A 131,815-nucleotide genomic window follows, 5' to 3' on the forward strand; every position below is an offset into this window, starting at 1 on the left:
GTAAGTCGTGGAACCCAATTAACATTGAAGCAATAGTGACTTGACTGGAATTTCAAAATCTATAGGTCGTGACTAATCGAAATCTGGAAATCTCACCGGATCTATGAATAAATCCGCAATAAAGATCTGTACAAAATAGATCACTTGTAACGGCTGCGATCAGAAACACACGATCCGATTTTTCTCACGGCTCGTAATAAGTTTATATTCGTTGATAATATTGGAATTTTAATGAAGAGATACAATTTAATTTTGATATTTATAATAATGTTGTTTATTAAACATTAGACGGAATATTCTTGGATTGATTCTATAAATTATAATAAGTTTTGATACGCAAGTGATGCATTTTACTGCTTTCTTTAAATCCTCTTATAATAATGTATACCCAGAAAAAGTTTGTGTGTGTGTGTGTGTTTGTTTTTCAATGACGAGCGACACTACTGAAATTGAAATGAATAAATATATATATATAATATTTATTATTGGAATATTTACGTTTATTTAAATTCAATAATATAAAGGCTCAATATAAAGGTTAATATATCAATCTCCTTACACTCCACTCCGTATCTAAATATATAATTCTTCTTGTCTTATTTATAATTTAAAGACTACAATATTTTAACAAGGCAAAGTGGTCCGGCTCATTTTGATGCCTTTTGTTTCCTCTCCGCAATAAATATGTATGTATCACCAAAGGCTCAGTATTTAGGAGAGCTAATCCTTAGATGCATACAAATATTTTATCAGCACTATCCATCATTAAAAAATAATAATATTGTTAATTTGTATCTTATAATATTATAAAGAACTCGAAGACAACGATAGTTATCATGCTGTAATCCAATTCAAAATATAAAAGGTACTGCAAAAAAATTCCGAATCCTTTAAAGAACCGTATGTAATTAATTATATCTGAATCTATATAAGGACGCGTTTAATACAAAATGTTGTTATTTAAGGCACTATTGGGACGTGCGGAGGATTTTTTGATTCGCAACGATCACACTTTTGACCTCAACGACTCGTTATGGACAAATACGAGAATTCGTATGGCAGAATTCCGAATTGCATTTTGTACAACTTCATAATAAATAATAAATTTGTTAGGATTAATTTATTTACAATATTATATTAAAGACCAAATTGAAACGAATATCCAAATGTACTCAATATCAGAAGAAAGAGCTCATCATTTGCATACATTTTATAGGGAATCAAACGCATTAATCAGTCTAAACAAATTCTACACACCAGAATGGGTATTCTAATGGGGCTTTTCTTGCTATGTATGGTGTTATTGCTTCGGAACAATTAGCTACAAGTTAAGCCGGACATATTACGACTACTAGAATAGTAAACGGCATTTGGAATAACAAGAAAATTTTGATGTACAAGAAAATTTAAATCATTTCTAGTAAAAGGTCTTGTAATAAAAGATTTTAAGGATGGAGACTTGTTAATGATAACCAAAATAAGATGTGATGTGCTAAAATTTTATTTTGATGTCTTAGGTATTTTATATACAGAAACAATGAAGTGGTGGTCGGACGACTGGGAATTCTTAAGAACTGATGTTATCTGAGTAAAGTCGAAGCGCCCAGATAGTCCAGATAGTGTGGAGATTGACATTGAAGTAGGGGAATACGGGCAGTTAACTCACTTGATTGACATACCTAGTGTTAATGAGATATTAAACGCTAGGACGAGCCAAAAATATAAACTCTCTTCTTCAGTATATTACAGCTTCGAGTAACAGATGTGCGAATCGTTACCTTTTAGAGCTTTCCTACTTAATGATTATCGAAGAAAAGTTTAAAATATATATTTGGTATAAATAAAAAACTTTGATATTCAATTAAGAGTACATGAAGTTTATTAAGTTCTTGTTGTTGTAAAGTTATGAAATCATTGTAATTATTTAATAGTATTAGCTACGTTGGATGTGTTGGATATGCCGGTCCTATGTACAGATGGAAATCATCTCTATATGATAGATATTCTTGTTTTTATACATGTAATTTACTCTGTATATTCTTATTTCAAGATATCTGTAATTTTTACTGTTAATAAAAATTATTATTATATTTGTCGTATATTAAAATTGAGTAACAACATCAAAGTTGTATCAGTTTGAAAGATCATAAGAATTTTATGACAAATAAAACTCTTATTTTAAATAAGAACAATAAGAGGAGACACCTTGTGTGGTTCAATAAACCGGGTCACTATATTAGTCGAATGAGATTGCACAATCTTACTGTAAATAACATAAGATTCGCAACAATACCCTTAAAAACGAATTCCCCATATAAATTTGGACATGTAACGGATCTGTGCATATATTTTTATTGGCCATCTCGAAGACATTGACTACTTTATCACCAAAATTTATAAGGTGCTGCTAAAATCTCAAACCACCCTATAACTATAGCAATAAAGTTGAAGATCGCTTCTCACTAACCATCGAACTGCGGCACAAAAGCTGTATCCCTATATTTATAGTGGTGTATAACCTTAAAGAGTGCTCGAAAATACTCAATGGACACTTGTTCAGATAAAAAAGGTTCAAAAAGGTTCATATCCACACTTTTGTTTCATTAACCGTAAAAGGTGAACGAGATGATGGAACGAGTCACAAATAGGATATAGCTTAACATTGATACTAAATATTCCTGTTTTAATATTCACGCCTTATTTATTCCTCTGTATACATTTCTAAGTCAACAATCTCGATATTAACTATTCATATAAGCACTAATTATAATCAAGAATAGGATGATGGACTCCGTGACATTCTTGAAATGACGTTTCGATCTTTTGAATGAATACATTCAGGATACGTAATGTAAGACAAAAATATTTATTTTAATAACATTATAAAACATATGACTTTCAATTTATTTTCTCAATAAAGGGAATTAATTTTTTAAACCATCACTGAACCGGGATGCAAATCCGTGGGCGATTGTATCGGTATTAATCCCGTATCCGCTACGACGGGCGACTGATGATTTTTTTTTATATTTGAAGTGAATTTACCATTTAATTCAATGGTAATTCATAAATACAATTTAAATATTTGTATGTCATTTGTGATGAACAAATATAATTGTACTATATTCATCACCAAGCTCTTGGAAATTCAATATTACGCTGGCATTCGAACTGTCAAAGACTTTCAATTCTCTTAACCGATTATTATTGGAATTAAGCAAAACATTACTTATATGTCAACTTTCAGAAAACACGTATACTCAGCACTTAGCAACAATCGACAGTTTAAAACTTTCCTTTAGACAACTCCAGTAACATTAGATGTTACTCAAACGACCTCTTAAGTGACTATTGTTTACGTACACTAATGACTGGACAATCACCGCTGTAATACTTAACCTAATCTATCGATACTCTCTTTTATTGATTCAAATTCTAGGTGTAAATGTGCCAAAAACAAATTGGATTTGAGCTGGTTTCAAAAGGGCACATTACCCGATCATACTATGTTGCATCATAATAATATATAGTTGTTATGTACCGATATAATTCCATCACATAAATTCTCATGTTGTCGCTGACAGCTGTCATTAAGGCCCGCCATTACGTTTTCCGAACGAATTTCACTTAACTTCTTTATAATTTTGATGCGATTTCAGAACGTGACTCCGACACCTACCAGTGTACGTGGTTTTGGAAGTTTTTGAATTGCCGAAATACAGGCTGTTGTATGTACATATATAAAACTTAAAAATATACCGATTAAAAAGCTTATCCTAGGAAGACCCACGAGAAGTGGATTAGGAGTCTCATGTGTTTATTAAATGATTGTCAAATATATTTAAAAAATCAATTGATTTAAACGGAATCAATACAGGGTGATCAGCAATTATGGACAAATTGCATTCCATAACCTACTGGCAGTTTCATCGGAACTGCACCGAAACTAATTGAAATTAAAGAGCGGGAACCGATATTATAATGAGAAAAGGTAGACTTTAAACGCGTCATAATTTATAGTGAATTATATGATCGATACATATTACTGAACGTGAGTGTGGATGTGTGTGTGTTTGTGTGTGTGTGTGTGTGTGTGTCAAATATTTTTTTAAAGCTGATATTTAATAATATTTTTTATCAAACTACTTTTATTCTTACATTTATACCGAGTGTTGTTTTAGTATTTCAAAATTACAATTAAATTGATCATTGCTTGCGAACGTTATAAATGAGCAAAACATTAATTTTTAAAAAGCTCTAATTAAATTTATGAATACAATATAATATGAAGGCAATTGAAACAAATTTGAATATTGTTGGAATTTCATATATTTATAATGACGCCAATGAATTATGATAATAAGAAACAAAAAGCGGTCTATACAAAAATTGACCTTTGGGACGGTCATTACGTCTCATTAAGGTTAATATCGAGTTTTGAGCGAAAATCGATTTAAATGTATCGATGAAAGTCCCAATTACGATGCGTTGCGTACCGCGGGCCACGTTTAATTTATAGGTTATATTAAAACGCACTGCTCCGATTGCATGCGTGACCGCACTTATAAAGGAATCGCATTTTTGAAAAAACCTAAATACGATTCGGCGAAAAGGTATATGAGGGAAGTTACTCGCGTACTTCTTATAAAATTTATATTTTTATTTAATTCTATAGCGCTTTTTTTACGAATAATTCGTGATTTCATTTCATTTGCTTTTATTATTGTAATAGTTTTAAATGATATATTTTTAAAATCAAAAATGAACACATGACAAGTACAGTCGTAGAAGAGATGCTGTATATTTGTGATATATTTGAATCAAACCCAGATGATATCGCACTGCAACTGTAAATTATTATAAAACACGCAACGGAAGGTATAAACTTTGTCTTAACATCTCCAGTGATATCATCTATTGATTTAGAGCTGCGAGTGATCACAGCGCGCGTTGTGTTGCTGTGTATGTGGACTGTGTGCTCAATCATCATATGTGCTCGATGTAATTATAGTGATAGATCTTTTTCAAATATTTCAACTGATTTTGAAATTTATATTAATATTATGGAAGTATTCCAAATATTTCATGATAGATTCCCCTGGTTAAATGTTAATGAGTGTGAATTTTTTTCCTTTTATATAATAGTTCGAATAGAAACTTAATATTATAAAAAGTATATTGTAATTGATCCGCTACTAAATTACCCAAAAAGAAAACGCGATATTCAATTAAAGCGTGATTGATATCCGTGTGAAGACTCCTTAACGCTCCACATAATGATTGATGACTTCAATGATAAATTATTAACTAAAACCAATTACCAATTTTTATTCTACGTATGATTATTTTATATTTCTCTCTTACTCGTATTTTGATATCAAATGTTCGCACTTCCTCCTTTATGTGAGTATTGTTTTTCATTATTTTTTTACTATTTCTATGCATTACGACAAAAGATTCCTTGAGTGTAATATGTTAATGTTCGGTCTTCTTACTTATTGATATTTGATTGAATGTTAACAGCCGTCGGACAAAACGACTGTAAAGTAATAGTACGGTACTGATAATATATTTAAAAAAAAATAATAATTTAAAATCTTTTTTTGCTTTGAGACTTCCATTAAATCTGTAACTTATACTAACGTATATAAATTTATCTTAAATTTGTACAGTTGTCTATTTTTCTGTATAAGGTTATTTTTTTGTACCTTTTATAAACTTAAAAACACTTCATATAACAGTATCTTGGTTTTTTACAAACCCTGGGATATAGGTCAGGTTGTAAGCGAGCGACAATAAACAGAGCTCACTTTAACCTTTGAGCGATTTAAAACGGATATTACAGAGATCACGAACAAGACTATTGAGATAATATTATTTCGGATGCGGTTTTTGATATTCCTTCAAAATTAAGATGAGTTTCTTAAAGTGGGCACGAAAACTCACAGTTTAAATTATTGATATATTATTATAAGGTTATGGGTTTATAAAACACGTCCATATTTTTAACATACTATTCAAATTAATTGATAGCAAATTACTTCACGGAATCAACAATTTTCATTTTAAATATTTATTAAAATCCAAAGTACAATTAAAGCCAATGATAGCCTTGTATATGGTGTGTAGGTACAGTTATAATAAGTACGTTTTATTATTTGGAAAGTAATAGCTAAATCATTTGTTTCTCAATAATTCAGTGCTTTCCTAGCTCCCGGATCGCGTGAGAACTATCAAATGGGTCCAGTTCAGGATCCACGCCAGCGCTATCCATTTATGATCATCATCCGATACTTTGACATCCATCCGCTGATTTATTAAACCAACCAACCTTATCACAGCGGATTCTTCTATTTAAACCTTATTGACGCCCGAAACACATACAGCTTCTCTGTTATAAAAAGAGAATACAGAAGGTAGCTTTAAATACAAACATAATTAACAAATAAAGTCAAACATACACTTATCCCTGCTCATTACTGTAGCAACATTTCGCATATAGAAACTCCAATATGTTTTTATTAAATTTATTATTTTCCAAGCGCTAATTCGCTAACATCTAGCCAGTACCTTAACTGTAACGACGAACTCACGAACAGGCGATCTACACGACACAGTTTTAACTTAACTTGTGTATTTTATATACCAACTAATTTAACAGATAGATTCACACTTTATTTTAACGATACAATAGAATATTACATTTTCATACAATTGTTTTGTTTGTTATTGCTGTACAACAGCAGTAACAAACATGAGTTATCTTATTTAGAATGCTCTCTCTGATGTATTTTTAATACGGAATCGTGTTATAATTTAATCTCTTTATCACTGTAATTTACAAAAAAATTTAACATGTCATTTTATGTTGGCGCGTCTTTATCAGCGGAGGGTTATTCTGATGTTGCAATGTCTTAAACGATATGAAATGTTCACAACACTTAATTTGGTTAACCGAACGATGCAGTAGCGTAATAACAGCGAGCGAAGACAAGACCTGGCCGATGTGCGGGTCGCGGTACAGGGCATAGACGGAAGCGATAAATAAACAAATACTTTGTCATCTATATAAAAATACAATTTCCTCTCAAACTCTCATTGGTTGTAACAGGCTTGGTGTAAAAAATTATTCAAATACCAATATCAACTTTAGAAAAATTAATATTTTGTAAGCTACTTATATTAATTTTTTTAACCATATTTGGAACAAGTTTTAATTTTTTTTAAAATAAGATAATTTTTAACGCTCTCCGCTCATGCGTTGCACTTAATTCAGCTAAAAATATAAAATTTTATGTGCACTACACAAGAGAATCAAATTGACCATTTCTGTAAAAGTAAGTGTTATTGCTTAATTTGAGCATAACCGTATCACCTCTTGATTTTTATCCGAGATTGAAATACGTATTTAGAGACGATGACTTTAACGATATTGAGGGACATAATCAGTTTTAATGTCGCCGTGTTAATACCCCTGTCAACTTACTCGATCATAAATAACCTTCAATTGGCCATCCGTCTGTTCCGACATCATCGGTATTTCATTTATAATTTCAGGCATATTACTCCACAGCGCAACATAATAAGGGAAACGAAGATTTGAACACGTATAGCAAGATGTTTTAAATATACGAAAAATGTTCAATGATTATTAAGTATATGGAATACGTCTATAAATTATGTTGGAACGAATCGAGGCGGAAAGAGAACGCGGAGCTGTACCTTGATTGCAAAAATCGGTCATAACAATATTTTATTAAACCTCATAAACATGTAAATCTTTAATGGATTTAAATTGATTTCGAATTTAATCTCAATTAATATTATATACAGACGTTACACGTCTCACTAATTATTTATTGCTTATTGATATTTGAACTAAAAGGATTCAGTACAGGACTTCTGACTCGACTCAACGCTCAAGGGATATTACGTTGTAAAATTTAACTAAAGTATATTAATTACACTACGTTTCTTTAATATTTTAGGTTAACCTTATTTAAAGTGGAAATTCGTGTTTGTAATTTTTTAAAAGCCAATCAACTTAAAATGTTGCTCTTTATAATAACATATGTATATATTAAATCCAGGCTGAAAATATAGTTTTATATAAAGTAATAACCTAATTACGATGAATTAACAGTAAAAGAGATTCTTGTCTCTGTCGCCATATCTGCTATGAGTATCAGTTATAATAACTAAAATTTATAATAAGACAGTTAATTTCTCCAAAATGGGAGAGTGAATAATATTATCGGCAGAGGGTTTTCATAACACAATATATACGATAAAAACACAATAACTTAGATATTTCTTAACACTTCTCAGTCAGCAGACGAACAAAAACCACCCCGCGTGTTAGTGTAACCGCGTTTTAATGACGCATTATAGGTTATAACGTCGGTATGTCGGCCGTTTAGCTCCATGTGTTAAGGCCGGGGATCCATCAGTATTCCGAGCGCAGACAATGTTTTTAGTGATAATAAAACCATACTCATGAAATGGATTCCCTTCTATTCATATTTAACGACGACACGACATTCTATATCGGCAGAGTAGATTTCTTTCATACTTTATTCAAGTGTATTTACATGTTAGAAAAGTTAGTTACGTTCTGACATATGTGCATTTTAAATAGGAATGGTAGAACGAGGTTAAACTGTTTAAATTTTAATTATTTACCACAAACACACATTAACATATCAATCACCTATATCTAAGTTTAGATGTTCCATATTCAAATCAAATATTAAGCTCATTGAGTTGCTACGTACTTTTAACATAAATTTAAAGCACAATAGGCACGTTTGTTATGTCGTGTTATTTATTGAACAGAGAAACTGTCAACAAAGTCGCTACTTGTGTCATAAATACACCACACAATTATAGAAATAAAAAGCCAAGCTCACCAAAACTCAATACACATTTCACACACATCGGCTAATAAGCTTATCGATAGCATAAAATTAAAGTTAGCTTCGAACCCGAGACCCTCTCGGAGGAAGCTCGTATCTGTCACCACTGAGTCGTTAGTTCTCCATACAGGCTCCATAAATTACACTGTATTTGGTTGTAATCATACAGTCGCATGGTAAAATGCGATGCTGTATATAAACAATATTTCAATTAAACAAACATCATAGTCAATTGGATATGGCTATTTGTTTCAATAATCAGATTCATAAATTAAAACTGAATTTAACGAATAACTATTCGGTAATCATACGATGTTATGGTAGTTTTATTATAGACATTTTTTTATAACGAAATCACCAACCTTATAATACCGTATCCACAACACCACCGTCCGTAATCTTTTATACATGAAATTGAAAAAAAAGTTATCGATTATTCTTATTAATTCCGAGAAATTACTTAGACACATTGATGTTGGCACTTAGAAATTACAGAGCCAAAGAAGGCTCTCGAATTAATATAGCATGAATAATATTACAATAATGTGTTCAAATAGAACGGCACAAAAAACTAACACATATTTATTAATTCGGTATGTATGACAGATAAAGAATGTATTAAAAACGTTCATGCTTGACTTAATTTTAGTAAATAACAAATTAATATTATTTTTTACCCTTAAAACGGTTCAATATGGCAACATCTTCATCGTCAGAATCTATAAGACATGTATTTTGATACGTTGAATGCTTCTGTTATAATGACTCTCTTGAGACCTGACTTCAATGACTCATAGCGCATTAATTGACTTCGAAATAAATACAGGAATCCTTATGAAATATTTAAACTTCGTTATTTGTAAATAACAATAATTTCTAATGTATATAAATGTCACGATCATTTTTTTTTTCCGTGACCTTTATTTTTCTACAACACTCAAAAAGCTCGAAGTGATATTTTTTATCGCATGATAGATAAGTAAAGGAATAATATAAATACATAGTAATGAGTTTATCCAATATGGAATACAATTTCGCAAGATATAAGAACTTTATTTGATTGATGTTCCCCAACAAAGTGTAGCGCTCATTTGCCTGTAATACAGCGGGTCATTCAATTTGCTACGTTTTTGCGTGAGCACGCGCTCATTACATCTCCTCTGTGTGTGTAAAGGGCATTATAGTTTTTTGTTTCACTAATGGAAACTGTATTCACAATTTTATGTTACGTAATATTATTACAAGAAAATGTTTATTTTATAACGTTACTTTTTATTGTTACAGAGATACGACTGATATTATTAAGACACTTCGTGAGCCATAGTCATAGATCTATTTAAAAATTTTCCAGCCCTTTTCTTAAGCATACAACATACATACGTTTATTCATAACAGAAAATAGAATATTTTTAATATTAAACGTTAAGTGAAGCCAATTCTAAAGTGAGACAATTATAGCTTTTATTTTGCAATAAAATCGATTTATGTATGATATTTATATCAAAAATATCTAAAAAATATATGAACATAATAATGTGTTTGTATTAACTGAAGCCGGGACAAACTGTGTTTGAATGTATAAGTCAGTAGTGACTTAACCGTAAGGTAGTGTCGGGAGTTATTTGCAAGCTCGTATAGTGCAGTGGCTCCGGGTTTGAATTTATTCAAATACATCTAGTAAGATTTTGAACGTATTTCATATAAGCTTCTTACTGAACATTTCGTTATACTTAACTATATATATATGTCATTAGAGAGATATCTTAGCTAGTGTAATAGCAACAAAAATTATGCATATTATATATAACTTTGTATATTAGATAATTTGTAATCAGTAATTCCTGGTGATTATACAAGTCGCACACCTCACGCTTAATAATGCTTAACATTTATGATTCTTAAAGCCGAGTTAATGTTGTCAGTGTATCAGCGGCAAGAGTTCAAAGCATTTACGTTCTTAACCTTGTTGAAATAACAGCCATATTATTGGTGATTTAATCCATATTTTTGTTGTTTTGAGGAGCAATAACCGTTATGTGGAAATTAACTTGAAAATACCGAAGGAACGGAAACCGTTGAACGTCCTAGTGTTCCGTGAACAAATATTTCTTTGTTGATTTTTACTTCAAATTATATGAATAATCGCTTTCATATAAGATAATTTCATTTAATCTAAACGCCTTTATAAATAAAATAAAGATAGTGTGCTTTAAGATATAACAATCAGTAGATTTAGTCAGATTTAGTCAGATGTGAGAAGGTAACTCTAAAATTAATAATTTCACAAATAATGAGGTAATTTGAGCACAGATTAAGACAGATATATGATATTACTTTTGCTTCAGTCAAATTTCTGTCGAAATTTATGTGTGTGATATATCATCTGCCTTTATATAGTCAAAATGACGAACGTTCTGCAATATGTCGTTTCATTCGAGTCTCGTATGAAAAGAAATTGTTCTTCAGAGAAAATATGACGTGATATATATATATGTATATATTTAAACTTAAATTTAAACATATAATTATATGAATCACAAGTAATGAAATCCGATACAGCCGGTACGGACGTCGCGTTACCTTTTTTAAGTGATTTTAAATCGGATGAATGTTTATCATAAAGAATTCAACTTAAATAAAAATATAATAAACATGACACGAACAACGTGACAATGAGGCCGGACTTTAATGTACAGGAGAGTCATAACTTTTCATTATTTCACAAAACACGAAAATAATATATATTTTTAAGGATCACTATAATTTGGGCGCACTGTCGAAAGCGTAGATAATGACTTGTTGCCAGTATGCACTGGACTATAGCCTATAAAAATAAATTATCAGAACCTAGCAGTTAAAGTTCTAAATATTTGTTTAGACGATAAGAGCCTTTAACTAATATCAACAGATACACATAAGTCTAACTAAGTTGTCTTGTCACTTTAAAAATACGAGACCTAATAGTTCAAAAATAACTTAATCTCCAAATTAATTTTGTTTAGAAGACAATAATAGATTTATATATATTAATATTCATTAACGATTATTCAAAAAGTGAAAATGTTCAAGAAATACACAAACCCATAAAGTAATATATATACCTAAAGTAAAATAACTCGTGAACACGTCGCTTACATTTTGTACGGATTTCCTGAATACGTTGTTCTTAAATCTGTTTCACAAATCCGTGCGATCTACGTAAGGTCAGTTACACACTGTGTAATCTATTTAGATATTATCAGTTTATAAAATGAATTAAAATATTTTTAAAGCTAAATTCTAGAGCGACTATGACATTATATAAAACTTATAATATTCTGTGTATAGTCAAGACAATTAATTTATTTAATTAAGATAAAAATCCCAACCTACAGGCAATTATACGTCAAAGCTTAAAGTCAAAAGATTAACACTAATTCCCTTGATGTGGTTTTTTAACCCACAAGTGCGAAACTGGCCTTACGTTGCAAATACAACAGTCATAAGGTCAAAAGCATAATTCTCTCGTGCGCATGTAAATAAGGGTATATTTCAAATGTTGAAGCTAACCTTAGCGCTTCTTCTGCTAGCGACGCTCCGACGGAAAATATTCTCTTTTTCGTAAAAGTAAGGAGAGATGGAATCGATTTATAGTTAATAAAGACAAGCAGCAGTTTGCGTCGAGTTACAAGAAAAGAAGAAATTAACCTTTAGCGCGATTGAAACATTAAATTTTATTTTATTTCCATCTTATTAAATGTAAATTTTTGTCGTGACAGCGTGGAGTCGTAATAAAAATTATTACCAAAATTGTGGTTGCTTTTGGGAAATATTTCGGAGAATGTCAGCCGTTTTCTTTTATTCATCTGCTCTGTGGGTGACCCGCATTATTTGTTTTTTATATTATTGCTCTAAACGACAACCCTAATGGCGGTCTTCCTTCGAGATTGCACGTTTATTATTAATCGAATTCCTCAAACTTCCTACTCTTCATTAGTTCTGTTAAAAATGTTTCACGTACCATTTGATAATTATCGAGATCAACATCACATTCACCGTCTCTCTCCAACTCGGCTATAGAAATACGAGCTGGAAAGGGACGACTTATACAAAAAACTAAGCTGTACTATACTGACATTATATTGCTTTAATTAGATTTAATTAAAGATTTTATGATTGGTACATTAAAGTTGAAACTGTCTATTAAGAGTGAAGCCGTTCTTTGATTTATATAATAAAATTGTTGCCACTCAAACATGTTTTGTAATAATTTTGATTAAGACTTGATTAATCAAATCAAATTTGAACAACCGAATAGGAAATATTTTTGTTTTATTTTTCGAAATGAAAATCTAGATTGAAAAACTTTACAATTAATAGACATTTATATCATTAAAAATAGACAGCTTTATAAAAAAATATTGAAACAAAAAGTGCTTTATTGTTTGAATGACTTAGTCGTATTAATGAGGAATTTAAACTGTAGTCGTTTAAAAATGCCACCTAGGTACAAAGTAGAGCCTTAATGTACCAAGTATTAATAAGATTAGTTCTATGTAATGTAGAACTAATTGCTATCGACACACATTTTTAATGAACCCTTCTCAGAATCTTAGCAAGCGATGAAAGTCTAACAAATAAGCCATATTTATCATAAAATAAGTATCAGAAATTTTAAGACAATTTAATATTCTTATAGACATCTTGCCGTTAGATTTTAGAACTCGTAGAGTAAAAGTATTTATGTATTGTTTATTCAAAACAATTACTAGGAAAAATGTTGTCTTTCGTTTCATCTTAAATTTGTGTTTTATAAAGAAAAACATATGTTAAAAACTATAAACAATTCTACCGTTCGTTGGCACATATCGTAACAAATAACAGCAAACATATAATGCGAATTCAACCTTTTTCAACATCGAACAGCAATTAGAAGTATGTTTTTTGTATTTATAATAACTACACTTTCTTTAAACAAAAACAAAGTTATTCTATAATAGGCCCCACGTGCTTCTTATTGTACGTTATTCCACACAACAATGTGTAACTTTTTATAAACTCTTAAATACCTGTCATAAGTAACTTCAGTTAACATAACTTTGCCACTAAGTAACTTTTTCAGCAAAATAAGTCCGTGTTAAGTGGTTTTCGTAAAAAAAACTTTATTCAAAATCCTTTTCATATAAAATCTTTATTATTGAGCGATGAAAACTCTTAACAGAAGTGTAATTATTGAGTCCTGATATCAATATTGGATCACAAATTACCGCCATGTTGTCAATACTCAATATAACAAAATTAATGACCTATATACTTTGATTATGTTTTAAATGAATATTATGTTCTGATAAATATCAAACGTATAAACTGTATTGTTAATGTTTTCGCCAGCCATCTAAATCAATATTAAACTAATTCAAAATTCAAATGCATGTGAGAGCGCTCGATACGTCTATCTGAGCCGATAGCGGTCCGAGATAACACAGCTTCAATCATTTGTCATCACGTCACTCAGAGCAGCCGAACCGAGAACAGTATTACTATGTGAGAAAACTGTTAACTCTCATGATATTGTTAGCTACCTTATATTGTTGTGACATTCAGGGCTCCAATAATACTAACATGTGGATTACGCTACCTATTCTTATGGGCATATTGTTTATATATTATATACTTGGTTTGAAACTGGCAGAAACGACAAAAAGAAAAGTATTCTTCTTAGAGACGAAACCTCTCAGCATTCCATGGATGCACCGTGCGGGTGCCGGGTCCATCGCGTTGCAGGGAGAGGAGCTTCAACAGTGCCTGGGACTTGCGACCCAGGTGTAGGTTTAAGGGGCCGCTATCTAACGGGCGTTAAACGCTTACGTCCACTCTCCTAGCTCTGCCTAACCAACTTTGAAACAAACGTTCTAGAGCTGCCTTCGACGCACGTTGACGCAAGAATGGACTGATGTTACTTCTTGACAGGCCCAAGTGTTTTTGTAGGTTGTAGAGAGATTTAGCTGTTATACCTCTCGCTCCTACTTCTACCGCGTACATGTTTACAACGAACCAATTCTTAGTGAGTTCGTTATTGAGCACGCAATACTTTTTGACCTTGATGCCATGGTCTTTGGGGATGTTGGTTTCCCAAGAAACCGTGAGCTCTATTATCAAAACGCGCTTTAAAATTCGCGAACATAAAAACAATTCTGGTCTGGACGCCGACGGCTCCGGGATTCTATATTGCTTCTCATTCAATTCAACCTCTTAATATCAACAAAAGTAACTGTAATGAACAACTTGCCAATACTGTAAGAATGTTTCATATTGCCATCTTCACACGCGCTTCACGTTCACACGCTATTTTATGTCACATGTTAAATCGATTTGTTTTAGAATAGATGGTGACTGTTCACGTTTTAAAACGATTTATTTAAAATTCTAACAACGATTATTGGCTGGTAGGTATTTCTGTAAAACCTGATTTATGATGATTGGGCAAAAAGAGTCAAAAAGAATCGCAACCTCTTATTATATCTGATATATTAATATCAAGAAAATTTACATGAATTAAAGATATGAATAAATTATATTTAAAGAATGGAAACAGTTACAAGATCAAATTGCGGCTCCCATTTTGTTAATACGGCTGGTGTGAAACGACCGTGATTTCTTCTTAGTCGTCAATAGAGTCATTTCGTTAAAATACCCTGTCATTTTGTACTAGTTAAATAAAGATACATACTTTTTTTATCAAGAATTATTATTTCTGCAACAAATTAACATAAAAGAAACAAAAATTATTACTATCAAAATTATACAAACAAGAGATAATGAAAAATTCATAGACACGAGCAGGAAGAAGAATAATATATTATTTGGCCTTAATTGGAACATTAAAATAATAAAAACATTAGTGCATAAATATAGATAACGATGAATTTCCAGAGATATAATATTGTCAAAAGAAAATCTATATGAGATAAATTATATTAATTGGGACATTTTGAAATCCGCTGTTATGTTTATATTATACTTTGAGGATGTTGTTATGGATTGTAGAGTTGTATTTTTGTGTTTCTGTAACAAGTGTTTCTCACAGTAAAGGATCCGTCCGTGAATGTATGTATGTGTGTCACACCGCGGAGACCTCACAATGCATGATCTAAACAGCACATAACTTTTGTAATCTTATCAAATACTCGGAAACATACGACAATACTGTATGCGATCTTAAACTCAGATTTAAATTTTGTCATGTTAATAATTTTGTATGAAATCCGTTATTTTGTGAATTGTTGAGGTGGATTTTTTAAAATCTTAAAATATACTATTTAAAATTTAGAGCTTAATACTGACTCGTTCAAACAAGTCGATAGACGTTCAATTGCTGAGGTTGAAAACAGATTATAATACATATCTGTTTATGCTTTATATGAGGAAAAATATATTTGATAATAATGATCTAACTAATGATCTAAATATAAATATATTTTTCAGTAGTAACATAAGTACTATTTGCAACAAAAGCAACATATGTTCTGAAAGTAAACATTATTTCGTAAAACACCATCAACAACACACAGCGGATGACTCCCAAAGCCATAAATAATCACCGACTTATGATCAGTATTCGCAAATCCCGTAAAACTAATAGCACTGTTTACTTTGCGTTTGATTAATGCAATCCCTAGCACCTTCTTGCACTCGCATAAAGATCAATTTGGCATGTTTATTTCACAGACTAACTTATAGGCAATATTTTATTTGTCCACAATAGCTTTGTATAAAATATTACGTGGTTCAAATCCGATTAAGCCACTGATTTATTCAGGGCTTAGTTTTGAACTATTTTTATAAGGTGTCACATTTATTAGAGATGTAATTATCGGACAAATTGGTAAGATTTCCTTTTCATGTATAAAGTAATGGTTTCACCTGCACTTGCGAATACGACGGATGTATCATAATTACATACAAAACTCAAATAAGTGCATCTTAACCGTATACAATGAGTTATTATTTGCAGAGGTGAAAGCTAAAGCTCTTGTGATGAGTCCGAGATCGCAATACGTCTGTAACGACCAAGGATGAGCTCTCGAGGTATATAAAATAAACGTTTATTTCTTTGTAAATAAACACAATTAAAATACTTCTACCGGCGGACGATATTCGGCGATACACTTATAAACCAGAATACAATATTTTAGTCCGAGAAATAAGAAAAAACTGTCTTACTTTATAACTGAATGAAAGAATAAATTCACTTAAGCCGAGTCCCTTCTGAGATAATAACCTTATATCAATGCTGAAAAATGCGAGCACCGCGACGATATTTTGTAAGAACAATTGGAACGAAACTTTTAAACCGGGGACCGTTTACAAGGGACGACACTTGACCTTTGATGATAAATATATTCGGCGGTCAGAGACCGGCTGTTATAAATGGACCTCTCCTAAAGAGGCGCGAAACCCAGTGTTCGCCGTGTATCAATCAAAATGTATTGTTTCACAGATTGAGTATAACTATTTATAATAATTTGACAACAGCATATGTTCTTAATGTAAGGACCAACCTCCATAATTTTAATCTTGAATTGTGTCCATTTCCTAAAGGGGCAGAGACTGACCGTGCTTCGCGTCACAATAATCTAGACTTAACGTTTCATACATAAAGCATTACGTTTTCCTTATTTCAAAATGTTTCACACCGAACTAATACAACAATAAACAGTTTTATTTCAATCTTTATAGACTTGTTAACATTTTAACGCTCCGCAGTAGTATTGTAAATCCTAGCCTCTAGTATCTCCAAGTACCCGCACACCAGTCACCAGTCTGATATCATTCCGTTAAGTCTTCCTCGGAACTTTCATTCCAATAAAATTTAAACTGTATCCATAAATTTCTTCAAAAAAACACAGCGATCTGAAATTGTATGCCTTCTTGTTACCGAGATACGAATCACGGAGATTGCTTTACATAAAAATGAACGAAATGGGTCATCTTGATGGAAAGTACTAATTTATATCCCATATTTAAAGTCGAAAATTATCACACAATACCATGTCAAAGTATGAATAATTTTTAAGCTGATTTCGATTGCAAAAGTAAGGTAGTGTATGCACGATGGTATTTATAATTTAATAAAAATTATGATTCAGATTTGTTTCCATTGTAAAAAATAAAATAATACTTTTGAGTTCTTCTAATACGTACGATGAAAACTATGGATTTTTTAATGCAACATGAATCCACACACTGAATAATAGCAAATTAGATATCAGACAACAGCTGAAATATTTCGTTCGTAGAAATCCGCTCCCTGTAATAACACATACTACACCCTAGAGCCGACGAGTTCCGGACCGATTCTTTTTAATATTTATTGTTCCACATTCATTTGCCATTAAGCGAAACGCTGTTAAAACCTCTGCCGCGTTGTCGGTATAAGAATTATAATTTTTATTTAAAGTCTGAAGTAGTTCCTAACCAGTGAGAGATTACTCTGAATGATTGTACTTAAATTGATGATATATAATGTTACGTTGACTGGTGCAGAACACCACTCGTATATCATCGCCGTACAGGTTAAAATACGGACCTTTAAAAAAGCAGGCCTTTCTCCGGCACACATACAAAACGATCGTTACTAGCCACATCTTTACATCGCAATTATTGATTTATTGAGACATTTGTTATTAAAATTGCGATTGTTATCGCGAATGTTCACAAATGATAATACATGAACCGGTAGTGCTATTTAGATCGAGATATTGAAATTGAGTGTTATATGCTCTAGGCCAGTTTTATCGCTTTTTAAATGTCAATGCTAGTTATGTTATAAATGTTATAAGTCTTGTATTGATTTATTACAGCTGTGTGTGCAGTCAGAATTGATAAGAGATGTCACTATCAGAATATAAGACAAAAATATTAATATAATATATCACTTCATTAATATCGCAACGTGTATACGTTCAGTGTATTAAGTATGCTAGTATAATTAACTAGATAGTTTAACTAACCCATTAGTTAAGAGTTGTAATAAAGCGTTCAAACACAAGTAGCGAGGAGACTGTAGCTTCTATTGTTCAGTGCTGTTCGCCACTAAACAATAGGAGGTACAACAAATTACTTGGATAATGTAAGTCACCTCTGTTTTATAACCGACTGTTTCTTTAATTATAATAGCTTCCTTATTACAAGCTGTCAGAGTTCTGGTTACTGTTATTGAATTGATGGATAAAGTCATTCAAAGTAGAGCAACATTGTAATTTACTGAAGAGGTGAGTCATAAAATTTTAACAGTTATTCTATTTTATACGTTAAGTCACACCAACTAGCCTCCAATGATTGTTAGCTAATTCCGAGTAAAACTTGTCGATTTTATATTGTTATAATCGAGATACGTCTCAATTAAGAGATATTGCGTGCCATAGTTCACTATAAAATTTTATAAGGACCATTCAGAGATATTGAAACCGACTGCTTTACGAGAACCATAAAACTACATACCTACATATAAATCAGAACTTGGATATTGATCGACACCAATGACTTACTCAAAACAACTAATCGATTTATATTTAATTAAAAAATAATATTTATATTTATATGATATCTAAAACGTTATGAAGTTACCATTGACCTGAAATCAATCGTCGTTTTATATATTTGCATGCGTATTACGAATTTAATTCAAATAATAGGTTAGATGTTGTATAGAATACATTAATCAATTTATAGTAAGGTGTGTAATAGTTCTTTCGCGGCGAATCTCTCCGCGTGAACATCAGAATTGGTCTCAGACAAAAAAAGTATAGTGTATTAAAATATTGCATATAGTGACCTACGCTACAGCCTTTACATTTCAAATAAGTTAGATACAGATGCAGCGCCGTCTGGCGGGACGATTTGTGAATGTAAACCATGCGAAGCTCGACGTAAATGCAGACAAAAAATTCGTTTAAATCGATCCAACCGTTTAGGAGTTTCCTGACACGCACACATACAGTAGAACTATATAATGAACACCTAGAGGTGATGATTGCACCAAACCCGCGTAAATTATTCTCGTCTTGCGAAATCTATTTATAAATGAAACTTTCACGTTTATGTCATTGCGATAACGTTCAGTACGTCTGTATCTGCATATTCTTTTAAGCTAACACTTGCTCAGCTGCCGTTACAACAACTCTGTTCACGGCGTACGTTTCTTTGTAAAATATTTATTTACTAAGTTAATCCATTTGTTTTCGTATCTCTTTACCCATTGATGTAGATTTTTCAGACTATGGTCCATTGCTTACAATATCATAATAGTATTATTGCTTCCCTTTTTCGTTTTAACATTAATTACTAAGTTATTTTTTTGTTATCATTTCCGTTACGTACACGTTTCTTTCGTTCAGTGCGTTAATGTTCATGACACTATAAATTATAAAGTAATAATATAAACTTAATAAAATCTTCAAATAAACTATATTCTCACGTCGTATATTTGATCCGAATCTCTCTTATTTCAATAGAATCACGAAGTACATTTAAATATAATTGATTGTAGCAAACTAATAATTAGTACAAACATAATTATAACCACAGAGCTATAATTAAATAAAACTGTTCTCACGTTAACTACTATTGTAATTAATCTATATTTTGACAAGTCCGCTCTGGCGGTGCCAAGGTGTATAGGTGGCGTATACTCGTATTGTAACGATGCATTCGAGAGATTCGTACACACCAATGATTATAATATAAAATATATATCATACATCATTTATATGTGAAGTTCATTTCTTGAAGTATATGTATTACTATCCCGTTTATTATTATTAAATCACTAAAATAAACAAAAAGAGAGCATTATTATTAATAGTTACATCTGAAAGATGACTAGCAATTACCTATCCAGTCTAGACTACCCTTAGTAGACATTCCTCGTACTTACCGATTACCCTTTAAGACAAGTTCCTTAAACTATTAAACTCCATAATAATTTCCTTATCTCCTGTTATCATCAAATTTCTTTAACCATTTTTAATATTAATATAATAAAATGTAAATTGTGGAATGTCGACATACAATATCCACGAACACGTCCGCCGAATGTCAGGGAGGGGGCGACAATTAAACCGTCTTTAAAGGCTGCCATATCGATAGTTTTCAATTATCGACGCCGATGACAAATTGTAATATATTAAAATATACGAGGGATTCAATCAGCCGCGGAAGGCGCGCCGAATAAAGAGTGGAACAATAGTGTGTGACGCGGGGCCGGTATAAATCAAGAGCCTCCCGCGGTGGTCGGCGCTCGGCAATTACCAATTAAACGGCTCAATATATTCAAATTCATCGGCGAAAAGTCAAAGATTCGAGTCCGGCGTGCAGCGTGCAGCGGACAGAGTGCAGCGTGCAGCGGGCAGCGGGCAGCGTGCAGCGTGCGTGTACGATAATGAATTAAATACTATGGAGAACTTTGTACAATAATGATAACGTTTGAAGAAGTATATAATAAAACAAAACTGTTTCAATGAATATTTAATCTGGCCATCAACTTCACATACCGCCGAAGCACGCGACCATATTTCATATTAGTTTGGCTTTGTTATAATACACATACATTCGTAATGAGCAATTCTCTACTTAATATATTATTATTACACAGATATGATTCGAGTTTTTAAAACATGTATTTATAATAAATGCAATATTTTTTTACAATTAAATACCGTAAATATAAATAAATAAATATGACTTATAAATAAAAATAATCATCTACTTAATATAATTACATTGTAAATAATGTTTACAAAAATAGGCCTTCACAATGAATTTGAAACGAGAAAATAAGTTATACTAGTGAGTATATTCCTATCACCGAGCTTTAGGCTTATTAATGTTTGTAAGAGACAACATCTCAACAAATGGTATGTTACATATATATACATACATATATATACTAGGTACATAAGGTATTGGTTATAGAGAGGTGTGTGGAGGTAGAGGGTAGTTTTATTTATTCAAAGTTTAATACGTCTCTTAACATTAAAATGAATTATTGGAAATAATTCTAAGTCGATATTCTTAATCTACTGATTCGGCTTGTCCTTTATTTAACCTATTTTTTATTTTTCTAATCATCCTGCATATTCATAGTCCGCCGCCGACATTTGGTGTTTTGACGAAATATGTAATCAAAGTTCCTTTACCTTTAACAAACGTCGGACCTCGACATTCACAAGTGTAACCGGCGTTCATCAACACCCTGCAAATAGAATATATCCTTATATGTACTTACCTTAACTCTATTAATGTTATCAAATAAAATATTTGCAATTTAGAATTAGGACGCCATTGCTATTTTATTATTGCAGGCGCTGCGTTAGAAATATTTTTATAGAACAATTGTTATATAAGTAAGAGTAAATGTGTACAAACAACGGTCTCAGATGAAAAATAATATATATACTTAAATAAATCACATATGTAAAACAACTGCTAACGCCATCTATCGTCTGTGTCATGTGACTTCAAACTACATACAACTGTTATGAAATACCTTACAGACAACACGGGGATAAAGGGACAAATAATAGCTGCAATGTCATTCTGATGTCTAATGCACAATATTGGAAAGTTTCAATAAAACTCGTTCAATACATTAAATGTTGAAGAGCAACAAACATCCATACATCGTCACAAAGTTTCGCGTGTATCATGGCAACATATGAACCTGGCGGTGTCTTCGGTGACGTGTATCCGGCCCATGAGTCCCGTGGAGTCCATCCGGGAGGCGACGTTCACGGTGTTCCCCCAGATGTCGTACTGAGGCTTCTGCGCCCCCACCACGCCGGCTATGACGGGCCCGTGAGACACGCCTGTATAAAATATTACTTAAAGTACTCATCATCATCCTAATTCAGAAATTCTCATGTATTACTTCAGACGTTCTTAATTTTTATAATATTTATTATTATTATTATTATTCGGTTGTATAGTCGAACTAATTCAGATATAATATGTTCTGAATCACGAGGGTACCAGTTTTCTCATATTTTTTGTATAACCAAAAGTGGTTTCTCTATCACATCAGCAGAGGTCTGAATATTTCTTCCACGTAAGGTATTCCATCCTTTATTCCCGTCTTCCTGTTTTGACACAAATTGTATTTTTCAATTCTTAGAAATCCTTCGGGACTGTAAATCTCATGTTCTTTAAAAAAAAATACTTTGCAGTCGACCTTTGGTTATTTATCCCTGGACAACCAACATCCAGGTGTTAGTGTATCATCCTCTTTATTAATATGTACGCGTATCTTGTGTTGCTTGTTGTTAAATATCTTATATTCCAAGATCGCCGGGACGCTAGACCTTACTTATTTTCTGGGCAAAACATATTTAAGAGGTTAGTAAAATACTGCTGATAGAAGTTGTGTGGCAGTATTCATTGGACATTGTGTACAACATTTCGTCCAACATACGCGAAAATCAGACCTCAGACTATAAATAAAGTGCGATGTTTTTTCACCTGTATCACCTGACACCTGAGATTTGGCTGTCGGTATGAGCTAGCGGATATGAATATTGAATACGTTCACTGCACCCACTAATAATAACCTATTATATATGTTAAGAAACAATTTCGCCATAATTCTAAATAAAACGTAACCTGATAGCGCTAGGTCCGAACTAAAACCTGGATGTGGCAGGAGTTCAAAAATACTAAGTTCTTCGATAGTTTCCTCGTAACTTTCACAGTGTGTGGTTCAGCATGGTCTTGTTGTAAGAGAACCCGTTTTCGGTTAACTAAACCTGGTTATGTCTCCAAGAAAGCCTCATACATTCTCACCAGCTGTCCACTATATATCTCAGCAATCTGTTTTACTACGAAGTACTTCATAACTTCTGTCCACTTGAAATGACCTCTCTTTACGACGGCTTCTAGTAATTGTGTTTCGTCGAACCACAGATTTTTCATATTCAAATGTTTAAATATAAATTCATTTTTAGTCATTTTGATCAACGCTTCTAATAAAGCGATCACCATTCGTTAGAACAAAGAGCTGTTTACTTAAGTTACGGTTAATTCGTTTGTTACTATTTGACAATTTTTATAGCTCCTACATAATGGTTTTAAATGCTGATGTACGGTATTTTTAGAAAGTCCAAGCACGCTTGGTAATCAACTTCATCACCAACGGTGTTCAAGCGTCAGAGGTCCATTATTAAAACTATTAAACTAACTCTGTGACTTATTCTTTGTCTCTTCCTTTCCAATTCCTCCCTTTCAAGTTTCTCCACTGCCACAGCTCTTTTAAACTCTTGATTCCAATAATGTCTCAACAATACACGGACTTCATATTAGTCTCACTCCTTACTACTAATTATAAAAACGCAAAACGTCGATAACAGACAAAAGACGGAATGGTAAAAAAATATTACACTCTCCATAAAACTACAGGCTATTCGTAACAAGTTACATGTTTATATAGATCCGTAAGATTCTCTCTTTAAAACAGACATTACTCATGAAAAGGCCTCTATACTTATTTTGAAGGTCCGAGACAAATCTTTGGTTGTTAATATGACTTTTAAGGTGGTAGAGCCTAGCTGTGGTCAAGTTACTGCAGATCAAACATGAGCTGGCTCGACTGGGGAAGTACCACCCTCTCACAGAAGATCGACGTGAAGTTCTCTTTAATGGCTGCGTTTCGTCCGACGAGTGAGAGAGTCGATGGCACTTTCCCTGTTCCCGTCCATTCCTGCCATTTTCTTATTCCCTCTCTACCGTCCACAAAAATCAAGGTGAGCAACTTATCCGCCACATAAGATGTTGCAGATTTCCATGGGCAACGGTGACTACTCCTCATCAGGTAGGTCGTTTGCTTGTTTGCCACCTTTTTCATAAAAAATATGACTGACCTCAAGGTCCAGTATTACTCACCTATCCTCAACTTGAACCTCTGGAAGGACTCTCTGTTAATCTGATCTAGTATCGTCATCAGGGCGACCGCGAACTCTATCAGTATAGCGACAGTGTGCTCTTCTTTACTATTCCCGTCCTAAAATAATATAGAGTTCTTTATGCCGTCGATAATAATGAAATCAATATTTTTTATAATAAAATATTACAACTACGCATTATGTTCGATGTTATACTCAGAGGAGTAATGTTTAGTTCATATAAAGAATATGTGAATTGACCTTCAGCGACATCTATCGCCAGTGTCCCGGTACTGCACACTACATACAAATGTATGAAGGGACAAGTGGAACTATATACATATGTTAATCTGTTATCTCAACTATATTATTGTAAAGTTTGACCGATATCCGTTCAGTATATTTGATAGACAATCAGTGTTATGTATCAAAGGTGTATGTAGAGTATCTCAACTAACTATCTGTTCTTCTTTCCCCGGCCGCAGTCCGGACGCTATCATGTAAGTGCTGCCGATTGTTTTAATTTTCTCAATGCAACTGAACTTCGGCTTCAACAGCAACTGAAAAATATATATTAATATAATTTAAATTGTTTTTAAATGTTTCTTTTAGAAGATATATGTTGGCTATCGTTTTTATACTTGAGTAATAAAGGTACTGAGATAAATAAAATTATAATTAATTACAAATAGATAATCTATTTTATATGATTTCTTTGTATGTGAGTGTGTGTGTTTGTGTATGTGCAACCTTATCAAAATCACATATGATCTCATTGAGCAGCCGGAGACACTCCAGGCCTTGTTTGTTGACGTCGGTCTCATCGTAGAACTCCTTGTAGTTGGGGATGGAAGCGAACATCACCGCTATACTGGAGTAACGCTCGTGGTAGAGCTCGTCCTGATACACGAGGAGATAGACTTCATGTAGAGCTCAGTTTGGTATACAAGTAAAGATATAAATTTATAAACTTATAATTGAAATAGTGAGTTCTCAAATGTACATTCAAGAAGAGAATTCCAAGCATTATGGAGGGATTTCTGTATTTATTGTCAAAAGATATTTTAGTTTATCCATAGTATTGTATTTATATGAGTGTACCTTGGATGCGACTGATGTTAGAAAATGTTGAGCCACATGAGCTGGTAGAATGTTCTCGAGAAGAATCTGGTATAATATAAATACAAAGAAATTATAGTATATAGAAATAGAACTTTGAAAAAAAAATACAAAGAAAAGAATAATATAAATACAAAGAAATTATAGTATATAGAGTTACAACTTATTGAAAAAACTTACAAAGAAAAGAAAACCAAAGTATTTTATAATATATAATAGTATTTTATAACTCTACCTTATTGATTCCTCTCATCGTTTCCACTTCCTCCTGTTCCAGCTTCAGTTTATCTTTCCACAGGAAGTCCGTCCTGGATGTGAACTCTATCTGTCTGTCCAGTATATGAAGTAGAGCAGCTAAGAACACTAGCACCAGACCAGCCTTAGCGGAGTACGGCAGGGAAGGGAATCTGATATGAACACATCATTATAAGACATTAACTTAATTTTATGTTAGAAATATTGAACATTAATGAGATCTAAGATTTACGCGAGTTTTATTCATTTAAATGAAGAACCTTTTTTAAGACAACGAGGCTTTGATGATCCAGTATAAAATATAATATGGTACTAACTCAGTGTGTGTCTGGTAGAGAGCGAACAGCATGGCGTAGTGGTAGACTGTGAGGTGGGCGACCAGTGTGACCGCCGTTAGTACAGCCTTCACCAGGAACCCGCCGCGGAGGAACACCGACACACACGCCAGGGACAACACCGAGCTGTACACGTAGCTCTACATAGACCAACAGATAGATAGAGCTTTAGTATAGAAGCTGAGGTTTACTCATACAGACATAGATAGACATAGAGACAGAGTCATGGAAACCTTTAGTATAGTAGAGGGGTAATAAGATGACGGACAGATACACGGAGCTTTAGTATAGTGGAGCTGAGATAGCAAATAGTGGTTCACTCATGCAGACATAGAGACCTTGAGAGATGGAAACTTTTGGTATAGTAGGTTACTGAGGAATAAGATGGTGAGGAAATTACATGATACTAATTTTTAAAAAAATTAACAAAAATTTAAGGACTATATTTGTTTGGAGGCTGCAATCAAAATTATTTCATCAAAACATATTATAGCTGATAGATGAAACAATATTCTAAGGATATATTTATTTCCAACAAAGGCTTAAAGAAACTTAATAATCTAAATTTTGTTTTTAAATACTAACCGGAGTCGAGTCGATGTCCAGCTCAGTGAAGACGGTGGTTATGTTAGTGTCATTATAACTGCCGTCCCAAACCTCCACCGAGTACTCCTGATAGATGAACTCCTGGAACTGAAATAAGCACAGAGCGTTACTTTCTTATTTAATAACAAATATAAACAGTGGTTTACAAAACAAGTTGCAAGAATAACAAAAAATTTAGGTATATTTAAAATTGCAATTTGAAATGTTAAGATGAGATTTTTCTTATTTAAGGTGAAAAAGACGCTCATTAATTAAAAAATAAATCTCTATTTAACAGGAAACTCGACACGTTGTTCCACGTCATGCACGTGTAAGACAAGAAAGGTCGCGACTCACGTACAGTCTAATGATGAAAGGCATCTGGGTGATGTGGGAGCCATCCTACCCTGCGGAGGTGAGTGCGATCGTAGAGTTATAACGAAGGCCCTATGTTCAACAATTCTTCAGAAAAATCCCCATGGTACAGACAACAGAAAACACATAAGAAGCCAACGGCCCTGCGGAGACTTAAGGGTTCTGAATCTTCTGTGATTATGGGATCATCGATGTTTTCACGTCACATGTGTGGGAGTTAAATGATAAGACAACACTCCTTCCTGAAGGGTTAATCTATGCCTTGTACAATAAGAGTAGATATTCCGATATGTAGTAATTAATATTATATTTACCAAATTAATAACAGCGCAGGTACTGATCAGGATGACTGATATCACGAACATCGTCAGCCTGATGTACCAGTTGTTGGACACGACCTGCGAGTAAACAAATAGGAATCAAACTGAAAAAATCGTTAGTATGATATGAATTCGTTCTCACTGAATGTGGAAATTAAGTTACTATTACAGCCAGCGGAGCACTAATACTTCCTATATATCCTTCCTTCCTATTCCGAACCTACACCCTGTATACCTGAGCTGGTTTAGTGCAGTTGTCGTAGCTGTCAGGCTGTGCTCCGTCCCACCAACACAGAAACGTAAACACTGATAACGTTAGTAGAGTAGGGCCGAAAGACGCGTATATCACTACACTCCTGGGAACAGAAAGGCGAACTCAGTTATAATTTGATTGAAACATGACCTTCAACTTGAATGCAATAATTACAACATTGGGGATGATTGTGAACACACTGCCTGTACAAAAATTAAAGGTAATTTCAAAAGTATAAACGTGACATGACCCTGGCGAAATCTATAAGGAAACGCTAATAACTAAAGGAGAGAGAGAGAAAAAGAGAGAGAGAGAGAGAAAGAATAAACGTCATTCTAAGTAAGAAGTTCTAGAATATATCTCATAATGGTTTTATCAACTCAGTCGTGAGATGTAACCAGTATATACAGTGGAAAATTCGATTTATTCAAGTGACTCAATCTAACTTCTATTTTATATAAGAGAAACAGGCTTTATTGTGAATGTAAGGTTATTTTAGGATACACCATGAATAGTCCCAATAAATCCAGCCACAGGTATCATAGTTCCATCATGGTGATAACATTTAAAATTATATACTGGATACCGTATGTATTTCATCCCAAACTAAAGTCACCATAACCGAACTTCAGCTCCTCGTACCTGTGAACCGTAAGCAGCTGCAGCGCTGCCATCAGTAGGAACAGTGCCGCTGCACAGCTCACGTAGTATTTGAACTGGTGGTCGGGTTCCGCGCTGTAGCGGCGCTCTTGTTCTCTGCACTTAAATCCAAGCGTCACTCGATGAAGACCATCTGAGTGATCGCTGGGTATATGTACAGAAATAGTTACTACAGAAAACCAAACTTTTAATTATTCCATAATATATTTTTTTTTAAATAATGCATGTTCGAATTAAGACTTGTTTTAAAAATGAACATGAAAAATATAATGCCCAATTCAACGACTGTAATCATAGCATCATACTCGTAGCATAATTAATCAAACAACCGCAACGATATGTTCCAAAGACCGCAGATTCGAGTCCTGCAGTCTGTTATCGAAGAATTTTTTATGCATCATTTCCTATTTAAATTTTTATTTCATATTTAACCGATCCACAAGGTTAGTAAAGTTCTCTGACGTCTTAATATGAATGAGGAATAAGTATTGTTCACAAAACCCTCGATTAACTTTCACATCACAAAGTACCTTGAAATCCACTTTTTTTTTAATATTGCTTTTGTGACTCACATATTGATTATTGATTATTGATTTTGTAAAGTAATATATAGAGTTACCTGCAGTCACAACAAGTTCTCTGCGGCAGCAGATGTTGTTCTATCATCGCTAGACTCTGGAAATCACATACAATACAGATTAGTAAATTACAGTTTCCTTTCCTTTCCCAGTTTACATTGAAATTAAATTCTACCTCCTTATGTAGATAACATATATTCATTTATGAACAAATTAAGAGGAAGATAATACATATGTTTACTTTCTGAGTGGTTCAAGAAACCCAAAAGTTCATTAGTCACTGATAATAAAGGCCTTAAATTGATGGTAATCGGTCTGTATAGGCCATAGACATCTGCAGCATGAATGGTTTTCTAATAGTTGGGCTACCCAAACTAAAAAACAACTATACATTTGAATTTTAAAACACCCCATGTTGTAGGTTTTAGAAAAACCTGGAAAAGCATGTTTAAAACCTACATATTATAGTATTCTTGTTTTTCTTCTCTCGACAATACTCACGGATATTCCAATATTCTTAGCTAGTGTAGAGTCTGTGATATTAGCGAAAGGTTTGTCCGCGCCCCAGCACTCTACGTATTTGGTCATCTTGCTTGAAGGTCGAGACCTTGAAGGCACTCCAGGAGTCGCTATAACATACAGGAGAATGACCAAATATAGCCTTCAGGATGCTTAATTAAAGAAAGGAATCGCATTTCTTTTGTGTGTATGAGAGGAGATCTATAGGTGACTATGTCTTCGAGTCTGGTTTTGAATTCTAATTAATCCTCAACCACGAATTTCTATAGAATAAAATAGATATCCCATAAAAGGAAACTAATGAGTTATTGGTAATACCGATTTACCTGAGCTTTAATTTTGAATCTAAAAAAACACTGCCTAACCCGAGAAAGACAAATCTTTTTCGAATTAAGGACTATTTTCTAAATCTGAATGCTATCAAGTGTTAGCACACATGAAGGTATCAGAACATCAAGGGTTTATGGTAGTACTCCGTGCGGGACATTCGCATGTGTTTGGGGTCAGATCAACTAACTTAGTGACTCCACGGATATTGTACTCAACATCCGGTGAAACAACGTAGGTTGTACCGTTTCCGGAAGTACGGGTACACTTTCTGTCTCACTTTCTAACAAACAAAACAATTATATTAATCTATTTGAATTTATTACTGCTGATATTTTATGATGTCCTAAGAAACATCTTCTGTATTTATATTATAATTACTTTTGTCATTAAAGCAAAGTTGAGCCAATAATTGAATTAAAACTCTTCTTAAAAGTCATGTATCTAGGGTGGATGAGTTGTTCATATTCATATTAAATGTTCTTTAATATCTAATATCCTTATTAAAACCGGTATATGTTCGTGTGTTTCATTACCTGTACCCATTATAGGACTGATAGCACCTATAATGGATCCACTTCGACTCTTCGGTTTGGTGACAACAGTTCCGTTACCAACACCGTCTGTGTTCGCGGCGTTGTTGTTATCAAACGCAACAGCTTTTGGACCGTCCACTCTCACTGACGCTCTTCTGCTCAGATCTGAAACGAATCGTATAAGTATTGTTTCTGTTGAAACTTTTTATGAATATTGAAGATCCACATAATAGAACTTTTTTTTTATCTATTGTGTGATTTCCTGTAAATCGATTGTTACAGTTATGAAAATTTAAATTAGGCAAAACCTAATTCAATGAACTGAGAAGTCACATCTCTTAGTAATATCTGTCGCATTTTCAATATAAAGGGTGGATTATATAAAACCTCTTACCTCCAGGGTTCCTCATGGACTCCGCCCTCATGACCCTGGGCTGAACGTCCGTATCAATGAAACTGTTCTGCGAGGGTGCCGGGCTGATGTCCTTAGGCTTGGTCGGGGAGGTATCAGGGTATATCGACGAGACAATACTCGCCTTGCGGTCAACGGTACACACAGACAGACGACCGTTCTCAGAAACACCTGGTTTCTGTATGATTCCATTAAAATTATGGACACTTTAATTTTAGACATTATTACTTTTAGCATTGAAAAGAAAGAAATCTTTCTAATATAATTATTTAATCCAGTGGATTAACTTCAATGGAATTAAATACTTCTGTAACTTTATTTTAAGCTGAATCTTGGTTACAAAAGTCTAATTAGTCATGTAATGAATATACAACCCGGACAGAAGTTTACAAGTATCAGTTTTCTTTGACTTTTAAGTAAGACAAAGGAGGTATAATTAGCACCTTTTCAAGTTGTTGATTTCGTTTGACATTGTTACAACTCGTTTAAAAACCACCCTCATTTTGAACTGGCATTATTATCAAAACTTCTGTCATAATATCAATATCACAACAGAACAATTGATTTGAAGTATTGACAGAGTTATTAACAGCTATTTATATCCGGGCTGTATTTAAAACTATAAAATGCATATATTTTTTGTTTACATCAATTCATAGTTTTCGATTACATAGTAATTATATCCACACAAAGTAATGGTTTTATAAACATACCTTCTATATAAGATGATTACATTTTATACAAACAAATTAAACCTTAGACAATAACATTTTTCAAACAACATGTCCACAAGACAATAAGCGACAAAATCAAACGGAAAATACCTTATAGAGTCTTGTGAGAAAGCTTTTGCAAACAAGTCCCAAAATATGCCCATAGATTTTTTATTTAAAAAACACTAATGGCATATTATCTGTTATATTTTTTTTCCTTTTTAGGTATAAAGGAAGTCCATGCGATGTAAATGGGGGTCATAAAATGCTTTTACAGTCCGGGACTTGTGATTGATTACATTACACGGTTAACAACAGAGCCTTCACACATTATACATAAAAACTGTATAAACCAAACAAATATCCCCTAAACATACTTCCAACTTTATATTTATTTATTTATATTTACATTAAAGCATTTTTAATATATAGCATATTATTTAGTATAAAATAGGATCGTGTAATTATTATTCTTATTATATATTGAGAGTTGATGAAATATAAATTAATATTTCCTATCACGATGTATTGCGTCAGTTCCTGATGACCTACCTTAGGCGGTACAATAAGGTATGTCTCCACCTTATGATCCGCGAGGTAACCCTCTCTGGAGGCACCGTCTCCCGGCTCCACTTCAAACCTACCCGCCAACTGCAGCATAGTAGCCTTCGTGATGTGAACACGACTGGAATTATACGAGCGAAATGACCAACATTGACCACTGATCAATACTAACACTTGGGACGTTTCTCTTAACTATAATAAATAGTATAGCATTCAGATATCACGAAATGTATATTGAAGTAACGGATAACGTCCAGTGCGTCTGTTGTAAGTTAATCAATAAAGATGCTTTGACCAATACGTTATGGTGAGAGTATTTTTATGGAGAGTTCAATTCAATGCATATAAATATAATGTACAATAACTCAATAAACAGTCCACAGGAGACTGCTTTCACGGATAAAAGCCTCCGCGAGAACATCACGGAGGCTTTTATCCGCCGAACAAAAATACTTTCAAAACAAAATATAAACTAGTTTCATATAAAGCTCGTCGAATTTCAAACTACATTTTCCCTCAAAATATTCAACCGATATCTTTTTATATTGTAACAGATTTTTCGGTTGTATTATTTGCAAAGTTATTTCTCATTTCCAGATACTGTACATGAATTGAATATACGAATTTTAAATGGAATATTCCGAAAAATATAAAATGTATTAACATTATATCGCACGAGAATAGTATAATGGTATAAAAATTATGAAAGAAGCAATCTTTATTGGACGAGAGAATTGTCTTTTAACATTAAAAAATTACAGAGATAAGCTAATTGCTAACAGAAATTACACTCCGTTAAAGCGATTGTGTCGTGTGACGTCGCTGTTAATCGACGGTGCATGATGTACATATGCGTACAAAGTTTTATGTTTGAATAAAAAGACCCGTTTTTAAAATAAGTCCCAAATACTTATAAATGACATGGCAAGGCTTTTAAAACGAATGTTATGAAACAATATGTTATTTTGAAATGTCTCCATTGTCATTATATGCGGGTAAGTTGGTGTAATTAACTAATTACAATTTTATCTGAAGACATTACTACCATAAAATTTATTTATATGCTTTGTTTTTATAACATTAATTTAACCGCACTCTTATACTAAGTTTCTTAATACTTTAAGCTATATATTATCAAGAATTATTCCAATAGAATCCTTATAACGTGATATATATTTATTACAGAAGGTTTTTCTGTAAGCTAATAAGACCACAGATCGCTAAAGTTATTTAATATACAGTATCATAACAACTAAAAGTTATCTCAGCTCTGAACTACTTCGTAATATATAAACCACATTGGGACTAGATTCGATTCTGTGTCATATATTTATATACTGTGAAAAACGAAATGCAAGTTATAATATTTATTATTGTATGTATGTCATGTACCTACCTGTATCATTAAAACACAGAAGTAAAAGTACATTTCTTGGACTTCTTCAGTTTTTTTTTCATAAATTTTCACACAAAGTAGTATCAATGTAGGTTTATGAATGAAAACTAGAATTTAGAAAGCCTCATTTGACGTCACAAACAATTAGTAAAGTATACAGTCGATAAGAAAAGATACAACTCATGATGACGGAATGAATATATACTTAAAAAGAAATGTATGTCGGTCTTACCCGGCTATACCCCCGGACTCCATGTGATTGGCGAGTGTGACGTCATCGCTCCACACATCGAACTGCCACTTCCTGAGTCCGAGCACTCCACAGAGCACGTTCCCAGTATGGATCCCTATCCTCATGTCCACGTTGAAGCCGGTCGCCTCGCGGACGAAACTGGTAGCATTATAATAGTTGGGGAATCTTTCTCAACACGACTCCCACACATAAGACACTGGTCATCCCGAATTAGTTTCACTCTTTCCTCTTATAGCAACAATATATTTAAAAAAAATATTTTGAAATATTTTTTAGTTCCAAACAATATGACTAGTATAGTTTTAGCAACACCAAGTCATCGTTATACATTCAATTATAAAAGAGATAAAAATGCTATAGTAATTGTGATATAAGAGAAAAGTTGAAAACCTTTTTGCCTTCAGTACGTAAAGCAGACAACGAAGAAAATATATTAAAAAGTTATTACGTCTATTAGCAGATATAATTTGTCTGCATCCCTAAGCAGATGTGTTAAAAATAATATTTTCACAACTATGTTCCTACCCTTACTGTATAAAATAGCTAAGTATTACGTAATGTTCCTTGAATCGTCCAAAGAATGTCATTGCATCACTAACAACCTCCATGGCCTGATAGCATTTGATACGCTTGTATAAATAACGAGTATATTACCGTATAGCGTCTATCATCTGTAAACCCATGTTCACACAGTTGTACGCGTGGTTCGGTCTCGACACGGGTAGCCCTGACACGCAGTAGTAACAGTCGCCGAGGATTTTGATCCTCATACATTGATTCTCCTGTTGAACAATTATTACATATATAAACATAAATATTTATATTATTATAAAGTAATATAAACAAACCGTATTGAAGTAATTAGGTTCGAATTATTTTACCATTTACTTTTTGTCATTAACATAATATCTTAGATAGCCGGTAGAGCTCGTTTTAATATTTATATATAAAAATTTATATTTCGTTAAACGTTAATTCTGTCGAGCAAGCCTCCAGGAAGTGGACATTATCACGTAACATCCGCCGCTCAACAATTATAACAGCTCACAGTTACACCAAAATAGACTGTCTATTGCAGTGAAAATACTTACTTAGGATGTAGAGGGCGTTAGTTTTACCACTTTAATTTATATAATAATAAAAGGTAAACGACAGCTAGTGTGTTAGGTGTAACGTAATATTATAAATATGTATATTATTCATAACTGTCGAAGTCATTTTTTACGTACTCGTGTAATAAAGTGACACAAACGCTCTCTATTTTTTATCTGTAAACGACATGACAAGTCCGTTTGTGAAAAGAAGAATGCGTATGTGTTTCATAGTAAAATACATTGTTCATTTCAAATAATATTAATTGTAACAAAGTTTTTAAAACGTCTTATATAATTATATTTTTATTTGCTAAACTCAAATACAAGTATCTACTGTAATAACATGATTCCAGCCCAAAATCCAGTGTCAGAAATAGAAGTAATTTCAAAAGAAATCAAATACTCCAATCTGTTATATTTATTGGAAGTCCCTTTGTCCACAAAACGTCGTTGATATCTCGGACAGACGACCCTTTAGATAAATCGAAGCCATTCCTTATTCTTATTTTACTCTCAGTAAAAATAACTAGCTGCGGCCGAGCGTCTGTCGTTACAGATATATCAGAGTAGGCAATGATTTTTGAATTATTGTCCGTTTATTTAAATATATTTCGTCTTAATTCAGCCATTGAACATCGGTTTAAATTAATATCATTAAATTTACTTCAGTATTAAGAAGTTACTCCGAAATCAGTTTTTGATTAAATCGTAATGAAATGTACTAAATCCCAACATTTTATTAAAATATAAGTAGCCAATCATGTTCATGTTTCACTGAACTTCGTCGTTCGTTATGTTAATTGGTTTGAATTAAAATTGTTTTTGATATCATCTATAAGCGTTTCGATTAAACAGTAAAAATTAATGAAAAACAAAGTATTTTTTTATCATGACAAAACTTGTATCAATGTTATTTAAAGTGCTTAAGTCAGGTATGCGTTTAAATTAAACCTTTCGACTCAAAACGGTGCCAATTTAACTGAGCTCGTCGACAAAGCCATAGGCTTGACAGGACTAGCAGGACGGACCTAGACACATGACACTTTGATGATGGCTTTGATTTAGACAATAACCTACCAATATACTGACAAAAGACCTCGTTAGCTTATACTAACACAAACTTATGTGGAGTTCTATACGCATGTTTTCGTTTATAAAAGCAAATTATCTAAAGACATAATATGTAGACATTAAAATATTCACTAGTTACACCGTATGATTGAATCTTTATGTTTTCCTATATAAATACTTGTCTTTTTGTCTCTTTGCCTTCATATTTTGAAAGCCTTTGATGAGAAATATTAAGTCGTTTGTTTTAAAGTTCATTACTATTTAACTTAGTCAAGTTATAATGAGTTTTGCATACAACTTAGGACAGTTTTATGAATTCATTCGTTTCCAGCTCACAAAAACAGTAATATTGCGCGGTGCTAACATAATTTCGGATTCAATCGCTTTTTATTTGCGCTGCCTAACAAACGTATATAACTAGTTTTTATTGAGGAAATAAAAACATTGTTAGTTTAAAACACAGTGTGTTCAATGAAGAACGATTGTTTATCATTTATGTTGTATAAAGCACAATATCCAACTTTCGCAAGTCGAACATTAATAAACATAAAAACAAATATTTCATCAGCACTTAGCATGAAATTTTTGTTTACAAAAATAAATCTTTACGCACTTGTACTTTTTAAGTGGAAGATAAAAAATAAGCTAGAAAAACATTAAAAAATGTCGTTTCTTATAAAAATCATAATATAAAGCTAAGCATGTACATACTATAACATTGTAAAATCTAGCAACATTCTGTTGAAAATTTAAGCCTGAAAGAAGAAGATATATCTGTTAAGTACTACTGATATAAGTAATATGTATTGAGTGATATTACCTTGATCCTAACAGATATAAAACTTATGTTGCTTTAACAATAAAGTTACCTGAGCGATTTGATCGAATCTACCAAAGAGTTCGTTCAAAGTCTTCACGAGGTCGGAGGCACTGAGTCGCTCAGAGAGAGGCGTGAAGTTGACTATGTCAGCGTAAAGTATACTGACGTTGTTGTGCCTCTGTACGTGCATCTCGTGGAAACGAGTCTGCTTTGAGGTGTCGGCACAGGACTCCGCCATTTTCAGCATTATCGAACGCTTTACCTGAAACAAAGGAACGCGCCGCTTCAAACGCTTTGTTCGATAATTGCATTGTTCTGCATATCAAATTGTGCATAGCTATGTTTCATATGATCGAATAAGTTTTACAGCAATTGAAAATATCGACCTCATTTCAAAGGATTTTAATGAAAAGAGGTAAGTTGTAATCTGAGTTTTGTTTCAAATGCAAAGAAGACTAACTTCATTAATCTGAAATGGATCCCAATTCCGTTGAGATAATTTGAATGAATGCCAGATAAAGAACGGTATTATCTGCGACGTGAATGACATTATACCTACTCCATACGAATGTTGGTCATATTTGGTAAAGTCTTAAAAGATTACCATTTTTTCTAAAGGATTTAATACTGTTGATGTTTTTGTCCTGGAATAAAACTTTTTCTAGGGTCAAGCCAATTTTTTTTGTCAAATTGTAATTTTAATTACATAAACTAAATAAAAATAATTATTTACTTTAAATTCAACATACTTATATTCTATAGTTTTTTATTCTGTTATTGTTTCATATATTACGTAGAAATTAATAAATGTATAAATCTGCTTCAATTTTTTTATTGCTGTGTAAATCAATAGTTTCTTACTTTAAGAATATTTATTTTTTGTAATTTCAATTCCGCATGAACATTTATTATTTGTGAATGTTTAATAAATGTATGTCACTTTAAATTAAGGCATTCGGACTTGAACTTGTGACCTCACAACAGGTCATGTCTCTTAGTAATGTCATGCCATTTTTGTAATATAGCATTTAAAAGATTATATATTTTTTAAGGTCAAGTTCGTAAATTGCAATCAATTAACGAGAAGGGGAAGTTTTGATTTGATTGAAACTTTTTTAATAAATTAATTTTTTTTGTCATCTAAGAAAGGGTGGATTTTTCAAAAGATAAAATTGCAAAGTTTAATTGTATATAAAACATTGTCTTTAATTATATTTTTGAAATTTGAAATATTATTTGACTTTTGTAATTTAACGATATCGGATATTTTGTTTGTCTCTTTCAGATTTCAAATCATAAAATCCAATCTCATGTCGATCAATTGTCTATTACGACGAATAAGTTGGTTTTTTAACGCCTTTTTCAATTTTAGAGCAAAATCCTTTCCTGCTGTTTTGAATGACGATTATTCAAAAGGCTCTTTAATAATTATTGATTAATCACAGACTATCACTTTCTGTCTCTAGAAATTACGTTTGCTGATCCATTTCATTCTACACATCAACCTTTTATGTGAGCGTATAATAACAATATCGTGAAAACAGTAACCATCACTGAATAAATGCCTTTTTACAAATAAAAAATATATGACTAATTCTTTGCAAACATAAAAATTAAAGTTAGAGTAAAAAAACACATGTAATAAATAATAGCATCATGATTCAACACGTGACAGGAGGACAAGCAAATGGCGATGACAGATATTAATTTTGAGTCGATTACGTGACTAAGAGCAGAACAGCCTTCCGTCAACAAGATTCTTATAAGTAAACAATTGATGATTATTTTTTTCTATGAGGTCATAATAATTATAATTACGGTTAATACAGCGACATCGAACATTAATAAAATGTACAATAACGACTTCTTTTTAAAAATACTAGCTAAACCTTTACAATATTTTTATATAGAATAAATACAAAAGATCTTAAATAAGTTCATCATAGAACGCTCCCAGCGTTCTTTGATGGTTATTACAAATTCTCAAAGGCAAAAAATAGCTTGTTACTAGTTTCTTTGTGTACCAGGAGTTGGTTCCTACGAAGAACTTAGTCAATAATTTCCTGTTCAAACGAATAACATGGAATTATGTACAAAAGAGTAAACATTGGAAATAAACGCATGCTATCTGTACATACATCAGTATGCACATATAATATAATTATAGTGACAATAACAAAGCTCGAGATGAAATACTGTGTGAGTTTTTGTTTGGAACAGTGTACTGACAGTGACCTACATGTGTACGTACACGTTTGGTCTCTCACGATATAGAGCCATAGTTTAAATAAGAAACCAACTTCAGACATACCAAGAAAACGTGATCTGAACTTATATCAAACATTTTCCTCATAATTCGTTATAAAAATACATCATTCTCATTAATCACAAATACAGAAATATTTTTTATATTTTTCAACCAAAATACTCCTATTAATTTACAGATGTATCAATTTCCTCATAGATTAATATTCATTAAAACTAGATATTTATAAAATGATGTCTTTTTATCCGATTCTTTTGCGATTTCATTTTGTTGATTTTCTATTAGTTGTTATTACAGAAAAAAGGTATAATGATAATAAAAATGTTGTCGTGAGTTGGTTCCACAGGTTTGAAACCATATATTTAAATACATATCTACCGCGAGTTCAAAACCCGACCTCTTTTATTATTTAGGTGTTTGATGTGAAACCCAAACATTAATATTTTTATTTTTAAGATTCCAAATACTGTATATCATTATTTCGTACATTCATTCAGTCAGTTCCTCATCATATTTGCGATCTTGCAGTTTAGAATCCTTTAATTATCATTTAATATGAATAATTAATCAAATTGGTAAATTAAAGTTGTGTCGTTTATATAGTATTTTTGGATCGAATGCTGGCTTTTGTGTCTACGGATAGGTTTCCATAAGTAATACTGCCTTCGAACATATAAGAACACTTATGAATGAAACACCTAAGAACTGTTAGTGCATCAATTTATTAGAGAAACATGGACTAGGCACAGATCTCTCCTGTTATATTCCGTCTGAATTATCTGAAACAACGTTATTGAAAAGACGTGGATTCCGCCAACATCATTACAAAGTTACAGAGATGAGAGGGACAATTTGTAAGTTTAGTTAGTTCTGTGACTTGGGACTGTTCCTTTTTCGTGATTGTGTTATTTATAAAGTTTGAACTAAGCTTATTAGAATAAGATGTTATTTGATTTTAGTTTATGACACAAGCATTATCATTAGCATTGAGTCTCCTAAGATAACATTGTGTTTTTTTTCTGAGTAATCTCAAATTCTGCCAAGAACAAAAAGACTTTATGTGAGTAATCTCATATTCTACTAAGAAAAACAAGAACAAGAGGCAAGTACAAAGAGAATTCCGGTAAATAATAAACAAGTATTTACCGTCTCTTACTAATGATTTCGATGAACACAAAAATATTTAATGTTTAGGGCTGTTAATCTAATGGTAGGTACGCGGTAATGAAAGTTTAAGAAGATTAGCTTTAAACGCAATAAACCGATTGTTGTTAAATATGAACCGTTCAGTAACTAAGCTAAACATAAAACGTATTAGTAACCTGTTAGTAGCCATTCCTTATATTACGACACTTTTTTTTTTAGATAAATGATCTAAGCGCTTTCTACTAATATAAGTCACAACACTATCACTCGATAAGAAATGTAAACAAATTAATTGTAAAACACAGTAATGACCGGGTTATCTTTGTTTAAATTTCCCTTGTTGTAGATACTTATACTTAAAATTACCTTTCTATTTACCTTTATTACGATACGTGCGATTCAATAATAAGGTTAGAAATTTCTTATCTTTATATAGAAATAAATTAGTTTATGAAACCGGTTAACTTATGTTTAATATTTCAAAGATTTCTTTGATAGATTACACCTTGAATCTAACAGAACTCGTTTCGTTACAACGTTACTTCATTTTATTATAAGCCGATACCGCTAAGTTCCACATATTTGATAGATGAATGAATTTCAATAGAACAAAACATAAAAACTTAAAACAATGCCTGAATCATGTGTTGGATCAATATACTGAGTAGGTTTGGCACGTCTGATAGACTTATAACATTTAGATAATGTCATGTTTTTGTTTTTCGAGCAATTTATATGGGCCATAATACAATAATATTTTAAAATTTTGTTATAAGATATACGATTTTTTATCGATTTTAATAACATCAGATAGCCACAGATTGATTAAACCGTTTAATAAGCTAATTTATATACTAACAAATGAGAAAAACGAAAAATTCTTTAAAGGTTGTAAAATTCTTAGTTTGTATACATTTTTTTACATTATATAGATGAGCTCAATATATATAATTTATTATATTTTGGAATCGTATTCGCAAAACAACTAGTCAAAGGACGAGAACCATCGCATTAAAAATATAGAAACAAAACATGAAAAATGTTATATTATTTTATTTTATAAAATATTAGCATTTTGCAAGGTTATTTACAATCAAACTATTGTCGTCGTAAATATTTTTCTCAAAATATTAAATTTTAAGCACATACATACACGTACCTATAGATTAAGGAAAATATATTCATTGTGTACATAATACACAAAGTAGATACATATTTAGACAATTCATGAACGAACATTAAAATTAAAGAAATACCATATTTGACCTTTAACATTATATTTCTCATTAGTTCTGTTAATTGCCTCATCGGTACATTACAGTGAACGTAAAAACAAAAAAAAAATAACAAAATATAATACACAAAGGTACATGTTTAAGGATCTGTTTCGTGGCCAGAACTTTGAAATTCCTGTACTTTCATTGACTCTTCATATCATATCACACTCAAAACTGATGTCATTCACCTTGCATTATCAATACTTGATAGCTAGAAGTGATATTTAATTACATTTTTAAATTTGTGTACATTAGAAAAGTTGACAGAGCTGGCTTCTATTACCGCCCACAAGTGATGAACCTGTAGCAGTTATTTTAACAGAATTCCAGTTAATAAGAAGACATGACTTCTTTACTCGACATTTATCATACTATATCGGTCCTGAACTCTCATCATCTTGAGTAATTTACTAAGGTCGACCGCAACTACTTTCAATCAGGCTCGCGTTCAACCTTCTAAATAAAAAAAACGCTATTTAGGTGAACGCACTGACAATCACGTGTGTCGAGCACGTTGCAAGCGGAACACGAAAATACAGCTTGACGTCAGAAAACATCTCGTGAGGATAAAGAAATATATTAATGCTGTAATAACAAAACTGTTCATTAGATACGACGTCAATACTTAATAGTTATTATATGATTTTATATGAGCGAAATATTGTTGGATCGATATCTCAAATCACGATAAAGAAACCTGACATCAAGTAGAACAGAATACGTAAGTCGTTAAAGACAAATTACTAGTATTCTACTAATTAAACATTTTAATGACCTAATTATATTACAAAAAAAACTAGTCGATAATTGTGCCTTTACATTAAAATATTTATATTTATCTTTAGTTAAATAGTTTACTCTTTTTTTTATATTCGACTGAATTACAAAAAAATATAAGTGATTGCCATAATGTCCTTTTTTTCAACACTACTTTTCAAGGTTTCCTGAATATAACAACTAGGTATAATAATTAAAAACACTAACGCGATTTAATGCCTCGTGCATAAATATATTATTTCCGGATAATAAAATTGTTATTGTCTGGACAAAGATTTATTGTAAACTGTAAATAGACATTTATAACAATAACACTCAAATCGGATGACATTTGTAACATAAATCATCACAATTTCACTTTATTGATTTAAAGGATATAAATTGACACCGAAACAAATTAGATAATTAATTATTAGAGAATAATTTTAATGTGCATTGATTAATTACTAATTATTTGTACTTACATTAATTGTACCAGTTTATTGAATGATAAACGTTAAATTTGCAAGTAAGTAAGTTTGCATTAAATTAATTTCTTCATCGTTTATTCTTTCCCAATAGAAACTGATAGATAATCTACGACATCTCTACAATATTGCGACAATGAAATACTTTGCAAAGAATAAGGGCAGATTATTGCGACTAGAATTTTTATACCTAATGAAGACGCAATTCCTGTGATCCTTTGTCTTGAAATTATTTATGTGAGCTTAGCAGAATTGAAATAACTATTTCTTAATAATATAACTGATACAAGTATTTTAATTATTGAGCAAAAAACATTAAAAGATTGAGACCATTTTTGTACCTCCTCCTTTTTTGGAGTCGGTTAAAACAACTTTAAACTAGACCTCAGTTTTCAAGGGAAGTAACAAAACTGTTCATTATAGGAATCAGGGTTTATGATTTATTTTACAATTCTGTAATAAAAATAACATAAAGTCTTAAGTATTGGAAATAAATTATTTTAAACTATATACCGTTACGTCGGCAGAAAGAAATAATAACATGTGCACTTAAAATAATATATATGTATTTTTTATATTCGTAATAACAGTCAGCTCATGATATACAATCAATAAATATACTCAGACTTCGAAAATTAGCAAACGGTAAAAAAAACTAGTTTTAATTTATATAGAGAGATAAAACCCCCCTCCGTCGAGTTCACGCATGATTCATGTTTATACCGGCAAGTGGCTACGTAAAATTAAAATCTTCAACCATAAGCATTCCGCACGCCGACTCGTGCGCACGTATGACACTTGTGTGCAACAGATAATACAGCGGGCGAGTGACGCTCCCTAAGAAACCTAGAGTTGAAATCAATAATGTCATTGGAAGTTTAGTTCTGTGATAAGAGGTTGTTGTGCTATTTTAATATAATAACAAAGTGTACTGTTATAGTGTGTGTTGTGAAAAATGTTCCCTAGAATCCAAGGACTCGTGAGTATTAATTTTACATATTTATTAATATAATAAGGTAGAAGGATGTTCCAAATGATTAATGATTTTTGATGATTATGTATGTATAATTTTATACAAAGCTACACATCTACGGGTCGGACCCGTTCGCCTTGTTCGTTTACGCTTTGAAAGTAAATTTGCTACGTCTAATCCAGTTTAGAGAATTAATAAATAACTAAACTAACGAAATGTTATACAATTTAGTCACGCTTTAAGATCTTGCAGACATTCATTTTATGTAAAAGATTTTTTTATGATGTTTCTTAATATCTGTGTATACATTTACAAGTATAGGCAAAAAACATGGTAAGTATGAAACAAACATTAATAGATTGTTTGTAAATGTAATATAGCGTATTATTTTCAGATTCTCTGTGACCAAACCCATCCTTATTATTCGTTCATTGAAAATTCATTGAATATTTAAACCACGTAGCGACAATTTTCACTCTCTAATAGTTTTAGGTCAAGTGGCACATCGTATTTAAAAATATTTTCTTCTTTTTAAAAACGTAAATATATCAAAGAAAAATTTAATATATTTATGAACATAATTTCAACGTCTTTTTTACTTCCTTTTTTGGAACAACAGTTACTTAATGAAAGAAATATTATAAATAACAAAAATAATATTGGAGTATACAAAAATAATATATAAAATTTATTTACGTTGCTGTGGACAAACACAATAATTAATAATATATATCATTTACATTTTTAGTTAAATATCCTTATATTGATATTAAAATAAAAGCAAAAATGTGTATTATAACTTTTGGAATTATCTCGATGATTCAACATGACTAAATCATTACTCAAAGGAATTCAGGAATCACAATATCAGATAAAATCATAACGAGATGAGTAAGTGCTAACAGTTAAGAGTTTTCTGTGAAACACACTGAACGAGGAAAGCCGTTGACTCATTATCATAACTAATAACTGTGATATAACTGGCACTGTATTTCGTTATCAGTGTTAATTTAGGAATCATAATTTCACTTATACAATTCATTCGTTGTTTCAAAGCGTTTTTTTATGTTTTGTTTTTGTTGTTGTTACGTCTACTGGATTTACCGATGTTAATATTTTACTTCAGTTTATTAAAATTGTTGTTACATATGTAGACATTTTAAATTTACTGTTTGATTATTACTTAAAAACATAAATTGTCTCGCTTAGTTAATATCATTTACTATGATTAAGTAACAGCATTATCCGGATCATTTCTATGAATGAACATAACCTTTAATTCCTCATTGTTGTAGTTATCCATTACGGATAACGGATAATAGTTCAAAAATATTCAATAGTTTTATTACATGGTTATACTACGTTTACTTAGAAAGAAAAGAAAGAGCTACATTATTACTCTTCTTATGAACAACCCGGAACACTGTGGATTATGGTCCCTTTATACTATTGTATAGGATTTCAGCTGTTTATTCTTCGAATGTCACAGGTATAAGAGAATTCTTAGAAATTATAAATAACATACTTTGCTACATTTTCGCATTAAAAAGATAATAAGCGTAATAAAACTATTAATATTTATTATAAGGTAACATTAAGGATACAAATATATATGAAGTATTGATTTTACGTCTGTAAAACAGATTTATGTTTAATTATTTATAATAACAACGTCTTGAAAATGTAAACGTATTGAAACAATATTATACCTTGAACTTTATACTAGGTCACTGTTCAGAGTTGCTCGTTGAAAATTAATAGTAAGTATAGGTTTCACTGTCAAATTAAAAATGCACCATCAAAATTATACAAGAGTGATAATGGTAGACGAGTCTGTAATGTATTTATTATCATGTTGTACAGAAATACAAGAACATATTCAAGTGAAAATCCGCATAATAAAATATATATAATATAAACAACCTCCGAACGTTTTGTCAATGTTAATGTATGAACCCAATAGAGCAGCTATCAAATATTATTGCATAAAATTCATTGATATATAGCGTGTCATCTTAAATCTAAACTTCAATAATGTGTTTAAAATATTAACTAATAAGAATCACAGCAATAAATAAATTTGTATAGTAAATGTAGAATTAACATCGTAAAATAGAGAGCAATTATTAAAAAAAAATAAAAAGGTATTAATAATTTAAACATGTGAGTATCCGCATTTGTTAACGTTATGTACGAGCGTTCGTATACAGGATATATACTTTTTATTCTAATGTAACAGAGTTTTTTCCATTTGCTTACATATATCCCAACACGTAACCGATAGTTCCGTGTCATCGGGAATTTATTAAACTATAATTTATAGAAAAAAATTACAAAAAATATATATATTAATTGTCACAGCTCAAATCAAATGTGTATATTTTAATTAATGTTAACTTTTAATTTTGGCCAAATCGTTATTTACATTAATACATTGAACGTAAATCGTTGATAAAGTTACAAAATTAAATCCATTCAGATGTATGAGTTCATATTCTTTGATGCTTTCTTTATTGATTGAAATCAAACAAGTGTAATGTTCAAAAATATATGGAAATATATTGAATCGCTTTAATCTCAGACAGGATGTGTTCAACCGCTTCCTATCAGATCCATTACACCATGAATTCCTATGAAGTTGTATTACTATAGGATATCCCATTACAAACCCGATCTGGGCTCACATCAAAACGAACCCATACTCCCACGGGAGACAAAACTACATTTCCATTTATTATTACCAGTAAATGAAACTCACTTTTTTTTACGTTTTATCGTGATTTTCTATTACGTACGTCACGACAAAACCTTCGGTAATTAACTTTCCCTCGACATCACCTTGAGACATTTTAAACCCAAATGACGCATTTTTTCTGAATGACATTTTTCACAGTTTCGTGAATTAAATGATTTAAAAATCAATTCCGTAAAAAAACACTTCAATCTCACTCCAGCCAATTTAATAAGTGCGAGTGTTCATGGCGGCTTAAATGTGGCACTCAGAAAAATTACAATGTACGGAAGAATTAACAGTAATTAATGGATGTAAAAAATATTCAATACTATAATGTTATGCATAATATATAGATTAAAAATCGTTTTAAATTATTAGTTTTACATTATATTTCTCTTAAAATTTCATTGAAAATAAAATACAACAATAGAAATTAACAAATTGTACACAACTTTATACAGATGAAAAAAAATTGTTATTAAAAAATATTATTATTTATTTTACAGTTATTAGTATTTAGTAAAAAAAAGTAGTGCCGTATAACATTTCGAACAAATATACTCTTAATAATGGAAGTTTTTTGCTTAACATGCTTAAAGGACTCCGACTAATAGTACCTATTTTAAGACTATGAAAGCTTCGGTAAGTTGTAAGAACAAAAAATATCTATATCATTTAAGCCGTGTAAAATACCGAAGCCTGCAAACCAAGGATATATAGATAATTATAAAGAGTTACCGTGCAGCGAAATATAAGTAGATGAAACCTAACCAAGCAACAAACAAACATCAAAATAAAACCCACGAAGCCTTATAGATAGTGTTTTTTGTGAGACATGTGTGAGGCGGACACGACTGGCTGGAGCAATTAAGAACATCCTGTGGACCAGCTGGTTGGGGACTTGCTGCATAAGAAATAAAAATATACAGACGGCAATACCATAAGACGCGATTGTATATATTACAAACATACTAACATTCTAAGAAATATATATTCATGATTAACATTTTCAGATAACGGTAACCAAAACAAACATACACACAGCTTAATACAATGCAACTTTTGAGACTTAATATTCAAGCGACACGACACGTCGCTCACCTTGACGATTTTAATAATAAAGGCCCAGCCATATAAAGATTGGTTCGTTCATAATTATCATGATAATACATGAGAAAAACATAAAATGTTTCCGCCGAGGAAGTCAATTTTGTACATTTTATGAAATAATGTTATGCAACGTACATGGGATCGCTGCGTTTCATTAAATACTATAGTAATATTTTATAACCTCCCCTTCTTTATATCTAGGGACGGTGATATTGATGTTTTCAAACTGAAACATACATATTATTCCTTAATTACTGAACGAAATTCCCAAATGGTATGCAAGCAGTACATGAATCATAGCTTCATGAATCACCACTCCCGAAATACTTTGTCTGCATCTTATAGGATTGTGTGTCTACCGCTGTAACATCCCTTTAGTGTGCCATTTCAACATTGTATGAATCACTTTGGAGTTTACGACTTACAAATGTAAGAAAACATTGTGTATAGAAAACTATAATAAAGCTAGATATTATTCTGTAATGATAAAAGTTTATATTATATATTGTACCTGCCGTCGGTACAGTTCAGAGACTTCGCCGAAAACATCTGATAAACCTTATCATAATGTAAAATAGAGGACTATCCCAAATATATATTCTATACACGTTGTTGAGTTTTTATCACTTAACCCACATAAACGTTATCATCGTGATGTGCTGAAAATGATCCGATGAAGATGAGAGATAGCGGAGTCCTCAGATGATAATCGTGAGATGTGTTTTGTCATTTTAAATCCTCAAATGAGATAAAAAATATTACGGATACAGATATTTACATGTCTTAAACCAATCCTATATAAAATCAATTTAAGAAAAAACTAGCCACACGAACTTCGGTCTCTATCAGTAACAACGAACGAGTCTTGTTACAATTACGTATTCAATTAATAGCAAAAGTTATCAAACACACGTTTGTTTTGTCTTGACAGTATCTAATACATATAGTAAATTATATTTTTGTTTTAAGGAAAACTGTGTCTTTATTCCGTATCAATATTATTAATAAAACATATAGGAAACAATAAAACGATATAATGAATGTTTATCCTAGATAATTCTAAGACAATGAATGCAACAAGGTTACTTGACACACATCCACTTTATAAGTTATCAGTCAAATTATTCTGACCTACATATTGATAAACCAAGATAAAGGCTTATCTTAATCACTGTTATGTGAAAACATTACTTTCTTAAGCCGTAGGTAATATGTCAAAAAAAGTTTCTTAAAACTCTATAATTCACAAGTGTCAAACTTCATTTATTTAAATTAAATAAATGATCGGACTGTCGTTTTCATTGTCTAAACTACGGTACCTTAATTTAAATGTGAGATTTGTAAACATAACTGCTATTGTCTTTACTTAAAATATACATATGTATAATACTATGGGTATCAAATAAAACCTCCCATGGAAAGGCAAATCAGTCAAATCTCAAGTAATACACGACAATACCAGTTTAAGTAAGAACATGAACCACACTCACGTATTCGTGAGAATACTTGAAGGATGTCAGCACCTAATTTTCCGCGGTACGTGCAGACCGAATAAACTCTTTGTCTTTAACACAATGGACGTTTTAATTTTTTTAAATCTTTAATTGTGAAATAGCTTTTAGTTCAAATCTGAACCGCCTCACAGTTAGTCGTGCTTGAAATTGAAAAAGAACTGTGCTGTTTTTGTTAGAAGTGTCACCGAAATAGAAATAATAATAGTGACTGTGAACGATTTTAGATGGTAGTGGATTTTTGATATTGTCTATCAACATGCGTAGACACATTATATGTAATCAGAATGGGAAAGAATATGCTTTCACTGCCTACAAGAGTCTGAGACGGGAATCTAAGTTGATTTTGTTCCAACGAACGGTGAGAGAATAATAATTTTATTAAATTAATTATAGTAATGTAGTTACTATTTAAGCATGTTTAATAAAATATCGCGTAGAGTCAAAACTGGTAAGATCTTAATGTAGAGAGATCTTAATGAAAAACCGATTCTATATAAATAAATAAATTTGAATTATCGTTTAAAACAATATTTGCATATCCGTAACAGTAAAGCACGTTCCGTGATATGAGGAACGCGAGTTCCAGCGTACGTATCTCATATAACTGTACATTACTTTAATATTTTAATCCATCAAGATTAAAATATTATATTTTCTGTTTACTATTCATTGCGATTGGTCTTTATACGTAAAGAATACAACCTTTCTAGTTATAGTATACTAGAATTATTGTTATACTAGAATTATATTATGATATAAATTTAAATAATTATGTCAAGGTATGTTAGTGAATGTATGTAATGAGTTATAAGCAGACTGTGCGATATATCCCTAATACGAGTTATAGCTTCTAACGCCATACTCCCCATTACCTAATGACGACCGGCCAACGACCGGCAGCTAGTATCTAATGGTCTGTCAACACGCCGAAATTATACATATTCAAACAAATTAATAATAAATTAAGACACTCGTGTTGTCAATATACTTATATTTTAATATTTATATATATCGATCTACTTCAAACATTTATATTTAAAATTATTAGATAAAAACAAACTTAACTTATGTTTGCAATTTGTAAATGAAAATCTTAAAGCTATACATAAATGAGGGTCTATTATTAAGCTAATAAAATATGTAAATGTTAATATTGTTAAAATATTAAATTAATGTTTCAGCCACTATTCTATTGTTACCACTCTATCCAACTGAACTGATCTTAGTTCTTTATCATCGATATGTGTAATCTTGTGTGGAAGTCATTGTGTTAATGCAAAAAAGTTCAAGGTTATGCTTTGTCTGATCTGCCAATATGTCATTTAAGAAAAAACCAACACGAAAATACACATTACAATCATATATGTAAGTTGGTTCGTATGAAAGGGGCAGTTAAGAATGAAATAAGTTCACAGCCTATTTGCCTATCAAAAAACTATAGTGAATGTAGTTCGTAGTATGAAATGTATTATCTGTAGTAATATTTACGTAAACAATAAGACTATCTCTGGCTCCGAGTCTTGTATAACAAGATATCCAACAGTGAAAAACGTTGCAAATGGCGTTCGACGACTTACTCAACTGTTATTTCCTTCAATATTGCAAAATAAAGTTATTGTTACACAGTGAATGCTATGCTTTAATGTTTAGAATGATAATATTTTAATATATAAATATTAAAAGTATTTTATTTGTGTTGAGTTCTACGTTAAGTGTTCAGTGTTTATTGCGGTCAGTATACTGCAGTCGGACTACTGCACTGACTTTAGTTATTATTTCTTAATTAACATGAAACAATTAACCTTGGCAATACCGTACTTGCTGTTAAAGTCTCTTCTTTGTTCTGTTATCTTAATAAATTTTATTCCTTGCTACGGTTAACTTATGGAACTTTTCCTATTTATTTGTCTCAGAAGACAAATGTCCAACTGACGGTCAGTCTTGCTATGCTATTGCGTTATCACATTCTTTAATCAGAACTGAGAAATAGGAAATGTGTAATTGGTATACATGTTATAAGCTTTACTGAAACACACAATTACAATGTTTTTTTCTTTGAATCTTTGTTTCTTATAAAGCTAAAGCATAAAAACGATCTTGTACCACTTAAAACAAAAGAAAGTTCATAATCCGCTCACATTTCTTATATACACGTGGCTTTTGATTTGTGACAAAAGTTGAGATATCTAGATGACGATCACTTAACCAAATAAAGGAAAATGTAACCATTGTAGCTTCGTTTATGTTTTCTGTAGATTGTCAACATATAGGGATTTTTTGTTTGTATCGGTACCACTTCGAAGCCATGACTCTTTGCTATGAACAAAAACACTTTTTTTACGATAAATTATTTGAAAGTTGAATTTAACCGTAACTTAAAATGTTATGGTATTATAACGATGGGTATAAAAAAAAATATTTTTAATTTTTTTAATGACGTGGAAATAAGTATTGAAGTTTTCAGTTATGTTTTTCGAGGAATTCTATTCTTATATTTCTAACATAAATAACCCGTAAATGATGCAAAATATTACTATTGCACTAGTAATGTTAATTACATACAATCCCCATCTGTAATAGTGATACTTGTAGCCATTATTGAAATTTTCTCATTTCTAAATATTTCTAAGATCAATTAACCTCAATATTAGAATGATTTATATGAGTAAGACAAAAATAAACAATAGGTAATATTGCAACATCAAGCCGTTGTTCAAACATTTAAAAATATTTTACAGTTTGCTCTCAAGATCACACATTATTTACATTTAGCGTTCCTAACATGAAATTATGTGTTACCCGTTATGTCTATTTGTACATAATGTTTGTGAAAACGAATCAATTTTCCTAAACACACATTGATATTGACCAGATTACATTTACATCATTGGAGCCAGACACGACGACTCTAAACGAAATAAACCATGGAAGCATAAAATAATTTATTATTATTATTACGTATATTTTTTATTTGTTGATATTTTTCTAAAATTTTAATACGCTTCCAAAAAAAAATTAAATATAACAGAGATAAAAAGTAAATTCACTGAGTTATAATTTTACTACTTTTGCAAGTGAAGGGACATAGAAACCTACAAAATTTAAGTTGAAAGTATTTTCAACTTACTGATAAAAAGCAATTAGGCCGCAAGTTTACAAGAAGTACACTACTATTAGAAGCATCTTAGTTTTTTTACATTGTTATATAAAAACCATTTGTTTTCTGTTACAGTTTCACTCCGTAACGGAGAAGCGATCTCAAAATCACGACGGCGAGAACAGCATGACCATCGTCACAGAAAAGAAGATAGAAGATGACGCATCGGAATCTTCTGGAGGAGAGAACGTGGATATAGAAGGTGAACTATTCATTGTAGCGATTTAAAATAGATAAACATAAAAAACTATTTATATTCTAAGGGAATATCTACATTTCCTTTGAATTGAGTGCTCTAAGGGATTTAATATCATACCTCTTATGTGTTTGCTCCAAGTTTTCCACCCATTTAATAATTAGTTGTAAAAATGCATCTAGACTGATAGCCCTTTAAGAATAATGACAAATATGATCGTTCATGTATAGAAGCAGCCACTTTTAATGTTGAATTTAATGGAATATATTAGGACACGTTTTAGGACCAATGAAGATAACTGAATTCGATACTTTAAGTTTTTCAATATAATTATGTAAAATTAAGAATATTTAAGAATTTAATTCAAAAAGTATGCAAATTCGTCTTGAGGCCAGTTTAATATTATTCAAAATTTAATTAAAAACATTTATACATATACAACATTAGATTAAGTAAAATGAAACTAAATTTATACCACTTATATCAAAACCTCCGAGAATGTTATATATAATATATATCGTATTATCGTAATATATATCGTATATACATATAGGTAAATACGATTTTACAATTTTTTCCGTATTTTCTGGATATTGACTCCACTTTGAACAAGTTTGAAAATATTTATTAAAATTAATATTAAGAACCAACTTAAGCACAAGGAAAATATAACTTAGATTTTTCGTCTAAAACCAAGTATTCGTTATTTTTTACAAGATTTACTGCTCCCATACTATAAACTCCAACGCAAAAGTAAACAGTCAGTTTCCAGAAATTTTTTGATGTACTTCATCGAAAACAAAAACAATACATCACATGCGAAAATTTATGAACGAAACTAGAAAATATCTGTGTTTACCATGATAATCAAACTTGTGGTAAGGTTTGTTTTAAAAGTATTCCATATAACCCAAGTAAAGTAGCATTGTTCCAAACTTACTCCATACTAACAACTTCAACTCGATACTTGAAGATGTAAATGTAAACTAGCATTTGACCTTCAACGTTTCAAGGCCACTGAACGATGACCCTGATATTGTAAAAACGAATAGTATTATTAATATATCATAAATAAACAAAAATTTTGAAAATTACAACTTTTTGTGCTCATAAATTATTTCCCTAATAAATAACAATTAAACAATTATGAATCCTATTATAACAATCGCATAATTCAAATTTACATAACATTAATTTATATACAATTTTACAATTCAATATTTCATACAAGTAATAAAAACAAATGTCTAACGAAACAATGAAATGAAAACTCTACATTATAAGTTAACAGTGTCTCATCACGCTATCGAGAAACAAAGGAACAAATACCTGTTCTTTGTTGGATATGCAATTAATTGCATAGCTGCAGAAGAAATAACTAGCTTACTTCTTATATAGTATGTGAACTAGGCAGCTTGTGACGTGTTGCACTTAGACAGTGACTGATACAGACGCGATAGATACGTACATATGTACATAGGTGGAGGCTTCCGGGATTGACAGAAGCGAGAATAGCATATGTTGTATGATTTGATTTATATTAAAGACTTTAAACTTCTTAGTTGTCGATTTGTACTACAAAAAAATATAGTTCTTTTGTGGTAATTTCATAATACAACAAGTTTCATATTCTAATATTTTTTTTAATTTAAAAAATTTAATTGTTTAAATTATTTTTTAGGTATCAGCTGTTAGTTTATCCTTTTAGCTATATAGAAATATCTCTACAGCTTCTATATTTTAAAATAGCATCTTGCAAATGTCTCATAACAATATTGATATAAAAGGTCATTACCCCGTCGGTGAAATAATTGACATGTAATTAATCAGATTTAAAACCATAACATTTTTTGTGACGACAAGAATATTGCTACAACGTAAATAGATAAAACACATTTCAATGTAATTGCATAAGTTGTTTAAGGAAGTGCTGTACGTTAATGCTCATGGCTTACTACAGTGAGTACATTTCAAGTACCGAGTGTTCCGAGACCACTCCTAAAAGTATTGTCGTTGTATTACGATTTTTATATTTGAAATTATAGTTGCGATATATTCATGTACATGCATATTGACAATTCACCTTTTTTATGCAATAATGTTAACTTTGACTTCATTTACAACTAAAAATATAACCTCGAAGACGGTCAGTTAAATATATAACAATTAATTAAATTCCTAGTAATTATTCCTGGAATAAAATTTAAGGTAAGGAAATAAAATAAAATGGTCAGACAATAGGACCAATACAATCTAATAAGGAATCAAACAGTACAGTGCATGTCTTAGTGCACGTCACAAGCGATAATGACGTCACTCATTGGGACTGTACGGTGAATCATCTGAATACGGCGTAAAAATTATACCTGAATACGTCACCAATACAACGACGCCCACATTTAACGGGAAGTAAGACTTTAAAACGCCAAGATGATATATCACTAAAAGAGAATATTATTATAAATGTACTCGTATATTAGTGTTTGAAACAAATCATTAGTAAGGTTTAATTTAATGTACAATAGGATTTTAGAGACGCATTCAATTCTTTAAACACAGAGACCTTGTAACAGATTATCTGCAAATAATATATTTATCTGTTTTTGTTCATGACAATGCATTAGCAAAAAAAAAAATAAAATGAGGTATTTCATAAAAATATATTTGAAGTGTTACTGCAATTTTTGATGTAGACCATTTGAAAAAAACGAGTTTAGTGTGATTTTGCCGCTACTTTTTTTTGGGATGAGAAATATAATAAAATATGATTGAATTAATTACAAATAAAGCAGTCAATTTTGACCTCAAAATTAACTTTGAAGAGTCAGTTAAATGTGTTCGTTTATGTATAGTGATCCTACATACACCAAGGTCAATCACGCAGATATAAGACCTTGTTTTTGTCAATGCCGTCCGAGTCTCATTTTATTTTTTTATTTTTTTGTTGTTTATAATTCTGTATTACCTACTAATCTTGCGACATGGTTATTAACTGAAAGACATGACAATGGATATTTCACTTTTTTGTCGCTTTTTGCTAAATCATTTAGATATTGGATCTAAAAAAGGCCGTCCAGTTGCGATGTTAATAAAAAATATATTATAGTTACAAAAAAATATGTTCTTAAATGTTGCAATAATGTGTTTTATCAAAGTTTGTGAATTTGAGCTAAAAAGCAGTTAACTTGATCGATTGATTGTTCGATTTAAGTAATAAATTTTGACTATAATAGTATTAAAATAAAAAAATATTAGTCTATAGAGTGGATAAGATAATACCAATGGCCATTAATGTTTCGCAAGAACCAAGTACAAATATTAAATGAGATCTAGAGCTGATAATTTTTATAATTACAATGATAATTTTAATATTTCGTGTTATTCTAAGCAACCAAATCAAATACCGCATGTTTGTCATCGTGTTCCAATTCATGTCAGATTTAATTGACATAAACGTATCAAATATTTTTGTGTAGTGCTGCTATAATTCCAGTTGTTGGTAGATGAAGATGGTAGTATTATTTTAATTAAAATACAGTCAGTACAGATAATTCAAAACAAACACAATAAGAATTAATCTTATTACAACATATAATTTCCTCTCACTTCGTAGGCAAAGGTTTTTTTCTCCTTAATAAATACAATGTTCGCATAGTTTTTTCTGCAACGATTTTCGTTATATTTATCATTATGGTGTATTTAAGTTCGAATGTCTTATAAAATTAATACAGCTCTGAAGGTCGAATTCCACCATGCTTAATCAAATCTTACTGTTTATTAAAAAAAAGTGTAAGTACTGATAGCATAAGGTATATTATCGGAGCTGCAGTCGGTTCGCCAGACAACCTCGAGACCTTTCTCTCGGCACACTTACCGCTTATGTAATTGATTACGTACCTACTTATTGTACTCTTGCGACATTGAACTTTAAATAATATTAAAACATACGCTACAAAAAATTCACGCATATGTACGTCTTTATGATACACTTTTGACTTTAAGACGCATACGACCGTTATTATAAGCGACACCAACGGGAAATGTTTTCGTCATTTTAAGGACATAATCAATAGCAATTATGTATGTATACAATATACAAACATGAGATAAATTCAATTGAGATTAATCGAAAATACAATTCAGAATTTTTAGTTGTGTAATATATTTTTACATTTTTTGTAACGGATCCCTAACATTGCTGGGAAAAATGACATCGGCATGCCACCCTTCAATATTCAATATTATCTCGAGGGAATACCATAACTTTCATTTGAGTTTTACAAAAATTATACAAGATTTAATATATATTTGAGAATGAATAGGAATTGATAACCACTAACAGATTATAAATTCTAACTATACATATGTATGTATAGACAGGTCTCAATGTACATTTTAAATCTTAGTATACAATTTTCTTTTATGAAGCAGAATTATCGAAGCAATTTTCAAAGCATATCATTCTTTTGTTTATACAATTCTTTCCCGGACGAAGTGAATTCAGTCCTGTTTATTGTTGTTTAACAAACCGGTACGTCACTTTATCAAAACATACAATAAAGAGGCATTTTCGACATAAGTAAGACCTCAAAAACAGGTTAGTCTGAATGTTCTTAGAAGTAAACATCATTCTAATCTAAGGCTTTACATTTAACTAGATACACATGTTGTATATGACCTTGGAATATGAACGTATATCGGTCACTTATCTCAACAATATCAGCTTACTTGGTAACAGTTTAGCTTTATTAGGTTGAAAATAAAAAAAAATTAATAACTTCGTAGTGTATTTAAGTGGCAAGTGGTGGAATATTTTTTCGTCTTTCATCAGTTCTTTATTAGTCATAAAAAAAATAGAAGGTAATTGTTTATTTTATTGTATTACTGTTAAAGTACAATCTACGACTTATTCTTAGTTCAAGTGCCTCTGTCATTTAAATCACGTTATATTAACACAACACTTGTAACACTGATAATATATATATTATTAGATCACAATAATAATTTTATAGTCTTGCATAAAAGAAAAAAAATAGTGGAAGTTATTTATGATGCTTACGGTACATGATAAGGAAAATTAAACTCCATAAATTTTATAAATAACAATTTGAAGAGTTCATATCAGCTTTATGTCTAGGTATATAATATATGGTGCGTTTGTTTACAGACAAGTCTCTACCAATAGTAGGGACAGCCTTAGAGCCAGTGGACTCCGAGGGTCATTCAGCCCAGTGTTCATGCCCCAACTGTGACGAGGTTCTATCCAGATTCTCCGAATGCAGCATTTGTCTAGAACCTTTACAGGTAACAATGAGTCATCAACCTTATCAGCCTTGCTGACTTATATCAATATTTATTTAAATTTGATCAGAATACAAACACTACGAAGTCTTCCCTATTAATAGGAAGTTTGCATTAACATTTACGAACTCGTATGTTATGACTATTATAAAACACCTGAAGAGGTGCAAAGGTCGACATTTTGTCTAAAATAAAAAAACGCACACGATAAGCCATGTTTCGTCACCAACTAATGGAGAGACAGATTGACTTTATTCCTGTTCGCGACGAGAGACGGCTTGAACACTTATAAAATCAACACGTCCACATAATATAACAGTTATAACGACATGTAATAGAAGAAAAAAACACTTCGATAAATTTTTTATGCACATTATATAATCCACTATGTCGTAAATGCGATAATACCTCTGTAGTCTCTTTGTATGTATCTTTCCTTTTCGTTGCTCATCTACTAAATCCCTATCTATTAAATTGTGGACATAAAGTTAATAAAATCTTTAGAAGCATATAAGTATTTTTTTGACATGACTGCAATGCCGCTATAAACGGTTGGATGAGTTTTAAGATGAAAAACTTCACGAGCTCATGGAGAATGAGCTGTACCGTGCCGAGTTCCCTTTTGTAGCTATAAATTTACTTTGACTTGCAAATTGTATTGATATTTTGATGTTCTTTTTTAAACGGCAACTTTAATTTACAAACTTTTAAAATTCACTTTATAATCATGCGATGCCCCAGTTAACTTGTCTTTAAAGTGCCATTTGAAATGATATGATTTTATTTTTTTAAATGATCATACGACAAAGTCTTAAATGTAAGAGACGGTATTACTCCATGTAGTTTACAACGTAAATATCTCAAGGCCGGCGCTATAACAGGTGTTAGTAAACGTTATTAAAATGTATATTACACTCGAGGAACAATCTGCGGGTTCGTTGAAGCGAATCTTATCCGCTTAAGAAATTAATTTAAAGTTTTCTTTTAATTATAACCATAACCCCTCTTGAACACGTTTGAAGTCTAAAGTCATTATTCCATATCAAACATTTCCACGCAGTCATATAAAAGAACCTTGGTCCTTATCGTATATAAATAAGAGGACAATGCTCACCACTTGAATATTTCATTGTTCCCGGTTTTCAAACTCTTTGTCATATTAGCTGTATACAGCCCGCACCTTGTTTAAACGATGCTCAACGAACTTATTACGTTAACCGAAGTTGAATTATGATAGTAAGTGGTGCAAGTTTCTGGAACGAACTAAAAGGCTTGAAATGAAAATAAAATTTTATATTCTTTTATTTCCATTCTGGATAACACGTATTTATTACACGCCATAATAGTTTCTTTTGTATTATTGTGTATGTTTATAATTTTTACTAACAATTACTTTCGAGGGAAATCATCTGTACCCCTGAAATACGTTCATGTAAATGATACATATCATTTAGTCTACGCTTCAGGATTCGATCACCTTAATATGCCACCGATTTATTTACCGCCGTTAAAGATAGGTACCTACTTCATAGCATCGAAATAAATCAACGTATAATTTCAAATGGTAATTACACATTATTGTATCCACATCGCAAATATAATACTGGTTAAGCCTTATAACACTCGTTACATGTAATATTCAGTAAAAATTCAATTTCCAATCGAGCTATTCCAAGCAATTAATTAGACAAAATCAAACGGAGGCGAGGAATATTACATCTGATAATTTAAAATATAAATTGATTTATAATCATGAAAACAAACTAAAACATTGTCCACCTGGCATATCTCTACTTGAGGCGCGTGATACATTTCATTAGTAAATTGGTAATCAAATTGATATGAGGCACTATACAGCGGCTCCATAATGTTTTCACGAGGCATTGCATTTTCACGTCATCATATATTTCCTTTGGTAATGTTTTTGCGAGAAGATACTTTATATGCATTAGTTTGTAATGAGAGAACTTTTCCAGTGCTGCGGCCCATGCGTCTGTCCCTGGTGCGGAGGAGTGTGGTGTGTGAGGTGTTCCAGACGTATGTCTAGGTGTGCGTGGTGTCGGAGCAGTCTTAGAACACCAGCCGCCCCCTGCCTCGCGCTACAACGCCTCATCAACGATCTGATGCTACCGTGCAGGAATTACAGGTAAGATTTTTATGGCTGCTATTATTTCAACACCGCCCCTTACTATCAATGAGAAACGTAATGAGATGTAACACTTTCGCGTATATATTTCTACATTTCAGTTACCTTCACAGCAACCGTGATCACGGAAGTTTTGAAATAAATTATAACGCGCAGTAATCCCAAAATATTCGTTTTATTTAAATGACAAACTTAACAAAAAGTTAATTTATTTATAATAACATTATTAATAATCATAGCCCTTAATGGATTCGTATAATTTTAATAGCGGATATAATATCATTATAACTTAAAATTCACATATATGTGTAACATTTATGTTATTGAATATTAAAATGAGGAGCTTTGTTCTTCATTGGTTAAATTAAATAAATTATAGAAATGAACAAACGAATCGTAGAAAACCAGTTTTGTTTCATGTTTCCTCCTTTGATAAGAACTATTATAATTAGGACGGTGTGCTGTTTTAGATGACACAATGCTATGATAAAACACAAAAATATTAATAAAGCAGTATAAAAAATTCAATGATAGTAATAAAAAATGTACTAGAATAACAATATTGTTTGAGAGGTATGAAGATATTAGTTCAGTATCTTACATTAAGATGCATATAAAATAAATATTACAGCTCTCAGTGAGTTTACCTTTATTATTGAAGAACGCTAGCTAAGGGTTTGACATTGACGGAGTTGTTTTAAAACAAATTAAGACGTGCAGAAAACAAACAAGTTAGGAAAACTTGGCACTATAACAACTACCTATGTCAACATTTACAGTGGATAATACGCCGAACCTACATACGATATAGTATAAAAAGCTAAGAAGTATCGTTAGTCATTTTATTTATATTAAACGAGAGATTTTATTAAAAAAAACTGTACGAAAAAGAGTGTATTTAATCAAACCTTCAGATAAACTTTAATTTCTTGGTTCGATAGTCGTAAATTTGCCATAAACGATTGACGAAAAGCAAGGTCAGATTTTAGATGGACCTATAAAATTCTCACGATCTGTATTGGTTACAATCAAATAAAACGTAAGACTAATAAAAATCGCCGTACAACTATTTCATTATATATCTCTTTCTGTTGCTTGTTTTAAAAGCTAGGTTATTAATATGTGTTGCGAACCATTTAGCGTAATTTTTTTTATTGTAAACAAGTATACTTCTATTTTCTTTGAAATTAACTATACAAATTATGTCAAAAGTGAAAGTCGGTCAGGTGACGTCCCAAGAGAAATTTAAAGAAAAACTATATCGACAGGGCGTTAATCGTGACGTACCAGATAATTCCACTAATATCTGATCTACAGTTTCCTGAAATGTCTGCCCGTCTGTCACGTATCACTGTTTCTGAAATACGTTTATTCCCAGAGGATGGCCCGGTAGCCGGCTGTAAATTATCGTTCTAGGCCTACGGTTTAGCCTTGATTGCTCTCGATGGAACGTGATTTACTCTCCGTATAATAGATATTAGGAGTTGGCCCACTTGTCAATATTTTACTACAGTCAATATATTCTATATTTATCACAGTTAAATTCAAAAACAGAAAAAGTGATTCTTAAAAATGATTCCAATGTTGAATCGCATAAACACATAAACATATGTACTTTAAAATATTACATTTTTCATTTAACCTTTATCGTTGGTATTGAACTCATTTTTCAATGCTAATTTTGTTATTATTGTGAATATTGTTTCAGACGAGGTTGCACGGAACTCCTGACATCTAGTACTAGAGTAAAACACGAAGAGGAGTGCAAGCATGACACCATGATCTGCCCCATCACAGCGACATGCTGCACGGTCCCCTTCGAAGAACTCTCCGCCCACCTTCAGGCCAACCACAACATAATAGCCGTCTATTCGCAGAAAATCAAAATATTAATAGAAAACTTCCAAACCAAACTCAAGAAGACCGCGTGCTGTAGAACTAAATATAAAATAATTTTGCTCTACCAGAAGAGCGCTTTCATCATCAAAGTATGCATATACAATTACCATGTGAAAGTGGAGGTCATGAGACGGAAACTCGGCTACATAGCTGATGTCAAGTCTGAATCTAAGAAGAGCGATTACTGTGCAGTGATCGAGTTCCAGAGTAAGGCTTTGTGTACTAAAACAGCTATTCTCATAGAGAACGAGGCTTACAGCAAGAAAGCCGAGGTCCAATGGAATGACGTGATACTGAAGTCAGAAAACGACGAGGCGATAACGATCCACGTGAACATCGGTAAAACTGAACCAGAACCGATGAAAAGAGAAATCTCTGAATCATGATATCACTGGGACTTAATAAATAAGCATTGAAATCTGTCGACATGATTTATAAAACAATCATGGCAGACATGTGATGTCATTTCGCAATCGGAGATGACTTAAAACGTATGTAAATCATCTCTGAATGATATTTGTTGAAGGCCAAAACTTAAATCAGTGTCGAAAGCTGATCTATTCTAGTTGTAAATATTGTGGACGAACTGTATATACGAGTAAATATGTAATGTGAAGAGTGTTCCTGTATCTCGTCGTTCGTAGCGACAAAGTACATTCCAAGTAATTTGGATCTTATTTTTGTGATTTTATTATTAGTGTACAAGTGTCTATATGGTATAACATGCGACTGACGTAGAATTAATGTTTAGCAAAGATATAGTCGTTCTTAAGTATACAATAAATATTATTAGACTTAGTGTAGAATTTTATTTTTATAAATATTACATGTAATATCCACGTGTGTACTCTCCTTATCAGTTGTTCCTGAACACGCCCAAGGCGAGCAGACTACAAGTCCCCTACATCATTTTAACAACTATAAACCTTCCGAACTCTGTAATTAATTTAATATTATGGTAGATTTTGTCAACTTATCTTGTAGCTTTCATTAACGATACTGATTAAAAAGTGTTAATTTATTACATGAAATAATTAAAACACAAATCATAGCTTGGGTACATATTTATAATACTTGTGTTAGTTAAAAAAATGAAAATAGTTAAAAAAACTAACAAAAAACAAATATCAAATTAAAAACTAAAATAAAGTTATATTTAATGTAAATATATTTTTTTAAATCATAAAAATTCTTGTATGAGTATTAAAAACATCTATCACCTTGAATATAAAATAAATTCTTCTTATAAAACAGTTAATGTCGAAAAATTTTCAAAACTGTAGGTTTTCAAATCTCAATTCTGACACAAGAATTTGACACAGTATATCCTTGTGAGAATGATTTTTAATAGTTTCTTTAACGAGAATAAGACCGTTCAGGAATTCGTATCAGTTTCAACCTTAACTATGACGTAGAGGTAGAGAAACTACCGCACTAACTAGAACATTGTAAACTAAACTGTTGTACTGGGATATTTTTGTACTCAGTTTCAGAAACTTGAGTAATACCAAGAATATAGATACATATATAACAAATAGTATATTTACAGTAGTAACAATAATCAGATCATACAAGAAGGTCTTTGAAATGTTTACATTTACGATAAATAAATATAACTATGATAATTTGATAATAATGTACCAGAAATATCGGATTCTTTAATACTTTATTGTTTTTTATTGTTTGTTACTTAGACAATACACCTTCCAACATTTATAAGAACAAGTATATAGGAATGTCACTTATTATTGTCCGTTTTTATATCACAATGCATTCATAAATGCCTTTCATGGGGATCGTTTTGCATTGAATTCTTTGTATGATTCTAATTAATTGAAAAGACCTCAACACAGCTCCGATAATAATATATTAACCTGAAATATCTTTCTGACCTTCTGAATGAACGGTAATATTTATTTAGTCACATCACATTCAAAATTCTTTAAACAAAGAAGTCTACAAGTGTCTGTAGATTACATTTATCGATCAATCAATGCATCCACGGAAGGGCAGCACGTATACCGGCTTTCATTCAACATCCTGCTACATTCTGTCAGTGGGTGCATCAACTTTCATTGGTGATGATTAACAATAATCATAGCTCGATATTCTCATTGAATCCGGCGCCATAGGTGGAGCGGTGGAGTAGGTCAGTCCGCTATGTAAGGTTACTAATAACTAACCGATAACGGGAACCTATTACACATTCTGAACACGAAAATTTTGTTCCTTTTCCATTGTCTCACGTCATTTCAGTCATATACGCATGATGGACATGACGTTCTGGTATATCAGTATTAAGATGAAGAAAATGTATACCTAAGTTCATATGATTTGTGAGTGGATTCAAAATAAACGAGAGGCAAATATAAATAATTTCCGTGAATAATAAGAGCAAAGTTGTAATGGAAACGAGCCGTGGATTATTATTATTGGAAAAGGAAATCGCTGCCATTACTTTTCACCGAGGATAATGTTTATTCATTTTAAAATCTTTCCCTGCTATAGAATGTCACAAAAGGTGTTATTTAAAGAGGATTTTTGATTTTCATACTTAATTTTTTTTAATGATTAGATCAGTAAAATATATGAGACTAAAATTAAATATTTTAAATATCTTCTAAATATTGTACCTAATTCTGGACTCAATGTGAATCAGTCAATATATTTAATTAGTTTTTCCAATGAAGTCTTTCAACTATTTAGTAGATATATATTATATTTCTTTCGTAATCATTAATCAGTCATTAACAGAGATGTGTGGCCATGAATTTAAAACCAGACGCAGGATGCCTCTCAGCCTCACCCAGGCTGGTTTTGTATGAACAATAGCATGTTCGGGTCGTAACTCTGAGATGTCAGTAAATTGTCTCACTAACATAAACGTGAGCGTCAAATTATCTGAATTGTTAACACTGGATGTGGGTGACCGACATCTGTAGAACGTTATCCCGATACTTTCACTAAACCAAATATTATGTGTAAAAATATAAAAATTATTTTTACAATCGTTTATCATAAGTTGTTATAAATTAAAACGAAATAATAATTTTTTTGTATATTTTCAATGTTAAAAAACAACTTCTCAGTATAATTTTCTATTATAAAGTTTTCGAATTCTAAAAAAAATATACAATTAGTTAAAATATTATATGAGATAAACCCGTGAACACACTTAGTGCCTTAATGGTGATAGCACCATTAAAATATATTTGTATTCATAATATTTAATATTTACCTTTAAATAATATTAAACGTTGAAGTCAAACAAGCATATGTTAACAAGTCCGCCGTGACGTTTGTATGATGCATTTAACTACAATATAAAATATCTCCGTAGGTTTAATAAAGTTATAGACATAACATATTACCGACTTAAGCGATTTTATTACGAATAAGTCTATGTCTAACATAGATTAGCTCCAAGTATTAATTATCAAATTGTATACATTTCTGATAAGGTTTCAATCGGCCTGAATCGACAGCAGAAAACTCTGGTAAACGGACAGTAAACGTTGTTGATAAAATACTAAATAGTACGCAAATGTCAAATACATATAATCGGTAAACATTTATTAGACGATCGTATTATACGTAATTACAGACAAAACTATTATTTGAATGAAGGAATAATACATACGATTATATATTAAATCATCCCAACAATCCCTCTAACCGATATGTTGGCTTCTAGTACTTATGTTCACGTCAACTTTGTCCCTATATTACTAAAGCAATATCACGTTATATGAAAGCACTTAAACTTATTGAAAACTACATTGTATTCAGATTTTGTTTTTATTATCATCTCAATGTAGTTTCAGCGGCAACTTTGTGATCTGTGATAAGATGAAACTCCCTTTACTATCAATATGGCTAAGATTATTGAGATTTTATGCTTTGGAGTTTTGATTCCTTATAATAATTAATGAAAATATACTCAGTGAACTCAAGACGTGAGTAAAAGCAGGATAACTTAGTAGTAACGAGGATTTGCAAACGATATGGTTCAAGACGAGGTTCGACTTCTGGTGGTATAGATGAAGTGGTCATTAGGAATATTTAATACAAGTGCTTCAAATTAAATAAAATGTATTGTTACAGAGAAACGACTTAAATATATCACGCTAATTAAGATAAAAATGAAAATACGTAAAATAGTTCAATAAGATTAGCAATAATTGAATCTGTAGCAACATTTGTACTTCAAACTATTTATAGAAATTAATTAATACATTAGTAAAGGAAGTAAGCGCGTCAGGTCAAATTACTGACATAAATAATAATTTGATAAACCTTATCCGCTATATATGTCGCTTTTCCTATCATATTTTTTTATATACAACCATGACCCAAACAAGAGCAATGAACTCTGTAATAACGTAATTTGATTTGGATAACATTCCCTACCGGCTGTGTTCATACCATTCCTTTTCATTAAAACAAACGCCTCTATTTTCTAAGTATCAAAGTTTCTTTAATCAAAGCGTAAAAGCAATTTTCCAGTCCCCAGAGTTTTCCGATAGCAATGTTTACATCTGCCTCATTATACTATAGAAACTGCAGTTCTAAGTTTTAATACCGGTTGTACTGGAAAAAACCTTCTCCGATACTAAAACCTCGTTTAGATCCGACAAGTAAAAAATATATCCGGAATTAGAACGAAACTTCTAAGAGATTAATTGAAGGAAACGGTTTTCAGCTTAATAAGGTGAAAAAGTTATAAGACTTAAATTTCGAACGTGATTTTATTTTATTCTTTTGCGGAAACAAAAGTCAGAGATATAATTGGATAAGATCGTTGCTCTACAACATTTTGTTATACTTCTCAAGAATATTTTAATAAAACCAATGATGTTAGTGTTGTTATGAAAGACAATATGAACGACTATTTAACTGTTTCGTTAACAAAATTACAAACACACTTACCTCCGCAGCTATGTAAGCCGGTATGACTGACAGTAGGAGACTCTCTTGCTGTTCCCTCTCACACTCCAGTTTGACTCTCTGTTCCAAGCATGTTCTGGTGCCAGCGAAGGTATTCCGATGAGCTCGTTCAGTGAGGGCTCGGTAATATAAACCAATACCGCTCGCTGATAGTAGCAACGCCAGTTCACACACCAGCTGAGTAACAAAGAAATTGAACTTGAGTTTAATAATATATAAGGCATATTACGAAACTATTACACGTATATATAAAAAATATATATATGAAATATGTTTTCAATGTCAGATATCACAATGTCAGAACCGTAGCTTAGTAATTAAAGATTAACTTCTATCCAAAAACATTAAGAACATTGTCTATAAATAAAATTTTTAACCGACGTTATTATTATCGCATTAGGCTGTCGCCTGTCGAAACTTTATGGCAATGTTGATATTATCAAGTATCTATAGATGGAACAGGCGCTCAGAATACATTCTATTGTTAACTTTAAAGCGTATTCACGTCAGAAACGAAATTAGTGATGTAATTTTAGAACGTACTACGAACGTTTTCTGTTTACGTTTCAAACATACATTTTCTATAGAACTTTTATTCTAAAATATTATTCCGATGTGATAATATCTCATTTCTTTATAATCATAACTCGTGATGATGGTTAGGTCAGATATAGTCGAACATAATACCGAGTTTTATCTTATAAAAGCCCGTAAAGCTTCTCGAACACCGCTAGCCTATAAAGAGGGATTTTTTTAATTAATACCTATCTGTATTCTGCTTACTCGATTATTGTGTCATTATTACGTAAAGTTTAAATACTTTTTAAAAGATCAAAGTGTTTAATTAATTTCACATTAAAGTCATATATTAAATACATTACTGACCCCTCTCAATAACCATACTACAAAACATCTGTTCTTAGAAAATATTATATAACTATAGCAGGTTACAAAGTGAAGGATCTATCTTTTTCTCTATATGAAAGAAGAGAGCAAAACATTCAAAATTCAATCTTTAACATAAGTCTAACCTTGCAAAAGACCTTGACCTTAACCACCTCGACATGTATTTAGATATTTTGACACCGTCCAATTACGTGAGATAAGAAGATATATTTTAGTAAGGCATCTTTAAAGGTTCAGTCAATGAAAAAAATACAATGTCAATGCATGGAAAGAAGTGTACGGGTCATCACTAAAGACTATTAACTTTAAACTTTAGTAAGACCGCCTTCGCATCGATTTATAATAATAGTTTATTTTCCATCAATATGTTTAAATTTAATATTATTCCCACTTCTATTCACTTTGTTTTTTATTACTCGTTTTACAGTTTATATATATTGCCTTTTCCCTAGTCTCACCCTTTCCTGCCCACTCCCTATTTCCACGCTTTCCTCTTTCCCCAAAAATCAAGGTCGGCAACGCATTAGCAACATATATTAAGTTGCAGATGTCAATGGGCGACGGTGACTACTGCGAATCTAATAGGCTGTCTGATCTCTGGCAGCCTTTCTCATATAAAAAAATATAGTCCTTTAACTTTTCTCATAAATACCTGTTTTTTATTTTCGTGTGTGTTGTATTATAACTACCAAGTCTTTAGTCTTATTAAAGAATAACTTATATATCTATATCTTTATAGTACTAAATGTAAAAAATATAATTGAACAAACCTGCTGATAAAACTGTCCCTCCATTCCTTGCGGTCCGAGTCCGATCGCTAGTCCCATATATGCCAGGGTGAGTGCGGCCGCCATACCGAGGGCTATCGACCTGGCTATGGGCATCATGGTATGCACCATCTGAAATTCAGGACTTGGACATATGTATGTTATAATTGATAGTTATCATAAACGATCACCACGCCTGATTTCAGCGATTAAAAAAATAATTATCTTGATTAATATTATTATATGGATTAAAACGCTAGTAATTAACAAATAGATCCCCCTACCATAGCACCTCTTAAAGAGGTATTTCCTGTTATTCAAATTTAAAAAACCTCCTGCAAAAATAATTTTGGTCGGAAATTCCTAGAGAATATTGGTTTAAAATATTGTCATCTTTATGATTTCTCTGGTTGTCTTAGCGGGTGAAGATAACAATAGAATTAATTCAATTATTGTTACAACTACAGAATATCGTCTGAATAAAAACATCGATTAACATGTTGTTTGAGAATCTGAATCTTCGGGTAAGTCATAAATTACACAGAAACAGAATATACAGTACATAAGTCAACATGACTCTTCTATATAGTAAACAACACTCGACCACTCTTATTACTAGTAAAAACTTTTTCCTCATGTAAATTGTCAGATTGTCACTGGTTTCTGTTTTAATTGCTTTTTCGCTCGAATTAAAATCGCTAGAGGGATTTCTGTTTCGTCCGTTATTCCTTAATCCACATTTCATTTTTAGCGCCGGGGTTTTCATTTATCCGAGCCCGCACAATCGTAACATCGCTTTTTTATCTGTAGTTTGCAGACCGCTGACATACATGTCCGAGAAGTGTTTGTACAACCTTTGAGGTTTGCAAATTTAAAACGGAAATGTTAAAAGATTTTCGAAACTCGCAGAATCGAAATAACCATGAAAAAGATAAATAAAGATGACTAAAATATACACATGACAAATTTGGTCTTAATATAAAGAGATGTATCTATCATCAATACATATTTTAATATTATGAAACTGTTCAAAAGCAATGTAATATTCATATTCTTTTATTACTGACCAATGTCAATATCTTTCAGCTTTCATTCGTATTTCCCTCCATGCCTCTCCATTTAATAGTAATATGATGAGGACAAATAAGATATAAGAGAAGCAGGTCAATTAACTTTTATCTCCTTATTGTATTTACGTGACGTCACCTGGCTATAATCGTCAGCGAACCCGGATATATGATTTATTTATTGATCTTTTATTATGAAATCACAACCTCGAGCTCAACGATTACAATTGTTTATAAAAACACCGATCACAATTCGTAAAACAAATAAAGAGAACAAAATTAATAATAAAGTTATATGTAGCCATTATCGAACATGCAAGGACTTTAATAAAATAGTATTGTTATTCATTCATTTTTAATCTTTTTAACAATTTGTAAATATTTTTTTGTGGTTGAAACAAAGCCAGTTTCAGCCTTCGAAACAATTTCACGTAAATATTTTAAGTCAATTATAGAGGCTCGAACGACCTCTATTGCAAATATTTGTGAAGTGTTTAAAATTGGTTGCTGTATTAAATTCTGTTAAAGTGGATTATTCTATCTTTTTTGGTTGCTACCATTCAAATAACGTTGCAGACAAAATTTACAATATTTTTAACATTTTGCTTCTAAATATGTTTCACATTCGGTACAGAAATCCGAATCATTCAAAACTTACAATCTGAGAGATTTTATTGAAACACTCGTTTTCTTTGCTTTTAAATATGTATATTTTTTGTGTATACGACACATTTAATACTCATGTCCTTACTACTACTTATTGATCATTAATCATCAACATCAATCAAAAACATTTACTTATAGTCTTCGCTAGTAACGTCCTGAGGTGTGTGGGCGGCGGCGGCATGAATGGCGAATCCTTATAAAATTGTACTTTTTCTATTCACTTTACGTGTAACTCTGTACTCCTATACTTTTTATTAACGAACTAGCAAAGTAATCCATTCAATTAATTTGGTACATTTGAAATTAGAACAATCGCAAAAAAAAAAATCCGATACTTTATTATTTACGAGTACTTTGGATAGATTTGTTAAATTTTAATACCAATTCCGTAACCAACTTTAATCCCCTTATAATTACTTAAAAGGATATTTATTTTTTTGGACAAAAATATTATTAAGTATTAAATTATTTATACACATTAAATCGTGTTCAGTATCAGCACGAATCAGCTGAACGTCTGTGTTGAAATTGCACATGAAGTCAACAGAGCAGGATAGAGGATAATACAATCATACCGATCACGGAACAGTATTCATTTTGAAGTCGAGGATAGAATTTTAATTCATATAAACATTACAAAAATAACATTTAGTTTATACATTAAAACTATTTCTTCAAAGTTTTTAACATTAAATTAACTTAAATAATGCGAAAAGGTTAAATTTTAATGTAAATTATTTCAAACAAAATAATGTGTTCGCTTCGAATTCCTCACATAACATTCCTCTGTAACTTCTGAAATGTCAAAAGTTTTGAGCATTTATGTCAAAGCAGTAAAGACTTAAGACTTATTTTGTCGAGTAACAGAAATCCGCTTTCGATGGCTGTCGACGCCGTCAATGTTACGAATTTTAATTAAAGTAACAACTCTTAAAATAATGAGTGCTTCATATCAAAGCTAGGAATTTCAGCTAACGACGACGAGCTCCATTTAATAGGAGACTTTTTTAAAGGGTTATTTTTCACAGAATCTCACGGCCTTCGGGACATTTCCATCAAATGTTTTGTTTTTAATGACTACTTTTTAAGACCGAATATGAAGAGTTCCCAGAAAGCTTATTTTATGATTTATAATTTATTTCCACGCTGATTAAATCTTACCCAAACAGCTTTTATCTGTTACCTGACATTTAAGAACGTAATTATGTTTAGAATAATAATAAGGATGTCTCAGATGTACAGAGTCTGAAATGAAACGATCGTTGAAATGAGCCTAAACATCGTAATGATTTAAGATTTAAATAAGATATCCCAAGAATCGAAATTTCCAGATGATCAGGAACTCCTAGTCCTCTGGAGGATTGTGAGTTCTCTGAAGATTCTGTAATCCATATATTGGGAAATATTCAAATGTATTGAAAATAGAAACTATTCAAAATATTGTTTTTATTTCAAAATCTTGAGTTTTTACTACAACACTCTTTGCCGTACGAGTTCATGTCAACCACGTCATATGGATATTTTTCACTGTAAAACTGAACATACATATAGACATATTCAGTGTCTGTAGAACTAGCAAGAGCAAGATTTGGTATAAACTCTCTGCTGAGGTTTTCGCCAACACTATAATAATATGTGAATTTTAAAATTTGAAGGGATACTTCTCTTCAAGAAATTAAGTACTTAACATTGAGTTACTAAAGTAAGCTTAATTGGGTGGCCACTGACTGTGGTCTATTGTAATCCGTCTTTACTTTTATTGGAGTGAAGAGCAGATCGTAACCCGTACTACTTTTTCTATAATTATTTTACTAAGACGATGGTACTGCATAGTGTTTAGAAATAAACATCTATTAAATTGAACAGAAACAATGTAATAATAGTTACCTTTACATTTTAGCTCCAGCCCCAGGTCTTAGATTTTCACTATTAACACATAGAACTGATGACTTAAAAGCGGTGGTATAGATTTACTTCCAACAATTCTAAGGATCTTGTCAAATGAATAAATACGCTTATGTATAAAAACGCAGGAGACAAAAAACTGATATAAAGATGTTAAAATTAGTGTTTTTCTTTGATAAAAACGATATAGGTCCTGTTTATGCATCCTGTAAATTTGAATCCAACACACAAAACCTTTAATTTGTTTATTCACTTGCACGAGTTCAAGTTTGGAAAGAAAATGTTTCTCTAGCTTTTATCTTATAACGTCACAATGTATAAACTCTTTATTATACCGTATTTTATTATATTTATGACGTACAACAAATGAATATATTATATCAATAACAACAAAGCTTTATATTCAATACTATTTAATTAAATTTGTCATGTGCACATCGCCGAAGGGTGGTAAGACTCATATTATTTCACAGAACTCATATTTTTATTTTAAATGCTCTTCTACCATTTATGCATGGGTATGTAACGTATCTGGCCTCTGAAATGTTGCTTCAGGTTCAGCTGAATATTTAAAATTCTCGACGTAGAGATTTTTTTATAGTATCTGAAATAGATTTGGTTTAATTTAACATTTTCGGTTAACATGAATATTATAGAGGCGCTATCTACTTTTGATATTACTATTTATCAGTAATTTTTTATGTTTTTTATTTTCAAGCTATTTTAATCAATATTGTGATAATAAGATAAGATGATAAGAAACAAATTCCCATCTGTGTTTTAGGTACACAGGGACTTACTTTTCAAGAATAACACTTTACTCGAAATTTGAGATAAAAGGAATTCCAAAGCTGCTGCTCTATCTCGTGCACTTAAAACTTTCGTATCTACAGAAGGCTCATTATACTTAATATTTTAATTAATATTTAACAGCTGTTTACATTTTAACTTTGTATATAATTCTGTATTACCAATTCACACATAAATTTAAATACATTCATATTTAATACACAAAGAAGATAATAGACAATTATTTTTTTTGTTTTTCTAATTCGTTGTTAGAAAATCTGTAATGTGATTGCTTATAAATGATGGAGTTCAGAGATACGTTATAATCAAATAAATAACAACACATGTCAAAAGTAATACATATAACAACTTTAAATGATTAAACAACTTTGTCCCTTAAAGTAGAGCCTAAAAATACGGATATGGAGATTTATATTTCACTTTAAAAGTATATTTTATAGGTACAGCCGAGCTACATGGCACTTAAACGCGAACACATCAAGTACAAACTCGATCGAGAGCTCTGCAAAGTAAATTGAATTCTGAACTTTTATTTTTCATACAATCCATCGCACCGCGAACTCTTCGTGGCGCACTTGGATAATTGCTATGAACCCAAAAGGAAAAACTATCTATCTGTTGTAAGCTTTAATAGTCCAGAACAAGCTCCTCGTGTCGATACTACCGTGTTCTATGTAGACCGTGTCTACAATTACTGGAGTAATTATTATGAGTTAATGTACGTAATAAGATTCATTATAGAATATTATTCTGTTATTACGGTCTTAAGAACAAATCATCCGCGAATTTCGTAAATATTCCTTAAGTAGTGAATGCTACTATTTTAATGTTATACTTATTTCTAAAATGATCACATACATGGAAATACAGTTTTTTTTTTTTGTTAGCTACGAATTTACGGCTTTTGGGTTATTCCTTAACTTAACCAACATGATTAAAGACAAATATTTTATGGGATTTGTTAACATTGTTAAAAAAAGTAAGGAATCTTTCAATTTATTGACGTTAAGGATCCTAATTCTGAACAAAAAAGGGAAACAAGGGAAACTCCTAATATTGATGTTATACATTTGTAATAAAAACTATTAAAAACAGCAATATCTTCTTCAAGTACAAAAAGATTACTTGAAATCTATAAATATCAAAAGCAGTAGCTTGTTTTCACTTGTAAGGAAATCTAAAAATATTCCAATATTATAAAATTATTATGTATTCACACAAGTAACATGGCCAGTACAACATGAAGGTACACCTGTCTACATTGTGCCTTGCAAGCATCTTACAATTTATTATTAAAGAAAATCTGTACCTCCGAGCGCACCCTCTTAACATTTAACATGTACTGGGTAACACAGCGGAGAACTCTTTTTTAATTTATTCTAGCATCAGAATAAGGAATTTGAAAGCACAATAACGTAAAAAGCTCTCCTGAAACGGAAGATTTATGATGATCTTGTAAAACTTATATAAGTGCTTTCTCAGACGGCGCACCAGCTATTGTGGCAAATGGGTTACATTTGTACCTCTTATATCTATTTTTGATGAAAAACAGAAAAAAGTTTCCAAAACTGTTCAGACAAATAAAAGAATCACAATTTTAATTCTCTCCTCAATATATAATAGTTTTAAGTTTTAATATTTGTTCCCTTTAGCCACCGAATATCGTTTACCTCTCTGTATATATGGCACAGTTTCTTTACTTTGACAATTATTTTAAACAATCAAACTCACGAATACTCACCATCGTAGAGTCGTTTATCGCGCCTTTTATATGTCAGCAAGTAGTTAACCGCGAACTTACATAGCAGAAGTATCATTTTATAAGTTTTTAAGTGAAATCTTCTTATTTATAAAAAAAATTTAAACCCAGGCGTTGTATTAAATCAGTTTCTGGGAAACTCATCATCAATAAGTTCAAATAATGGTGATACAGTTCTTTTGAGAAGATGTGAATCAAGTTCAGAAAAACGATGAAAAGAAAATAATGAATTCTGTAGGTATTTTATGGCCATTTTCAATTCTCATCTCAAAAAGTTGCCTTCTTATCAATTCCTATAACAAGCAGTAGCGACAATACAAATTCAAAACAGGTTAGTAACATGGATTTCAATTTATAGCTTCATATGGATGACCAACAACTCAACTAAGAATACTATCTGTAATTAGTATAACAGCGAAGGAACTAGTTTTTATTAAAGCATAAATAACCTCAAATATAAATTGAGTTGCAAAGATTCTAATGAATAAAAGAGTTTCAGATGCACGGAAGATATATTTAGCTAGCCCCTGATTTATATATGAAACTATTTGAAAGAGCAACATTAAATAATGATCCCCGTTCCCGTGTATCAGAAATATCGCTTGCTGAATTAACAAACGCTTTACTTAATTCAGAAGAAGAAATACACGAAGAGTTAACAGCTGCCTATCAATGAACGAGTCACTCACTCTAAAAATCATTATTTGATAAAAATAATGATTACTTGTAAAAGATTCTAGCTATAGAACAGCTACAGAATAACAAATACTTGGATTACAATGGTTTGTTGTAGAGCGAGGTTCAATGATTAGCGAATGGAATAACACAAATACCTTAACAATATTCATAAGGAAACAAAGTGGCGCCACTTATACAAAGAGATTGTAATATTATTGGTTGACTCAAGACATCCGAGACATTGATGAAATAATAATAGGAAGGTTTTAATTTTTTATATTTAACATGATAATGTAAGCATAATTTTCAGAAATCATGTTTATAGCGCTGAAATTCATATTCCGTTTTATAATTTGTATGTTATTAAATGTAAGTCACATAACATTGTGTGTTCATTTCGTGATTTATGAATTTCACATAAATCATATATTTAATGTTTCAAATTAATTTATATCGGAACACGCTGGACGCCGGACTATCGATGTGAAATCAATAAGCGTAATACCGTAGTTTCTCTGAAACGAGCTTCGTCAATAACTTGTTGTGTCTAGGGTAGACGTACTGTAGGAGGAGAGAAATGTACCAAAAATAAAACTTATAAAATTTAATAATAAAAATAATTGTATAACCCAGTGTTATTTCTCTTTACAAAATTTGTTAGTCTAGTTTTTTTTTAAAGGAGGGTAAAAATCTCGTTCTAAGCATTAAATTCTATCATATTGTACATTGTAATTCTATACGGTAATTTTTATCTGAAATTTAAATATATAATCCAATAATACGTAACCTTCTTATTATTTTTTTTCCATTTTTTCATGGTAAGTACCCACCTTCACAATATAAATCAGGTAAATATTAAGTTCTATTTGAAATTGTTTATGAAAAATTTTGCTCTTATTCATTATTACTTTAACACCAATGCGTCAGAAATATTATTTCAGCAAATTTTTTTTATAACCTTCATGGAGATGTAAAATATCAGACCACTAAAAACTATGGATGACAAAAACGATATTTTTAAAAGAAATTCATATGAATTTCGAAAATTATAATAAAAATGTATGTCATGTTATCAATGATTTTAAAAGTATCAAAAACCCCATATCATGTTGAATTATTCAAGGTTAATACTATCAGATATTTATCACTTCTAGTTATGTTGTCTTCGGGTACCCTTTAGAAGATAAATGTATTACGTAAAATAAATAAAATGAAGGGTAGGTTTTGAAAGAGACAGTATAAATGCGAGCGTATGACCAGGCATAATTAGTTCACATTTACATACATCGGGGATAATATTATTAAGATTCTGATTAAATTAAGGCGACAAGAGTTTGAACATTAATTAATACGAAACACCGCTACGAATTTTATATTAAATATATGCATATAAATTGGTTTTCGTATTAACATAAAACATTTGTATTAATATATATGTATGATAATTTTGTAGTAAGCGGTAAACGGTGAATGTTTAATTTTTTATTTTTCATTTTCCGTTTTTGTTGCAGGCAGATGCGCTATGAACATGCACTAATACAGGAAAAATAAAGAGCAGAACAGACCAGTACGACCCTTGATATAGCTTGCAGGGGCAGGCATTGCAAAGAGCTATTTTTTAACGGGTTGATTAAGAGTATTTTAAAGAAAAAGTCTTGGCACCTACATCGAGAACCTACAAGTTTATGAGAAAATTAAAAATAGAAAAAACAGTATGGAATGTGTTTTAAAGATTGCTTCTAACAACTGTGTTATATAATAAGAATATTTTCTTTCAACCTGCAAGTATTCATCTGATATTTCAAAGTGAATCACATAGGTTTAAGCTATGTGATGTTCTAATAAATATTACGACTTAAGAAAATAATGTTTTAAAAGTCATGAAAGAAACTTACAAAAGGCAACACCTCAATTACCTTTTTATATAACCGTCCTCACGATTACCTCTTTGTACCGGGAGTATAACATTTATACACCTTAATTGTATTTCAATTAATTTGATCTTAGAATCGTTGCAAAGCTACTATTAAAAAATAAATAAATATGAAATTTTAATGCAGAGTTGAATACAGAAAAAACTCTCAAACCTCTTAATAGTGAGGTAACATCTTGTTTCCATCTACTCAGAGACGCGTCTGCAATCTTAAAGTTTTTAAAACTTAATTTTTATTTTGAAAGAAAAATCCAATTAAATTCAAAAAAATCCGTATAACAAAATGTGTCATGTAAATCTATTCTAATTATAAATAGTCAAAGAACTTAAAAAATTCTGGTATGTTAAAACTTATTTCAAATGTCATGAAAGTTGCCACTCATGTACACTTTTAAAATTAAATGCATATATTCAACAGCTTTATTTGATTTTTTTTTTCTATAACAAGATCTTTGTTTTTGTGCACATAAAATGCTTCTCGTTATAGCGTATCAAGTAATTCAACATAAGACACTCCTCTCCACAATTGGTTGAGATGATTTTCGGCTCCGTAAATCTAAGCTAAATCAACATTTGTAACCACAATACTCTCATATGTGTATACAAAACCAGAATCTTGTTGACTTAACTAAAGGATTTTACAAAAAGTCTTACATGAAAAATAATATTATTGTTAGCTAAATTATAACAAAAATTTTAATAATATAAGGAATTTTCCAAACGCTTAAAGTTGTTACTGAAGAACATTTAAAATGTTTTCGTTTCATAGTTTAATAGCAGTAAATTTGTAAGTCGAAGGATTCAAATAATTTACTAAAGTGCTATGTGCAGAGATGCAAAACCTCTTACGGAGTTAAGGCACTACCTTTATATGCATTGGATCTTTTTATTTGCAATATCAAAATTGTCAAAATGCAATGGTAAAATTTTCCTTTAATATAATACCTTTATTCAATATATCTGTTTAACGTCTTTGAAAGCTATAAATAAAACAATATAAATATTAAGAACCGAATAATTTTGTTTCAGACGATCGCAACAAGTCATTGAAGCAATTAAGTTGTATGTAACATTGCTGGTAGCTGCGAATGTTTAATTTTCCTCACTCAACACGATGTTTCGAAACGATATTGGATTCTTGTGAGAGGATGCTGTGTTTGCTTCCGATACTAATCAATTTGAAGATCATTATTTATAAAACACATTTTTTATATTTAATTTTAATTAAACATGTCCCCGATTACTATTAGTTTAATCACAGGTTAATATCATCTCAATAGTATTTAGAAAGATAATTACTAAAAAAAGTGATTTTTTTAGATTAAAAAATACATACATATATATATATAACTTGATTAAAACGGCGACACAGAGACCGTGTAGTCGCCCTTATGTGAACCCGGTTTTTTCAATATTATATGTAAAGTAAATAACAAAAATAAATATTACTCCACACGATCTGAACCAATTATGTTTAAGCTTTTGTTCGTTGTTCGTCTGTGATTCGAGACACGAGCATGTCAGAATATTTTTTCCTATCTCTTTCTAAAAATAAAATGTAGTTGTTGAAATTGTATACTTCAGAAAATATATTCATGAAACGACAAGCTACTGTGATTTAATGTCGAAAAGTTACAGTTACTTTAAATTGAAATAAGATAAATTTGATTACTTCCTTAAAATTATATGATCAAACATAAAGGAACATCCTAGTAAAAAACCACTTTCATATCAGCTTAGTCTAGAGTCTTAAAGTTTCTCGTTTCTTATAAAATAACCTACTTTAATACAACAATGTGCGAAGATTTATGGATGAAAACTTTTAACACTCCGTTTGTAATGTGACTATGTCAAATTAGCAGAGTGTTGTGGACTTATTATCTACTGTAAAAGTGCATTGAATTCAATATCACAAGATTCTCATGTTGATATAGATTAGTTTAAAATTTTAATATTTAGTTTATATAATTAAATTTCTACATATATATATGTATATAGGCTCGAACGACATATAAGCAGTTGTCAGAGGAGGTCAGGACTCTTTTTCATTCGTAACGCGCGTTGGTGTGATAGATTGATCGTAGTTTTTCGAAGTGTATTTAAGTTTTTCGTTTATGTTATATTCAGTTTTCATTTAAAGATAAGTTAAAATCGAGATATTTAAAGTTATTAATTTAAAATCGTTTTTAGTTTTGTGTAAATTTAATAGTGAAATTTTATCTAATATTATTTTTTTTAAAGTCAGTTGTGATCTAGTTTCTAAGAATATATTATTAAATTTAAATAATATATTATTAAATTGAAAACAACCATCATGTACAAAGTAGAAGTCTTTGATTAAGAATGTTGATTCATTTTAAAAAGGCACTATACATTTTTCCGTTGCTTTCTGTTAGGGAACTCATTTCACTAAATGCTTGACTGGATTTCATTCTCCCCTCGCGTCAGTCACAATTCGCAGCGCGTATAAATTAAAACGATTTAACCGTTTAACATAATAAGATGAAATAAGAGACATCGCCATCTTGCGGCGGTGAGCAGTGTCGGTCATATGTGAATTAATTATCATTGAACTAAAGATTAGTTCACTTTAAAAATAAAAATTCTACCAATGTTGTATCAAAAATAGTTATTATTAAATTAAACGTTATATTGATTTTTTGCTTTATATTTAAATAAAACATTAAACACTTATTTCAAAATAAGAGATAATATCGCGTTAAACAATATAAGATAGTTAAGACAAAAAAGAATGTGGCGTGAAGTACAATTAATGTTAATATTATTATTTTTATTTTGTCAATATTATAATAGATAGTTAAGACAAAAAAGAATGTGGCGTGAAGTACAATTAATGTTAATATTATTATTATTATTTTGTCAATATTATAATAGATAGTTAAGACAAAAAAGAATGTGGCGTGAAGTACAATTAATGTTAATATTATTATTATTATTTTGTCAATATTATAATAGATAGTTAAGACAAAAAAGAATGTGGCGTGAAGTACAATTAATGTTAATATTATTATTATTATTTTGTCAATATTATAATAGATAGTTAAGACAAAAAAGAATGTGGCGTGAAGTACAATTAATGTTAATATTATTATTTTTATTTTGTCAATATTATAATAGATAGTTAAGACAAAAAAGAATGTGGCGTGAAGTACAATTAATGTTAATATTATTATTATTATTTTGTCAATATTATAATAGATAGTTAAGACAAAAAAGAATGTGGCGTGAAGTACAATTAATGTTAATATTATTATTATTATTTTGTCAATATTATAATAGATAGTTAAGACAAAAAAGAATGTGGCGTGAAGTACAATTAATGTTAATATTATTATTATTATTTTGTCAATATTATAATAGATAGTTAAGACAAAAAAGAATGTGGCGTGAAGTACAATTAATGTTAATATTATTATTTTTATTTTGTCAATATTATAATAGATAGTTAAGACAAAAAAGAATGTGGCGTGAAGTACAATTAATGTTAATATTATTATTATTATTTTGTCAATATTAAAACACGTTTTTTATATTTAATATTAATTAAACATGTCCCCGATTACTATTAGTTTAATCACAGGTTACTATCATCTCAATAGTATTTAGAAAGATAATTACTAAAAACAGTGATTTTTTTAGATTAAAAAAATACATACATATATATACATATATATTTAACTTGATTAAAACGGCGACACAGAGACCGTTTAGTCACCCTTATGTGAACCCGGTTTTTTCAATATTATATGTAAAGTAAATAACAAAAATAAATATTACTCCACACGATCTGAACCAATTATGTTTAATTTTTTGTTCGTTGTTCGTCTGTGATTCGAGACACGAGCATGTCAGAATATTTTTTCCTATCTCATTCTAAAAATAAAATGTAGTTGTTGAAATTGTATACTTCAGAAAATATATTCATGAAACGACAAGCTATTGCGATTTAATGTCGAAAAGTTACAGTTACTTTAAATTGAAATAAGATAAATTTGATTACTTCCTTAAAATTATATGATCAAACATAAAGGAACATCCTAGTAAAAAACCACTTTCATATCATTATGCTTGGTCTAGAGTCTTAAAGTTTCTCGTTTCTTATAAAATAACCTACTTTAATACAACAATGTGCGAAGATTTATGGATGAAAACTTTTAACACTCCGTTAGTAATGTGACTATGTCAAATTAGCAGAGTGATGTGGACTTATTATCTACTGTAAAAGTGCATTGAATTCAATATCACAAGACTCTCATGTTGATATAGATTAGTTTAAAATTTTAATATTTAGTTTATATAATTAAATTTCTACATATATATACGTATATAGGCTCGAACGACATATAAGCAGTTGTCAGAGGAGGTCAGGACTCTTTTTCATTCGTAACGCGCGTTGGTGTGATAGATTGATCGTAGTTTTTCGAAGTGTATTTAAGTTTTTCGTTTATGTTATATTCAGTTTTCATTTAAAGATAAGTTAAAATCGAGATATTTAAAGTTATTAATTTAAAATCGTTTTTAGTTTTGTGTAAATTTAATAGTGAAATTTTATCTAATATTATTTTTTTTAAAGTCAGTTGTGATCTAGTTTCTAAGAATATATTATTAAATTTAAATAATATATTATTAAATTGAAAACAACCATCATGTACAAAGTAGAAGTCTTTGATTAAGAATGTTGATTCATTTTAAAAAGGCACTATACATTTTTCCGTTGCTTTCTGTTAGGGAACTCATTTCACTAAATGCTTGACTGGATTTCATTCTCCCCTCGCGTCAGTCACAATTCGCAGCGCGTATAAATTAAAACGATTTAACCGTTTAACATAATAAGATGAAATAAGAGACATCGCCATCTTGCGGCGGTGAGCAGTGTCGGTCATATGTGAATTAATTATCATTGAACTAAAGATTAGTTCACTTTAAAAATAAAAATTCTACCAATGTTGTATCAAAAATAGTTATTATTAAATTAAACGTTATATTGATTTTTTGCTTTATATTTAAATAAAACATTAAACACTTATTTCAAAATAAGAGATAATATCGCGTTAAACAATATAAGATAGTTAAGACAAAAAAGAATGTGGCGTGAAGTACAATTAATGTTAATATTATTATTTTTATTTTGTCAATATTATAATAGATAGTTAAGACAAAAAAGAATGTGGCGTGAAGTACAATTAATGTTAATATTATTATTATTATTTTGTCAATATTATAATAGATAGTTAAGACAAAAAAGAATGTGGCGTGAAGTACAATTAATGTTAATATTATTATTATTATTTTGTCAATATTATAATAGATAGTTAAGACAAAAAAGAATGTGGCGTGAAGTACAATTAATGTTAATATTATTATTATTATTTTGTCAATATTATAATAGATAGTTAAGACAAAAAAGAATGTGGCGTGAAGTACAATTAATGTTAATATTATTATTTTTATTTTGTCAATATTATAATAGATAGTTAAGACAAAAAAGAATGTGGCGTGAAGTACAATTAATGTTAATATTATTATTATTATTTTGTCAATATTATAATAGATAGTTAAGACAAAAAAGAATGTGGCGTGAAGTACAATTAATGTTAATATTATTATTATTATTTTGTCAATATTATAATAGATAGTTAAGACAAAAAAGAATGTGGCGTGAAGTACAATTAATGTTAATATTATTATTATTATTTTGTCAATATTATAATAGATAGTTAAGACAAAAAAGAATGTGGCGTGAAGTACAATTAATGTTAATATTATTATTTTTATTTTGTCAATATTATAATAGATAGTTAAGACAAAAAAGAATGTGGCGTGAAGTACAATTAATGTTAATATTATTATTATTATTTTGTCAATATTATAATAGATAGTTAAGACAAAAAAGAATGTGGCGTGAAGTACAATTAATGTTAATATTATTATTATTATTTTGTCAATATTATAATAGATAGTTAAGACAAAAAAGAATGTGGCGTGAAGTACAATTAATGTTAATATTATTATTTTTATTTTGTCAATATTATAATAGATAGTTAAGACAAAAAAGAATGTGGCGTGAAGTACAATTAATGTTAATATTATTATTTTTATTTTGTCAATATTATAATAGATAGTTAAGACAAAAAAGAATGTGGCGTGAAGTACAATTAATGTTAATATTATTATTATTATTTTGTCAATATTATAATAGATAGTTAAGACAAAAAAGAATGTGGCGTGAAGTACAATTAATGTTAATATTATTATTATTATTTTGTCAATATTATAATAGATAGTTAAGACAAAAAAGAATGTGGCGTGAAGTACAATTAATGTTAATATTATTATTTTTATTTTGTCAATATTATAATAGATAGTTAAGACAAAAAAGAATGTGGCGTGAAGTACAATTAATGTTAATATTATTATTTTTATTTTGTCAATATTATAATAGATAGTTAAGACAAAAAAGAATGTGGCGTGAAGTACAATTAATGTTAATATTATTATTTTTATTTTGTCAATATTATAATAGATAGTTAAGACAAAAAAGAATGTGGCGTGAAGTACAATTAATGTTAATATTATTATTATTATTTTGTCAATATTATAATAGATAGTTAAGACAAAAAAGAATGTGGCGTGAAGTACAATTAATGTTAATATTATTATTATTATTTTGTCAATATTATAATAGATAGTTAAGACAAAAAAGAATGTGGCGTGAAGTACAATTAATGTTAATATTATTATTTTATTTTGTCAATATTATAATAGATAGTTAAGACAAAAAAGAATGTGGCGTGAAGTACAATTAATGTTAATATTATTATTATTATTTTGTCAATATTATAATAGATAGTTAAGACAAAAAAGAATGTGGCGTGAAGTACAATTAATGTTAATATTATTATTTTTATTTTGTCAATATTATAATAGATAGTTAAGACAAAAAGAATGTGGCGTGAAGTACAATTAATGTTAATATTATTATTATTATTTTGTCAATATTATAATAGATAGTTAAGACAAAAAAGAATGTGGCGTGAAGTACAATTAATGTTAATATTATTATTATTATTTTGTCAATATTATAATAGATAGTTAAGACAAAAAAGAATGTGGCGTGAAGTACAATTAATGTTAATATTATTATTTTTATTTTGTCAATATTATAATAGATAGTTAAGACAAAAAAGAATGTGGCGTGAAGTACAATTAATGTTAATATTATTATTATTATTTTGTAAATATTATAATAGATAGTTAAGACAAAAAAGAATGTGGCGTGAAGTACAATTAATGTTAATATTATTATTATTATTTTGTAAATATCGCTTTATCCATGGAATAAATGTGTATCGTTATGTTATATATCTTAACACGAGACAATTTTATATCATGGAAACCTTAAGACATCACATTTGACTTTACAATAATTTTTAATTTTAATTTTATACAAATCTCAGTAAAAGCCGTGCTAAGTTTAATAATATAAATACAATACTATCAATTCAGCGCAAACATAACAAAAAACCGTTAACGGGCGTCAAAAATAAATACATTTACCGAGCTTCATTGTTAAAACTGTGGAGTTGAAGATATTTAACGAGTATGGATCAACAATAAACGGTATAGTTTAAAAAATTAATTTAATCCGACATCCGCATTATATAATACATAATAATTATATAACAGATACTTTAAACTTTGCATTCATACCTTTTCATTTATAATTTTGCTTTTCTATTTTATACAAATTCTGGAGAAATTTGGTGGTTTAGATATTTCTGGGGCATATTATTATTCTTGGGAATGCTTACATTTTATATTACTTTATATTGGTGACACGTAATTCGTGAAGAAATGCTGTCTTGACAAACTGTTTAGTCAAGGGTGTCTCAAGATGAAGTGATTAAACATCCTATTTTTATGAAGTGACACTACTATCTTTTTAATACATGAACCGAAATTCCTATTCCTCACAGGGTGGAGCTGCACCATTATCATGTAAACGACTTTTTACTCGTGGCTCTGTCCCCGTGGATTTCAAAATTGGCTGTGATGGAAAAACATCGAGTGTGTTAAAACATTGACACGTCGCCGACATCTATCACCCGTGTCGCGTGACTTTTAACAAAATACAAATGATTTTGTAGAACAACTAACATCGATCCCTTAGAAATTTCACATTAGTGATATTGGCAGAAAAACTTACCAATATAAGTGCAAACAGTGGCAGTGGTGCATGATGTGTGGCCATCAGAGTGCCGGCGCCGAGACACACAGTGACCAGCACGGAGCCCGTCAACGCCAGCGCCTCCCACTCATCAGCCGCCGGGAGAAGCGCCATGGACAGCACCACTGTCAGTATGAACGTTATCACTGAGAGGGCGGATATCGTTGTGGCCTGGGAGTTTAGCGACTGTAACAATATAGACATATTAAGTATTGCTGACTTTTTAATAAATAAATTATTCATTATTATCTAGAGAAATTTATTGCTTTTTCCAAAAGTATATTTTTATGTTGAAAACAATCCAATTATGTTCCAATCTCATATTCAATACAAACACTTGAGTCAATAAAAACGTAATTGAAATGGCGCCGCATTAAAACTTATATATAAAGCTTAACCTTTACGAAGAAATAAAAAAATAAATAAATGTTAAATATTAATAACAGTATACCAATTAAATTTGATTAAATAGCATACATCATTCATTAGTTTAGGTTATTTTTACAAGAATCCGTTACGTGATAAATATTATTAGTCTTCCAAATACTTGTAACTTTGTGTAATAGTTTAATAATTGTATAGCAACATTCAACTAAGCTGTATCTGAACTGTCGGATTCAATTTTTCATACAATTAATCCCGACACAGCCAGCCGCCGGCGCTTGACCCGGTTGAGCCTTTTGTCATCTTTCGTAACATCCCTTGCGAATTGAAATAAACTGTCAGTGTAAATCATTCCTTTTGTGTGTTAGTAAGTGTAGTGTTAGTCAATACAAATAGAATGACTAATAAACTAAACAACATCCATTTGCTTTACGCTAAACTATCTTCTATATTTCAATTCTGTTCCAATATTTGGTTTTCCGCCATTTACCTTTCATTCTGTTACTGAAATGGCAAGTTGATATCTTATAGAAAGTGTTCTTTTATTTTCGTATGCAACAATAAGTTTACTAAAACGTAGCTAATAAACTATTTTTTTTCCTATCATAAGAAGTTTGATGTTGTTGATCTTCTTTTAATTATACGTTAAGTAAACTTTAAAACTAGAATGTCCATTTAACCTATTCCACTCTCACATAATTCTAGATACTGCAGGCATTACTGAAAAACAGCATTTGTATGTACATAGAGTTGTTCAACGTACATATATTCCGCAACAGGTAACTTGGTAAGGTTTGAAGGTTGTGTTTGATGATTTAAATATTGTGCTAAAAATAATTCGTAACCGATAAACTAATTTAATGATAAAAAATAAATTAAGTAAATAAAGATTCATAGTCGATTGAGGTTCGGAGATGATAGCAAATTCTTATTTTTAAAATCTCTCGACAATAACTAGGTATAATGTTACATCAGTCAAAATAAGACTATTCATAATTACAATCAAAAATTGGAGTAATATTTATAACAAAATAGTTAATCCCACTATGGTCCGGCCGCTCCGAGTTTGCGTCCCTGACACCTGTCAGTCTGTCGTGACTAATGATGTACAATAAACAACATAAGCAATATTTACAGTATAATTATATAAGATGGCAACCGGAGGTACCAGGAAAACTACGAAACGTACTTATATGTATATTATAATAAAAATTAAATATTAAAACTGATAACCTATACCTAAGACTACATGATTGCCACGATGTTAGTATAGCAATGCCATTCCATAGCTTGTGTGGTGTCAGGAATCTTCTGGTTCACACGGCTTGGTGTTCGTTCCGCGGAGTCAGCGGCGTCACTCATATGATATTTTATCCATACAACGATATTGCCCCGGCGATGTTTATTTATTTTATAATGACAATAACAGTATACATCTCTTATGTTTGCATTTAATTGAATTTGTGTTGTTTTAGATCTAGACTGTCACATTTTATTTCACTCAAAAGTTAATCCCGGATCGTGTCTCCTCCATTCTACATGATGCTGGCAGAATATACTGTGCACGTCTTTGCACGGATGGAGGCCATATTATATAAAAGAAAAATATTTAGTAACGTTATTTATGACACTACATAATGATGTATACTCATTCATAATAGTTATATTCTAAATGTAAAAAAAATGTTAATTAATTATTATATAAAAAGAATATTCGATTACGGTTTTCTCATTATTTTGTTATTTTACAAAAACAAACCGTTGATACAACCTTGAAAAACAACAGAGTGACTTGGTTTATCTTTTAAGAAATATTTTAATAATATTGTTAATTATAATCTTAGCCCAAAATTACCGTGTTCATTGTAAGTAGGAATACTTATTCCATCTTTAATGTTGTCGTTCTTTAATAAATATTAAAGAAATTTCGAATATTGCCTTAAATTGTACCCTAGTTCAAAGTTACGATCATTACGTCACGAGCTGTCAGAAACTGGCTGTAAGCTGCAACTGAAAGTTTTAGTGACTAAAGGTAGTAGAAGTATGATAACAGCCATTTTGAAATATTTCTTCTTTAGCACAGCAACTGTAACTTACTGTCCATTCATACATCATCGGAAATGGCATGGCATCTTCTTCTATTCAAATTTACGTAGTAAGTTTTACCTATTATATTATAGCTACCTACGTAAATTTTTAGTACTTTATCCGGGTTTTATTTAGTTATACTAACTAGCACAGCCTCTTTTCTATTTATATCAACCGCAGATTTTAATATACACTGGGCAGATATTAATGAATTTATAAGGGTTTGTTAAGCGGCGTAGCTATACGATGTGTATTTGCCAAGACATAGAAAGTAACCAGAAACTATACCGGTTTTGGCGTCCATCAGCCGCCTTGGTAAACTTTTCAAATTCATTGACACATTACACACGTTGGACTGTAGGCTCGTGTCTGGTCCGGCATGATAATGATAGTCACAGAAGTCACGGGGTCATCAAAACTTTTCACGATTACGAACGGAATGCCAATTCCCTATGTATCGTTTTATTATTTTTTAAACAAAACCTTACGGGTAGACTAAAAAAAGACATGATCTCCAAATAATTCTATGTTATCAATATTGTTTTATATGAATATTATAATTGAAAATTCTGATACGTGAGCGTAACACTTAGCATTGAATTGACACTGACATAATAAGTAATTACTATGTTTAAAATCCAATAATCAACAAATTTTTTGACTCATTTGCAATTCTACTACCAACAGATTTTTATTTATTTAGAAAGAAATAGTTAATGGTCCCTTTGAAATCGTTGTGGGTGAAAATGCAATTTGCGACTCCATTTCCAAAACGCAACTTTCAGCTTGTTAGCGAAAGCCTTTCAAGTTGTAATCTTTCTATTTTCTATTCAATAAAAAGGATATTAATACTTTTTGAATATCAGAAGTTTCATTTCTATCGAGAAATCTATATATCTATGATTAATATACCTATAGATCTTTATCTCAAGTCGCTCCTCATCTAGAAGCAAACAGTTTCAACAATGGTATTAATACTCTCTTTGTTTTTGATCCGGGTTCAAGGTTTGTTTAATTAATAGGTATTGATGTTAGTATTGTTGAGTACCGCTTTATAAGATAATATCAAATTTTGGTTAAATAATCTTGGACTGTTTTTTTATACCAATATTAATACATTACTGTTTTTGAAACACATATTACAGTAAAATTAAGTGTTCAGCAAGACAGTCAGCACGAAAATTGGTAATACATGTTGTTAATCATATCGAAATAAATTAGTAGGATGTAGATTTAACGTAGAGTGGGGGCGTTTAGACGTAGATAGAAAGAAATTTAATATAAGGCAAATAATAAAGAAAGTTAACAAGGGTTTTCAATGCCTAATTTCATTTTAATTAATTCCTATTTATTTATTATTTATTTTTTATATGTATATGAAATTTATTTGTAAGAATTCATTTTTTTATTATTAAAATTCAATAAATGTCTTAAATGAATCAATATTTTTGAAAGATAAGAAATACTATTATTGTTACGAGCCGTGGCCGGGAACCAGAATTGATATAATGTCTATTTTTTAAAGATACCCTCCAATTTTTTAAAGCTGAGAGCTCTAGAGCAAGTAATTTAATATTTCTACTATATAGTATTATTTTGTTATGGTATATAAGACTTCGCTTCATAATGTTTTATCTCGTCTTCAAGAGCAAACTATTAATGCAAAGAGTCGACAGTTTGGTTTCAATAAATAACATTGTAAGCAATAGACTCCAGTTAAGACCTATGTACTTCTATCGTAATAATAATCTACTCTCGTTGCCTTTAATTTACGGAACTATTTCAATCATCTCATGGTTGTGTACTGAATTTTAATTATACTTTTCCCTACATCTTAATTTCAGGCTGAAATTCCCTTTCATTTTACAGTTAATTGGCCTGCTCTTATTTCAAACTTGTGATGTAAAATGAAAGATTAGTAATTATTTTAAGCAAAAATTATAACGGTACTTATATATATTTTAAGCTCGATTATCGTATTATATTACGCGTTTAATAAAAAAAGCATACTGTAAGCACGGAACTGCTGAAATTTTTATAATATTAAGAATATAAACAAAGGGATTTGTTCAATCCCACTTATATTTTTTTTGTACAAAGTCACAAATATAATATGTATTGTCTCGTAAGTCGACAAGTGTAAACAATGACAGGTCTCTCTATATTACTGAATTTCAACTCAACGTCTATAAGTAAACAGAGATAAATAAAATCTTTACATAAGGAAAATTAATATTTCTCAAACATAACAGATATCTTCAGATACGAAAACAAACTCGTGGGAGAAATGCTAAATTCACAGAAAATACAAAAATAAGATCAATTTATAATTGAATGTATTTGAATATCATTTATAATATAGAAATACGTTATCATCTCGTTATAACAGGTCTTTGTTGTGCTTAAATTATTCCAATAGAAGCCGGCGCTGCCATTATATTGTGTTCAAAATTTGTTATATATTGTAATAACATTATTATACATTAGATAATTTATTGAGTAGTTCAATAAATTATAATAGAATATATATACCTATACATACAGAGAACGAATAACTTGCATAGTTTGAATGACAGTCGACTATAGTCCATACATTGTGAAATAAGGTCGATCGATCGAAAACAATTACACGTACATAACACTAGATAATTGTGCTATACCTGTCATTTGTAATCACAAAAATATATACAGTCACAATGATTAAATTAACTGTTGAATGATATGAAGCATATAGAGATTTGTAATTAAAATATATATATCCAGTCAGAGATAACCAGTATAGTAATCAACACAGTTTTTATCATTTGCTAGGATGTGGTTGATAATGATCGCAAACTGAAAACCCCCACATAAATACAGTCCGCTACAGAGAACATAACGTTGCACTTTATGAAGTGTCCGAACTTTTTTCATAATATGAGTCATTAAGCTGTAGAGCGGACGAGAAAAATAATAATGTAAGATTTTCAGATAAATTATATCTCAAACCAATAATTCTTCGTAAAATATAATTGTTTTAGAAATTATTTAACAATGATTTTTTTTTAGACATTCGACATTCATCAAAATGTAGTTCTTCAAAACTATGACCTAATGATTATGAAATGTAGTGTTTGCTTTCAATAATATTAAAAATTTCTATGAAGAAACATGAATTTAAATACAGTCGAGCCACAACACATTGTTATATTAAGCTTTACTGAGCAAACTTTGAATATTGGTACACATCTCTGGTCGAGACTGATAAACTTAGTCGACTTTCATTGTAAGTTTCTCAGTATCGCTACACATTAACTGTCGGGTTGGAATAGTACTCATAAAACATATATTATTTTGAAATTATATTTGTATATATTATATACAAAGCACATTTTACATTATTTTCATTATAATATTAACACATTAATAAGGATTAACATACACGAAGGGCAAAAGGCGACATAAATAATGATCTTATATAAAGTAGTGTTTGCAGATGCTACAATAACTCATGAGATTGTTATAAATTGAAAGCGGGTTAATCTAATAACAAAACGCAAAGCGAACAAAAGAACTGAACTTCTTTGTGGAAATAATAGGTATGTTAAATCTATAAAGCTGTACATTACTATAAACTTAACCCGTGCACTTTCCATAAAATCGGCTTTGAACTAATAATACCTCACTAATGTCAGAAGGCAGTGTGGGCTTAATGCAGGCATTAGCTTAGGCCTTGGTAACTCGGTTACTACTTATAAGATTAGCCTTCCAAAGGTCAGATAGATCCTAAAACATCTTATAGCTGCTTATGCACTGGTATGGACTATAGACCGAGTAGATTACATAACACAATTCCTGAAATTCTATTAACATAATATACAACTGTTTATTTCCTGTTTCTATAGACGTAAAGCAGCTGTGATATTTATTAAGTCCTCTTCTAAAGTTGAGAACAATATCAAGAATTTCTTCTCTTTGAGTAGACAATTTAAAATTGTTTACAATAACATTTCAATAGAAACGTCACATATCAAAGACAGCTTTTGAATTGATGTTTGAAAACATCTTCAGTCTTTTATATTAAAAATCACATTACGTTGGCGAAATATATCAGAAAACGCCAATAACTGTAATAGAATAGTATAATTAAAATCTATAGGATGAATTTAAACACCACTTTTTAAAGTGAATCGATAAAAGTAAATGCCTTAAAATCATAACTAAATTCAAAAGTAAGCCTAAATTTTTTGTCAAACTAGAGACCGTATTGTAATTTGAATAAAGCAATTTAGCTAGTAAACGAGTATTTAAAATTTCTACAGGGCTTATTAAAGATTTACAGATGTTGTTCATGTATTTTTTTATATTGTATAGGTTTTACAAACAACAAAATCAACTAGGATGTAAGTTCAATGAAATGTAGAACCCAGTTCGAGAAACTTTTAGAGGTCGATTAAAAATTTATCATAAAAATTGGGTCAGCATAAATTGATTTGTTACGTGTCATAAGCAAGTATACGCGAGTGCATATTCAGTGAATTCGATGGGCATTTACGCTGTCAGCTGTGACAAGACAGGTTCGCAGCAGGCTAAAAGAATTGACTATGATGAAACTCAAATGGACTTTATATTTGATCTTAATGAAACAACATAGCTCCCTTTATCTCATCCAATGCACATGTTATCCTGAAACCTAGGTGTCAAATATATTACAGGCAGGGTAATTTCTGTAAACGGATATCTTAATTTCATACGCGTTACGTAGAGTACATAAGAATAGTATTACTACGTTTAAATCTTGTTGTATAGTAAAGATTTTCTGAGATGTATGTCATTAAGAAATTAAACGAAGAATGTATGTTATTATTTGTTACGTTCTTGATTTTCTACATTACTAGCTGTGTGTTAAATGGAAATAAAAAATGCAACAAATATAATTGTTGCATTTTTATAAAAAAAATTATTTGCTATTCAGTACAGAATATATTAACGAAAGTCAAAAAAATACTTACATGTGCATTCAATATGCACACCGCGCACAGCAGCACGATGCAACAGAGCAACGTCACAAAGAGGGCTGACACGAAGAGGGAATGTTTGAGACGCACGCAATACCGCCTGTATAGAGCCTCCAGCTCCAGCTCTGTGCCTTCTTCCTCTGTAAAGACAGCTTAATTTGAACATTTATTAACATCAGCTAACCAGAAACAGTCCTAATTCAATGTTATAAAGATGTTTCTTCAACATAGTTTTAGTTTTAGATAGGATGGTATAATAAATCATCCGTTTGTAAATCTTCATAATTCTTATCGAAAAATAATGTTTTTATATCTGTTCATGCTTTATGCGCGAGATAGAAATACTGCTTATGAAAAAAATGTGAAATAAAACACAAAACTGAACCAGCGATGCTTAAACGCAAAGAATGTATTGACATTCCTTAAATGAAAGATTTAGGGTATATCAGTTTTATTAAATATTTTTCTGGTGAATAGCTCGATACATAATGGAAAGTGCTTTCTTATATTATTATTTTATTGAAACGCTACATTTTATTTATTAAGCTAGAGATAACGACCTGCTATGCTCATTATTTATTCGCAGGAACTGTGATTTATTGATATTATTTAACTTATTAAGTATGCTATGGATGGTTCACGATTTTAATTCGTAACTTAATCATATTTATTAATATGTTATTTTGGATGATAAAAATCGAACTGTTTTGTCAGACTCGAAAATACTGTAAATTTAACTTAAATAAAACAAACTTTTACGTTTCTTTCGCTATATGTATGTAAAATCTTAAGAAAATTAAATAAAAATAAATTAAAATTTTTTTTGACGATGAGTCATTGTATACTAATGATCACTATAACTATACTTTTATAATTCCTTAGTATTTTTTTTCAATTGTCACGAGCCTTTCTCAAACACCTTTTTCTAAGGCAAAAAAGAACATAAATAAAGTCTAAGTACTATTATTTAATAAAGAACATTTGAATACATTTGTTCCAGATATTTAAACTATTGAAAATGAGGATACGATTTATGATATATTATATAACAGTTATTTACATTACACATGATTCACAAAGGCACTCTGTAAACAAAATAAGCTTTAATATATGTACTAAAAATTAAATCTCTTTGTTTATACAAAATTATTACGAAGATTTTTCAAAAGTTTTCACACATCACAATAAACTGGCTTTTCAATTACGTTCATCATCAAGTGAAAAACATATTGAAATTACTTCAGTGTTTTAAACTTTTTTCCTGCAATAAAGGATTATAATAAGAAAGATAACTAATCTATCAATTGGCTTAGTGTATAAGTCTATTCACAGGAATAAGACTGCAACTTTTACCTACAACTTTGTAATAATTCTTAACTTAATTCCTTTCAAAACAAACAACTTCATCGATTTTTGTATAAATAAACCAAAACAACTGTGTTGGCGTGTCGGGTCCTAACATAGTTGCACGACACTATAATAACAAAAAAGGATTTTTAGCCTTGATAGCACTTCCAATCCCATGTATAATAACTTCTGAAAATGGAACACAATGAACCGTTTAAGATTACATCACACGAGTGCGAGTATCTTTAACGGTGTATCTTTAATGGTCGTGTTTATAAAGATTATTGTGATGCCAGCGATTACTTCTAGATCCGAACAAGTTAGAACATATTACAGTTTAAAAATATATTCTGATTTAGATATACATTTGTGCAACTTTATAATTACGCTTAAATATGGTTCTTTCTAACTCCTTAAAGAAATAAGTGGTTTAAATTAGAGAATAATTACAAATATCCCAATAGTATTTTTTTATATATCATTAATAAGTTTCATGGAAATTCTATACTAATTCGTTTGGATGGAAAATTACATGAGGAAATATTGACATCTTCGCATACAGACGCCTGCGAATAGATTAAGTACTCCGATCATAGGTCGGAATATAAAAAGTTAATAGGAGTGAAAATTGCTATTGAATCTATCACTAAAACTGGGAAGCGGTAATCTCTTATACTGAGTAGATTATGACAAGGTGACATAATAATGAATGATAACTGAAAAACCGTAATAACCTGACTTGAGCAATATTCGGAAACTCTTTTTTCGTTTTCAATACCTAACCTATATTATTAAAGCGTCACGTAAACACGTTGTGGTGCATGATATTTATTTATTCAATGTAAAAAAAATACTTGTACTGTAAAAGCTATCTCTCTACTTGAGATCACTTTTATAATGTTGGATAGTTAGTACAAAAGAAAGATAAAGATAAAAGCTTTCTTCATATTTCTATTATTATGACCTCAAGCCTTTTCATGATGTTATTTATCACCATTGTATAGTAGAAAACATAGATCATCATCTTATACTCTATATTTTGCACTAATGTACCACAGTCCTAACTTTGAGACAAAGTTTCGTGTAGTAACGATAATATAAAAATAATTAATTACTGTGTCGCCCTTTTTTAAATCACCGCTTCTTTGATGAAAATCAAAAAATATCACCGTTATGTTTTTGTTGTAATTAAATGCTACCTTAATATTTATTATCTATTTGAATAACGAATGCAACCATTTTTAATGATCGCTATTAGCATTAATAATTTTTAAATTAAAATGATGATAAGGTACATGGGGAAGTTTTGACACTATCAAAAATATAAATACAAATCCATAATGTGTCGGCGTAGCAAAGTATAAACGTAAAGCATGTCAAATACAGGTTATATTTATTGTATCGTTAACGTGTGTCTAGGATCTGTACCAATAAATAGAAATAAATAATTATTAACATTAACATATTACGCCATACAGACAGATTGACGGCTTCACGGAATTTCACTGGTTTCATTGTTAGATTAAACAAAATGTACGAAACATAAACATCCAGTTGAAAGTTAGAGCGTGCATTGGGTTCGGTTAACAATAAATTTTGTTTAGCTGACATGAATAACCTATTAGTTGGCACTTTGTTTGAATGAGGTTAGTGAACAATTATTTGTATCTAATAAAGTTAAGTGCCTGTGTTTTAATTATCGTTTTGCAGGTGAAGGTTTCTGTGGATTTCTAATATGAATGCGATTAAATAATTTTATAGGGAAAATTATGAAATTACTTTTAAAACGTTATTTTAATATGTTATAAAAGTCGAACGTTAAAATAAAAAAATATATCAAAATTGCATATTTTTAAGTTTAAACGTTAGTTAGTTTTTATTAAAGTTATTAACAAAAGATATCGTTATATACGACTGTATAGCGAGGGGGACAATTTTATTATTAATTTGTATTTTTTAAATTCCAGTTACATCTATCCCATTGCTGCCTGTACATTTACTCAATTATTGTTTGATTAGACATTTAGTCCTAAAATATTTTTTTTCGACTAGTACATTTTTACAGCACTTGACTTTACATATATTGAAATTATATAAATAGTAGTATTAACGTTCGTTTTAAAATATGATTTAGTTTGTATAATTTACTTAATATGCTTACAAAATAAGTAATTAAATAAAAATAAATATTATTAAAATACAAACATCACTAAAGAAGGAATGTTGAAAATTACATTTTTTATTAAAATTCTTGGAGGACAAAATTACAAAATTTTAATTAAATAAATAAAAGATATGGCATGAAAAATTAAAACCGAAGTTTCCTCAAACTTTTAAATAGATTTTATTAAAAGAATATATCAATTACCGGATTTCTTTCAAGTAACTCTTTGAACATCAAAAGCGCTAAAGGACTTAATTAACTTTCATGTTACCTTCAACATCATCTTCATTGTCAATCATTCTCCCGAATATTTTCATCTTATTAAAGTTCTTTAAAACTCATTCCAGTATTTAAATGTCAAACCGAAGTTTATTCTACCGCGAACTTTGGGAGGGAAAGCACCGTTCGCGACGTCTTCACCCTCCGACTGTTCAGTACACACTGATCTCGACGAAGAGAAAATCGAGGAAAACTTGCCGAAATACATGAAAATCATCTCTTAGGCATCCCAACAATCGCTTTAAAAACTAATAATACTACTTATAATTTTTGATTGCCAATAAATGTTCCCTTTTTTTTCAACAGATCTTTATATTATTTTTGGAACTTGATCTTAGTTCATTTACTTCAGTGATCTTACTTTTACTGGTTGTAATGATAAAGAAGACTAACGATCCTTATACAATACAATAGTGAAACCAAATATTAACTTTATTTCTTGCTAAGCAAATTATTTTCGTCAATGTGATGTTTGATTTCCAAACAGTTACAAGATGAAGTTATCGTTCATGCTTAACGTTGAGGCAACTATACATAATAAAATATTATCAGAATTTTACTGATATTAAAATTGTATTAAAATTAAATTAATTTCATTCATTAAAAAATCCAACACTTGAACTATCATTAAGTAATTACTGATTATACAGATGACATGAGAGAGGCACTTGGTTAAAAACGATTTAATCACCATTTTGGAAAAGATCTGGTAATCTCACGCTGCTGGACGTATTTACTGAACATAGATAAGTACCACCACAAGGACTTTCAAGTAAAAGAACTGAGAGCCATGATGCCTCAGTTTATTAGACGATAACCTTATAACACCCCCTTTTTTTAGTGTCAGGTGTTTAAAAATATCAATTGAAAAAGTAACCTACTTGTTTTATATATTCTATTTGGCAAGGCCCGTCATTCTGGCATTAAATTTACCTAAAAATAAAAAATAAAAATATAAATACTCCAATACCGAAAAAAATTTGCGTAATAAGGATAGACATTTATCAAGTTAAGCAACAAGAATGAACTCCTTAAAATAATAAAATAAAAGATAACAGTAAATCAATAAAAACAAATTAGGAATTTCTTGGTTATGAATTGAGGTATAAAATTAATTATATATATATTATTTTTATAGAAATTACAGTTATTCTGTAAGTTAATTAAGTGTTTAACCTTTGTGATGTTAAGAGAGAGACTATGGAGGACTCATTTAATCTTTGTTAATTGAATATTCTTTTCATAAAGGCAACAGTCTTCATGAAACCGAAAAAGTTTTTAAAGACTACAAATCACTTATTTTTGGGATTGCTCACAAATCAGGTCATACGTTAGGTTACAGTTTAAATTTGTATTTTAATATTTTTTCCTGGTTACAAATTTGTTTTTTAAGATCTAGATCAAGATAACAGAGACAGTCTTAAAATTGTGTCCTAAAACATAATATTTTTTTTTTAATTTGAACATCATAGTGGACGACACCTCTATAAAAAATACGATAAATAAAAACTCTCATTGATTAAAAAACCATATAGTATATATATGGTTTTGTATCAAATGACTCTTTGAGCAATTATTATATTTTTATCATATTATATGTAGTAATATTTTATTTTTGTATTTATAGTATTAAAAAGAATTAATTTTCCTGCAGTTTACAGACAATAACTTTAGGTGTTTGAATTCATCGACATAAATTATTTCTGTCACTTAAGCAAAAATCGTTAATATCAATTAATAGTAAAAAAGAAAGCTGTTCTAGCTAGCTACTTGAGAAACTCCAAAAGACGCTATTGAGAGATCAAAGCTCAAACCTTTTAATATGAAATACATAAAATTCATACTTAGAGTTTTTACAAAATTAAACATCATGTACTTAGAGTTTTTACAAAGTAAACACAACCAATGTTTTTGTATTTCGGGAATAAGTTTTGTAAGAATAAGTTATCTTTCACTTTATTACGAGAATGTCAGTAATGAAGGAAATAAATAAGTATCTGAAATTCGTTAACTCAATTCACATTACTTCAAAGGCTTAATTCCGTTATCATACTTAGAACGACAAAAGAAGGGAATAAATTGAGTTAATCGTTGCCAAATTGTCACGAGCATTAGATGTAATAATTTTGAACAATGACTATTAAACCTATGATAATGTCAGCCCACGTGCTGAGATTTAGTGACATCTAATATTTCAAACGGAGACATATTTCATATGAAATAAGTGATTAAATTCCACACGTGCTACAAGAAATGTGGTTTAATTAAATTTGAATGTGTTTGTCCGAATGAGGTGTTACCCCGAGGCCATTAATCTATGTTAGGAGTTAAGTAATGGGAATTTTAGGGTACTTTATCTGATAATATCCGAACCTTTAAAAAATGTTTACAGTTAAATTTTAGTTACTTTATTTAAACAAATCATACAAAATGCATTTTATTGATTGAATTAAACCTATGTATGTCTAATATAAGACGAGACGATTCTGCAATATCTTTTTAGTCACTTAATGACATTTATATTGAAACAAAACTTTTAAAGTAAATATAGTAATTCAGATATATCAAGTTATTTTGATAAGAAGCTTTGTTAGAGAAATATTTTTAATCCCATAAGCCAGTAGATTAAATTTAAGTGAGTTTTTTCTTTTTGCTAGTCTAAATATAGTGAGATTTAAAAAAGTAACAAATACTTTCCTTATTTTTTTAGATAAACGATTGTCTTTTATATCCATTTAACTATAAATAATATTAATAACAAATATGTTTTTATACGCATAGATCTCATGTCATTAAATTATCATATTTTCCATGAAAGAGTTATCATATTTTCACTCCATGGTTTTTCCAGATTGTAAGTTTTATTACGTCTAATGTATATTGAAGTAAAGTTATTTGAGTGATAACATCACGATAATCGAGTACGTTCATATTAATTTTGTAAAACCCTTACAAAGCTTCAATAGCTTGGATGTCAGTCAGAGTGCTTTGAGTATTTGTCGTTCAAACCGTTTTATTATAGTTTTCATAATTCTCTTCAATATTCTAGCCTCCTTATAGCACTGAAGTAATTAAACAGAAATAATCTTTGCACAGACACATTTTCTGCTGCTTACTCTTTCCCTATTATATAATATGTACACAAATCTCTTTGGTTTTTTATAAAAATCATTAAGGAGAAGGTGATAGGCCCTTCCAAGGCGATGTCGGTTTCTTGGTCAGTAAGTGTCTCACTAGCAGCGTTGTGAAATGAAACGTTCGAACTTATGAAGGAAAGGCGAGAAACGCCAGACGCTCAGATGTCTTCGTCAGATAGGCGATCCCTAAACTTGAAAATCAAGAAACTGACGCGACGTGACCTTCGATGCTGCAGCACTCGTAATATCGAGGCTGTGATCGAGCGAAACAGAGGCACCAAAGTCTTCGCTCAGCAATTAGGTAGACCCCATTTGGTGAAACTGAAGACAGGGGATGGCAGGATCGTCACCTCCAAGTTCGAGATTATTGAGGAAAACGAGAGCTTTTATAGACACCTCTACGCATCACGGCTGACTAAATCATTGAGATCTAGCGACGATGACTATAGAGGCCCCCCCCCCCCACTCACACGCCACTACACCGAGGACATCCCGGATGTCGACACGAGCGAGGTTGAGGCAGCTCTCAGGCAGCTTAAGAACAACAAGGTGCCAAGTGATGACGGAATTACAATCGAGATCTACCGTAAGGTAGGACGCCCCCCTGCCAGGTAGACTGACGACCTGAAAAAGGTCGCTGGAGGGGACTGGATGTGGAAGGCGGAGGACCGGCTATTGTGGCGCGAATTGGGAGAGGCCTATGTCCAGCAGTGGACCAAGAGTGGTTAAATGATGAAAAATCATTAAAATCAAAATAATTATAAAACAACTAGGTAAAATGTTTTCATATTTATTAAAACAAAACCGAACCATATTTAAATAATTTGCTTAAAACATACACTTATGACATATCTATATAAAGAGAAGAATTTCCGAAAAGCTTTGATTGTACCTAAATTTCACAAGAAATATAGGATGCGTTATTGGACAAAGGTTTTGTTTGTCCCGATTTTGTAGCAATACCGTGGAATTACCACCGCTTATTGAAAATATTAAATACAATATAATTTAAATTAAATAAACTGCAGATAAATCTAAAACTTAAAAAATAAATACTAGTTCTGTTTTGATTTACAGCTTCACACACATCACAAATTTTTGAATAATCTCTTTAATATATTAACATTATTATTTGTAATTAAAATTTTAAATAATTCTATTTTATTTGTGTATGACATTTAACACTTATTTTCAAATATAAGAATATTTTATCTGTTTTAGTTTTCTTTTAATCTCACGCCACATTTATTTTAACAAATTTGATTTTCTTTAGACTTAAACGAGTTGTTGAACACTTTATAAATCCTTGCGGAGTAAACTACAGCTCGGAAATAGAACAAAGTTGTATTTCTCCATTAAAATATCTTGTTACAATTTAAAAGACTTTCATCTGGTAGGATTAAAATATAAAAATCAGTAGTGAGATTAAAAAGCCGGGGGTTAGATTTTAACAACAACAAAGTATTTTTATAAATTACAGCATAAGTTTTATGCAGAGGCATCTCAACTGTAAGTTTAACAGTAAAGATATTTTTTACAAAGCAATCGCTACAATAAGCAATATTTCCAATAGCTATGTATAATTATCTAAATGTATTTTGTTTTTGAATTTCTTCTAGATATCTTTTTCATTTTGGATAATACCATATTTCATGGCAAAGTATACTTCGTCGCAATATTATTTTCAAATCTCAATAGATTCCGATTGTTTTTTATGACATTTAATACTTTTAGTATCATACAGAAGAATGATGTTAACTAATAGCTTAAAATCAATTCCTCATTTTAACATTGTAATGAAGAATTTGAAGAATGTTGATATTATAATATACGACTAATATTCGTGACAGAGTTATTTTTTTCCCAATGGAATATATTGATCCGTTCCACTTACTGGTAGAATGAATATGGATATAAACAGAATGACAGATAAAGAAAGATTTGTACTTAAGAGACGATACGGATTACTCACGCACATCCTCTACAGAGTTCAGGAATACCTACTCCCCAAGCACTGCTGTAACACGGGAAATCTTGTATAAAAAATGATATGGATATGAAAATGAATGATTTATAACAGAAAAGTGGATTTTATTAAACAATTTTCACTCAACGTGGTGAAACTTTACCGAAAGATATGAACAAGTTTTAAAGCACATGAAGGTAGGATCATCAAGTATTTGAAACTTTACTTTTAAAGTTTCCATTTAAATTCCTCTTAATTTCTCTACAACTCCACAGAAACACAATTACAGTTCTTGAGTATTTCACTATAGTACATAGCTAATAATTTTAATATAAGTTTAAATTTATTGTAAATATAAAGTTTGTTAGTGAATTGAAACTAGTTTCGTTAAATTTCTTTTTTATATCGACTGAACGGGGCTTGACTGTCATACCACTTGTCAGTTTTTGAAATTTAGACGTATTAGCTGAACGTACTATCTCAGCAATACAAGTTGACTGGCTTCTTTCCGCTTGTACTTTTAACTGACTAGATTGGTTTTAACACAGTTTTCGTCATCAATAAAAAAAATTGTACGTCTCTAGAGTCTACCCGAATATGACAGCAGTATTCTAAGGACGACCTGATTTGTGGTTTGTACAGCAACAAAGCCATCTCTTCGTGAAGTACTGCCAGACTTTTGCAAGTGCAACGATTGTCCTTGCCGCCTTAGCTCCCTCAGATTTGGATTCAATGAAAAAATCTGGCATGGCGTCTCTTTTAAATGTTATTTGACGCGTGTCTTAGGTGCTCACTAAGTCACAAAATAATTAAATACATCCGGTAACAGCTCGTTGTTAATGTGAAGCAAAAATAGAAGACCCTGAGGAACTCCTGCGTTGATTGACATTGGCCCTTAGCTCAGACGATCAACCATTAATAACTATATGAGGAGAACTGGCCTAGAAAGTCTGAAATGCAGGTAATTAGAAAAGGGAATATGTCATAGCTTGAAAGCTTTCCCTTAAGGCTATTTTGCTAAAACCTTTCAAAATCTTTCAAAACATCAAGTGAAACTGCGAGAGTTTCACCGTTGCTCTCTATATATCTTCCCCAAAAATGAGTGCTGAAATTTCTCAGTGGACAGATTTTACCAAAACCTGTCTTTTCGGATGATAACCGGAACCTGACGGAACCTGAGGAGATGATAATTATCATCTAGTTGTGCCATGAATTTTCTGTTCAATACACGAATATTATCTTCACGGCTTTTCTTCTTTTGAACAGTTATCACGTTGGCAACTTTTCAAGATTTAAGCACCATACCAGTCATTAAAGAAAGGCCTTACAACCGGGTCAAAACAGGAGACAAAGCGGGTGCACCTGTTTTCAGCACTATTTGTAGAATACTGCCCGCCTAACTACTGAGAACCATGGAAGAGCTTTGCTGCCGATAGGTATGCCGAAAAAGAAAATAAAGTAATGAACACTTCAGTGAAACTGTCTCGCATTGTGACGATATTCTCTTATCTGAATCTTATCGTCATCTGTTGATCTGTTTTGAACTAAATAAAATAAAACATGTCTAACGAATTGTTTACCATAACTTTGTATTAATTTAACTTTTCAGGGCCGCTTTTTATTAACTTTGCTCAGTTCCCTTATCTACGTCGTTTAATTCCAAAGCATAGCAAATGGAACATATTGTAGCAGCTTTAGCATTCAACAATCAGCACAGTATAATTATTTATTATTCATATTAAAACAAATTAAAACGAAAAGTTCAAAAATTACAGGTTTTTGCATTAAAATGGCTACAAATTGATGCTATGAAAGCTTATTTAGGTTAAATAAATTAATTGTAATTTGTTGGATCTTTGCATTCACAGTCTTTTGTATAACAAAACTTGTGTATACCTAATACTAATACAGTAGAGCAAAACTTGGTCGCCACTGCATTAAAGTTTAGTTTAAAATAGTTAGTTTTGTCCTATAGTTGAACTGTAAAATGTTTCCACTGTGTAGACGAAAGAACTAATATTATTTTCTTAAAATATAGTTTTTAAACAACTCACAAAACTTATGTCCTTTTGAATTACGTATGTATCTAGGTAGCTACATTTTATACTGAACTCGGAATAAAAAATTCTTACACAATAAAGTGTACAACAATAAGATCAATCCTGTATAAAAAATTGACTCAATAGCTCTAATGCCCCATTGTATGTATTACGAAATAAATGTCAATATAAAGAAGAGTTATGAAGAAATATCTTCGTCATAAAACCTTTGTTGTCTCGATGTGCAGCTGAAAAGTCATACAAATGTTTCAGATTCTCAAAATATTTCAGTAGTTACGAGGAGAATGTAGGTAGGATTGTTTCATTATATATACATTATATATACGCTATATTCAGAACCTTAACATCTTGAATATAAATGGAACAGCAGCAGGTTTTAACGTTCCCAAATATGTATTTTTTATGGTGTACACGCCAAAAGGCACAGTTATTCTCCAGTAAACCTGATATATGTAAAAAATATTTTTTAACTGCTACAGTTCAGTAGAAGTAGCAGTACTACAATGGTTGAAAATGGTTTAATTTTGGTATAAGTTTATCATGGTTACTGCCGGTTCCCATGATAATATTATTATTAACACTATAGTTTACGTAACTACTGCAAACAAGGAGATAACTCGACCTTATACAATATGTAAACATTATAAGAGGATAGATAGTTTTTGTATTTAAATAATTTAATTAAACGAGTAAAAATATATCAACACGATATTATTTATGAGTCAGCTATAACATATCATTAAAACATATTTATTAAAACTGCAGATATTTTTGGGCTCTACAGGATATAATAAGTGTCTTGGAAACAAGTTGTGGATAATTAGTCCTCATTAGAGAAAAATATTTTGTAGAATTATTTATCTAAAATGCTCGTGTCACCATGTTCGTTCATGTACTCCTCCGAAACGGCTTGACCGACTCTCATTAAATTTTGTGAGCATATTGGTCTAAGAATCGGCCAACATCTATTTTTCATACCCCTTAGTGATAATGGTTGTTTACCCTTAAACTTTTTTTTTATTTTTGAGCGAAATTTTTGTTTTTTTTTATAATGTGGCATCAAAAAATACAAAAAATACATACAAACCAAAATTTTTGCTTTTTTATTACCAACCCCTATTTTTTTATATATATGTAAACACAATACGAGTGTTTGTTTGTTTCGGCTAATATCTAAAATGCCTGAACCGCGTTTAACGGAACTTATTGGCAGTTCGGTGATGTAATAAAAAGTAACTTAGAATACTTTTTTCAAGATCCCGAATGATCATCCCGAAATTATAAAGCGCGAGTGGGAGGCAGGGCGCATGCGGGGCTTTAAAATTTTGTCATATTTTCTTATTACTTTTCTTACGCAAACGGAGTCGCGGGTAACAGCTAGTATATATATATATATTTGTTAATATTAAATTTATATATCACTTTTTATGAACACGTGATAACTATCGATCGCTTCAGCATCAATAGCACAAGTAATACTAACTTTATTGATGATATTGAACAGGCGATAGTGCATCGTAAATCGATTTCAGTATGCTTACACCAAGTTCGCACTTTCAAGGAGCTACACACGGATCCACTTACGGGCCGTTAACATTTTTTCATTTATCAATATCACAATTAGTGACAAACTAAAAACGTTTTTTATGTAGTGTGAGTACACAAACTTTGACTAAGTATACAAGTCTGACCGTTGGATTTAATAAATTAAGAAATAACAAGTTATCTGTGACAATTAAATATATATAATAAAATCTTGATTATAGTAGTGACAATTTTATAGAATTTATAAGTCATGAGTTTTTACTTTTATTCAAATTATGTAATCCAGAGAAACAAAGTAACTTATATGGAACATTACTTCATATACAGCATACATATTTTACCAGTAGAAAGCCGAGCCTTGATGTAATTAGTTTCTTTGTACTGAATTGCCTTCGATTAACAATATCCAGTTAGACTAATTTGCACAACACAGTTAAGGTTATAACCAAATTCAATATTAATAATAACAAAATTAATGTATACTACTTAAATATATTACGCAAAAACTGATTAATACAAAACCAAGAAGTGAAAATGTCTCAGTCGTAATTTAATAAAAAGTTAAAACAACTATAAACGAGACTATTACCAAGCCTCTTAATGATAACAGTTCAACCTTTGTCTATCAATATTTGTTTATTTGTTTTATTTATTGGCATAAGAAATATTTATTTGTTTCTAAGTATCAAATTGATATTGTTTATCACCTACAGTTGGAATTAAACTCTTCGACAAAAGGCAAAAGTAAAGCTATTTCTTAAATAACTGAACTCGAAAAGAAATAATGTTTTGAGCATATTAACCTTCATATTATAAAAAATTTTGCTCATTGAACGTGTATTAAATCGTAACATATATTCCTATCCTTTCCTTCAAATTAACTGCCATGTACTTAAATTAACATTCTGATTGTATGTCAAAATATGACAGATAACTTTTCGGTAAATTCGGAAAATAATGAGAAGCTAAAAAATGTTTTTTTTTTTTACATAGACTAAGAAAAATATAACACTAAAGTATAAATACAATTCTGTTACAAATATTTTCTCCTAATATTTCAAACAAATTTAATACCTTCCATTTCACATTCTGTGAATATCAAATAGACAGTTTAAAAAGTAAATTATATAGCTGACACAGGTGTTAGGTGCTTATGTTATATATACATTGTGTAACACGAATATAGAAGCGTCTAGAGTCATATTAGTAAATCAAGATTATAATGAGATCTCAGATCACTCACGTCTCGTCTGCCCGTGATCACGATTGCTGAAAAGTAACCAAAACGTGGGGAGTATGTACTTTTTTACAAAAATAAATCACGCTTAGTTTATCCGAAAAATATTAGTTTCATTTAAATAAATCAAGATTATTTCTTCACATTTCGGAGGTTGTTGTTGAATTTTTCTCCGGATGTAGTTGGAATACAAAATGGCCACGTCATTTGATCTCACATGTGTGATCGTCGTTTTGGCAACTGTGGTCGGTTGATGAAAATAGTTTTGTTGCATTAATGAACACACGGTCACTTCCATCGCATTATCCGTTAATTTAAAAGTATGGCATTTAATCTAAAATTATAGTTCAATTGTTAAAGACCCAGTTATCAAAAGTATAACTTATAAAATACTGTTTTTAAATTAACAAAATACCTATTAAAGCCTTAACAGCATTGAATTCCAATAGAAAATCTGTTGATATTCGGAAAAAATGACGCCGTCGTAGCACTTGTCATATACGCTAACAAATTCATTGGAGTAAAATATATGTAGACAAAAATTACAAACAACTTTAGACAACTGGCCCAAAATCTATCATTAAACAAGTAAAGAAATATTCAAACTGTGGTTCTTATTTTTTCTGACATTTCTTAATTAAAGATAATTAATTTAAAATTCACTTGAAAGCACTCAAAAGAAAGAAAAAATGTTTTATACAGGCCTTTACAATCGCGTGTTAGGATATTATTGCATTAAGGCAAAGTATAAAATAAGGAATTTTAATTGTGCTAACCATTTGAACCCCTTTATTAATTATAAATTTACATATATATTAGACTTTTGTCGATTGTATGGATACTAACATTTATTTCAAAATACGTTTCAAACTTGGCCACATAGGGAAATTTTATCATTGCAGTGGTATCAGGCTGATTAATAATGATACAATAATAAGTGGAGGTCTTGGCCATAAATATCGAGAAAGTTTTTATTTTTTTATAAGAACTATCGAATTTTTTTTTACATCAGAAGCTCAACACTCAATGAGATGCAATAATACAATGCAATATACGTAGAAAGGGAAACCTAGTAAATTGCAAATACTTATTAGAATTAGTATAATTTTCAGACACATCAATAATTTGCTTTAAAAGCGCAGCACCCGCGTTAGTCGCTTATTAATCTTCCCTTAAGCCTTACTCCCGGGTATGTAAGGTATTAAACTATAAGCCGTTCGAATTATTTAAAATTTTACGGGTTTACGTAATTCCTTCGTGCTTTTTTACATTACTTTTATCCAATCTTAAATAACAAAATATTTTTTGATTTAAGTATATCATTAAAATTCAGTAATAGCTGCCCGGACAGACTTCGTTCTATCAAAGGTTAATATACTTACAATAGTTTATACATATTACAATATTATTAAAATATAGTTGATAATCATTTTTAACATGCTAAAGTTATATTTAAACAGTCTAATCAACTTTAATGTAAATTCCAAAAAAACGCGTTTTTTGTTCTTGTTTAGATTGATAATAATTTACGTCAACTGTTTGACAGCTACTTTTTATTTGACAAGACTATTGTCTAAGCAATTTGTGTTTCTATTTTTTAAGATTTTTTTTTTTTCTTTCTTTGGCATTAAAACCTTCCGCAAGCCCTAAGAAACTTACAAAAAATCAATTAACCCGATTGGACAAGCCAGTTTCAAGGTATGCGCTTAGCAACATTCATTTTTATTTATATAGATAGATATCATAGTAAATATATATTTTGACTTATCTAGGTTTTTGATTTCGAATAAAATCATTTTATTTTTAAAACAAATGTGGATAGTGACCTAAATTAAAGTAATGATCCATTTTTAACCAAACACATCACAATTATAGAACAGGGGCATATATTTATGTACAATGTAATGGTATTTTCAAATAAAAAAATATTTATCAAAAAAAATCGGTTTACCTTATTTTGTCATTCTAATCGGCTAAAACTAGCCATGAATTCAAATTTAAGATTTACAGTAACCTGCTGTCGTTTGTAATGATATTTTCTTAATCAAAATAATTAAATAATTCTTATTATATTCAAAGAGTTAAAAATTCGATAGAGTTTTAACGTTTTAAATTGTTTTAAAAAAATAATATCCCAAAAACAAAACCATTACAGTCATTGCATTAAAAAAGGTGTTAAATTTTATCCACTTAAAAGTATTGATAAAAGGGTTCTTTGCACAGACGACTTAGAAACAGGACCTCACCGATATAATTGAATTGCTCCAATTTGCTCCCTATATTGTTTAGTAAAAGTCCAAAAACCTTTAGGTTTGTGCCAATACGTTCACCTCTAGGGTTAGACAAATAACACAACACCTAGTTTGTGGTACGCGATTCAAATTAAAAAATTAAATAAGCCCCTTTTTTGACGAAGCTCCAAGTGAAGTTTGATATAATGATTACAGATGCATCTTATTTAGAATTGAATGTTATATATGTATTTATGTAATAACGTATTCTTTTAAATAGTTTTCTGGATAATAAAGTATAATTTACTTTTACTACATACCCAAAGCCACCACCGGCAAAGAGACACATAAATGAACTCATTCAAAGTTAAATCTTTAAAAGCATTTCACTCCTTTCCTATATCTAATACAATAGCTTACTCAGTTCAATTTTGTATTATATTTTACCTACGATGCAGTACATATTCTATATTTATTATGAGTTAAAAACATTCCTTCACTTTAATGACTATTTATTTACATTGAATTATAAAAGTGTTACCAATTATAATTGATTTTAAAATTAAATATACGTTTCGACTATCTACTCTATCTACAAAGCAGTATTTCCAGTGTTTACATCAATAACCCATCGAGCAATACTCGTTTCACCGACATGGTTATATCTATTGACAACTTGTCTGATTCAGTTTTCAGTGTAAGGTTTGTACGCAATTTGATTTTAGAACTAACATAAAGAAATCTTTTAGAAGGATTATCCACATTTGCTTCTTTCACATTACCTTATTCAAATACGTAACAATAAAGTACCTACACGTACCTTTGTTAGACAATCAAATGCAAGTCAAGGTGAAACTGGTTTATGTGCTATATTAATTTGTTTGGCAATAGTCCAGATTATCTATGACACCACTTTGTTCTCTAACACGTGGCCTTAGAATTCTAATTCAAATATTCTATCTTGAAGTTTTTATTAAGACGGTTGTAACTCGGATTTTCATTTGTCATCATTGACTTTAATTAGTTATTTATTGGAATATTTCTTAATATCCATACGTTTAAAATAGCACGAATGAAACATTATATAACATATATGGAATTATCTGTCTCCCAATATTTTGGAGTGAAAAATAATATTATTCCGAATACAGGACCAAATAAGTTTTCATGAAGTAAACTAAAATCGAGACTTAATTCGACGTGTAAGAGGATTACTCATATGTCATAGTTATTTGAAAGAGAAAATCAGAAATAGAAAACAGTATAATATTACAGTTGCATTTTGTAAAATAAGTCAAAAAGTTTTTGAATATTTTCCAATATGATTAGATTATTGATAGAGAATATTTTATCTTATTCATATTTCTTTAATGGAAACCAAATCATCCTATCATATTATATTTAGAAATATTCATCTATAGTTTTTAGTAGAAGAATATACAATATTTATCTGATATATTGTGTAACAAATAATGATGTTCAATTTATAAATTAGTTTATAAATTAAATCCACTTTCTAATCATTTCAAGCATTTCAAACAAGAGAATCTCAAGCTACGTTCATAATTAATTTAATAGGACTGATCGTATTGAGAGATAACTATGATTTTTTACTCAGGACTCATAATCGCCATTTATCAGATTATTTATAATGGATCTTTAAAGATGTGTTGGACATAGCTACATTCCAACATCGCATATTTACGTGTTTTTTTTATATTGAACGACACCTGCTATTAAACATTTGTTTGATAAAGGAGATTTTTTTTCAATATGTTATCTTAGAAACAACAATTAATGGGCATACAAAATAAACGCGGAATATATTGTTATTCTTCTTATTTATCAATATGAGATTATTTCTTCGTGTACGTGTGCCTATGTCATGACCCCACTTATCATTTATCCGCATACTATAACGTGTAAGGACCACACCGTGAAAGGTTTGCTTGGCAGCTTTTAATTATTGTGTTGTGAGAAGTACTTGTTGAGAGATTTAATCCATTACTAAAATTGGATCGCTCTTGATCGGGATAAAATCGCTTCCAACTGCCAATCAAAATAACTCAAAGCAAATTTTCAAATTAAATTTCATCATCATTTTATCCTTACCACTAATAACAATCACCAGTCAGTAGACTTCGGATACGTTCTCACTAGTCATTCGTGAAGATCTTTTTATATTTTGACAAAATAAATATCGTATCTTTTTAAAAATCATTTAACTTTTTAATAACCGAACAGGGGTCTTTATTGGTATTATTGTTGGAGTTGTTGTAAGGGATAACTTTAAATTAAATGGTTTCGGCGAAGTAAAATTAATTAGTTCAGTTTACTTTCTGGATTATATTGATTGATTGTAATCCTTTCAAAGCCTTTGTATAAGTGACAGCAGTGACTAGTTACTTAGTAATCCAAATATTTCTTACTGAATAATGCTAATAAACTGTCATTAAATATAGTCGTAAGTTGCGAAAGTTACGAGTAGCCCTCTAATATATAGTGTCAGTGATGGCTGATAGATAAATGAGAGCTGACTTCAATCTATATTAAAATGATACCCTCGGGATATCAGCAATAAATATCAACAGTATTTCCTAGGTACTGGGATTTATGTGTTTTTTATAAATACATATTCATACGGACAGAATTAGTGGCTGAATTAAAAAGCTTTTTAAATAATAACCCCTAAATGATTAAAAAAATAATGAACTGAAACATAAATGTAAATTTAAACTGTTCAGTTATTACGACTACCTTCTGTCCTCTGGCGTTTGTGTCAAGAGACTGAAACTATTACAGACTGACCCTTAAAAATTCTTACATATAATTTGACCATAAACCTCCAAGGTAAAGTCTTCCAAAACCTTGCCAAAATTGCCAAAAGTATTTTTAATTCTTTCAAAGCGTAAATTACAGTAATTTTAAAAGCTCTCCTCGAAAAATTTGCATTAAATTTATAAAAGCAAAGAGACGCAAAGAATTTCAGAAAGTCCGCAATTGGCCAATCACATTATTCCCTCTTTGATTCACATTTAATATAGACCTTAGATGTCGCTAAAACAAAAAATATATATTATATTCTTTTGATGCCACAGCTTATTTGTTTAATAATATGAAACGAGGACTACAGCTATAGGTAGTAAATAATATTTTCAATTCACGCCAGACACTTCACACGGCTTTTATTAGAAATGATATAAGAGTTATTCGTGTTTATGAAATCACAGCATTAATGTTTCATAAACCACACCGCATCCGGATGTATGCGAACTCGTTAAAATGAACATGTTACGGAACCACGACTATCGTTAATAATAGTTTGGTTCATTAAAAACTTACAGTAATTACTATCGGTACCGAGTTTAGAGCCACGTGATGGCTGGATAAGTGAAGCGTGTTGGAACGCATTCATTATATTATACATGTACATAATACCTACCTTTTCCGACCAATTTTCAGAATTTTGGTGTCACTGACAAAGAATTCAAATGAGAATTGTTAATGGACAAGTTTAATGTTATTGTATATCTGATTCTCACATTAAAATGATGTGCTGTCTTCTGAATCATTGTGCTGATTTACAACCGGTCTAATGTTTGTTCCTTAGCAGAGCAGGTAAATATATGCTATTTACGTTTAGTTTTTTTAATTTTAATCGCTGAAAAATTATAATGATCTAAATCTGATTACATCAGGAAAGTATATGTGAAAAAATCGCATTGAAAGAATGAGTATTGGATCAATATCTGATATCTCCGTATACCGTAAATGGAATCCTGAAACCTGAAGTAGTGAACCGTTGCATCCATCTTAAAATGTTTGTAAATTTATAAAGACATTATACAGAAAAACGGTAAACTGGCACACATATGGGGTGACACATTATTGTATTTCATTAACATTATCAGACAGCTGTTGCTTCTGTCATGTAAGCTTGGAAACGTTACACGTTTTGAAACTTCCGGAACTGTAACATATCCACATGATCAAAATATGTGACTTGCTTCATTGCAGCTTCTATTAAAATTGTTGTGCCGTATATTACACGATTTGTATTTAAGTAGCTATACAGAATTCTCGATTTAGAAAGTATCAACATTTAAGCGGAAATGAAAAGAGATACTATTTGTTAAGAGTTATTAATAAATGTTACTATTTTAAATTTAAACATTTACGAGTATAAGTAATAAAAGAATATTGTTCATATTTAAACGTTAGACAGGAATTTGGGTATTTTTTTAATAGCTAATGGATGTAAGATAATGTAAAGAGAACATTTTTCAAATTTGGTAGGTTAAATAAAGCCACATTACATAAATTAAAAACCTTAATACTCTTGAGTGTAGTAGCGATAAATCTTTTACTGACTTACAGTAAAACCATCATGAATAAAATAGTTTATAAAACAGATTATTATTTATTTTACGGCAAGAGATTTACAAAACCTACTGTATTATACCACAAATATATATTGCATTACCACAGAAACACATAAAATATAGTCCGCTGTAACTTGCACGGTATATGAAGCCACAACATCGAACCCGCTATAGTAACAGTACAAAACCCCAATTACTGAGCAATTGCTCCGACATTCAAAGACCGATGTCGGGTCATAAAACAATTTCACAGAGCACTAACAAGGAAATTGTCGTACGGGAGATGGTTACGATCTGTGCAGAGTTGATCTTAACATGAACAAAATGTTCTTATTCGAATTCACAAACTAAATATGTCTTTATTTTATATATAACATTAAGTATGTATCATATTTATTCTTCTAACTTTTATGTATGCTTTGAAAATATTTTAAGAGCTGCTCGTACATGATTTAATTTTTAAAACTTTGTGCCAGAGTTACCGAAATAGTTAATTTGCGTTCCATAATACAGAAATTACTCCTTAAATTCAAAGCAAATTACCATCTAATTACCTCAGCAATTTAATCCATGTATAAATCGTATTACCCGCCACATTAATTATTAACTAAATTACAGGAGAATATGACTTTATAGTGTTTATAATATATTTGGCAAATATGCACTTGACGCAAACAAGTTAAGGTGGGGGGGGAGGTCAAAGTTCATAAAATCTTTTACTAATATTTATATTACTATTAGATAATAATTGTAGCTTTAATAATAGAAGAAAGATTATATATCACGACTTGCTTGTATCATAGTATACACAAAACAACTATTATTTTTTTTTATGAGATCTAAGATTTTCGTGAGAATTCGTTTCGGTTACTTTGCAGCAGACGTGATCACGGGCAGACGAGACATGACCATTCACATCGGGAGTATGTTGTTAAAATTAATTATAAACTACTACTAAATTCGAAAAATAGTATTTTTATTTCAAAAATTTTTAGTATTACGTCCAAAACATACCTGGATTTGATATAAAAAAGGTCAAAATAAATTTAAATTTTCTTTACAAATAATGTTAACAAAATAATGATATAATAGACATGAATATAATATAGTTAACAAAATTGTCTTCATAATTCGTAAAAGAAACTTCTTTCTATACCAGCAATTCAATAATCGATGCATCCCTCCTTGGGTTGCATCGATTATTGAATTGTTGAATTGTAAAATGGTTCAATTGAATGGATAAATTCCACAACAACGAAGTAGGATAATTTTCTTAAAAAAGTCTTCGTTCATTCTTAAGAGATAATTTGTTTGAGATTTTACCCTGGAACATTTAGATATAATAATAGCTCCACTTGGATAGTATTTATAGCAAAAGACCAAATGAGATGCAATACGTAGCGGCAATTACGCTCACCAGAACAGTGTCACCCCACAAGAGAGCAGATGTCACAGTCATTAGATGTTATTTGTGTAACATTCAGATCTTGTAGAACATATAAATATCACTGCAAATTTGTTCAATAATATATACAACGAATTAAAGAATCTTTTCTTGACATATTAATGAGGCTCTTATGTAGTGGGCTGTCCTATAAAAAATATTCAAGACGTCTCGCGAAATGCTGATCGAAATATTACTTTTAATATTAACTCTGATGGGTGAAATAACAAAATGCTTTTTTATTCTAAATTATCATTTTCTCTACATCAATGTAGAATCTTTACACTATATATAATGTTATAGAAATTTAATATTAAATCTGTTTTTAAATTTATTTTCTTGCACTGAGATATGGCAATAAGACTTTTGAAGTATCTAAATATTATTTTATTACCTTGATGTTAATTAATATATATTTGTGCATCTATAGAAAGGCGAGAAAATAATATATACACATTTGATACATACAAAATTTTTATATTGAAATGCCAAGATATTACAAATTAGCCGCGTTTACATGTCGATGTGTGAGAGGAAGTTTTTGGATGATGACACTTTTAGATTCATATAATACAAAGGCTACGTACCAAAACCATAATATTATAATGTATAATATAATATTATAATAGGATCCATGAAATATTGTAGACCTTGTGTTATAAAAAGTGTATAATTTTTAACTTACTTAAAGACTAAATAAAAGCACTCATACTTAATTTGGGATACACCAATATAAAACTATACAAAAATAATCACTTTACAATGTGCAAGAAACTTATTTAGGATAAGTTGGATTGATATTTATAAAAGCAACATTCCCTGTTTCTTTTGACATTAATGGAAATATTTAATAAGCAGATCGCGGACAGGCTCCCAGATATATCAGTTGAATATTGAGTATCTGTACTTTGGCATGAGTCCCAAAAGTGTCCGAACAATAATTTAGTTCAGACAAAAACTGATATGTTTAAAAGACGCCTCATTTACCGAATAAAGATCAGTCGCGGATGTTAGTAAAATAAACTGCGATACGTTTAATTCAATAAACACGAATGACTAAACGTGAATATATGCATAAATATTATTGTTATAAAGAGGAAGAAAATATGTCTACTATTTTAATCAACGTATACGAATTAAAATAGGGTACCTAACACGCACAAGGGATTTTATACAGAGTTTCTACGCAACAGTTGTCCAAAATTTTGATTTGTAAATGTGAACACAACTGATATCAAATACCCAAATCGATGATAGTACCTATTATTAGTTATATATAACTATAACATGCATGAAATTTTGGTATTAAAGTTAACAGTAAAGGAAGAAGTTACAGAAGAAATTTGTAATTAAAATCAGAACTTAGTGTATTTATTTCCTGTGTGTCTTCGTTGATACTAGATAGAATGTTTTATTCAACATCACTAGGGGCCCAGTGGGATCTCATATATGTACTTAGAATTAAAAATCACCAGCTCAAATATATTGAAAAGCAAAAATTGAACTTGCCATATTTGGGAAATTACATTTTTACCTCAATCATTAATAATGTAATTCCTAGAAGGAAACTTAATCATCAGTTAGGAATTAGTTCCTATCTTCACAAATAACAACATCCATACCTGGCACATCTTTCTCTCCGTTGTGTTCGATGTCACACATTATAACTTATTAATAACAAACACCACACTATTAAAAGACCTGAAACAATCGCATAAATTTCAGTGACACAGGTTATAAATTGGCCCCAGATTGACCCTATCACACTCTGCAATGATTCCTAAAATTAATTAATATTTAATAAAACTTCATATAAAACCGACAGAACAACTTTGAATTCAGTAAATTTCGCGCCAATTCTCTTAAATTCTATCTTTGCTCTTCCCCAGACACGTCTCAATAACGCGGAAGATGCTCACTAACTGCTCTATTTTTATTTTCTTAGTTGATAAAAAAAATATCATTTAATATATGGATTTGTGTATTAAATATGAATTGTCTGTTAGCTAAATGGCTCCTATTATTAAGCCATGGAATTTTGAGGTAGACGTCAAAATACAACTGTCAAATGACTAATTGTATACGGTTTTATTGTGACTATTAGATGAATATTATTAGTAACAGTTTGTATTTCTTCTCTATACTTCGCATATCTCATTACATACGTACATATACTCGTATATATAACAAGTATTTTTATACGACCCCTCAACAAGATTTCATTGTCACTGCCAAGAAAATTAGTCGCTTTAATGAATGAACAATTCCGATGGAGTATAATACATACATACATATGCGCAAGCATCATCGTATTATGTTTCTAATGTATTGACATTGGTATTATTTTATTATATAACTCTAATATTAATATTGAAAATAATTTTCAACTCCTGGCTAGTAAACGAGAGTAGGATTATATCCAGAATGTGCTTGGGAAGAGTTTCAAGATAGAGTTGCAACAACGATAAGGTAATTTGTAAGCAAAATAGAGCCAAAACTTTGAATTAATGAAACGAAATACATAAACAAAGAGATACGAGACAGAAGTCTACAAGACATTAAAGACATGTGTTAAAATATGCAAATTGAAGCGAGAGTCGAAGTAGGAACACGGTTATCGACTGCTATTATTTATATTTGGGAAAGAGATATAGGGAATATTGTTAAGCTCTCTCTTTTTCATTTGACCTCTTAAAAGCTTTTGACTGGGTCAGCCCGATAGTTTTATTAGTAAGCTTTTTAAGTATGGCATTTTCCCTTGTCTGATTACCTGGATTTCTGACTTTGTGTAGGATCATTCACTACGTGTTTTTAAAACCTACTCGTTGGAATAAATGGTGTTCAGTCTAGAGGACACTCATGGGTCTGTCCTCCCCGTAACTCTATTTTTGCTACATTTTAACGTTCTGCTATTACCGTTTCTTTTTGGTTAAGCAGATGACAGCGGAGTTGTGAGTACTATCAATCCAGGTTCAGGGTCAGCCGAGTTCAAAAATAGTTGGAAAGAGAGGTCACGGTAGAGCTTATTAACTCCGGATGGGACGATGCCAATATTCACTAATTTAGGAATTCTTTTAATTTGACCTCAATTTTTCAGAATGTACCCTTGGACAACACCGACCACCTTCAATTATTACATATTGAAACATTCGCGCATCTTGACTCTAATCGGTTCATTGAGGCCAAAGCCAAGACAACTGCGAGAAATTCAAAATTAAGTGTTATTACTAACAGTCTATCGAACAGGCCGAATATGTTATTACTAACAGTCTATCGAACAGGCCGAATATGTTATTACTAACAGTCTATCGAACAGGTCGAATATGTTATTACTAACAGTCTATCGAACAGGCCGAATATGTTATTACTAACAGTCTATCGAACAGGCCGAATATGTTATTACTAACAGTCTATCGAACAGGCCGAATATGTTATTACTAACAGTCTATCGAACAGGCCGAATATGTTATTACTAACAGTCTATCGAACAGGTCGAATATGTTATTACTAACAGTCTATCGAACAGGCCGAATATTTTAGCACACCACGTGTTTCTCACTAATTGTATCTATATTCACTAGCTAGCTGATCTAGAAGAGTTTAAAAAGGGTAATCGTTTGCATAAAAATCACAGTATCTAGAAAATATTTCAAAATTAATTTGGTAAAAGTTTTTAATTTCTTAACAAATAAAAAGCACAACAAAAAATACACAGATTATAATTACTAAGAGGTAAAACTCAATAACTAGTTTTTCAAAAATGTCTTCACGTTATGTTGTTGTTTATGGTGTTAAGTAAGGGTATTTAATTTGGTTCAGTTTCGGCTTGTAAAATGTTTTCTTTAGTTCTGAATGCCTGGAGCGATTGTAACCTGCGATTATTAAAATCATTTATTACGAGTATGTATTCTTTAGTAATTTCAAACGCGTATTGTAAGCTAAGCTAGTCTTACCCCTATTTGTGTTCAAACCGTCACGCTAATAGTGTGAGTATGAATTAAAGGAATCCTTAAAGTTGAACTATATTAATTGACCTTGAATACAAGTCAAGGTTAAAACAATGAATGGTCCTTGCTGAACTTACTTTAACAATCGACCCAATTAAGGCTTAGTTTTAATATGAGCCATTAGAGTTGTGTTTGATTAAACCGTTTCTGTTGAACTCGTTGCTATTTGGCATCTTCAGTTGTCATTGATTTTAATTAGTATATCCGCATTCACAGATGTTCAAATAGCAAATAGAAGTCTTGAAGTTTATATACATACGTACAAAATATTAAAATAATGAGAATTATATTTTTTAATATTATTTTCCAAAATTGTATATAATTAATTATTTATTTGGCAGTCCATTGACAACTACACATAACCGGATATTAAAAACAGTATAAAGAAAATAAGATAATCCAGAACTAATAGGAACGATTATATTATAATAAAAGTTCACTCTAAATTGTCAATAAAAGCAAATTCTAACATAATTTCACAACAAGGCGGAAAAGGAAAAACATATTATCTTTTTGTGGGCAAAATGTTTTTCGGTCACGTCATATCAATGGATGTTATTTCGTATGGCAGGTGTGTTATTACCCAAATAATATAAATATCGTTACGTGAAAAGATAAAGTTTGTCAATAGCGGCGACAAAAAAATTATGAAGGAATCTTTTTTCAGTTTTCTGTTCAGCTTCTTTATTCGTTCACATTTAAAAGATTTGAACTCTGCGTACGTAATAACAAAATTCTCAAAATAAAAATCCGACTTGACAAAAAAGATTTCCGTGTTCATTTAGAATTACAATTTTTATTATGTTCGTGGCACAAAATTTATTATGTAGGAATTGGTTGTTGAAACGATAAAACGATCTTTTTATAAAAGATGACATGTCGTTAAGATACTTAAGATATTTTTCCTTTTTAAGACTCTTTTTTATGGCGTATTTATAAAATTTATATGGAACCAACTATGCAATATAAATTCCATAAATGTAAAGAACATACTTAATTTTTAAGTACAAGCTAAACAAGGTACAACCAAGTATAAGATTTATATCCAAACATCAATGAATTTTAACTGAATAAATATTAATAACCAGGGTTTTAAGTATATCGTTATAATAGGATGAGAGAAAAGTTAGCAAAATCTCTCTCATAGTATAACCGTGAGAGAAAAATAGCGTTTCAAAGTTCAAAGGGTTAATTTATTACATGGTTGAACTTCAAAGTCTACTGCGGATTTTCATTTGACTGTAACTTACCAAAGTTAAATGAAATATAAGGTGAGTAACTAAACAAATTTATATTTTAATATTAACCATTTCGACGTAAAGGACTATTCACAATTAAAGTCTTTCCTACAAAACGTTTAAATACTGGTTACCTAATTTCCATTACTATCAATGAAACCCAGTGTATTATTTCAGTGTGAATCCATAAAAATAATATAAATTATATATAGTATAAAGTATTTATGAGAGATACTGAGCTTGGGCAATAAGCCAAAAAAGGTGGGATTACTGTGACATTGAAGAGATTAAAAAGATTAAATTCCTGGTGAATGCTCAAAATATTCAGCAATATTCTACTTTGGACAGTTTAAAGTGAAGCTGAAATGTAATCACCTGCTTAATAATTTAATTAATAATGTACGCATAGAGCTAATCTATTAAAATATTTTTAATGCAAATATAAATATCATAAAAAACTGGTGGCGTTCCAGTACTCAGAAGTTGAAGTCGAATCCTGATAGTCTGCATACAAATCACAGTATCTAGAATATATTTGAAAATGAATTTGATGAAAGTTTTTAATAAAAGATAAAACTCAATAATAAATACATTATAAAACAATCAATGATAAAATAATTGGCGGTGAAGACAATATATGCCACATAATATTACATACAGTATTTTCAAAACAATATCCAAATTTTAGTTTTTCTGTCCTTGTATTTAAAGTTGAGGCAAAAAGTTACTACTGAAACTTAAGCTGCATGATAATAATTCTTTGTTCGATGTAATTGTTAGTTGAACTTTGATAACCAATGAATATGGAATAACTTAAAATGGCGGTACGTTTAAGTACTCTTGATTTTATTCGTTTAGAAAAATATTATTCAGCGATATTTCAAGTCAACGATATATAATTATAAATACATTTATAATTAGAGGCTTTGCTGTTAAATAATTTTGAAACGAATTCTAAAAGGGGTTAAATTAGAATTCCATCAATGAATAGCCCAAGCACATTATTTACGTAATATGTTAACGTGTGTTACGTACTCGTATAAACACTGTTCAATATTCAACAATAAATTATAATATTCAGCAAATCAGTGAACTATGCCTTACAGTTGCTGCCGGTTAGTAAGACAATCAACAGTATATAATGTGATTGATATATACCCCAACGTTAACAAGTAATACATTTTGTTTAACAACTACTTAACAAATTAACTTCAGTATTCATCAAACATTTGTCGAAGTACATTTTGGAAGCTGCATCTAGTTAGCTAATCCGCATAATAATAGTAATGCGTTGTTATTGACGTACAAACATTAATCCATCTAAAACTTTAAACCTCTAACATGCATGTGCACGAGCTGGAAACTGTGTAAGTTAAACAAGTCTCAACAATACTACAAGGATATGAAACGTTATGAACCATTCATTGGACTGTATGTTTTTTACTTAGAAAATCCAATTTAGATATAATATTACTTAAAACATTTTAAGAGTAATAAAATAAGAATGTGGGTGAGTACAGACGGATAAACGTCTTATAACCATACATTCAATGAAATAATGCTATAGATACCGCAATTAGTAATTAATAGTAAAATAACAATGAAAACAAGTAAAAAAACAATTAAAAAAAAACAATAACAGTAACGATATCACTGTAAATCAACATAACGTGAAGGTATTGCGACGAATGTACGTGTAATGCAAGATGGGACCGAAAATCAAATGAGCATACGGAAAAATATCACCATAATTGGTCTAACATGGACTCCGGTGTGCTACTCATTTTATCTTAAATTTAATAAAAACCTCCTATCATAGTTAATATCACAATAATCAATATGTAAATTTATTGCTCATATTGGCACATCGTAAAGTAATTCGGTGGATGATAAAGATGATAATATTTGTAATGGAAGTATTAGTGGTTTCCAAAACAAAATATTATAAATAACCATCAATTAATATTCCTACTTACTAGTTAGGCAGTTAAAAATTTACACGTATATAACGGAACAAACATTTTACAAGTGGCTCCATCTTGAATGCCGTAAATTATTTAGTGATAGTATAAGATTTGTATTTTAATGTGGGAGTTGTACATTCTAAAGTATATACATACATATTGGAACGAAATACCTAATATTGGGAACACATATAAATTTTATAACGTTTATAAAGAAAGAAGTACATTTTGTATGTAAATAAAGACATTGATACATAAAATCATAAGTATGAAGTAAAAATATTCAACATGATCATATACAATAAAAATAATTGCAGTGTAGAGAAGCTTGGTTACAAGGGTAATATTTGGAAAATGTAAGAATTAAAAATGAAAATGTTTTACGGATACTAATTAATTAGGAAGCATAAATTGCCGTAGTTATGAATTGGTAAAAAAGTTACCATGTTGACATAACTAGTCTATCGATTTCACTATTCTGAAGATTATAAAAATAGTAACCTACATTTTTTCTATATTTAAAATGTCAAGCAGAATTTTTGAAGAGTCCACTCAAATCGATCTGTTAACGATAACAATGAAAACCCCAATTACTTAAGCAATTACTGAACTATGGGGTCATAAAAGTTCCAGAGCCCATTAAAAATTAAAGTGATTCATGGCAACCATTACACTTCATATCGACTTACCAACGATATCATCAGTATTATTATAGACTTTACCTAAATGGGTTATTGATGTCAAATAAACAGATATAAATATAATGTAAAAGTCATTGATAAAGTAATTTAAAAATATAATATATTAATAAACAAATACTATAGGGTAGTTTGTCATAAATAGATGATGTCTTTGAATTAAAATAATAATTTTCATTTACAAATTCATATTGTAAACGCCTATTAAACTGATCGTAAAAAAATTTGAAAACCCACAATTTTGTATATTTTTCCATTGCTGACGCTACTTTGTTGTCGTTAGAACTACACACGTATACCAAACGTATGCTAATCAAATATGCCTTTGTATGTAATGAAAGTCAATACATTTCTTGATTACCTCCATAATATTTCTTTGTTATTGACGTACAGCATAATATTATGAAGGTACCTGTTATTGAAGATAATAAATTTCCATCTTTGAAGAGATATATATATATATATATATTATCGGTGTATATAAGTGTACATTTAAGTCACGTATATAAAATATTCAAAAGAAAACGAAAATTAAGGGTAAAAATCAAAATAACCAATTAAGCGGTACATTAAAAGAAGTCATAGACAATTTTTGTCAACGAATAGGATTTTTTTTTAAATTAAGTAATATTTTAATAAATAAACAAAAGAGCCCTGAAGAAGCTTGTTAAAAGTCAAAAGAGTACAACGTGGCAACTATCGGACTTCAGTTATGGTATGATAAGGTGTTTGTTATGAAGGAGTGGTTGAGAAGTAACTTTGTTGAAAAGATATCATAACATCAGCACGTGTTTGTAGAGATACCATTGTTGAAAAGTTAGTTAAGCTCTTACAATAATATATTTAACTTACAAGTATAATTCTTTCGGAAAGTCCCGGCGAAGGGTCGTGAAGCTCTTATCTGAGGGGTTCCGTACCGTAGTGGTAGGCCCTAATAAAAATGACAGACCGTTACTGAAGAGCTGATGGGACTTAGGATCTAGGTCACCAACACTGAGACCTTGTTTTTCCGCCCCCACCAAGGTATCCCTCATCTGGCATCCATCTGTATCCAGAGTGCGGTGGGAACGGTCAAGGCCCAGATAAAATATCTCAGCCTCGCGCTTCACGCGTAGTAGCTCTTCTGGGCTCACAACTCGTTTCCACCGCTACAGTTTCTGGAAGACTTCTAGCCATCATCGGAGAGCCGCCTGCTCCATGCCAACGATTATATGCCTGTATCGTGAGAAACATGGCCCTCTAAAGAGTCTGCATATAGTCGGAAACTCTCATCTGTGAGTTTTAGATCTCCTTTGTCAATCGCAGCGTAAAATAGATACCGAGTAGAAGCTCCAAGCGAAGTTCTTTGACGCAGTATTTCTGGACTTGGTAGAGACAAGTGCTAGTCCCGAAGTCCAGGAGAGTTCATGTATCAAAGCCATAAAACAAAAAACATAATTCAAGGCAGCACGTGAAACAGATTTTTAAAGTTCCAGTTCGGTCTTGGACAGGTACTGTCGGGGTACAGATGGATCGGATAATACCTTCACAAGTTCGCAAGGAGAAAGATGACCTTGTGCTGCTACTGCTATTGTGGGCCGAAGGAATCGATTTGTGATACTCCGGAAGAATATATGACGTGGACTTGCATGGTGCGGCTGTGGGTGGGTTCGTTTTTAAGAATCATACCAAAGATGCTTATCAGCGTTTGCTACATGAGTCGCCAGGGCCTCATTATTGTTATCATCACAAATGAGGCCGTGCAGCGAAGCAGGCGGGCAGGCCGTCATCAAATAAGGGTCTTAATCCGCAGGATTTTGATATAATTCAGTTTTAGAAAGTAAGGATTGCTCTAAACACCATAATAATTTAGAATCCCTAAAACAATCCATACGACTAGAAGTGAAGAATTTTTTCATAGTATGAGGGCTGCCATTGATAATTCGGCTCAACGTGAGAAACCATCTTGAATAAGCTTCATTTATTTTAATGGTTTAAAATTAATGCTTTAAATTAAGAAACTGTAACAGTCATCAATGTTACGTAAAATAAAATACAAAGTTATTTTTCTTTGTAACAATATTTAAAGGAAGAATAATTAAATATTGTTTAATTAATATAATAAACAACTATATCATAAAAAAAAATATAAACCAAAAATTGTTCTTTACTTTTCTCTAGCCACAATATGTTTAATTTATTAATAGAAATAGTGTAACTTCATTAAAGTTGTACACAATATCGTATCCGACGAAAGAGTATCTCGAAGTACATCCGAGTCGAGCGAGCTTTGAAGCGTTTGATTGTAAACTCAATAGACATCAAAGAGCTGATACACGCTCAATAGTAGTCATTTAGGTACTGTACATTTTGCTTGAATTTACCCGTTGATTTAGTCTTCATAAGTTTGACTTTCAGAAATAACCGGTTGGTTTATTTTTACAGCAGCATTAACGATGCTTACATTAAATTTAGTTTTGATAAATAATAGAATTTAAAGTGTTTATGAAACGAAAATGAAGCTGGTATGGAAAATTCTGCTAGTTACTATTAAAGTTACTGTAAAATGTTATTCCGATGATATCTGAAACAAATACAATATTAATTGTACTCTATTTACAGGTCAGTCCTTGAACACTCCAATCAGCTTTTTATAATATTTTTTATTGTAAACGCTGTCACTTTAACATATTTATTATATTTTAAGTTGTTTTTAATTTTACAATTCAGGTTAATTTCATTTTTTATATAATTAATAAGAAGGTGATGAAATGACACGCTTTTACGCTTTTTTTAAATTAAACGAATCTCACATATCGTCTGCCCGTGATAACGGTCGCTGAAAAGTAACCGAAACGTCGGGAGTAGGTATGTAGTTTTTACAAAAACAAATCACGCGTTCTTTATCCGAAAAATATTAGTTTCGTTTAAATAAACGAAATCATCATCAGTAAATTTTTCCCCTAGTAATAACAACATTTGAAATTACTATAAATCAGTATAAAGTCAATATCACTTTGCGGTCCAAACAATATTGTAATATCTTCGTTTCGTGTCTATAAGCTAGATTTTTACCTCCAAATTATTGTATAATATATACATATATACAATGTAGGGCTGAAGGTTGTTGAGGTTTGACTTTATCTACATATTTCTTGATTTACAGCTTTTCTTCTTTTTCTCTCCATATGTGTATATTATTTTCTTTCTTACCTTATCGCCATGCTTGTTCTCTGATTTCTAAACCACTATAGGTGACGGATCTGAACGGATGAATAGTGTTTTTCTGTCTGATTCTCTCCCCCGTGTCTTTCTATAAGAAGCTTCAAAACATCCGAAATGAATCATTCCATTTTCTTATTCATTTGTGAAGGGTTAGTGTTTAATAATGATGTAATACATACTTCTCGACTATGATTTCAATTATTTTTTATAAATCTTTGGGCATCATCCGCCATGACTGATGGCCAGGTCTAAATATTAATTCAATTCATTTAAGACGAAAAGTATCTTGAAATATTTTATTTTGTTAATATTCTAGATATCCGCTATAGAAGCCTATTACCAAGGCACTATAATCTTTCATCCATTGCAATATGTACTTACATACAATATACTATTCGTCAGATTTCGTTGCTTCTGTTTAATTTATATATTCTTCACCCTTCCGAAATAGACTCACCTGGTTGTTTTCACATTTCAATTTATAATAACCACTTTTTTCCAGGTTGCCTATTCACTTCTACGTGTGAAACTTTCAACTGAAGTCTATTATTTCAAAAAGTTTTCGAAATCAAATTATTATCGAGGAAAATTTTTGACATTACTCTCTTCGTCAATGTTATCTGTTCGACAAATTTTCTATCTCAAACTCTATAAATTTTGAAACAATTGTCATCTTTTTTTTTGTCACCATACTTGACAATGCACTTTTAAGATACTGAAGTACGATTGCACGTTGTTCTTGTCACTGTTTGTGTACATTGTTAATAGCCAAACAGAGATATATATTGCCGTTTGGTTATTAACAATGTACACGAGTTTGCTAAGTTATCACGAACGAACATTTTTCTCTTTTCTCTTTCTATTGAATGCAATAAGACAATGATAGAAAATTTAAGACGTTACAATAACGCAACACCTTTTATACGTTGCTGTGCTTTCTTTCATTTTACTATCATTCTGTTACCATATTCAATGACTGTGGGACCTCTTTTATCTATTTTTAGGTACCTGCCTTAAATTCCACAACGTTTTTATCAACTATTACCTGCGTTTCATTACATTTATCATAATAGACAACGTAGCCATATTTTATTATTTTAACTACGACCCTTATCATTCAGGTCTGCTCCTTTCATCTTTTGGGCAAGTAATTTTAGGTGATTATTGTTCTTGCAAGATGTCTATTAATTTGTAAATTCCTTTAACGTATCATATTTTGAACATTTCCTAGTATAATTGCTTTTGGTAGTAATGCTATGTATCTGTAACTCCTTTATTGTGTTTGGTAGTGTAACCGTTCCAAGTTTCGATGGCTGCACTAATTTTCTAAATCATTTCTGTATCGTATATAATTTGATATAATGTTAGTTTTTCTACTCTTAAATAATAATTACCCGTATAAAAATATTATCTATAAAAAATACATCATTCACTTATTTTTAATACAAAAACACGAAATATTAGAATATTTAGTTCACTCTAAAGAAACATTACGTTAGTGTGAATATGATTCATTATAGCTCATGAAATTCCACTAAAAAATGGTAGGTTAATTCGTTACTACATTTGTAACCGTTTTTTTGTCTCCACTTTTTCCGCTCATAGCTAATAATATATTTTTGTTAATAAGTATTGTTCAATTATTATATGGCGGAAATTCCGTCATTCCCTCAACTTATGGATTATATATCAACCCATGTTAACAAATGTAGTTTATTTAAACCCCTACATAAGTGATTTATTATCCTGAGACCATAAATCAATTCTACCGGATGACAAATGGGAATTTAAGGAGCTCAATGTGCATCGTGTGACCTTCTACATTACATGGTAAATTCATTTTTATAAATTTTAGAAATATTTGAGACAAAAAATAATTTCCCTGTCCAAGATTTCGGACTTCTAATATTATTATTTTTTATAATACGTTGCTGGCAGAAGAGTGTAGGGTTGACTGATTTTAAAATGGACTACAAAAAATGTGCAGATCGGTACATTTGTGAAAAAGGACAATCACTATAACACGAGTATCCATAAAACATTAAAAACATGATCGACACTTACTGACCTTGATTAAAATAGAATCAATTTGAAACTTTTGTTCATTTTTCTATAATGAATCTATAAATAGTCTGTTACTATAAAAATAAAGTAGGTTTTCTTTAGAAAAATAGGATTAAGAGATCATAATGATCAGACTGAATGAAGTATATTTAATGATTATCAATTACGATATTATGACGATTTACCTGAATGAGAAGCAAATCTGGAACATCACTGGAATGTTAATCTCTTTAGACCTTAAAACCTTGAATCTTATCCTCGGAGTCGGATACATATCAGTTAGTTTTCCATCGCCAGATGCGTCATATCAAATGATTTTATTGCCGGTCTCATAAATCCTTACATCCTAATCACTGCCGCTGTTTAAAGCTATAAATTATATTAACGCGCCAATGATAAAAATAACTTACGACCAAGCTGAGAATATTTATAGTTATTAATACAAAAATAAACATATTTAATTTTTTATACAGTTTCATCTCAAATATTTATTCTATTTTTTTTATTTCTAACCTTTAAACTATAAGTAAATATTTACTCACATGAAACTGTACGTGGGCAACACTGAAAATATTTAGAACGGGCCAGTTAAAAACTTGTTTATGATTTATTTTTAAATTTCAATTTTGGAACTCTTTGGTAGCCTAATGTAGTAATTCATTTGCCATTTGTTTTTGTGAATTGATGGAGAATCTAAAACTCTCGTTATACGTGAAAATGTACCTAAATCGAGACAATTTTCGGTCAGTGGTTTATTACGACTTTTGTTGTGGCCTTTCTTAACAACAAGGCTGTGATAGGCTGAGATTAGCATTTTTCAATGAAGCCCCATCTCATGCCAATATTTACAATTGGTTTAACAAGTTGAAGCGTGGACGTAGCAATCTCAATAATGATCCGCGTGAGGGACGTCCTTTAATTAAGACTACTGAAGATAACATCAGTGCTGTGCGATGCATGATAGAGGAAGATGAGAGAGTGACCTATCAGCAGATACGGGCAAGCCTAGGCATTAGTATGAGTTAAATTCAAAAAATATTACACGAACATTCAGGCGTCAGGAAGCTCCAGAGGAAGAACCAGATAGATTCCCATACTTTAGCCGACGACAAAAAACACCTTTGCATGGATAGGTGTCGCCAAATGTTAGATAACTTCAACGGTGGTGACTCAAATGCTGTATTTAAAATGTTCCAGGTGTTGAAAGCTGGATATATTGCTACAAACCCGAAACTAAAAGATAATCAGCTCAGTGTTTCCTTTCGAGAATCGGTCAACTACGGAAAAGAAAGGAAGAAATCAAAGAAAAAAGATGATTGCCTTATTATTGGAAAGGTTATTTCGCGACAATTATGCTAGAAGATGGAAGGACAGTTACTGCAGACTGGTATGTCAATCGTCGTTTGCCTGTTGTCTTAGAAAAATTGACAGCAGTGCCCTCGAAGCAGCATGCTTCTTCATCACGACAATGCTTCAGCGCACTCCACAAAACGGATTGTTGAATATTTGACTATGGCACGTGTCAGAGTCGAGTCGAGTCAAGATAATGAGTAAACCGGCATTCAGCCGTGACCTGGCGCCCTGAGGCTTTTATTTATTCACAAGAATAAAAGATAAAATTCGAGGAATTCGCTTTACAAGCCCTGAAAATGCGGTGAAAGCGTAAGAATAGCCATAGAAGAGACCCCTAAGGAAGAATGGGCCCACTGCTTTTTTCAGTGTTTCCATCGAAGGCGACGATGTGTAGAGAGGAATGGAGATTACTTCGGAAAACAATAAAAGTATTTGGAACTTCCTACATAAAGCCGTTTTTCATTTTCTAAATACTTTCAGTGTTACCTCAGTATTTTCTATTATAAGTGAACGCCTATTGATTTTGATTTTTTACATAAAATACGTTAATCATGGTTACAACATAGTTACTACAAAATAAATGAAAAGTTGAGTTCAAAATTGAACCGTTTACTGTTGATACAGGAGTTAAGTAATAAAATATTTTATTTAATTAATTATGACTAGAAATACATAAAACATTGTTACTGCTAACATGTAAAGGAACACAAAGTAAAATTCAAATAGATAATAAAGAAATAAATATCATATAACATATCATGGAAACGGTCAGGATTTGAAGCTGCCCAAGACCTTGTGGCGGCTCTCGGCGGAGTGGACTTGTCGCTTTCGAGTATCGCGGAGAAGATGCTTGAGAGTGACAGGTCCTGGCTGGCGGTGTCCTCCTTCTGTGAGACGGTCATGTCCACGAAGGAGGCATCTGAGCGGGAAAGGGAGGATGCGGCTGATGCACCCTCCCTCCGCAGACGACGGACGGGGGTGCGCCGGAGGCGATATTTGCAACGCCTCCAATAGCGCCCCTGCACTCCGGGCTGGGGTCGGGCTGGTAACCCGGCTCCTGTGAAAGCCCGGCGTCGTCGGGGCGATCCTAATTGCCGGGATCGCCCCCTTTCTCTGAGGGAGTAAGTCCGGTCTTTGCCAGGACCGGCCAGTCGCTGGTGTGCCCTGTTGCTGACAGATCCGGGGTGCACCAACATAGCGGCCGATGGCTTTCGCAGTGGTTTTAGTGAGTAGGGGCCTGCCCAGGCCGAGTCTTACACATCCTATCCGGCCCCACCAAGGCCGGTTAGACGGCTCGTACAAAGAGTTTCCCTGCGTCACCAAAAAAAAAAAAAAAAAAAAAGGATTCGAAGCTGCAAATTCCGAAATATCGTGCTCTAATTGTTTTCAGTAAAAAGGCAACTAACTCGACATTTTATTTTCTATATTTAGTTATATTCACACAGCATTGTTTTAATGATAAGAAGATAATTAAAAATATAATAGACGGGAAAATAGTGATTATTAAGATCGCTGGGCCGTCTAAACCGGTTGTACACAAGCGGATGTTTCAGCATCGTGTTTACAAAATATAATCTAGCCTTTTAAAAAGATTTCGAACGAAAATTTTCCCTTTTGAAAAAGAATAAAAATTATTAACTACAAAATAGAATGCAGAATATCGGACTTCTGTCTCCACAGGTAACTCGTATTTGTTATAGGCTACCTCAGGTCCATTCTCTGTAAGAAATTGGTACCATCACGGCGACAAAACTCATGACACTAATGTCTACCAATTAACAGCAACCTATTTTATAATCATAATTATATGAGAAAGATATATTCATTAGATTTAATACCGTTATGTTATTTTTAAATTCCCATTTGATTCTATTTCTTCGTTAATTCAAAAAGCGTATGTAAACTTAAAGTCTGACTAATAAACATTTGTCGAAACAAGTTGTTGAACCTCGTTAGGCGTGTTTAATAATTGCAATGTCTTTGTAGTCCGTTTGTGTTGAAATATAAATTACCTTTGAAACTTCGGGCCGAGCTAACACGTATAACAAACGTAATGAAACTAGTTACACCGGCATATAAGGGAAATGAATACTCAATCATTTATATCCCACCACTCATAAAATAGTGTGAATTTAGATGAGTGCGTATTTACTTTTTTATTATTCAATTATAAAAACTACTGAACTGATTTTTATAAAGCTACTAAATAGAGGCATGGGAGGCGATTGCTTACAGGAGTAATGATAATGTTAAAATTGATGTATGGAATTATTGGAATGGAAAAGATAAAGAATGAGTATGTTAGAGGCAGTCTAATAGTAGTGCCAGCTATAGAAAAACTGAAAGGGGAGCTATTGTCGTGGTAC

The 131,815-nt window shown here is 30.8% G+C and overlaps 2 protein-coding genes across 4 annotated transcripts; one reads left to right on the forward strand and one right to left on the reverse strand.

Moving 5' to 3' along the window:
• Positions 1–21,407: 21,407 nt before the first annotated feature.
• On the reverse strand, positions 21,408–116,846 carry LOC116772262 (adenylate cyclase type 2). 3 transcript variants are annotated; one of them, XM_032664368.2, is made up of 26 exons: positions 116,544–116,846; positions 93,124–93,269; positions 85,640–85,846; positions 68,598–68,726; positions 66,904–67,098; positions 37,061–37,273; positions 34,681–34,808; positions 34,006–34,164; positions 32,366–32,498; positions 31,083–31,278; positions 30,689–30,853; positions 30,343–30,435; positions 29,808–29,935; positions 29,348–29,403; positions 28,711–28,872; positions 28,051–28,171; positions 27,810–27,893; positions 27,121–27,228; positions 26,518–26,675; positions 26,181–26,352; positions 25,928–25,993; positions 25,577–25,726; positions 25,285–25,386; positions 24,828–24,945; positions 22,618–22,762; positions 21,408–22,149 (listed from the first exon to the last, which is right to left on the reverse strand). In XM_032664368.2, the coding sequence occupies exons 1-26, from the start codon at positions 116,581–116,583 to the stop codon at positions 22,035–22,037; spliced, it is 3,489 nt and encodes a 1,162-aa protein (XP_032520259.2). In that variant the 5' UTR covers positions 116,584–116,846; the 3' UTR covers positions 21,408–22,034. The 3 variants fall into 3 exon arrangements, with proteins under 3 accessions (XP_032520259.2, XP_032520258.2, XP_032520262.2); XM_032664367.2 differs by lacking the exon at positions 116,544–116,846 and adding an exon at positions 96,912–97,041; XM_032664371.2 differs by lacking the exons at positions 30,343–30,435; positions 116,544–116,846 and adding an exon at positions 96,912–97,036.
• Positions 43,696–62,772, forward strand: LOC116772263 (probable E3 ubiquitin-protein ligase sinah). Its single transcript, XM_032664372.2, has 5 exons — positions 43,696–43,923; positions 52,508–52,634; positions 57,796–57,932; positions 59,906–60,075; positions 61,784–62,772. The coding sequence occupies exons 1-5, from the start codon at positions 43,900–43,902 to the stop codon at positions 62,358–62,360; spliced, it is 1,035 nt and encodes a 344-aa protein (XP_032520263.1). The 5' UTR covers positions 43,696–43,899; the 3' UTR covers positions 62,361–62,772.
• Positions 116,847–131,815: the final 14,969 nt, after the last annotated feature.

Source organism: Danaus plexippus, chromosome 12 (assembly GCF_018135715.1).
Source record: "Danaus plexippus chromosome 12, MEX_DaPlex, whole genome shotgun sequence".
Lineage (NCBI taxonomy): Eukaryota > Metazoa > Arthropoda > Insecta > Lepidoptera > Nymphalidae > Danaus > Danaus plexippus.

Coding starts and splice junctions, on each gene's coding strand:
- LOC116772263 (XM_032664372.2), top strand. CDS start 43,900: ATGTTCCCTAGAATCCAAGGACTC. Junction 52,635..57,795: donor AGAGAACGTGGATATAGAAG/GTGAACTATTCA, acceptor GTTTGTTTACAG/ACAAGTCTCTACCAATAGTA. Junction 60,076..61,783: donor CTACCGTGCAGGAATTACAG/GTAAGATTTTTA, acceptor ATATTGTTTCAG/ACGAGGTTGCACGGAACTCC.
- LOC116772262 (XM_032664367.2), bottom strand. CDS start 96,957: ATGAAAATATTCGGGAGAATGATTGACAATGAAGATGATGTTGAAG. Junction 68,727..85,639: donor CACTGTTTGCACTTATATTG/GTAAGTTTTTCT, acceptor CCTGAATTTCAG/ATGGTGCATACCATGATGCC. Junction 37,274..66,903: donor CGGCTTACATAGCTGCGGAG/GTAAGTGTGTTT, acceptor CCTTTGTTTCAG/GTAAAGCGTTCGATAATGCT.